Source organism: Podarcis bocagei (assembly GCF_964188305.1).
Source record: "Podarcis bocagei genome assembly, chromosome: 7".
Lineage (NCBI taxonomy): Eukaryota > Metazoa > Chordata > Lepidosauria > Squamata > Lacertidae > Podarcis > Podarcis bocagei.
In genome coordinates, this window is record NC_138132.1 from 35,792,970 (window position 1) to 35,937,148 (window position 144,179).

The 144,179-nt window shown below is 45.7% G+C and overlaps 2 long non-coding RNA genes across 3 annotated transcripts; one reads left to right on the plus strand and one right to left on the minus strand.

Moving 5' to 3' along the window:
- Positions 1 to 1,776: 1,776 nt before the first annotated feature.
- LOC308592356 lies at positions 1,777 to 65,468 on the minus strand. 2 transcript variants are annotated; one of them, XR_014010482.1, is made up of 3 exons: positions 65,265 to 65,468; positions 7,187 to 7,275; positions 1,777 to 2,041 (listed from the first exon to the last, which is right to left on the minus strand). It is a non-coding gene; the product is annotated as an uncharacterized lncRNA (long non-coding RNA). The 2 variants fall into 2 exon arrangements; XR_014010483.1 differs by lacking the exon at positions 7,187 to 7,275 and adding an exon at positions 45,378 to 45,460.
- Positions 65,469 to 66,674: 1,206 nt separating this feature from the next.
- On the plus strand, positions 66,675 to 73,663 carry LOC308592354. Its single transcript, XR_014010480.1, has 4 exons — positions 66,675 to 66,807; positions 66,927 to 67,066; positions 67,657 to 69,169; positions 73,583 to 73,663. It is a non-coding gene; the product is annotated as an uncharacterized lncRNA (long non-coding RNA).
- Positions 73,664 to 144,179: the final 70,516 nt, after the last annotated feature.

The window sequence follows — 144,179 nt, forward strand, 5'->3', positions numbered from 1 at the left end:
TCACTCTCCTTCTCTTGCCGTCTAGAAACTTTGCCATTGTTGCTCAAAAGGGTAAGTGTAATTCTCAGGTGGGTTTTTATTGTTTTTAGTCTTGACATTTTGATGTTGTTTTTCACTGCCTTGGGCATTATTGAGAGCAGAAAGGCAGGGTAAGCATGCCTTAATAAGCCAATGCATTAAAAATTACTACATCCATTATAATGATTTAATATTGATCTCAGGAAAAGCCTGGATTGGTTAGATGGACATATGTGGGGAGACTTGGCAATCTTGCCCATTCCCCCTCGTCAAGGGATGGGCTGGATGGCCTTCGTTTCCCTTTTGCCTGCTTTCTAACTTTTTGAGCCTCAGGAGGAAAATTGAAACTAACGCAGGCAATTCTGGAATGCTCTTTGCTCCCCTCCCAGTGCCATCGCAAAAGCAGCTTTACAGCAAAGTTAACAATGTGGAAAATATAGGACAGGCACATTCAACAATGAATGGCTTCCATTTGCTTAAAAGGGATTTAGCCCTTTATGGGCTCTAATGCTTCCTTACTGTCCTCTTTAAAAAGCTGCTGTAATCTGTTCCACACATTTCCCCAAAATCACAATTAGGTGCCATGGGTCAGTGGACGACATGGGCCACTTGGTGGTATCATGATTACCCTCTGGTTGGCCCAACCATGGCTTTTAGGGACATATCGCCTGGGGGTTATTTTCTTCTTTTTCAGAAAGATGGTGAAGAGGCAGCTCCAAGAGTCTTCTTTCTTTCCTTCCTTCCTTAATTAATATCCCACCTTTTTCTCCAAAGAGTTCAAGGTGGCATACATAGTTCTCCCCCATCTCATTTAATCCACACAGCAGCCCTGTGAGGAAGGTTAGGCTGAGAGGCAGCAACTGGACCAAGATTGCCCAGTAAACGTCCTGCCCGAGTGGTGAGGATTCGAACTCTGGTCACCTTGGTCCTAGTCTAACTGCTGCTCCATGCTGGCTCTATTCCCTGAGGGCAGCAGCAGCAGCAGCAGCACTTCAGCCATATATCACCCTTCACCCTCCAGATTTTTTGGATTACAACTCCCATGAGCCCCAAAGGCACCTTCCAACATTTAGCTGACTCAGCTCTTTTCTGGGAAGGAAGGAGTATTAAAGGCTTCTTGTGGCAGTTGAGTCTTGCTTGATGTTCCTCCATCCTTGGTTACTCTTTGGTTCTGACTCCTGGTTGGTCCCACCAGAGCTCTGGGTTGAACCCACACTGCTGTCCATGGTCCTGACTAAGCTTGGGCAGCCTGGACACCTCTTTGCTTAGCAGATGCATACTTCCTATGGAAGGCAGCATAGGGGGAAGAGGCAAGTCACCAAAAGCCTCACATGAACACAAAGATTTCATTCTGTTCATTCCCTCAAATGGGGTAGACCTAATGGAATTTATTGGCAAGTAAGGAGGAGACTGAGGCACACAGAGGGGAGGGACAAAAAGATAAAGGCACAATGTCGGGGACTCAAAGAAGCCAAGGGGAAGCCAATAATTTGCTTTCGGGGAAGGGATAGGAAGGGAAAGGGGGAACTTCCACTGCAATTTGCTCTTGAGATTGCAGGTAGGAACTGATCTAGGCACAAATGGCTGCAGGGCTTCTAGGACTGGACCCTCTTGATGCCTCCCTGCCCCCTTGGGACATGGTTGTGGACTTCATTGAAGAGAAGAAGATGGCCTCTCTCTAAAAAAAGAAAAGAAAAAAGGGGGCCGTAAAAATGTGTTTTAATTTGGTTTTTATCTTATCGTTTATTTTAATGATTTCTGAATGTTTTAAATAGTCTGTTTTACGTAACTTTTCCCCTCTTACAGTTTCATTGTTTTATGCGCTTTGTAAATTGCTTGTAAATATTGGCCCATCTCCAGATGTATCTCTCATAGGATTAACTGCTCCAAAGCTTTGCTCCTTAACATGAAACTGCTGATATTGATTCCTGATCTAGATGGTCATGATCTCCTGGGCCCACATCAAGGGGCTGGCGGGGAAGTGTGCTGTGGCCATCTATCTTCTGGTCATTGCCGAGCTCACCTGTAGGAGAATGGAGAACAAGCTCTCAATTGATATTAATGTGGCAATGCAGTGGTTCAGAACACTCTATGGGGAATTTGGAAATGTGAGTTGTAATCCTGTTTTAGGGGATTTTCCTCTTTCTAGTTCCAACCCCCTCACAAATTGAATTATATTCAATAAAATGCCATGCATACTACTTGTATGATTTTCGGTTTTGCATTTTGAGGAGGATGCTGGGGAGCAGTGATTCAGAGTCTCCCTGAATGTAAGAACCCCTAAGAAACATAGTTCTGTTCATTAATCCTTCCTCAAAGAGGTTCGCGCGGGGGGGGGGGGCACGTTCCTATGAAGGACTAGAAGTGGGGGCATTAAAGCCAATTTTTCACCTCAGCATAATCACCAGGGGTTGGGAGAAGGAGCTTTAAGGCTGTTGTTGCTGTTGTTATTTATTAAATTTGTATACTGGCCTTCATCCAAAGTTCCCTGGATGGTTCACAACAGAAAAATACAAAATGTCTGCTGGCCTCCTGCTTCCCTGTAATTTAAAATTGTACCTCTCACTGTAGGGAGGTTAAATATGTTTGCGTTTTGCTGGAACTCAGTGCTCTTTAAGTCATGCCACAGTCGGGGCTGACCTCCTTATTTTAAACTCCGCTGTCCTCCGAATCTTTCCAAAATGATTAAGTTAGGTTACAGACCTGTTCCAACTCAGATTCAGGTTATTTATTAAATTTGTATACTGCCTTTCATCCAAAGTTCCCCGGATGGTTCACAACAGAAAAATACAAAATGTCTGCTGGCCTCCTGCTTCCCTGCTCTGTCATGAAGTTCACTGGGTGACCTTGGGCCAGTTGCAGTCTCCCAGCCTAATCTATTTTGTTGTGAGGATAAAATGATTTAGAATATGTAGCTCTGCTGATCTTTCAAGCCACATAGGTATTTAAATTTACTAATCAATAGTAATGACAAAGCCCATGCAATGCAAGCTGAGGGGAATCTGCTCACCTCTCCAAGTAAGTGCTGAGGCAAGAGGGAATCCCCCAGCATCCCTTGCACACCCTTGCTCTTGCCAAGGCATCTGCATAGGCAGGAATGGCTGGCCTTAGGCACTTAGAGTTGGGCTGCTTCAGCAACTGATTGAGCCTAGGATCTGTGGCACCAGCCATTTGTGTTGGTGTTAGGTGTGGGAGGACAACATTTTGCAAATGAAAATGCAAGACATGAAGGGCAAGTTTGAAATGCAACTTTTCTTTCCCTGGTGGCAGGCAGAGTGAAGCAAAATAATTAGAAGGGAGGGGGCAGGAACGGAAGGGCGCCAAGGAAACTTTACAGCACTAAAACCACATGGCAATATATGGAAATGTTGTCAATTACTGTAAAGCAAAGAAATCCAGGATTGAATTTTCCATAAAGTGTTTAATACAGTCTTTCTAGTGATCCTCAGAAAGAAGTCTCCGAAATGTCAGTGAACCAGAATTGATTTTGGATGTACCATATCCATTAAAGCAGGAACATTTTCTTTAAACTGCTTATTAATCTAACCTTGCCTTATAGGTTTTCCATGTGAATCCTTCCCTTCAGCCTTTACAAATCAGGGAAGTGTCACCCCTTGATTTACTGACAAAGCCGATGAGTGACATAATTTACCTCGCTTGAGATCAGTTCATCAAACTGAGGAGTGCTTTAGTGGCCATAAAAACCCAGGCATTAGATACAATTGCGCCTGTTTAAAATGCAAAAGGGGTAACCTACATTTTGAAAATGCGGTAAAAGAGAACAAGAAGCGATGCCAGGATGAAAATTTATGAGGCACGGAAAGCCTGCATATGAATTCAGCAATTGCTGTGTGGGGTGGAATTGGCTTGAAAACTCAGCTCCCGCTATCTAGTTTCCACAGGCTCTTTGTTGAAGAGGAGCATTGTTAATGGATACTTCCAAGCAAGAGGGGCTGAGATGTTAGCATTCAGGCTGGCGGTATTATCTGGCCTCATGCTGCATGGGTCTTTTTAAAACACACACATTTTCCCCTTAGCATCACACTGGGGTGTTGCAACAGGGCTGTCTTGTTAGTGATACTGTGTAATAGCGAGGAACAAGCCTCCCGACGTATCAAGTGGCAAAGGTAGGCAGAACACAGAAAAATGTGGATCTCACTGAGAAGAGATACTGAAACTCCTGGCCAGTTGGCTTTGACAGAAAGGGAAAGACTTCCACCATTTCCCTAAGGGTACTGCAGTGCTTCTCAGATGCTCAGAACCTTCAATATCGTATAAAGGTTCAAATTAAAATGCAAAGCTGGCTTTTCTCTAGTTAGTCAGGATTCCTCCATTTAGTCATGGAATACTTTCTGTCTGCAGTTCCATCTTTATGACCAGGACAGCAAGATATGAATGGGAGATCTGGGTGTTGCTTCCATTTCATCTGCTTCCAGTGATGTTCTGCCTTCAGAGGCATATCTATGCCCCCTTACGCTGTTGGCAAGAGGATGTGTTGGTACCTCCAAAGCTGGGAAAGATCATGGACCAGAAACTCAAAATGTTTGCTTTTTGTCACCTTTTGTGCTCCATCAGTGACTTCCATCAGCCATCAGGGTTGGATTGGGCCTGTTCTTCTCCTTCTCCTTCTCCTTCTCCTTCTCCTTCTCCTTCTCCTTCTCCTTCTCCTTCTCCTTCTCCTCCATCTGTTGTCTGCCTGTCTGCCTTCCTCCTTCCCTCTGCTCACTGATTTCCACTTCCCCTCCCTCCCTCCCTCCCTCCCTCCCTCCCTCCCTCCCTCCCTCCTTCCTTTCCTTTTTCCTCCTCTTGCAACTCTCACCTGCTCTCTCCATCTTTCTTCCCTCCAAGCCCTACTGGGCACTCCCACTCCTCTAATAGCACTGCTGGCTGACTGGGCAGCCACCCCTCCAGGGCTGCTGCAATGGCTCAGTGACTGGCCCCCAGTGAGCTTCATGGCAGAGTGAGGATTTGGACACCTTGCAATGTAGCAATGTGTCAAAAGATGCATATACTAGGAAAAATTGCCTAAAGATGCATATATTATGGAAGATAACCTACAAAAAGAATAGGGGAAATTTGATTGCAAAAACATGTACATTGGGCAAAATCGCATACACTTAAATTGCCGGGGGCTGCAACATCTAGGCCAATCTTTATTTGAACTGTCCTCCTTGCTTGCCACAGAAAAAACTGCCTCAGATGAATCACGGAAGAAATCCTTCCTGTTTGGGTTCAGAAAGTGGTAGAAATGCCCAAGTTCAACCTCAATCAAGTTTCCAAATAATATTTATCAGATGTTCTATGGTGTGCTCAGGGCAGTTCAATTTCCTGTTATCTGTCAAAAGTGTTGCATCTTGGAAGGCAGTGCTTTGATACCCTCTGTTGGCTGGGATGGGAGGCAGAACTATTCCTAGTGGCTTAGCAGGAAGGACTCCTCTCTAAAAGGCTTCCTTAGAAACACAATGACACCACAGTGTGGCTCCTGTTTGACTACCCGCTTCCTTTTCAGTGGAAAAAGCCAATCTATTTATGTACATATAGAATGGAGAGTTTCTTCTTCCTCTAATCACAGAAGCTGAAGGCACTGGCATGTGTTTTTCTAAAAACATTTTCTCTCTCCCCCTGAGATGCCCAACCTTCAGACATAGTGGCAGGCTGAGCAGTCAGTGATATGTCACCCTTCACCTGAGTAGACAGGATACATTCTTCACAATTTGCTTCTTCCAGTTCTCAACAAACCTAATATATTGTTGCCAAGGTTCACTTTCATCACCTGTTTCAGCCTCCAGAAAGAACTCTGTTTGCAGTGTGAAGGCTTCCAGAGCGTGTAGGAACAAGAGTGCTTCTGAGTACACGCAGACTGCTTCCCCCTTTTCACTGGCAGCTTTCTCCTTGAGTAGTGAGTCTCACTTCCAAGCAGGTTTGAAGAAGAAGAAGTTTGGCTTTGATATCCCACTTTATCACTACCCTAAGGAGTCTCAAAGCGGCTAACATTCTCCTTTCCCTTCCTCCCCCACAACAAACACTCTGTGAGGTGAGTGGGGCTGAGAGACTTCAAAAAAGTGTGAGTAGCCCAAGGTCACCCAGCAGCTGCATGTGGAGGAGCGGAGACGCAAATCCAGTTCACCAGATTACGAGTCTACTGCTCTTAACCACTACACCACACTGGCTCTCAAGAGAGGCTGTGTCATCAGAGGTGTGCCATTGGTAAGGAGCTGTATTGGTGCCTCCCCTTGTCCCTTGTGCTCTTCTCGAGGAGAGGTGTCCACCATCCCATCTCCAGAAAAAAACGACATAATTGAGTCATCACAAACAACTCTTAAACAACACAACACAATAATAGAATAATAGAATTTTGGAGTTGGAAGAGACCCTGAGAGTCATCTAGTCCAACTCCCTGCAATGCAGGAATCCTTTTGCCCAACATAGGAGTTTGAACCCACAAGCCTGAGATTACTCCTAAGAAAGTGGGTACACAGCGCTGCAGCCTAAATCTGGCAAGCCAGAGGCAGGAACTTCTGGCAATACCATACTTGCCTTTTCGTTACTTCCAACAAGGCGCCAATAGAAAGGAACTAACCTGGAGGTTATGTCCCAGTGCACCCTTTACTTGGAAGTAAGCCTTGCTTAAGTCAATGGTAAACATTCTGTGGCACATAGACTGGAAATTGGTCCTGGCAGGAAAGAAAACAGGGAAAGCAACTTGGCTGCACATCCAGCAAAATTAAAATGGGTTGAGTAAGTATCTTCAAGGACTGTGATTGGATGAGCAATGGTGGGGCAAAGGAGGGGCAGAATGTGGTTGGGGAGATCAGTAGAAAGGTCTCTATGAACTGAAAGCAGAGACACTGTATGTACATTTGTTACCCAAGAAAATCTTCAATAAAAACATTTTTTATTTTTTTAAAAAACAGCCTATATTACATATAACATAATGGATATGCTCTCACAGAGTCTTTTGGACTCTGTCCAGTAATGCATTACTGAATAAAAGTCTGACCAGTTAGGGATCTGGTTTGTGCATCCAGACTGAACCCACAAAGGGAGTTTTCTCCCACCGCTGCAACTGACAGAGGGTTGCCAAGTGTGTCCTTTATGGGTGCTGTGCTCTTGCACACAACTAAGGTGCATTTACAGACCTGTGGGCTGCAACAGCACATCCACTTACCTAGGAGTAGGTCCCAATGAACTTACTGGAACTTACTCCTGAGTAGGCACGTGTACTGTTATATACACCAAACATGTCCAGATCTTGTGCTTTTGAAGAAAAAAACAAAGAAGCCTGTTATTTACTTAAGCCCAGAAACTGACCCATGATGTAATAAGAATTTTTTTAAAACATTTTTTTAAAAAATGCCTGAGGCAAACAAGAGGCACCTCTCAAAGCCATCTAATATTTTAATGCATCACTGCTAATAACTTCCGTTATGCATCATCAAGATATGGGATGCATTAAGAAGAAGATTAGAAAAAGGAGCTAGGAAGCAAGATTCCATTTTAGATGCATGCATGGCAGCAGTGGGAGGCTGGAGGCGGGAGGAGAATTCCAGGAACCAAATCACTGACACATGGCAGCTGTCACTCCAACTTATATGATTAAGGCACAAAAATTACATGTTCTTGCAGTGGAAAATAGGGAGGGTTGATAAGAGGAACAGCTGGAGTTCAGCTTTCTTATCTGTATTTTACACACATCCCCTTGCATTTCACCTTCCTCCTCAGAATCCCAAGGGTTTAGAAATTCTCAGCCTCCACCCCAAGAATGTTTCTGTTTCTTACATGCAGTTGTGTTATTGGTGTGTGTGTGTGTGTGTGTGTGTGTGTGTGTGTGTGTGTGTGTGTGGAGCACCCTTCACCAACTTTCTGCCCTCCAAATGCTTTTGGACTACAACTCCCATCAGCCCCAGTCCGTGTGGGTTTGCTAGGGCTGATTAATGGGATTCAGGTGAGGGTCAGATGCCTTGTCAATCCCAGCAGGTATATAAGAGGACGATGCGGCCTGCCCAGGCCGTAGGTTGCACTGACTGGATGTCCCCCGCCTGTGCTCACTCTAGGGAAATAAGGAATGTTGCATTTGACTGTACCCAGCGCCAGATTTAGATGAAGAGAGGCCCTAGGCTGCTCCACTTCTGAGGCCCCTCCTCATCCCTCACCCTCACAACTAGAAGAAAATGGAAGAGTGTTACAAACAAAATTGAGTGAAGCCAAGAATGATGAAGGGTATTTAAAACTCTCCAATCCACAATTTCTCCTCTAAAGGACATGAGGTATTATTGTTAAATACCATGGTGACAATACCATGGTGATAAGCCGGGTTGTCTTCTTATATACCTGCTGGAATTGACAAGGCATCTGACCCTCCCCTGAATCTCATCGCTCTCCTGTAGCTGCCTCTGATTTGTTGTTTAGTCGTTTAGTCATGTCCGACTCTTCGTGACCCCATGGACCAGAGCACGCCAGGCACTCCTGTCTTCCACTGCCTCCCGCAGTTTGGTCAAACTCATGTTAGTAGCTTCGAGAACACTGTCCAACCATCTCGTCCTCTGTCGTCCCCTTCTCCTTGTGCCCTCAATCTTTCCCAACATCAGGGTCTTTTCCAAGGAGTCTTCTCTTCTCATGAGGTGGCCAAAGTATTGGAGTCTCAGCTTCAGGATCTGTCCTTCCAGTGACCACTCAGGGCTGATTTCCTTAAGAATGGATGCATTTGATCTTCTTGCAGTCCATGGGACTCTCAAGAGTCTCCTTCAGCACCATAATTCAAAAGCATCAATTCTTCGGCGATCAGCCTTCTTTATGGTCCAGTTCTCACTTCCATACATCACTACTGGGAAAACCATGGCTTTAACTATACGGACCTTTGTTGGCAAGGTGATGTCTCTGCTTTTTAAGATGCTGTCTAGGTTTGCCATCGCCTTTCTCCCAAGGAGCAGGCGTCTTTTAATTTCGTGACTGCTGTCACCATCTGCAGTGATCATGGAGCCCAAGAAAGTAAAATCTCTCACTGCCTCCATTTCTTCCCCTTCTATTTGCCAGGAGGTGATGGGACCAGTGGCCATGATCTTCATTTTTTTGATGTTGAGCTTCAGACCATATTTTGCGCTCTCCTCTTTGCCTCTGATTAGTTATCATTTAACTCTGGGGGGAAAGAATTAGCATCATTAGTGCCACTTTGTTTTGTACGATTCCTTGCAAATGAAGGAAAACAACTTTTCTGCTTGACTATGTTGATAATATAATTTTGGTTACTGAGGACAAACAAGATTGTACAAAAACAAAATTGGGTGCAGGCCTGGCCAGGACATAGGCGTCCTGACTGTGACAAAGATGTCCTGTGTGTGTGTTTGCTTGATTAACAGCTTTTGGGAACTTCAAGGTCCCTGCTCTCCCTTCTTATGGTTTTTGTACTGGACCTGGAGACTCTAATAGAGAGCATTCCATTTCAAGAAGGAGGGCAAGTGGGCACTCTATCAAATGACAGGGCAGGAGTTACATGGAGCAGGGCCTTTTCACTGGTGGTGCCCATTGTATGTCTCACACTTCCCAGACCTGCTCTCTTTTGGCTTGTATTTTGGAGCTTTATAATTTAGGAAGACTTTGGAAGAACTGGTTGACAAGTCTTATTGGTTGCTGACGTATGAGAGGATTTTATTTGCTGCTATTCTGTGCTTCTGGTGTGCCAGGGTTTACACCAGCATAATAGAGTTGGCCAGGATGCCAGAAGGGATACAATTTACGAGCTTGCTCCATTATCTGCACAGCAGGGGGTGTTCAGTCAACAGTGCAAAGGCTGAGCTTAAGCATTCCCTGCTGGTTACCTGCTTTCAGCAATAGGGGTCGCTGTTTGGTAGTACCCAATTGGTTAGCTGCCAGATTCTAGAACTCCCTATGGTGGCTCTTAGGTAATTCACAAAATACAGAGTCCATTAATAAAACACAGTGTTCATTCATAAAGCAGTAACATAAATCTCCATTGCTACATATTGGGTGTATATTTCAGCGGTTGAAGTTTATGGCCATGCTGTAGACTTATGCGACTGAATAAAAGGTGGCTGGGCTTATTGTCTTGGGGTTTGGGGGGGGAAGAGGTGACAAAACTGATTTCCAATAAATGCCCCCTTTATTTCCTAAGGGGCCCCCTGCACCAGAGCAATCTAGATGGATTTTACTTATATCTATAAGATTTCGCAGACTTTGGCTGTGAACTGGGGCCCTACCAAAAAAATAATAATCAAGTTGCGCCCCACTGCTTCAAATTGGGCCCCACTGGCTAGCCCAGAGTCTAATAGTTGCTGGGCCTGAGTTGCCCTGCCCTTGCATGAATTCTTGGGTTTGCTGTTTTGGGAGAGGGGAGACTGCGGCACTGGGGAGAGGGCAGGCTGGTGAGGCCCCCTAGATTTAGAGGCCTGAGTTGCCCTGCCCTCACATGAAGTCTTGGGTTTGCAATTTTGGGAGAGGGGAGACTGCCCGCTGGGGAGCGGGAGGGCTGGCGAGGCCCCCAGATTTAGAGGCCTTAGGCTTCAGCCTACTTACCGTATTTTTTGCTCTATAACACGCACCTGACCATAACACGCACATCGTTTTTAGAGGAGGAAAACAAGGGAAAAAATATTCTGAATGAAACAGTGGACGTATCATTTTTGTGCTTCATGCTGTGGCCACAGACATGTGATCTGATGGTGAATTTGGGGTGACCCAATGCAAAAATCCTGAGAATCCCTGTGGATCCATGCTTTGTAACCACATTTTTGCACCATTGCAGCCCCAGGCAACAGTGGGTGCGTGATTTTGGGGGGGCAGGCTGTAGCCATGGACATGCTATGTGCTCTGATGGTGAATTTTGGCTGACCCAATGCAAAGATCCTGAGGATCCATGTGGATCCATGCTTTGTAACCACGTTTTTGCACCATTGCAGCCCCAGGCAACAGTGGGTGCGTGATTTTTTTTGGGGGGGGGACAGGCTGTAGCCATGGACATGCTATGTGCTCTGATGGTGAATTTTGGCTGACCCAATGCAAAGATCCTGAGGATCCATGTGGATCCATGCTTTGTAACCACGTTTTTGCACCATTGCAGCCCCAGGCAACAGTGGGTGTGTGATTGGGGGGGGCAGGCTGTAGCCATGGACATGCTGTGTGCTCTGATGGTGAATTTGGGGTGACCCAATGCAAAGATCCTGAGGATCCATGTGGATCCATGCTTTGTAACCACATTTTAAGTGGGGAGGGAAGGAAAAACACAGAAGGCTAAGAATGCAGGAGAGGGCTATAACGTGAGGAAAGGAAGGCAAAAGTTTCCCCCCACCCACCCACACAAGCCAGCCAGCGTGCTCTCTCTCTCTCTCTCTCTCTCTCTCTCTCTCTCTCCCTCTCCCTCTCCCTCCCAGGTGCATGTTTTCCGGCTGCCTGATATATACGTATTTTTTTTAACTGCCTTGACAGAAGAAAGCATTTTAAATGCATTAAGAACTATTTAGCAGCGAAACCTAAGCTTTGCCATCCCTTAAGAGGTACAGACACTGTAATCTTCCAGATCGCATGAATTTACAGGCAAAACACTGTTTAAGGATTTCATCCTTTTAAATGGAAGAAAGCATATTTGAATGCTGTGTGTCTCCAAAAACAAAAAGCAGGAAGTCAAATCAGAATTTTAAGCCGAACCTGTAATCTCTCTTCCCTTCACAAACATTGTTCCCTCCGGAGCAGGGAGAGGATAGAACGAAGGACGCTCTGCTTTCCTCTCTTCTTGCCTGGAGGGGAGGGGCTTTCCCTGCTCTTTGTTCCGTTTGAGCAAACACAGTAACGAAACAGAGAGGGTGGGCAGTAAGACCCTGAGGCAGAATGCAGGAAAGCCACCACTTCCTCTTTTCAGGTTTCCCTTCTCACTGAAGCGCGGTTTGAGTTTTGCCTGATTTTTCGGCTCCGGGGACCACACATTCGCTGCATAACACGCACAGACATTTCCCCTTCCTTTTTAGGAGAAAAAATCTGCGTGTTATAGAGCGAAAAATACGGTAGCCTATAAATAAATCCAGCACTGACTGTACCATTAGGTCCAGTTGCAGATGACTCTGGGGTTGCGGCGCTCATCTCGCTTTACTGGCCGAGGGAGCCGGCATACAGCTTCCGGGTCATGTGGCCAGCATGACTAAGCCACTTCTGGTGAACCAGAGCAGTACACGGAAGCGCCATTTACCTTCCCACCGGAGCAGTACCTATTTATCTACTTGCACTTTGACGTGCTTTTGAACTGCTAGATTGGCAGGAGACCAGTGGATTACATCCCACATATAGTTAGCAGAGTGGAGAAATACCAGGGAAATCTGCTGGTTGAAAACTTAAGGTATACTACTGCTGAGGAGCAAAGTCATTCTGAGTACAGGCTTTACTGTGGCCATTATGGAGGTATCAGGTTAACACTAACACAAGTTCACTGGAGAAAAAAAAGAGGAAGGAGGTAAAGCCTTAGAAACAACCCGTATGTCAACAGTTGCTTAAGAAGGAATAGGCAAGGGAGTATCGGTTGCCTTTCTGTCTATCGCCCCCACAGTTTAGGTAAGGTATTACAAGCATTGCTGCTTTACACCCAACACCAGTTTGAGAAAGGGTTAGGGATTTCTGCTTCTGCTTCCAGATAGCTCTATCTTGGCCTGTGCATTTTACTACTCTTCTCTCGCAAACCCTATTCTCCAATTGCAAAGCACAGCTGGTTTCTGGGACTGTTACTTTTCTGGAAAATTCAGATAGACTTTGCACCAAGTGAAGATATGGAAAACAATTTCCTCCAGAGAGATCCCTATTTGGGATTAGTGCATAATTTTAACTCAATATGTATTGCTTTCACAGACATCTCTAGAAACAAAGGGGGGGAAAATCAACTCTATAAACCCATTATTTTAAAAAAGCTGCATGACCTGTCATCTCTATAACGGAATCAACAATGGGCAGAACTGTGAGCTTAGTATCCAAGCTAGGAGGACACTGCAGTCCAGCATTATCCATCTCCCTTGGCTATATAACAGAACCTTATCTGGTGGAACTCACACAAGCCCAGCCTGGAGCATCCATCAGTTTATTTCAGCCCTTTGATAAATAGTTCTTTCAAAGTTTAGGCAGAACCCTTTGCTTCTGCTTTGCCAAGTCCTTTATTTTTAAAAATCAGTTGGCCAGGATGCATTGATTAGGCCCAGGCTCTGCCCTGGAGATAAAGAGCCAGGACACCCTTGTTTTCCCCCTTTATTCAGCCTTTGGGCTCATTCTGTTAGTCACATGCAGACAAAGATACAGATGGGAGAATTAATCCAAGCCAGTGCCCAAAGATTGAATGAACAGGGCATGGCATCCAGAAACAGGGCTCGGGAACTGTCCCTCGGGGCAAACGGCAAGCCTACTATCAAGACGGGGGGGGGGTATGGTAACTTGTAGATCAGGGATGGGGAGACTTGTGTTTTTGGACTACAGCTTTCATCATTCCTGACCGTTGGCCATGCTAGCTGCATGGGCTGATGGGAGCTGGAGTATTACTATGTCTGAAGAACTGCCACAGGTACCAATTCTCTGTTGGAAACCATGCTTGAGGCTGACTATGCAACATTATTTTCTGTGTCCATGGCCTGGTCTGCATGTCACACTAAGCCAAGCCATGGCTTAGCATGAACATAAGAACCTAAGGAGAGCTTGTTGGATCATGCACCAAGTTGGCTGAGCACATCATCTGAAACCTGGACTTGCGGTTTGGCTCTCTCCTGACTACCCATGAGCTTGAACCAAGGTTTTAGGCTCATGGTTCATTAAGGAGGGCTAAAGCATGAGCCAAGGTTTGGAAATGGCTTAACTCGGCATGGTAGCAGAATGGCTGAGAAGAGGCAGAGCAGACACCGTTTCTTTTCACAGAGCCTGTCCACTTCTGCATCTAGCATGATGTGCAAACCAGGTCACAGAAAGGAGATTTTCTGGAGCCAGTTAGAAGTAGCATTAGGCTGGAATGAGCAACATTTCAAATGGGATACTGCTGGCCCAGGCCACCTTCTAGAATAGAGAGAGTGGGAGAGAATAACTCCTTGGTACCTGCTGGCACTTCCTATGCACAGTCAGACAGGAAGAAGCAACATGGTTTGGCAATTGACTGGCAGCAGGCGGGATGGACAGGATGAGTCATAATCATCAGGCCCACTGAGAAGCCAAGCAGAGTGGAGCAACTGCTGCTTATAGCATTGATGGGTCCCAGAACATCTGGGAGGAAACGAGTCAGACCTCTGGTTCTCAGCATGCATAAGAGAACTGACATGATGAGATCCCAGGGACAAGGAACAGCACCAAAATGGGATTTGTGCCCTATCTGGTTATAATTCCAAATCAGACAGCTAGAAACACCAAAGGAGAAAGCAAAGGGGAATAAAACACCAATCCAGTCTTCACCTTTTCAAAACAGGCAAGGGATCATTGCGGGGGGGTGGCAGATTTACACACTGCCAAGGAAAAGCTGTTGATCCCATGAGCTTAGTTTAGATCCCAGATGTACATATGTGCAATCAAGGTTTGCTTTTGCCCTAACAAGCATCACTTTACAGTTCCTTACAATGAATTGCAATTGCTATTTTACAACCCATTCATTCAGTTTGGAGACGTCCTACTGGAGCTCATCACAATCTCTTTTTGTCTGACTTATGTCATAAAAAGAGTCACTAGGGCCACGCTGCATATACTCCAGGATTGTGGTGGGCTATTCTTAAAAGAAACTGTGCAAATATTCCCTTGGTTGATGTCATATTTCTGTCTGGCTTGTGCTCTTTTTGCCTTTTGGAAGTACTCCCATAACAGATCCTAGCCAATCAGGGATCAAAAAGCAAACAGGGTGATGCCACATTGCTACATAGATTTGGCTCTGCTATGTAAATGAATACATAATGTACATGAATGTCACTGAGGAAAACAAAATCAGTTGAGAATGAATTCCAGAAAGGCCAATATAAATGAACTGATGAGTATTTCGGCAAGTGGCGCTGCAAAAAATCACCAACAGTACTGAAAATGTTCATGAAGTCGATTTGGAGTCGATTTGGCTCAGCCCCAGTAAGCATTTATTTCTCCACCAGTTCTGCTTTGTTGCTAGGGAAAGTTTCTTTTTAGAGGACAGAGAGAAGCTGTTCTATCAGAGTGTCCCTGCGCACGCACGCACACACAACACACCCTTTCTCCTGGGGAACACTGTGATTGAAATGGGTCACAGTGCCTTCCCAGAGCAGGTAACCAGAACCCATTTCCTCTCCCCTCCCTCCCCTCCTGGGATCTGTCCCAGCTCCTCTTCACATGCTTGGCAAACCCGGCATTAAATGTCCTGAAGCTGTGAATTAAGTGGCAAGATGCTGGTGCTGATGCATCTAACGATGCTCTTATCTGGAGACATCAGCCGAGAGCCAGCTTTGCCGGAGAGTTTCAAGCCATTAAACTCAGGCTTCCTTCCATTATCGGGTTAGCATTGTTGATTAGAAACAGCCTCTTCTTTTCCTCCTGACTAGCTGAGCTGTTTAATGATAGGCCTGCTTTCTCTGCTTCATTTAGCCGTGGGGACAGGAGCAGGGGATGTGTTCCAGTAACCCTTGCCTGACTGGCTCTGTTTGCCAAAAGAACTCCAGGATGTTTTTCTCACAGCCTGGGGCTGAATGGGAATTTCTGGCTTTGATCATGGACCCTGCCTGGTGGTCCCACAGGAAGCAGTGAACACCTTTTCCAATGCCCAGGAACACCCTTCCCTCTGATGAAGCTAATATCTCTTGGCTGTGCTTTTGGTTTAAGTTTGTTGTGTGGATAAGTGACCACCCTGTAGATTTTGTAACACAGCGGGGGGGGGGGGAATGAAGGTAGAGAATTTGGGAAGATGAAGCTTTTCCATTGGAATTTTTGCTCTACACACACCTCAGGCTGGTTTCATTAATAAACCAACTGTAAGGCCCAGCATGGTGTGTATACCTGAGGAAACTTTGCAGAATTTTCTGGAAGGTTTGGCTAGAAAGTGTGAAAAACAAACACTGTTCAGACACTAACTGGAGCGGCCTGAGAAGTAGTCACCCGAACAGCAGCTGGGCACTCCTAAAATGCAAGCTACCTACAAATATCCTCAGCAATGGCCCAGTTCTCTCAAAGTGGACTGACATAGTTGTGCATCCTCCCTCCCTGCAAAACCACCCACGCTGTCTCTTTCCTCCTGCCCCTCTCCGAATGCTGGATTTAGCATCCAACTTCTTCAGGTCAAGTTCTGTCACTGGGAAAAAGCACCCAGCATTACTTACGGCTGTGAGCAAAGTGTAGAAGCCACACCCTGGACCCCCGCCTCCATCCCAGCTGCTGCCAGGAGGCTGCCCCTCCCTGAGGAATCAATTCCGCATTTGTGGACTAGAAGGGAAGCATCAATGCTGCTCAGGTATTTAATGCAAGTGGTCCCCCCCCTTCTTCTTCAGTGTAAGAGCCCTGGGAAGATTTTGTGTGCAGTGACCTGTAATCTTGTTACTTTCTGCCAACCTGCTAGGAGCAGGAGTTCTTGTTTTCACACACGGGAGCGTAATAGAAAAGCGGCACTGGTGGGGCCGAGATTTTGCTAAACTCTTTTTCATTTTTGTAACACTCGACTGAGTTCTTTTTATCTTGTTGAAGTGGGTGGATTGTTGAAATCCTGAGTGTCTCCCCCCCCTTCACCCACAATTTTGCCTGCTCACAAAGACATCTCAGCACAGAAAGTTCCACATCCGCTAACAAAAAACCCCCTGAGATATTGTTTTGAAGTTTGCTTTCCAGAGGAACTTGATTGAACATAAGAAAAGAATGCTGGATCAGGCCGGTGACCCATCTAGTACAGCATCCTCTTCTCCCAGTGGCCAATCAAACGCCTGGTATTACAAACCCACAAATAGGATTCGAGCACATGCAGAGAGCACAGCCATCACGGCTAGTAGTAATTAGTAGCCCTCTCCTCCATGAATTTGACCAATCCTCTTTTAAATCCATCTAAGCTGGTGACCATCACTGCCTTCTGTGGGAGCGACTTCCATAGTTTAGCTAGGAGTGTGTGAAGAAGTCTTTTCTTTTACCTCTGCTGAATCTTCCAAAATTCAGCCCACAAGTTCTACTGTTATGAAAGAGGGAGGAAAACTTTTCTCTAGCCACAGTTTTCTTCTATCCCCCCTTCCCTCTAACCTCTGCTGTTCCTTAAACCACCATTTCCCTCTGTGTCCCTCCTTTCCTAAATGGCCTTTGCCCCCCACCCTGACTTCAGGCAAGTCAAGGATTTTTATGTGGCACTACAAATGCTCCAGTTGGGCTGCGTGATGATAGCCTTACATTTTCATGTATATAGGAGGATATATTTTTACATGAATGTTATTTTGTATTTGTTTTTCACTATTTTATTATTGATTTTGCACTATGCTGTCATTTTCTTAACTTTATCATTGGTCCCTGCCTTGAATACTTCGTAGAATGGTGGGACATCCATAGCAGTCTCTGACTAGCCAGAAATAGCAAATAGGCTCTCTTTCTTTCTGCAGTTTCATTCCAGCTCATTCCCAGTTCTCCTGGTCAGATGAGTTCCTTTGCTTATTGCAGCAGCAATAGTGGACCACAGCCCTGACTCTGCTTGCGTCCAGCTCTGATTGGCTATCTTTTTGGGTGTTTGTTTTGCAAAGCTTGGTGATGGCAGTGGGGGGGGGAGGGTCCAGCCTGCCAGTCACTCTGCTAAATCACACGCTGTGAATTCTCGTCTTTCCAGTTGCCGTACCAGGCTAATTCAAAATCTTTTCATACAGACTACACATTTGGCATGGTAATTTCCAGTTGCTGTTGAGAGCCAAAATGTACACACAAAGGGAGAAAAGGTTTTTATTTATTTTAAAAAACAGCATTTTATACAGCCTGACTATGATTTTATGAGGCTTCATTGAAGCATATCAAAGGGCATCTTCTAGGAAAATATATCTACCTCTATTGATACATGTTTTTTAAAGTCTTGTGCAGCTTTATTTTTCTCTTCACAAAAGAGAGAGACAGGTTGCCGTTGGCATCATGCCAGCACTCAGCCAGCTGTAAAGTTGGCAAGTGAATTAATTTTTAGTGCTTCCATGTGTTTTCCACTGTGTCCACTCACTGCCCATGGCAACCTCCCAAGAATTGTGAAACATATTTACCTACCCTGCCACTGCAAAATACTTCTGACTGACCACCACAGAGTAGGATCATGCCAGGAAGGTCAAGTGGCTCTCTCCTGTCGTGAAATGTTGTTTGACCTACTAGCTATATGTGTGGGGTTAGAATGCATTGCATGAGAATAAGACAGAACCAGGTTCAAATCCCGATGGAGCCACGAAGCTCACTGGGTGACCTTGGGCCAGTCATTATCTGTCAGCTTACTTTGCAGGACTGTTGTGTAGAGAAAGCAGGTGGGGTGGTAAACTGCTGTGAGCCCCTTGGAGGTGTGGGGTGGGGCTCAAATTGAAATACATAAATAAAAGGTACATGCAGGCTTTTATTCAGCTGGAGCTCACTGGAGTTCAGCTCTGGCACCTCTTAGGTGGGTACCATTGCCATTCTAAGAGAAGAAGGGAGAAGTTCATGGTGAGCTCTGGCACCTCTTTTTCTAGAAAAATAACACTGGGCACATGTAAACGTTACATGTTATGTGTTGCCTGCATGTATTCTGATTCACATCTTCACTTCTTTAATTAGATTGGGAACTTGTCTGTTCTAGTTTTAATTTTGGAAAAGCACCTCATGGTTTGGAGTATTTTAAATAATTGCCCCCTTATTCATTTATTTTATTTAGTTCTCGCAGAGTGACCCAAAGCAATTTACATGAAAGCCAAATAGAACATCCAATTAAAAAAATCTAAAAGCACAGTTAAAAGAGCTAAAACAGACCAGGATTTACTGACCCTATCTCACCAAAAGAAGCCACATGCCACCCTTCAAATTAAAGGCCAAAAGTCTGGGTAAAGAGAAAAGTCTTTGCTTTATTGAAAAATGGATAAAGGCGTGCCTCCCTGGAGAGAGCATTCCACACATTGGGAGCCATCACTGAAAAGACCTGATCTCATGTTGCCACCCTCTGAACCTCACAGGGAGGGGACACATGAGGAAGGGTCTCAGGTGATGATTGCAGGATCTGGGTTGGTTCATGTGAGGAGAGGCGGTATTGGGGTCCTGAGCTGCATAAGGCTTTATAGGTCAAAACAAGCCCTCTGGATTGAGCCTAGAAGCAAATTGGTATGGAGTGCAGTCCTGCCAGAATTGGTATTATATGTTCAGACCCTCTTGCCATGATAAAAATCTGGCCACCAGATTCTGCACCAGCTGTAGTTTCTAAACCATCTTCAAAGGCAGCATGACATATAACTCATTGCAGTAGTCCAACCTAGAGGTTACCTAAGTTGTGGTTATTTCATTCACATAACATCTCCATGAGGTTGAGTGAGCATCCCTCACCCAGCAAGCTTCATAGCTCTGAGGACTTTTCATCTTGGGCCTCCCTGCTCCAAGATCTCAACTGCTATGCTGGATTTGTTTGCAAGGCACTTGGATGGAGGTCTAAGAGTCATTGTATTGATAGTACATGCATTATCTTAAAGCACCTGGGAGAGAATGAGAACATAATTAATTTATTAATTCATTGGTGCTGACCTTTAAAGCCCTAAACAGCCTGTATACCCTAAGGAGCATCTCCACCCCCATCGTTCAGCCCAGACACTGAGGTCCAGCACTGAGGGCCTTCTGGCAGTTCCCTTGCTGTGAGAAGTGAGGTTACAGGGAACCAGGCAGAGGGTCTTCTTGGTGGTGCCCTCACAGTGGAATGCCCTCCCATCAGATGTCAAGGAAATAAACAACTACAGTGGTACCTCAGGTTAAGAACTTCATTTGTTCTGGAGATCTGTTCTTAACCTGAAACTGTTCTTAATCTGAAGCACCACTTTAGCTAATGGGGCCTCCTGCTGCCGCTGCGCTGCCGCTGCACGATTTCTGTTCTCATCCTGAAGCAAAGTTCTTAACCCGAGGTAATATTTCTGGGTTAGCAGAGTCTGTAACCTGACGCGTATGTAACCCGAGGTACCACTGTATCTGACTTTTAGAAGATATCTGAAGGCAGCCCTGTTTAGGGAAGTTTTTAATGTTTGGTCTTTTATTGCATTTTTAATATTCTGTTGGAAGCCGCCCAGAGTGGCTGGGGAAACCCAACCAGATGGGTGGGGTATAAATAATAATAATAATAATAATAATAATAATAATAATAATAATAATAATAATTCTCCTGGAAGTATCAATAGGCTGGATAATGGTGCAATATAGAGAGATAGATATTATACCCATTATTGTCTTTATAGAGCTTCAAGCAAATAGAGGGTATGTTTTTGGGGGGTCTTTGAGCACCTTGTGGCTCAAAATGTATCAGGGTTTGTGAGAGGTGAATCAACTGCCTCCATGTTGTGGGTGGCCCGCTTTCAAACAACTATTGTGACTTCCTGCTTTTCTTCCAGCAATGGAAAAGTATCTTCACACAATCTGTTTCTGTGCGTATCTTGCAGGACTGTCGATTATTCTTAAGCAACGTACGGACTAGGAAACTTGGGAGAAGGCATGGGTTGCAAATGATAGCTTGTTTTGTTCCAAGCAATTTAGACAAATATGATAGATCACTTAACAGATGGATTACAAGCATCTCTCTCAGTGGAGATGACAAAACTTCAGTATGTTTGATGAATAAATAGAGCTGGGTTCTTCCTCTTCTTTTTTTGTCTTCTCTGTTGACTTGCGAAATGAGGTGTGCTTAAGTGGAATGTTCCATCAATACAAAGACATGATTTGTTTAATGGACGTCTCATCCAACATTCCTTCTGCAGGTCTTTGCTGTTCACCTACAACAGCCTTCCCCAACCTGGCGCTCTCCAGATGTTACAACTCCCTCCAGACTCAGTAGGCATCACTCCTCCTCCTGGCCCTCATGCATGATGCTACCAGTGTCCTAAAGAAACTGATTGGCCCAGCAAGGCAGGCAGTGGCTGTTCAGCCTGAATATGAGATTTCATGCTGTTTCCTGAGGCCTTGTGAATAAGCAAAGGTCTGCCTGCCTTCTGAGGAGGGGCTATGAAGTGGATAGAACAAAACTTCTAAATTTAGCAAATGAAACTATAAATGTCTCCAGGCCTTTATAATCTCCACATCAGCAGGACAAGATGCTTACTCAATAAAAGAGTTGAGCTAAGTGTTCGCAGCGTGTAATTCCATAAGGATTTTTTTTCCAGAGGAAAATGCTATCATTTTCCATCTCTGTTTAATGAATCATGTGAATTATAGGAACATTTACAAATGACTTTCTCTGCAGCCTATTAGTTTGTTTCTGTAGGGTTCTAATGGAAGACATGCCTCATTTAGAGCTCGCCTTGCCCCGAAGCCATAAAGAATAAATTGTATTATTATAAGCAGTTACCTTTGAAAATGATCTTGTAAAAAAAAAAAAAAGTACATTGCATTATTGGCAAAATGGGTCGGGTGGAGGGGGGTGGGTGAAGTACTGTCATTTTAGACCAAACGCTGCAGGCGGTGGCTTGAGTGAGGTTTTATTTTTGTGGCTGTTACCAGGCACTAAAGGAAGGCAGCTGGAAGAGGAATGGAAAATGCAATCTGAAGAAGGTCATTTGGCCCAATAATGACCCAGGGGCTGGCAGGGATAGGTGCCAACTCCTGCAGGCCCAGCTCTTTTGCCTGCCCCCAATATTTTTGAGGGGGCAGTCACCCAATGTTCAAAACAATCAGGGGGCAGAGAAGGCTGAGCATGGAGCTGAGAGAAGCACAACTTCAGCGGCTGGCTCCTCCTTCTCTTGCCATGGGGCAGGATGGGGGGGGGGAACAGTCTTTGGCTGAGAATCCTCCAGAAAAACAATCTCTCAAAGGACCTGTTGATGGCATTTTACCATTGTACTGTTGAGAGTGTATTAACTTATGGTTTGTGTGTGTGGTTTAGGAGCTGCATGGTCAGGGAAAAAACAATGCTGCCCAGGGTTGTAAAGACTGTGGAGAGAATAAATCTATGCTTCCAGGTGCAGAGATAGCGCAGGATAGTACGCAGGATAGAACTCTTTCAGCTTCTGCCTTCTGGAAGAAGGTACAGGGTTATAAAGACTAGGACTAGCCGCCTGAGAAACAGTTTCTATTCAAATGCAATTTTGGTTTTAAACGCAGTGTAAGGAGTCTCTTTGGCCACCTCATGAGAAGAGAAGACTCCCTGGAATGTGGTGGAGCTAACCACTTGTCACAGGTCAAAATTTCCTCCAAGCACATCTGCACCTTCATGGTAGATCTGATGCTGATGGCAGATGGAGAAATCTTTCTCCATTTGGAAGCCCTGTGCAGAAAGAAATTCTCTCTCCTACTCTAAGAGAATCACAGAATTTCAGAGTTGGAAGGTACCCAAGGGTCATCTAGTCCAAGCCACTGCAATGCGAGAACCACAGCTAAGGAATCCCTGACAGATGGCCATCCAAGTTCTGTTTAAAAACCTCCAATGAATCACAGAATTGTAGAGCTGGGAGGGATCCCAAAAGGGGCATCTAATCCAACCCTTCACAATGCAGCAATCCCAATGAAAGAATCCCTGACAGATGGTCATCTGACCTCTGTTGAAAAATCTCCAATGAAGGAGAGTCCACCACCTTCTGAAGCAGTCTGCTCCACTGTTGAACAGCTCTTACAATCATGAAGTTCTTCCTATTCTTTAGTCAGAGTCTCCTTCCTTGTAATTTGAATCCATTGGTTTAGGTCCTACCATTTGGAGCATCAGAAAACAAGCTAGCTCCACCTTCCATGTGACAGCCCTTTAGAGTCCTTGTAACCCACACTGGCAGCTTGTTCCATGAGCTGCTCTTCACAGGGCTTCTCAGGATACAAGACAGATCTACCTTAGACACTGAAAGGCTGCAGGAATTCAGAAAGCTATTGATTATAATAATTAGGTAGTGGAGGGACATTGGCCTGTGTGCCTGAGCTGCTGGAAGTGAGAAAGGAGGCAAAATTTCATGGTGGATTATGCTATTTGACTATTTCTCCCCCATTATGCCACACAATGAGCAATTTCCCAGCTTTTGAGTGGCTGTATGTCAGGATAATTTGCACTTAATAGCTCTTCTCCCCCTCCCCCATTGAGGAGATGAAGGGGAGCAGTGTTACCTTTTCAGTGCAATTGCTTGGAATGGCCGGCCTCATTCAACACCGGGAATGAGAACGATGAACAGGCTCTCATTGACAGAGGCAGTGAGATGTAATTTGAAAGAAGGTGGAATGGTCACATTGGATGTAAGATGGGTGACGAATGTGTGCAGGTGGGATGTACCAATTGCTCTGCAATCCTCTGGAATGGCCCAATCTGTCAGAGGATCCCAGATCTGGTAGCAAGACTCATTAATCCAACTAAATCCAGTTTAAATGCAGAGTGCAAGCATCACACATTAAGCCAATTTAGTCACGGGGGTTGATGCCACTGCTGTTATCTAATCATCTTCTTAAAATGTTAAGATGCAAATGTGGTCAGTGGCTCCCAAACCTGCCCTGCCCCCAAATACCACAGACTGCTTGAAAATTGAAAAATTAGCCTGATATGATAGCTACCTTGCAATATCTGAAGTGCTGTCTCATGAAGGATGGAGCAAGCATGTTTTCTGCTGCTCCAGAGGACAGGATCCAAACCAATGGATTCAAATAATAAGGAAGGAGATTCCAACTAAACATCAGGAAGAACTTCCTGTTTCTAAGAGCTGTTTGAAAGCGGAATGGACTCCCTTGGAAGGTGGTAGACTCTCCTTCACTGTTGTTTTTTTAGCAGAAGTTGGATGGCCATTTGCCAGGGATTCTTTAGCTATGAGTCCTACAATGAAGGGGATTGGACCAGATGGCTTCCCGGATCCCTTCTAATAAATTACAATTCTATGATCCTATGCTGATGGTCTTGGCAGACCATTTAATGATTTTTCAGCCTATTGTAACAACTGTAAGTACTAGATGCTATACAATTTTCAATGTTATTTTTATTGCTTACTTTCATTTCTTATATTGTATTTTATTTCAATGTGTAATCCATAAAATTCAAATTTCAATACAATAAAAGATGACATAAGAAACAGAATAAGCAATAAGAAGCAATTAAAAATCAATAGGAATATTTCATGCAGAAATGGATGACATTCGCAAACCGCTGGTGGTCCATGGACCACAGCTTGGGAGTGAGCTCAGCATTACAGGATGAGGCCTATTTTAGAAAATGTCCAAAAGGATCAGCATAAAAGAAGGCAGCAACAACCTTGTGCAGGCACAATGGCACTCCACTTTTCTATGCAAACTCCTAAGTGTAAAGGACAGTGATACACTCAGCAACATCTCCCCTTCTGAATAACAAAAGCCTCAATGAATGCAAGCCTGAAGTAGCCTTTTAACTGAAGTGTGTGGGGATAATTGCTTGCTGGGGAGAAAGGATTTTTCAACATGTTGTTGAAACCATTTCTTCATTGTTGCTATCAAGCAACTTCTTGAACATCTGGTGTGGGCCTTGCTTTTCTTCTGCAGTCCCCTCCCCGTGCCTGTCACTCATTTTCCAAGAATTGTTTGTAAGGCAGGATGTAGGAATATACCAAGTCAGAACACTGAGTGCTGTGGGTGGTGGTGGCTCTTCGGGTTCTGGAGCTCTTTTCCATCACTTGATGCCTGATCCTTTACTTGCAGAGCAATAGTTCCCAAAGTAGGTGGTTCAACACCTCCCCCGGGGGGGCAGTGGAATTATGGGGGGTGTGTGTTAAGAGGCAACGGGGCAGCAGGAGGGCAATGGAGGTGTAAATGACTACCAGACTTTGAAAAGCTAATATCCCTGGATCAAGTTCATCAATTTATTCATTCATTGCATTTATACCCCACTCTTTCCTCTCCATGGAGCTTGAGGTGGTTCTCCCACTCGTGATTCAATTGCCACAAAAATCCTGTGAGGTTGGTTAGGCTGCAAGGCAGTGATTGGCCCGCAAGGTCAGCCAGTGAGATTTGTGGCCAAGTGGGGAATTGAACCCTAACCTCCCAGGTCCTAGTCCAGTACTCTATCCACTATACGACATTGGGAGGGAACATGGGTCCTGGGGCAAACCCTAATCTTCACAGCCTCCAAAGGCTCTTGGCAGGTCACATAGCTGAGAATACAGAATACAGAGACAGCAAATGCATTTAGTATGTAGTATTTAATGACGACAAGCTGTGTTAGGGGCTATGAATAATGGTTCACTAAACAGGCAAAAGAAAAAATGCCTGCCTGCCTAGAGTATCAGTGTTCATAGTTACTAATAAATGCGTCTGCTTTACTGGAACGCAAAAGCAACATCTTACAATTTCAGGAAATTAGAAACCATCATATCTATGAACATTATTTACCGTTACTAAAAGCAGAAATGATCAAACAGAAATGTGCCAAGAGTACAGTTATGTCCTGTGGTAAATTTTACATCTTTCCCATCATTTGTGTGTGTGGTGTGGGTGTGTGTGCCTGGCCTACAGGTAGGACACAGCCCATAATGGTATAAGAGGCTGCTAGGGGGCCACCAACCTAAATGGCTTTTAAAGTGGATTAGACAAATTCAGGGAGGAAAGGGCTATTGATGGCTACTAGCCAAGGTTGGAGGCAGCCATGCTTCTGAATACCAGTTGCTGGAAACCACAGGAGAAGCAGGAGCCCTGTATCTTGGAATGCCATGAAAATTGCACCCATTTACTGCTGTGCTACAAATTCCAGTAGTATGTTATGCATAAAGAAATTGGTCCAGTTGTGGTGGAAAAATTCTGAGATATATAATGCACACGGTCTCCAGCACTGCCTTTTGTCTTCTAGTGCAGGGCTGGGGCAACACTGGTCCTGCTGTGGGATCCAGTCTCTCCTATTTTGGGGCCATCAATTATTGCAAAGAATTCAACAAAGGGAATAAATACGGCACAATCTCTTTTGCATGAGCCTGCTATAAGCCTTTATAGGGCCTTTATCTACCCAATATAACAAGGTGCTGATAACACGGCTGCTTTTAAACTTATCTTGTAGGTTTAACTGTTCGGCTATTCAGCGCTTGTAACTTGTTGCTAAGTAACTATCTGTTAAAAGCGAAACAAAGCCTTCTGAAAGTGGGAGAGGAATGATAATGCTGGTGTGCTTGTTGGCGCAATTCTGTCCGATGGAAGAGGTAAATGTGGGCAGCTCAGCCCAGCCGCCTCTGATGGAAAATGGCTGACAGGTCTCCTTGGCCCCCAAGACAAGCAATTCATGCTGTTATAATGATTTTAAGCTCCACTTCATCTTGCCCATAGTATTGGGAGTCTGCTCATGCCACCCTAGTTATGTTGCTTGCAGGCAGGTATGCATGTGTTCCTTCTTGTTATTAGATATCAAAAGCATCATTGCGAGAGGGGGGGGGGAATCAATATTGTGATATCCACAATCTGGATCAGCAGAACATAGATGGCTTCCAGGAGTAAGCCTGAGGTTGTTGAGTGTGTGCTTGTGGGCTGTGAGACTCAGAATTTAACAGACATACATATAATCTGGACACATAGAAAGAAAGAATGGGGTAAGGGAGTTATATGTTAATCCAATCTGGTTCTGTACTTAATTTGTTTTCTTTGCTGCAACATAGAAATTTCTAATCTCAGGTGAAGGGGTAAAATATATTATGATGGTTAACTTTTGAAGTGTGCATTATCTGTTCACCTCTATGGGATTCAAGTTCTACATCTGATAGTGCAATTATATATGCACATCTATTCAGAAGTAAGGTCCAATGAGTTTCTCCCAGATAAGTGTATAGATGTTACCTTTACAGATGACCGAAAATAAAAGGGCAACTAGTGAAATAGTAAAGTTTGTGTTTTTCTTTGACAATAAGGAATTACCATATAGATCAAAATGTATTTTAATTGGTGGGTTTAAGAGGAAGGGGATGGCTTGAAGAAGAAAAGCAGAACCCATGGGCTCACTGATACATGCAGCCACAAGCAGCCCACGGGGGTCGTTTAACTGGCCCACGAGCTGCCCCTGAACCAAGCCACCAGCTCAGTGAGTCCCCATGCACTGTGCTAAACTGGCACAGCGCGGGGCAGGGACTTGCTTCTGTGGCACTGGAAATCTCATCTGTGCATGCACAGATGCTGGAAATCACGTCTGTGCAGACGCAGATGCTGGAAATCATGTCTGTGTGCAAGATCCGGCCCACGGAGGGATCTCCGCTGGAGTGAACCAGCCCAGACGAGATAAACCTTGCCAACCCCTGCCTTAAGTGAAGAAGACCCTACCACCTTCCAAGGGAGTCCATTCCACTCTTACTGCCAGAAAGTTCTTCCTATTGTTTAGATGAATCTCCTTTCTTGCTATTTGGATCCATTGGTTCAGGTCCCACCCTCTGAAGCAGCAAAAAACATAGAGAGGAACAGGACGGAAAAGACTGAAAGAAGCTCACCCAAAATGAATTAGAAGCTCCTCTTCGTCATGATCAAAGACAATGCATGGAGGTTCTAGTCTCACTTCACTAGAGGCTAAATTCAAAATGCAGACACTTGATTATCTGAAGTTCTCCCTCCACATCCTGCTGTCCCTTCCCCAAAACTCCCCCTTCTCTTCCTAAACTGAAGACCATCCTTTCCAGGCCCTCAAATCTCTTTAAAAGATCACTTAACTAGATTCAGCAATAGAGGGGCTGTGAAAAATATGCATTGGGGTGACCCCTCCCAAGAGATTCTGTGGTAAACAAAAGTTCAGTTCAGCCTGAAGAGCACTCAGGGCCCCTGAGCACTCATGTGTTCTTGAGATGTCTTTAGAAGGAAACTTTGGTGGCCTTTGACAGCCATCAAACCAACCACTGTCTGTTTGGAGAAACATAATAATTATCTAGGAATGAATAGACCCCCTCCCGCTACTTTCACACATGCTCTATTTACAGGTGGCAATTTTGGGGTGGTGGTGGTGGTGGTGGTGGTGAGTGGGTGTTTTAAAGAGCGTGGAACAGAAAGGTGTGTGTGTGTGTGACTCATTGGCATTCCTCCTAACAGAGGCTGACTGGCAGTCATCATGTTTACATCTTGGAACCCCCTTGGTGCACCTTGTGGCAGCCTTTGGAGGAGCACAGGAAAATGGCAGCCCTCACAAATTTTGCAATGGTGGCAAACAATGATGTGGGGGGAAGGTGCAGTCATTTTGCCTACCCCTTTGCCTCTGAAACTACCCCATATTTTTAAAGGCCCCCACAACTCCAGACTCCCCCTGGCGCAAAACCAGATCCCAGCCCTGTATAGGGGGATCTATCCAATTTCCCATCTCCAATCCTAACGAGACTTCATCTCTCCAAATCTGACTTTCTCCAGGTTCGGTCATCAAAAACAACAGCTTATGTTCCTGCAAAGCCTCGGCTCTCTCCACATGTATTTCTTGAGGTTCAACAGCAACCTCCTCCTTTGTCTTCTGCACAACTTGCCCTGTCAAAGCAGATTCCTGGGTCAGTTCCTGAGTGGTTTCTATATAGATATTCACTGTTTGTCCAAAATTATTAACTGCAACAGTCATCAAATCCATCTTCTCATGTAGCTGTTCCAATAAAGCGCTTGTCTTGCAAAAAGCAATCACTAAGGCTTCTTCTGGGCACATTCTTGTTCAAGGTCAATGTCTGGTTCTCACGATCTTTAATCTCTACAGCTGGAGAATTCCCCAGATCGACTCCAACAACAGTTTTCAAAGCTCCCTCTAGGGGAAACAATTTCTGTTTGTATCCGTCCTTTTAAAAGCAGATCCAGCAACAAAATTACTTTCGTTTTTCAAATATTTTGTTCCTTTTAAATGCAAAAGGAAACATTGGAATCAATATGTTTCTCTTTTTTAACTATCTATCAGCAAACGTTTTATTCACAGTCAATGGACTTTCCCAAAACGTCTGTCTTCCTAGCAACCCGTTCCCAGGTTCAAGGCGGTGGAAATTTATCTTTCTTTACTCTCTCTCCTGCAGACTTGAACAATCTAAGATTTCCCCCCTCTTCTCCTGCTTCCAAGGGGGGTTTAGTAGTTTCAGCCGATGGAAATTTAGTTCTTTACAAAAGTCTTTCCATACTTTAGCTTGCAATGTCTTTGCTTCAATCTATTTACAAAAGCGGAAGGCGGACTTCCTGTTTAGAGCCTTCCCGCTTCGGTGCCAAATTAAGATATTTCATAGTCCAATTTTCCGTTCTACTCATGGGTAGTTGTTTAAAGTCCAATTGTCCACAGGAAAAAGTCAGCGCTCTCCGGCAACAGCAATGCGGCTTCACTCCGTGAAAAGAGCAGTCGATTCGAAGCACCGCGCCGCTCACCCCACGTCGCACCGGATCCCTGAAACCGGGTTTCCCCGCGAGTAGGGGAGGCACAAAAGGTGCCTGCCGAATCCCATGTTCACAGGCTTCTCCCACCTGTGGTTTTTGATGGGTCTCCGCCTCGCCGTGGCGGTCCAGACCCTAATTTCCACGAAGCGGATTCCTCCCGATCAGAGGAAATCTGCCATTGCCGGAGGCGCTAACCCGGAAGTCTCAGAATAATCTGGGTTCAGCACCTGGAGGCACATGACCAATGTCATGGATAACTCTTCCCCTTCCCCCTAATAATAAATCTGTCCTTTTCAGAAATCTAGGAATCTCAGACATGTCAGAGCTTGTCTTTTTTTTTTTTATAAAATTTTTATTGGTTTTACAAAATTTTTTAAAGACAAACAAACACCTAAAAAGACATACAAACACATATAATTTCATAACATTTTTTCATAAACCTCTTTTCCGGGACTCCCCCATACCCCCCCTTTCTGCATTCCAATGTCCATAATTTTTTAGCAACTTCTAAATATTCCTTTCCAACCTCTGTCATCTTAATCTTTTCTATAGTCTGTTCTTATGTCACTGTATCCCTTTTTTTCCTGCAAACCTCAACATTCTAACATTCATCAAGTTTATAATAGTCCTTCAGGTATCTCTTAAATTTTCTCCATTCTTCTTCCGCCGTCTCTTTTCCTTGATCACGGATTCTGCCTGTCATCTCGGCCAATGTCATATAGTCCATCACTTTCATCTGCCATTCTTCCAGAGTAGGTAGATCTTGTGTCTTCCAATACTTTGCGATAAGTATTCTTGCTGCTGTTGTAGCATACATAAAGAAAGTTCTATCCCTCTTTGACACCAATTGGCCGACAATGCCCAAGAGAAAGGCCTCTGGTTTTTTAGGGAAAGTACATTTAAGTACCTTTTTCATTTCATTATAAATCATTTCCCAGAAAGCCTTAATCTTCGGGCATGTCCACCAAAGGTGATAGAAGGTACCTTCAGTCTCTTTACATTTCCAGCACTTGTTATCGGGCAAGTGATAAATTTTTGCCAGCTTGACTGGGGTCATGTACCACCTATAAACCATTTTCATAATGTTTTCCTTTAAAGCATTACATGCCGTAAATTTAATACCGGTGTTCCATAACCATTCCCAGTCAGCAGACATAATGTTATGACCAATATCCTGTGCCCACTTAATCATAGCCGATTTAACTGTTTCATCCTGTGTATTCCATTTCAGCAGCAAGTTATACATTCTTGATAAATTCTTAGTATTGGGTTCTAACAGTTCAGTCTCTAGTTTTGATTTTTCCACCTGGAAGCCAATTTTCCTATCCTGTTTGAAAAACTCCATTATTTGATGGTATTGAAACCAATTTTGTACTTTATGTTTCATTTTCTCATAACTTTGTAATTTCAATTTATCTCCCTCCTGTTCCAAAATTTCCCAATACTTCGGCCATCCGACCTCCATATTGAGTTTCTTCACTGCCTTAGCCTCCACTGGTGACACCCATCTGGGGGTTTTGTTTTCCAACAGATCTTTGTATCTTATCCAAACATTAAACAATGCTTTTCTGACAATATGATTTTTAAAGGCACTATGCAGCTTAATTTTATCATACCATAGATATGCGTGCCAACCAAATGCGTTATTGAAACCTTCCAGATCCAAAATGTCTGTGTTCTCGAGGAGCATCCACTCTTTCAGCCAGCAAAACGCTGCTGCCTCATAGTACAGTTTTAAGTCCGGCAGGGCAAAACCCCCTCTTTCTTTAGCATCTGTCAGTATTTTAAATTTAATTCTGGGCTTTTTGCCCTGCCAGACAAATTTCGAGATGTCTTTCTGCCACCTCTTGAAACATTCCATCTTGTCAAGAATCTGCAAGGTCTGAAACAAGAACAACATTCTAGGCAATACATTCATTTTAATCACTGCAATTCGGCCTAACATTGACAGTTTCAAATTTGACCATATTTCTAGATCTTTTTTGATTTCTGACCAACATTTTTCATAATTATCCTTATACAAATTCACATTTTTAGATGTCAAATAAACCCCTAGATATTTCACCTTTTTGACCACCGTCAACCCTGTCTCCTCTTGGAATTTCTCCTTTTCCATATCTGTTAATTTTTTTCCTAAAACTTTAGTTTTTTGTTTATTCAGCTTAAATCCAGCTACCTGGCCAAACTGTTGGATTATTTCTAACACCTTTTTCGTACTAGTGTTTGGCTCTTGCAAAGTCAATACTAGGTCATCTGCAAATGCTCTTAGCTTGTAATGTTTAGCTCCGACCTGCACTCCTTTAACCTGCTGGTCATTCCTAATCATATTCAGCAACACCTCCAGAACTGAAATAAAAAGCAATGGGGAAATTGGGCACCCCTGTCGTGTTCCTTTTTCTATCTTAAGTTCCTCAGTTATTACATTATTTACAATCAATTTAGCTTTTTGTTCAGAATATATTGCAGCCATACCATTCTCAAAACCTTGGCCTACCCCCATCCCATGAAGATTCTTTATCATAAAGCTCCAAGAAATATTGTCAAAGGCTTTCTCCGCGTCCACAAAAATCAGTACTGCTTTAGTATTTATATTCACCTCTAGCTTTTCCAAAATGTCTATTATATTCCTTACATTGTCTGCTAGGTGTCTTTTTGGGAGAAATCCTGCTTGGTTCTTATGAATCTTTTCCATCAACACTTTTTTAAATCTTTTTGCCAGAATGTCTGCAAAAATTTTGTAATCCACATTAAGTAGTGATATTGGGCGGTAGTTCTTCAGTTGAGTCCTTTCAGTCTCTGTCTTTGGTATGAGTGAAATATATGCTTCTTTCCACGATTCAGGTGCCTTTTTTCCCTCTAGAATCTCATTACAGACTTCTTTTAATGGTTGAATCAACCATTCCTTCAACGATTTGTAATATCTAGAAGTCAGTCCATCTGGTCCTGGAGATTTGCCCAATTGCATATTCTGAATGGCAGCCTCTATCTCTTGTTCTGTTATTCTATGATTCAGATCCAACTTACTTTGATGAGAGATTTTTTGTAGTCCATATTTATCAAGGAATTTGTCTATATCTTCTTCATTTTGCGGTCCTTGAGTATAAAGTTTTTTAAAATAACTCAGAAAGCAATTTCTAATTTCATTAGGTTTAGATATATTCTTTCCATCCACTTCTAGGCTTGTAACTGTATTTAATTTCTGCCTTTTCTTCAATTGCCATGCCAGAAGTTTGCCACATTTATTTGCCGATTCAAATGTCTTTTGTTTCATTTGCTTTATCTTCCATTCAATCTCTTGATTCATCAATTCCATATATTGTGTTTGATATAACTTAATCTCTCTTAAAATCTCCTTGTACTTGTATCTCCACTGCCAAATATCTCCCTTGTTCATCTTTAAACATCATTTTTGGAGCCCATTTCTCTTTTACATATATCACAACTCCTCTTTTTTTAACTTTGTCTGATGAGATAAATTCTTGTCCTAGTCTTTTGTTTATAAGTAATCTCCTGTGAGCTCTGGTTATATGGGTTTCTTGTAGGCATATCAAATCCAGTTGTTCTCTGTTCAGAATGTGAAAAACTTGTCGTCTCCTCAAAGGCACATTGAGCCCATTACAATTCCAACTAAGGAATTGCAGAGCCATCTTGTTATTTTTCTGACACTCCTCCAACAGCTCCAAGTTGTTGTTCTTCTTCTGATGGTGGTGGAATATGTCCAAATGAAAGATTCAAGATGTCTATTGCTCTCCTCTGTTCTGCAATTGGGTCCACAGTTCCCTTCTGTAGGTCCTCTTGATTTCTTTCCAAAAATTTCTCTTTGTCTTGAATAGTCTTTATTTTCACCTTCTTTCCCTTGTAATCAAAGGACAGTCCCTGTGGAAATTCCCACCTGAAGCGGATGGAGTTTTTCTTTAACAAAAGAGCCAAATCCTTATAGAAGTTTCTCAAATCCAAGATATATTTTGGGATGTCTTTAAAAATCTGTACAGCTGAATTTCCAATTTGCAAGGCCTTTTCAAAATGTAGTCTTAATATTTTGTCTCTTTCTTCCTTGGATCTGAGGGTAATCAGACAATCCCTCGGGGTCTTTCTGTCCTGTTTTTTGCCCAGTCTGAACGCTGTTGTGATTTTAAATTCGTCTTCCTCCAAATCCTCCCAGCAGTCAGCAAACTCTTGTGTTAAGAACTCCACGAGATTATCACCTTCATTCTCTGGAATTAATCTCAATTTCAGATTTCTCTCTTTTCTCTGTAGTTCCCAGAGAGCCAGAGTTGCATCATGCTCATAAACCTTTTTGGCAATTGGTTCTAGGTTCTCTTGAGTCTCTCCAGCAATAGCTCTCGCTTCTTCCGCAATTTTACATGTTGCAGAATTTTCCTGAACCAAATGAGCTTGTCAGCCAAATGAAATGATGCAGATCAGACCATCATTTCCACAACCCTGCAAAATAATTCCCTGGGATTACAGTCCCTGGCGTGTCATCAGCATGGAGCTTGAGGGAAAGGCCAGAAACATGGTCAAGGTTTGTAGGTCAAGGGGAAAGCCACTGTTTTGTCTCTCCTAAGGGAAGAAAAAACATTTTTAAAAGCAGTGCTGGAGAAAAAGAGGATAGATTCACAATGACACTAAGATATAGGAGGAAGTTTAACAATAATGTCTCCTGCCTGAAGCATTTGGTGGGAAACTTCTGCAGGAGCACTGAAAGGATAACATGTTTTCTTTCTTTCTGTTATTATTTATGTTACATCCCAGAATAACAGAGAAAACATGGGTATTAACACAACATAAGCAACCATCAACAGAGGCCCAGAACAATTGCTAGATTCTGGCAGCATTTTACAAATTCCCTTGGAATTGCTGATCCATTTCCTTTATGTTCTTACATCTTAACATTTGAAAACAATTTGCCAGAAGTAACAGAATATGTTCAACTGAGAGAGAATAAGGAGCACACAGGCTCATTTAGAACAAAAACAGGTTGTTGTTTTTTCATCAAATGCACGAAAGATATAATTTGGATACTGATAGATTTAGGAGTTTTGCAGTGACTTAAAGCTATATGAATAGGTTGCAATAGACAACAAGAAGTTGAGTTACTTAAGAGAATAAGCTACAGTGATTTTGTGCTGTTTGTTATATTGTTGTGGGGTTGGGGGGGTGTCAGTCTGCATGAAGTCCTGAGTCCCTTCCAGTTTCTGGGAAGATATGAATTCCTGTAGAAAGTATGAAAACAAACTTGCCAAACCAGCTCCATTGTCCAGGCAATGGTTGTGACTAACTAGCTAAGCACCCTGATGAGATGTCAGGGTACTGATGAGTGTGTGACGGATACAGGGGGGCTGGAGGCTCACCCAGGAGAGGGGACCAGTGATTTTTGGAGTTTGGTGCCATCCATGAGGCAGGAGCCAGGGTGGGAGGAAAGGGAATGGTTTGAGAAGTCAAAGATGGAAGAGGGACAGCATGACATATCAGAAGCAGAGGAAGAGGTTGTTCAGGTGAAGGGCAGGCCAGTTGGATCCCCATCATTCCCTGCCCCACCACCTCCTAGAATGAGGAGGGGCTTGAAGAGGGAAGCACAGTGACATCTTCAGAGCAGGAGAAGTCTCAGGTTGCATGTGCACACTCCATCAAATGAAGGTGCATAGTCCTAGGGGGTAGGTGTGACCCCACTGTTGGTTCAACTGCTCCGCTGGGCACAAATGTGGAAAAGTTAATGCCAGGTAAGCAGATGCCAGAAGCATGTGTGCATGTGTATCTGGTGCTCCTTCGGAGCTGCTGTAAGCGTGTGCTTTGGGCAAGAAAGAATTAATTATCTGCTGTTTGTCTTCTTTGGCTGGGTGTGAGCAGGACAGATCAAGGCAACCTCAACCTCTTCCAGCCATCAATCATATAACATGAGGAGCCAACTCCTCGTGGCTCATCTAGTCCAGGATCCTCTTCTCGCATTGGCCAAACAGATGTCTCTGGGAAGCCTGCAAGCAGGACCTGAGCATAAGAGCACTGTGCCCCTCCTGCATTTTCTAACAACCGGTATGAAGAAGCACTGCTGTCTCCAGAAGCAGCAGCCGAGCATAGTCTCCATCATGGCTGATAGTCACTGATAGACTTCTCCTCCTTGAATTTGTCTAATCCTCTTTTTTAAGCCATCTAGGTTGGTGGCCATCAATACCTCTTGTGGGACTGACTTCCATAATATGCGCTGTCTGAAGAAGCACTTCCTTTTATCTGCCCTGAATCTATCAACACTTGGCTTCACTGGATGTCAATGAGTTCTAGTATTATGAGAGGAGAATAAACTTTTCTCTATCCACTTCCTACCACGTGAAGTTCACATCTAAGGAAATAGCCTCAGACCCAACACCAGTTCCTTGGACTGTAGTATTCCCACAGGATCAGCCCAACTGATGGCTGCAGACTTGGATCCTCACATGTCAGCGAGTTTGAGTCCACTAACAGCTGGGCAGGTTTAATGAGGGCTGGGTGAGAGGAGTGTGATCAGTGTAATGCAGGAGAGAAAGTGTTAATTTCACTTGCCACAGGCCAGGATGCTATACTGGCTGGTAATCCTTCTTCACCACCTTCATTTCTTTTAAGTCTATAGCTCGCTTTCTAGCCCTCTTGGGAATTTCATGTTTTGAAATGTAAAATGATTTAGCATCACAATGGATATGGTTGCATTAGTAACAGAAGAACTGCTACTCAGACACATTCTGCAAACTTCATTTCTTGAAGAGGGAGTGGTTAGAGGGGGTGAGGTGGAGGGGATCCTAGGACCCTTTAGAAGCATGCACACACAGAAAAAGCAAAACTGGGGCCAGCTTTTATCAGGACCAGAAAGAAGGGACAATTGACATGTCTGGCTTAGAGGGAGGAATGGAGCCAAAAGTCCAGCCATATGTAGGATGACAGGAATTGGAAAAAACTGCCACAGAGTCAACCCTCTGAAGAGCAGCTGATGAATGTTGCAAGCCCCACCATTAGAGGCGAGATTTGTGAGGGTTGCCTTGGTCCAGGGCAGAGCGCAGTAAGTGACTTGAAACAAATTATTTAAAGCTTGAGAGAGACAGAGCAAAGCCTTTCTGGGGTTTCTGACGGCATGTCAAAGTTCTGAGGCTTGCATTTAGAATCCCCTCCTGAGTGCCCGCATGTGTGAAAGAGAGGGGGGCAGTCACTCTTCCCTGCAATTTGTTCGTCAGCTGATGCTTCTAAGTATTCTGGCCCATCTCCTCTGGTCCCAGCACGTTCTTCTCTCCCCAAAGTTTTTCCGACACTCCTTGTCATGTCAAATCCCATCTTAAAACCACTCTATTTCCATAATCCTCCTTCCAGGGCCTTCAAAGGCCCTCTTAGCCTCCCTCCTTCTCTCTGTTCCACCTCCCCCATGTGTCCTCCGTGTAGGTGAAACCAACATTAAATGCAGGAATTACGTTGTCACTCTGTGATAACTTTTCTACCATTCTGTAGCATCTTGAAGATGAAAGGCTTTATGTTGGCAAGAGTGAGTCAGAACCCTGAGACTCACACCAGTGAATCAGAACCCTGATTCAAATCTGCCATCTTGCTCATTTTTCCACTGAGACACCTGCTTCACCCTGGTTCACTTTAGAGCTGGCCCTGGTGCAGTGTCCCTATCTTCCCAACCTTGCAGAAGTAAAAAACTACATTGCAGGGGTTGGACTAGGTGACTCTGTGGGTCCCTTCCAACTCTACAGTTCTATGAAATAAGGCAAAGGCCCTTTATCTAGTTAGCCATATCTTCCAGAAAAGTGGATCTCACCCTACTCAATGACTGGCCCGCCTACTACATAAGACTTTAGTTGGCTATACAGTAGCTACCTCCAGAGACTACCGCTTCTATGGCTAGCTTAGATGGGCTTGTTGGAGCTGTCTAAGGTGCTGAATGCTCTTGCTCTCATGAGCCTCAAGCACCAACTGAACTGTTATGTTCTTGGGCAAATCTTGGGCAAGATACAGTCCCCTGGTGAGTCCATCACTTCTTCGTCATTATCACCAGCTGCTCTTGCTCCTCCTCCTCCTCCTCCTCCTCCTCCTCCTCCTCCTCCTCCTCCACCACCACCACCACCACCATTTGCTTGTTTGCTAAGCAGAGAACCGGTGAGCAAGCATGTCTACGGTTCCTCCTTTGCCTCCTGTTCCACTATTGTCTGGGCTAGAGTGAGAGATGGGAGAAGACTTTTGGAGAGCCACCTCTAATCAGAGTAGGCCAGACTTCCCCAGCCTACTGCTCTCCAAACTTTGGTGGATGACATCTCTCACCCTCCTCGATGGCCATGCTGGCTGGGGCTGATGGGGGTTGGAATCCAACAAGCAACAAAAGCTCTAAGCCGTAGGAAAGGAAAAAAGAGTTGAGCCACAAATTTGGCTCTTCATTTCCTGGCAGCCAAATACAGAAACAAGCAAGGAAATGTACTTCTCCCCACATAAAGCAACACACAGACCCATTTGATGTAACGCCCCCCCCCCCCCGGAAGCTTAACTCAGACAGAATCCTATGTAAGAAAATAAGAAAAGCCTGCTGGTTCAGAACAATGGTCCATCTAGTTCAGCATCCTGTTCTCACACTGGCCAGCCAGATGCCCCAGTGGGAAACCCACAAGCAGGACCTGAGCACAAGAGTACCACCCCCTCTTGTGGTTTCATTGGGAGGGCACCAGATTAGGAAGGGCTGATCATATGCAATTTTGGGATGGATGGGCAAGTGCTCTGGTTCATTTTTGTTGTACATTTCCACTGCAACCTATACTGCCCCTGAGCAGCTCTGGGATTTGCATGCTTTTGAGACCACTCCTTTGTTCCGGACAGATCCCTACAATAACCTATAAGTAGCCTCTAGGCAGCAAAGGCATTTTAAAACCCAACCTCGACACCACCGAGGTTATTTTGCTCGTTGAAATCACCCCATGCTCGATTATGCTTGCAACTGCTGACTCTAAGGCATCTTTGCGGTTCAGAACATCTGTCTGCAAAGCCACGCAATAAGAAGCGACGTCGCTAAGCCGTTTGATGGAAAACGGCCATTTTTCATCCTTGGCATTAGCGTTCTTAATGTGACACCTCTTCTGTCGAGAAGCCCCCCTTGAGCTCCCACAAACAGCTCCCTGGCTGAGCAATCTTGCTCTCTAATTTAGAGTTTAAGTGTATTTACTAGGAGATCACCCCTAAAGAATACCATTTACCAAGCTGACAACCCCCAAATTGAATTTCAGCTTCTGCTACTGTACGTCAGTGACAGAAGTAGCAATCAGAATAAAGACTGCTGAGGCTGCATTTAACACACACACACACACTCGTCAGCCATGGCTGGGTTAAAATTTCTTTTCTCTTTAGTTCAAAAAGTTTAAATTTGCAACTGGTTTTGCCCTACCCTCCGGCCCTGGGACTCCTCATAAGGAAGCTGTGCCTCGAGGGAGAACTGTGAGGGGAGAGACTCCATCAGGCAAGGCCTCCTTCCACCTGCCTTCTCCCACCCTCTTGTCTCTGCTTCTCAATTTGTCTTGTATTATTTTATGTACTTTGGCTTGCCATTGTTTTATTGATTATAGTTTAGAAATTATTTATTGTAACTGTTGAGTGGATTTCTGCTTAACTTTTATATGTTATTATTATTATTTAATACTATTCTAATGATTGTTGAATGTTACTTTTTGATGTAGGTTGCCTATTTTAAAGTTATGTTTTATTATCACATTTTTGTATTGCATTAGATTGTTATAAGATGTACATTTTTTGTTTCTTCAGCTTGTAAACTGCCTTGAGTATTGTAAGATAGAAAGACGGTATACAAATTAAAAATGATGATGATGAAAAAATTGTTTTTCAATTTGTTGCTGCTAACATGGCATATTTTTAGGACATATGACATACATGTTGTGATTGTCATTTGTTTTAAACTGCTTTTAATATTGTGTTTTAATGTTGTAGCGTGCCCTGGGACCTTAGGGTAAAGGGCTGGCTATTGATTGATTGATTGATTGATTGATTGATTGCATTTATAACCCACCTTTTTCTCCAAGAAGCTCAAGCTGGCTGTCAGGAGTCCAGGTTCCCAGCTTGATAACACAGTAAAGGTAAAGGGAACCCTGACCATTAGGTCCAGTCGTGGCCGACTCTGGGGTTGCGGTGCTCATCTCGCTTTATTGGCCAAGGGATCCAGCATACAGCTTCCGGGTCATGTGGCCAGCATGACTAAGCTGCTTCTGGTGAACCAGAGCAGTGCACGGAAACGCCGTTTATCTTCCCGCCGGAGCAGTACCTATTTATCTACTTGCCCTTTGACGTGCTTTCGAACTGCTAGGTTGGCAGGAGCTGGGACCGAGCAACGGGAGCTCACCCCGTCGCGGGGATTTGAACAGCCGACCTTCTGATTGGCAAGCCCTAGGCTCTGTGGTTTAACCCACAGCGCCACCCGCATCCCTTGATGACACAGTAAGCGTAGCTAATTAAAAGAGGAGATTTTATTGCAAAAACAAACAGATAGCTCTGGACGGCTCTGACAAAGCCACCATCATCATTACTCAAGATGACCCTTCTGAAGATCCCTTCCAGGTTTTGTGGAATATATTGAACTTGCGTAGCTTACATGTCTTGTTTTGCTTCCTGTCTAACAGCCGTCCCCTTAGCTGACTCTTAGGAGGGATTGGATTAGCTCCAATCTCTTCCCGTTTGGACAGACTACTTCCTTCTCTGTCCCCGCCTGTTGGAACTTCCTGAGAGCTTTGACTGGGTTCCCACCCGCTCTCAGTCATTCCCTTATCAATCAGCATTCCAATGGGCAGGGGAGTTGGCAATAGCCAATGTTCATCCTGCATGACAGTTAACTCTCTCTGTTTCTGGCTGCTTTCTTCAGTTGGCTGCAAACCTTCACTGGGAGCTGTCTCATTCATGACACTGGCTCACATGGTTCTTCTCTGCCTCCTCATTTACAATCCCCACAACAATCCTGCGAGGCAGGTTAGACTGAGAGGCAGTGACTGGCCCAAAGTCACGCCCAGTAAGCTTCATATGGTGGAGTGGAGATTTCAACCCTGGTCTCCCGGGTCCTAGTCTGACACCCTCACCACTGTGCCACACTGGCTCTCTCTCTAGAATATAAATGAATAATTCAATTTAGGTACATAATGATGCAAATATTCTTCCTCGGTGTTTCAAGCGACCTTCTCCTCTTGAGCTTTTGGTTTAGTTTGGCTCTTAATGGGCAGCAATAAATGGTTCTCATTTATGGCCATGGATTGATCTTGCCACAATGCTTCATTAAAACTAAAAATGTAAAAATTATCTACCTGCCCCTCAGCCACCTCATCTAATCCTGTCCTCAGACACTTAGATAGACCACCACCAGGAAAAAAAACCTTCAGAAAAATGTCACCACCTCCCTCCATTTGTCTGCCTTTCCCTCCACTATTGTCCCAAGACAAGGTCCTCTAGACCTAATGTGCCCTTGCAGGTGTGTCAGGGCAGGTGTGTGGGTTTGTTGTTGTTGTTGTTATTTTGCAATCTTGAATTTGGCTAGAGAAGGGGAAATCATTTGAGTAGCTCTGGTTGGAGAAGGTGCTTTAACTGGTTTCTGGCTAACTGACTAAACTTGCTGGACTCTTCAGGCACTGAAAGGCAAATGAGGAAGAGAAATCAATCATATCAAAGGTAGAAGATGGATTGAAAAGAAGAAGAATGGGCAAGAGGCTGTATGTGATTTAGCCAGGAGATCATTAGTGGGGACAGGCACAGACAGGAGAATGGAAAGAACAGAAGCCAGGATGAAAAGGAGCAAGACAAGAAAATTAATAGACTGGAATAAGCAATATGCAATCAAGGAGCTTCGAAAAGGAAAGTGATGGGGTGGTAATTACTCAGAGCCTTGCATCTGGGGAAGTTGCATTTTACATAAAGGGGAGAGAATTGCCTGCTTTGAAATGAGAAGGAACAAGAGGAGAGAAAAGGGAGGCGGGCAGAGGAATCCTATTGCCGTGTATACAGAAGCAAGACCCATTGGGGTCAATAGGACTTACAAGCATAACATTGCAGCTGGAGAATACAAACTAAAAGGAACAACAGAAAGGAGGGTGGAATAAAGGGATAAACTAGGAGGGCGAATGGGTGGTTAGATTTTGAATTCATATTATTACACACCACCCAATCTCCAACCTGTGAGAGATTCTAGCGGTTCCAGAATCAGTTTCTTTGGAATGAAGGTCAGCAGAGACTGTGGTGACTTTAGGATATGTGGTTTATTTACACATATATAAAGCCTGAACCTAAGATGGAGGGGGTCTCAGCATTAGCACCACAGCAGAATTTGCTTCTCCCTTCATCACAGCCTTAGATTCAAGCACAAATCAAGCCTGCATCTGTACCCAGTTTCTCAGTTTACTTTCTTGCTGCTTAGCTCACGCACAACAACCCTGGCTATCACTGTTCTAACTACCAGCCAGGTGAGGGTACCCACCCACCCACTTCCCCTTTGGCATAGGGCAACTTCTCTGGTGATGTTAATCCTGGTGCCGAAGTGGCCAGCTAATCTTGCAATTGCCTAGATGAAGAGACTGTTTTTGGCAAGCTTGCTATCCTACTTTTTACCCCTGAAGTCTGTGGGCACTGGTAACTTCCCATTTATGATAGTTTTTTTACAGCAGATCTTGCAAACAAAGCATTTTAGAGCTAGTTATCTGACCAAACTCTCACCAGCTTCCTTAAGAAATGCATTTATTAAGCCACATTTCCAAGTGAAGCCTACAGCAGTCTTAGATGGACACTACAATAAGGTCCTGTATGCAGACAGACTCTGTATTTGTGGTCAGCCTCAGGTGGAAGACGTTGCTCATTTTCTGTTAGCCTGCCCCTTATATAGAGATCCAAGAGATCGCTTTCTGAAACCCATGTTCACACAAGCAAACAGGTCCCCCTGGCAGACATGGTCCAGTTTCTTTTGAGTGACAGTTAATAGCTTTGTAACACACAGAGTGGCCCACTATGCACTGATTGCAAATAAATAAACAAATAAAAAAATCAAGAAAAAACAAGTTAGAGTAAATTGCTAATCAATTGTTGTGGTGATTCAGATGTTTAATTTGAAATCAAGATGGATTTGAGTTTGTTGGTGTCTCTGGTAGCCTCTCTCCAACATCATGGAATTTGGTTTATATTCTAGATGCATGATCTGTATTATTTTATTGGTACAGTGGTACCTTGGTTCTCAAACTTCATCCATTTCAGAAGTCCATTCCAAAACCAAAGCATTCCAAAACCAAGGCACACTTTCCCACAGAAGGTAATGCAAAATGGATTAATCCGTTCCAGACTTTTAAAAACACCCCCTAAAAAGGCAATTTAACATGAATTTTACTCTCTAACGAGACCATTGATCCATAAGATGAAAGCAATAATCATTGTACTGTACTATAAAATAAATAAGACAGTATTGTAGATGATGAAAATTAAAAAATAAATAAATTCTTACTTGCTCTGATGATAGTCATTTTTGAAGGGGGGACTTTTATCCATTTCTGCAGTCACACAATCAATCAGTCAGCTGAACTGGGTTCCACACAGTCATAAAAACAAATTAACCGAAAAAGCCTCAAAAACAAAAACGTAAAATAAATAGCAAAACCAAAAGCGCCAAATACAGTGGTACCTTGGTTCTTAAACTTAATCTGTTCCGGAAGTCCATTTGACTTCCGAAATGCTTGAAAACGAAGGAGCAGCTTCTGATTGGTGCAGGCACCCCGGAAGCAATAGCCAACAGCTGCATCAGACGTTTGGCTTCTGAAAATGTTTGAAAACTGGAACACTTACTTCCGGGTTTTCACTGTTTGGGAACCAAGGCGTTTGAGAACCAAGGTACCACTGTACTGTAGTTGTGGGTTTGTCATGGCTTTGGCTAGAACAATAAATATATATTGAAACTTAGTTTTTGGTGAGGCTGTGGGAGTCAGAACTAATTTCCCCATTAACTGCCCTTTATTTAGTCAGCCTTTGTCTTCCCCAGGGCCAAAAATATTGCTAGAATGGGTAGGAAGGAGGAAAAAAAACAAAATAAGTGAGTAATTTTGTACCTCTTCCCTGCAGGGGACAAAAACAGACTAAGTGAGGGGCAATTCTGCACTAATCCCACAGCCCAAATTACCAAGAGTGAAAGTGCCTGAAGCTTTATGCAGTAAGCTTTCTGCTTAAAAGGAAGCATTTCCTCTTGAAAGCCCTAATGGTACACCGTGAACAAGCTGTTGCTACAACTGAGTTTCATTGCAGGTATGGTAATCATGATAACACCAGAAAATTGTGGAAGGATGGCATTGAAAACACTGGAGTGCAGCACCTTAATAATGCTGCCATGTGGGCTGACTTCCTGTTAAAAGGTGCAAGGACAAAGGAAGTTGTCTTCTGCCGAGTCAGTCTTAAATAATGTCTACACACTGACTGGCAACAGCCCTCCAGGAGATGAACTTGGGAGCTTTGACATGCAAAGCAAGTGCTCTGTACCTTGAGAAGAGGGGCTGTACGGAAGCAACCCCAGTTTAAGCCAACAGTTGTGGCTCATGTCTTTATTCTGGGTGAAGGCAACCAAAATGTCAGAAGCAAAAAGAAAGAGAGAGACGAGAAGCCAGGTGTACCACCTTGCCCTCATGACAGTAGGTGCCCAGGGCATGCAGACGTCACAGCAGCGTGTGCGTGTGCTTGTCATGTTGGTACACCCCGCGGCATGCTGACATCACTCGCACATGCCACGGGGACCTATGCCAATGGATTCAAAAGACAAGAAAGGGATTCTGACTATACATTAGGAAGAATTTTCTGGTGATGAGCGTTGTTCGACAGTGGAATGGATTGCATCAGAAGGTGGTGGGCTTTCCTTCATTGGAGGTTTTTAAACAGAGGTTAAAAACACCTGTCAGGAGTGGAATCCACACACATATAAAAAAACGCTGTGAAAATGCTTTTTTAAAAAAGTTATGAAAAATTGAATTTGGCATAGCTCACTCTCGCCATCTAGTGTCACATTTGTATATTGCACTTAACAACATATTTAAAACGTTTTATTTGCAGCTGTGTAGCTGAGTTCGGGGTTTCCTTAGCTGTGATTCCCTGGTTTGGACTAGATTACCCTTGGTTGTCCCTTCCAACTCTACCATTCTATGAATTATACACCCACACTCCTAACTGTTCATTTCCCCCCAGAGGTGTATTTCCTTTGACCAGAGGGGAAGGAATGCAGCCCAGTGGTGGAGCATCTGCCTTGGATGCAGAAGGTCCCACATTAAATCCTTGGCATCTCCAGAGAGGACTAGAAGACACTCTTGCCTGAAATGCTGGAGAGCTGCTTTCAGTGTATACAATACTGAGCTAGATGGACCAAAGTATAAAGCATCTTCCTATGCCCTGAACACTGCCCCCTCACCAGTCTCCAATGCATCATGTGCTGCCTTGCATGGACCAGCTTCTCATCTCCTCCCCACCAGACAGTTCACCCTTCTGGAGAGCTGCCTGTCCTTGCCATGTTCTTCCTTGTGGCTTCTGCTGTCTCTGGCTGCCCTTTACCTGCTCCAACCTAACTGTGATGAATTTCAAGCCCAGCCGTTCAGACTGTTTCTTAAACAGCACCAGATGGTTTCGCAGCCACCTAGGCGTACTCCAGAAGGCAGCCAGATCAGTTTGGAAGCCTGACATAAGAAGCATGACCGACTAGGTGAGGGAAAGGAGCAGAATCAGGACCTCGGAGAAGCAGGAGGCATTTGACACAGATCAAGAGGTCTGGTGGGGCTGATCTCCCTGGTGGGGATTTACTGGAGTCTGGGGCAAAGATGCCTGCCTGAAACACACAGCTACCCCATGTTCTGTTTCTTGCAAACCAACCCTTCAGGGTTAAATATGTGCATGCAAAACAGTGTTCCAATAGCTAAGAAATTGCAGCATTGGATTTTATGTCTGTTTATTCATTAGGTGCATCTCTTTCTTACCTGTTCTGCACGTGTGGGTCTCAGAGCAGGGTATAATAGTTCTATTATCATTTCAGGATGTTCTTAGAGGAAGCAATTAATAACTGAAATTAATAAATAAATCAGTAAAATAACAATTATAATTTCAATTAGACAATAAACGAGATAGATGACGATGGGTTGTAGTCAGTGCTAGTCTTATTTGAGAGTAGACTCGCTGAAATTAACGAACCTAAGTTAGCCATGTTTGTTAGCCTTAATGGGTCTACTCTGAGTAAGACCAGTGTTGGATGCCAGCAAATGACATCATAAATTGAAATAACTATACCATCATACATTAAGTGAAGATGTCTGTAAAAGTTCACCTCCTTCTTGGCTCCATACTTATTGGGCCATCTGTAATTCACCTAAATAAATACTATCCTTGAACCTGGTCTGAATAGAGACATTGGGTTCTTATCTCATTATACGTGATAAAGCTATTTTTAGCCATCTCACCCCTTGCTTTTTCCTGTAAGACCAATTGCAGTCATTAACAGTTGTCAACGGGTTTACCACACCTATCAGCCAATCACCCATTCCCACCACCCTTCTGAGTAATACCCCTCCCCACCCTCTCACTATATATTTTTTTTTAATAGAAATTTTTATTGGTTTTTCACCTTTTATAGAGACAAATACACACAAAAAAGACAAAAGACAAAAACATGTATAATTTCAGAAAATCCTACTTTCCTAACCTTGTTCCCTGACTTCCCCCCCCACCCCCTTCATGCATCCCCATTCCCAGAATTGTGTCAGCAAATTGGTATTTCTCTTCTTAATCATCTTAAAATTACCTCTTTTATAAAGAAAAGTAAATTTTTTCTAAGTTGGACTCAAGTTCTCTTCCATTGATTTCCCAATTTGTCTTAAATAAAAGTCATATTAACTAAACCCGAAGGTCTTGAGTGTTTTTACAATTCTATTCTTCCCTCCCTCCCATCCCCGGTTTTCGTCCCTTCCCAATACATATCCGAAATATCAGTTCTTAGCCTGGGTTCCTCACGTCTGAGGCTTTCAAGTCTCTTTCAGTCCCTCTCCGCCGGTCTTGTTGGTAATCCTTTATGTCGGTTGTTGAATCTCGAAAAAGTTCTGTCACCATCCAACCATATTCTCTTCCCACAAGAACATTTGGAAACAGCTGCTGGAAAATTTCCACAAAGTCTGCATCTTCAGAGTCAAAGTCAAAGTGGAGGCCCCCATCATATTTCTTTATTTTAAATTCCTGTGTTGCATAAACTCCCGGGGCCTCCTCCTTCATCTTTTGCATCTTTCGCAGATTTGTGTTAGATGTAATCCAAAAGTCTCCTTGTTTATATTCCACAGATGTCAGCTCCTGGTTGGTACTTTCCAACTTTACTTTCTCTTTTTCTTGTTTAGTCTCTTCCACTTCTTTAGATATCATTTCCAATTCAGCTGTGGAATCTTTCTCATCCAGGTCCTCAATACATTCAGCAGAGCTGCTTGTTCCAGAAGTCAAGGTCATAAGTTGTTTATTCATAGCCAGACTCTGCTCTTGTAAGACTCCCACCAGATGAAACATTCTTTCGATTTCCACTAGTAACTTTCCGTCCACAGCCATTGTAATTTCACAGAATTCCCCCTAGAGGGAATCTGGTTACTTAGTAATCTTTCTCCAACAATCCTCCAACTTATTGTTATTACTTTGTTTCCAACAATTTTAACTCAATTGCAACTCATTTTAATCCAGAGGGAACTTTAATAATGATTTTTCCACTTAAACTGTCCGTTTGACAGCTTTGACAGCTGTCAAACTCCGCACCTCTTCCACAAGCTCAAAAGCAGGACGCTCCCGGGCCCGGGGGGGGGGGTTGTTTACAACTGAAAGAAAGCTTCCAACACTCCACTCTCCAGCTCAAAATTTCTTTTTGCCAAATCTTGGAAGTTAATGTCTTTTACTCACCCCACAAAGGGTAGGCACTCCAGCTTAGTTCTTATATCGTTGCTTTAGATCGTCTGCAAGAAGGGGGGGTGCGGACTTCCTTTTAGCACACCCCCCGGTCGTCTCAAATTCACGGGATAATATTCATAAAGTCCAATTCCGTTTTACTCACGGGTTATTCTTTTCACTCCGAATTTCAAGGAAGGGAATCAGCGCTCTCCAGTCATGGCTCGCGGCTTCGCTCAACCGAGGTAGCGATCGACTCTCAGCACCACGCCACCCTCCGTATCCTCTCCGCAGCCTTTAAAAAGGCTCTTCGTGAATCGGGGGGGGCGCTTAAGGTGCCCACCGAGTCTTCAGTCCGCAGGCTTCAGCGCCTGCAGTTTTTGAGGGTCCCCGCGTCGCCGGCGCGGCAAGACCCGTCCTCAGTTGAGCCGATTCCCTCCGCAGCTCGGAGGGAATCCGCCATTTCCAGAGCGCGCCAACCCGGAAGTCTCCCACCCTCTCACTATATATAAGGGTCTGGTGACTTCTGCTTCAGTATATCTGAAGAAGTGTGCATACACACAAAAGCTCATACCAATAACAAACTTAGTTGGTCTCTAAGGTGCTACTGGAAGGATTTTTTTTTTCCCCCGACTATGGCAGACCAACACGGCTACCTATCTGTAACTATCCTTGAACTATTAGGGCTATAAGTTGTCTCCCCCCGCCCCCTTTTTTTTACATTGTGTTTTTTTTTTCTTCACCATTCCCATGTTTTTTAAAAAGTGTAATTTTTAAATATCAGATTACGTTTACTGTCTTTAAGCCACTTTGTTGGAAGGTAAAGTTTATATTGGCATCAATCTGATATACATCCTGTGGTCTTACTGATGAGTGCATTTATAATACTGTTAATTGCCTTTTGGCAAATTCTGCTAAGCTTCATGAATGGAAATTAATAACAATCTATTCTCCTCTTTGCAGCTCAGCACTTTGCAACAACCAACACTACAACATGGCTTAATTATATATTTTTTAATGTAATCTTTGCCATAAATTGATTTCTTGTTTTCTCGTGTAGGACCAAAGGCTTTAAAGAACTCCTCCCCTGCATGAGATTCTGGGTCACATTTGAGATTCAAAGAGGTCTTGAGATTCAAAGAGGTCCTTAAAGAAATCAATGGCTGCTAGTTCCATGCCAAAAATATCTCCTTCACATTATTATTTTTGTTTATTTTACCATCCTCTATCCATTAGTGAGAAAAGAAAAGTCACTGAAAAAATTCAGTCAAATTAATGGAGTCTCTCTGTGGTGCAGCTGTTGTTGCTGGGCTCACTTTACTTTTGAAGTGGCCGAGGGGTGTTCCTGAAATTCTGCAAATCATCTCTTAAGCAGTCTATGCTCTGCAGCTTTCCATTGTGCCCCAATGTTTCCTAAAAAACACACAATATTCATGGGAAACTGGAGAGGCAACCTACCATACACATGACAACTGTCTATTGTTAGTGGTTTTTAAAGTTATGATGGTGGTGGTGGTGGTGATTGTTTTACATAGGGGTAAAAGGAAAAAAATCAGCAAACAGGCTGCTTTTGGGTGCTCACTATTAAGCCTTCCTAACTTTTTATTTTTAAAAATTTTTTATACCACCCTTCATCCATAGACTTCTGGGCAGTTCAGAGCATAAAAAGCATCAATCAGGGGCAGATGTAATGAGATTTATTTATTTGGTTAATAAAAGTAATATACTGCTTGTTTGCAGGTAAAAAAAGCAAACACCTCGGAGCAGTTTACAAGATAAAACAATAACATTATCGCAAAAATAATAATATTACAGCTGTAATTTAAACATGCAGGAGATTTAAACTGCAATAAAACAGACTAAAACAAATGAAAACTCCTACAAACTTTCTAAACATTGGAGTAGGCTTATCTAAACGAGAATTGTGGTATGTAATCCACTGGGAGCAGTCAAATACAACATTCCTTGCTTTGCTAGAGTGGACATGCAAGGGAATGTTTGGTCCAGCCAGTCGAAACTTCCTGTTCCTCCTGGCCTGGATCATCCTTCCTTGAATGTGACTAGTGGGTGGGCGTGATCTTTCCAGACCTGGTAAAAGGCCAAGGTATGCTGCCATGCTCTCTTTTCCATCTTCCTTTCATCCTGCGAACTTCCTGGAATGAACTGCTGGTTGCCAGCCAAGCAGTCCCCCAGGTCATCTCTCTTATGGGGTAAACCTGTCTGTACATGTTTGTAACTTTAAGCCTAAAGCCTGCTTTCAGGGATCACACTGTGCTCTACATTGGTCATGAGTAAACTTTCTTTTTATTGCTTATGAATAAGACTCTGGTGTCTTTATTCTTTTAGGAGGGATTCAAGGGGTCTTACCAGGAAAATGTTAGAACACATTTCCATCTGGACAAGCCAGATTGACTTGTGTATTGTCTTAAGAAACTCACAAGAGTTTGCAACTAGTTTTCTGCTGTGTAAAGGGGAATGCACTCTGCTAAGTAAAGGAACTTCCTAGCGCAGGTTAGGAAAGATATTAATAAACAATATATCCTCTTCTGCCACCCTGAACATCCCCACAAGAATGTCTTCAGGAGGCACAAAAACAACAACTACAAAAAACAACCAGTGGAGGTGCCTGCCTCGTATCATTATGCAGGGAGTTCCAAATTGTTTGTGCTGACACATTAAATGATTGAGTCCTCTGCTAGGGCTTGTTCAGCTCAGGAAGCCCAGGCAGCTGGGGAGAGTGCAGGAGACTGAATAAAAGTTTAATAGGAAGAAAGCAGCACACTTTAAAGGCCTCCAGCCCCCTTACAAGATAAGCTCAACCCCCACAGCTACTGAAATTATGAAGTGCCCTATGGATTTCAACAAAGCAATCATTTCTACTAATCGTGAACAAATTCCTTTATTTTGTCTTTTTATATATAATTTTTATTAAATTTTCTGTTTTACAATTCAGAATACTCATTTAAACACCCTTAAAATATCAATGACTTCCTTTCTTCACTTTCCATGGTTCATTTTCCATATCATAAATCCTTGCATATTTTACATAAGCTAAACCATTCAATGTTCCATTATTACAGCCATCAAAACTTATTTACACTGTTGAATTTATCTTAATGCTGACAACATTTTCAAGTGTACACAATTCTCCCTATGTATTCAGTAAACATTTCCCAATCTTCTCTAAACGTATGTTCTTCTTGTTCCTTTAAAATGGCACTCCAAAACAATCCACCAGCTATTATTTCATTGATAATACCAGTTTTTCAAAGCTCTTGTGCTCAAATCCCGCTTGCAGGTTTCCCACAGGAACCTGGTTGGGCACTGAGAGAACAGGATGCTGAACTCGTTGGCCCACTGGCTTGACCCACCAGCAGGTTCTTCTGATGTTCTTATGGCTGTCACATGATGAAAGGCATCTTAGTCACTCACATCAGTTTTAGTGCATCAATCAATTAATCAAGCAATGAAACCTCTAGGATCATTTTTCATTTCTGGATGAGACATAAATGTTGCGTATCCTGCACTTGAACTTGCAATTGGGTGTATTACAACTAAATACAATATTCACCGTGTGCAATCTGATTTAGTTAATCCGAATGTTTTTAAAAGTAATACTGTGATTGATGAAGGAAACGCTGCAGATCTACTGGGGTGGCTTAGGCACACAAGTGGCTCTGGGTATTGGGCATTTGTCACCAAGAAGGTGCCAAGGAGAACATCATTGGCATTAGTGTCCCTGCTCATCACAAAGGCATCCTGGTGGTGGGCTACCTGGGCAGCTGGATTGAGCACAATTGATACCTCTCCATGGCTAAACTGTGCTGAAATAGAAGCTGAAATGGGTTTTCTGCTTCAGGTAGCTTCCTTGGTTGTGTGTATCCTCTCTGGGTTCCATTCATGGAGGATAAAGCCCAGGACTGCCCAAAATCAGGGAAAGTATTCATCTTATACCCAAATCACTACTTTTCTCAATGAAGTTCCAACAAAAGATGATGATGTTGGGAATTACGAAGGGTTGCAGAACAAATCCAGATCCTTAGTTATATGGGTATGCAAACAAATCTCCACTGAACTATAGAGATAGGCTGTCAAAAGTGGTACTGGTTTTTTGTTTTAAATTCAACCTGGGACTTTCTTGATGGTTTGTGTCTTTATTAGCATTTAAAGGAAAAGAAAATTAAAGGGTTGTAGAGGTTTGAAAGCATCTCTTTATTTGAAAATGGCAGAGGAGTTGGGTTTAGGCCAAGTAATTAGGCACCAAACTTGAAATGAAATGTCTCTCTTGAAATGAGAATTTAAATGAATTAGCTGTATCTATCGCTGGGCTTTGAAAGAGCTGCTTAATTTGAGGGAGGGGGAGAGGAGCTAGGTATAATCCCAGTTTGGCATTGTACAACTTAATTATAGGCAGGCTTGACAACAAACAAAAACGCCGAGCCATGCATGTGGGTTCTGGCCTGCTCGACTTGGGGGCTCCGTTAATTATTTTACAAGTATTGGAATTGCTTCCTAATTAATTTTCTGTGTTCGACCCGATTGTAGGTCTGAGGAAATGAGGTTAGTTGGCTTGATCCTTTTCATCGAATTATGCAATTTCAAGTTTAAACTGCTTAGCCATTAAGGTTACGTTAGGATTTATCGCTGTTGACAAGTTCCTGCCACCTCGGCTGGATATGAACAAGCTCTGAGCCAGATGGAAAACTTTTGGCCTTCTCAGCCATAAGGGGGAGCAAAAGCATTTGCACAGAAGAAATGGTGCCAATGACTTTAGAAAGGAGAGTAAACTTTTTTTTTTTTTTGAATATTTAGCCCTTTTCTTCAAAGGCAATAAATACATTTAGAAACAGAAGCACGGCATCATTTTTTTAAAAAAAACATTTAACATTTTTTTAAAGCTCTCTTTGGCCAAGTTTGAACACCATACCACACCATAGCTAAAAACAAGACTATGGTTTCATTTGAACAAGCAGCATGCTTAAAAGTTTCTTTAATGCTACTCACTGGCACCAGCTGCCCTGCTCAGAATCAAGCCTACCTTGATTTCAGCAAGGCATTTGACAAGGTGCCCCATGATATTCTTGTAAAGAAGCTGGTAAAATGCGGTCTTGACTATGCTACCACTCAGTGGATTTGTAACTGGCTGACTGACCGAACCCAAAGGGTGCTCATCAATGGTTCCTCTTCATCCTGGAGAAGAGTGACTAGTGGGGTGCCACAGGCTTCTGTCTTGGGCCCGGTCTTATTCAACATCTTTATCAACGACTTGGATGATGGACTCAAGGGCATCCTGATCAAATTTGCAGATGACACCAAACTGGGAGGGGTGGCTAACACCCCAGAGGACAGGATCACACTTCAAAACGACCTTGACAGATTAGAGAACTGGGCAAAAACAAACAAGATGAATTTTAACAGGGAGAAATGTAAAGTATTGCACTTGGGCAAAAAAAATGAGAGGCACAAATACAAGATGGGTGACACCTGGCTTGAGAGCAGTACATGTGAAAAGGATCTAGGAGTCTTGGTTGACCACAAACTTGACATGAGCCAACAGTGTGACGCGGCAGCTAAAAAAGCCAATGCAATTCTGGGCTGCATCAATAGGAGTATAGCATCTAGATCAAGGGAAGTAATAGTGCCACTGTATTCTTCTCTGGTCAGACCTCACCTGGAGTACTGTGTCCAGTTCTGGGCACCACAGTTCAAGAAGGACACTGACAAACTGGAACGTGTCCAGAGGAGGGCAACCAAAATGGTCAAAGGTCTGGAAACGATGCCTTATGAGGAACGGCTAAGGGAGCTGGGCATGTTTAGCCTGGAGAAGAGGAGGTTAAGGGGTGATATGATAGCCATGTTCAAATATATAAAAGGATGTCACATAGAGGAAGGAGAAAGGTTGTTTTCTGCTGCTCCAGAGAAGCGGACACGGAACAATGGATCCAAACTACAAGAAAGAAGATTCCACCTAAACATTAGGAAGAACTTCCTGACAGTAAGAGCTGTTCGACAGTGGAATTTGCTGCCAAGGAGTGTGGTGGAGTCTCCTACTTTGGAGGTCTTTAAGCAGAGGCTTGACAACCATATGTCAGGAGTGCTCTGATGGTGTTTCCTGCTTGGCAGGGGGTTGGACTCGATGGCCCTTGTGGTCTCTTCCAACTCTATGATTCTATGATTCTATGATTCTATGCAATGTAGTTGCAAATAAAGCTAATGCAATTCTATGCTGCATTAATGGAAGTATAGTGTTCAGAAAGGGAAGTAAAAGTACACTCTATTCTGCCTTGAGCAGACCTCAACTGCAGTCCAGTATCCAGTTCTGGGCACCACCGTTTAAGAAGGATATAGACCAGCGAGAAGGTGTGCAGAGTAGGGTGACCAAGATGATCAAGGGCCTGGAAACCAAGCCATATGAGGAATGGTTGAGGGAGATGGGTATGTTTAGCATAGAGAAGAGAAGCTGTGATGTGATAACTAAGGTTACCAGACGTCCCCATTTCCTGGGGTCAGTCCCCGGATTTACAAATCAGTCCCCTGGCAAAATCCATCTATTTAGTAGGAAGTTGAAAAGTGTCCCTGGATTCATTGAAAAAAATCTGGTAACCTTAGTGATAACCGTCTTCAGTATCTAAAGGGCTGTCACGTGGAAAATGGAGTAAGCTTGTTTTCTGCTGCTCCAGAGGGGAGGACCTGATCTAATGGATTCAATGACAGGAAATGAGATTCCAGCTAAACACTGGGAAGAACTTCCTGATGGTAAGAGCTGTTCAACTGTAGAACAAACTGCCTCAGAAGATGGCGGACTCTCCTCCAGTGGAGGTCTTTAAACAGGGCTTCTGTCAGGGTTTCTTTAGCTGTGATTTCTGCATTGCAGGAAGGTGCACTAAATGACCTTTGGGGATCTCTTCCAGCTCTGCAGTTCTGTGCTTCTATGAAAGCAGGGTATAACAACAACAGCAGCAGCAGCAGCAGCAGCAACAACAATGGCACCTGGTGTGTCCTGACATCCAAATTTGGGGTCCTGGATGTTTTTCTTCCAAACAAGCCATGAATGTAAAAGGAGAGAGCAAGGAGTGTGAATATCAGCTGATGGGAAAGGGCTGCCCAAATCTCTAATCAAATGGCTCCTTTGAACAAAGGATATGCGACATGCATAATTATGATATTTATCAGGATTGGCCATGGGCTCAACTGGATGTCCTTGACAAGCCTTTCTCTTGGTCTCATTTTGCCACTTGTAAAATAGGAGGACAACAATTCATTTGCTGCAAGTTTAGTATTTCCCAAACTTAAAATGACTATGCACACCATGGTTCCCTCATCTCAACATCAAGTTATCTGAAGAAGCAGAAATGAACAAGATACATTCTGGCCTAGCAAAACAAAGCTCCCATAAAAACGCCCTGGCAAAAGTGTTCAAATGTGTAAAATATTATTAGAAAGGGTATGCAGATTGGCTTTTCCGCATGAGGAAAAGGACAAGAGGGAACTGGCCTGTACTTCAAAAAGGTAAATTTAAATGTCAGTAGGAAGCCATATGCTTAATTGGGTTGGAGAACTGATTCCCACAAGGGATGTGCAGGCGTCCCCAGCCTGGATGTAAATCTATTTTTTAGTATAATTAATCCTGGCTTCTGTGTCAGGAGATGTAAATGGCATTTAAGATCTCTTTTAGAACTTTTCATCTATGTTACTAAATTGATGCCAAGGTTGGGGTGTGTGTGTGTGGGGGGGGAGCATGTATGCCTCCAGTTTTAATGTGTGCATTATCCCAACTGGTTTTTTCCCAAAATTATTTTTATTAAATATTTTCTTGGTTTACAAAAGTACATGTGTTGTCTCTTATTTTCAGGTTGTACAGGCTTTCTTACAAATCAGTTACATTTGTTGTGAGACATTAGTGTTGAGTACAGTATAAGGTTGGGGAAGAAGAGGGGTGGGGTAGTGAGGTTTATATTCTCTTGTATAGTGTACGTGTGGGGTTTTATGTACCTGTCAGCTGGGTAGGTTCTCTTTCTATTCATTTATTATATTGTCTTAGTAGTGAGAGGTATTGGGGGGCAGGGTGTTGGTTGTCTGTGGTTGGCTTCATTGGGGTTTGTTTGCATTTGTGAGGGAGGGACGGCTTGTTGGGTTAGGTAAGCCAGGTTGATTTGTATGCTGTTGGTAGATTCTTATTGTCTTATTGGGCTGTGTATGTGATAAAGGGGAGCCATACTGGGGTGAAGGCGTTCTCTTCTATTTGTCCCTGGGTAAGTTCCAGTTTATTGGTTAGCTTTTCTAGTAAGGCCGTTTCCCATACAATTTGATACCATTAGTCCATGTTTACTCCTGACAGGTCTCTCCAGTGTCTGGCCATGAGGCTTCTGGCTGCTGAGAGTAGGTGGGTTATAAGCTCTGTTTAATGTGAATGGTCATTATGATCTTGAAAGATGTTCAGTAGGGCCAGTTTGGGGGTGAGTGCTAATATCTGATTAGTTATTTTGCATATCTCTGGTAGGACTGCTGTCCAGAAGGGTTGGATTTTAGGACATTCCCACCACATGTGGAGATATGTGCCTGTGGAGGTGAAGAATCTCCAACATCTTGGTGAGGTTCTTGGGTGTATCAGTGCCAATTTCTGTGCTGTTAAGTACCACCTGTAGGTGAGTTTCAGAGTGAGTTCCCTTCTTTGGGCTGATATGGACTTAATGTGAGGTTTAGACCACCTTCTAGTCCATTGGGTGGGGTTAATTTCATAGTCTACATCATGCTCCCATTGTTCTTTGATTGTGTCAAGGGGGTTTGTGGGATTTTGGAGCACTATTTTGTATATTGTGGATACCATCTGTTTGCCATGTCCCTCTGCTGTCAGGAGAAGGTTTTTGAAATTGTTCAAGGGCCTAGCGGCTGCTGATTTTACTGCTAGATTGTTTAAGAAGGCATGTAGTTGATGGTGTGTTAGCGAAGGTATTTGGGTGTCCCTTAGTTTGCCATGTATTTCTTGTGTTGGTATGGGTTTGTTGTTGTTGTTGTAGAAGTCTTTTAGAGAGTGTAGGCCTTTGGCTTGCAAGGTTTTTATCTGGAGGTTTCGTTCTGCGTGTTGGAATAGCGGGTGATAGGCCAGGGGCTTAGTGGGGATGGGGCTAGTTTGCCTACTTTCTCCTTTCATGCTTTAAGCATGGACTGTGTGAACCTGTTCAGTGTTGTGGGAATTTTCTTTTGCAAAATAATGAATAGTAGGCTTTGTATCTGTATCTGAGATGCCATTCAGCCTCTATGAAAGCAGCAGCAAAGGTTAGTGTAAAATCCAATACCTTTCCCAACTGCTGAGGTGTTCAGAAGGAGAATTTTTGTGATGCGATGCTAAGCCAGAAAGCAAAAGTCGCATCTTGTTAGCCTTGTAATTTTGCATGCAATATTTACTTAACAATCAAAAGTGTTATTGTCACATTTTGAAAAACACATCATTAACTCCCTTATTTGTGCCATTACTACAGCCCTTCATGCATACAAGCCCACCAGAACTCAGCTTGCAGACCAAACTGGTTTCCCGGAGTAAGACTCAATGCTCTCAGCCCTGATTATAAACCAGAGCTGGCAAAACAGAGAGTGATTTAATGAAGTTTTGATACAGCTCATCAAATACTGAAATGGGAAGTTGCAATATTAATTTAGAAACTCATTATCATTTCAATTCCACTCATTCTAAACTGCATTAATAACGGGGCAGATCGTGGCATTTCTGAAGGATGATGTATCATTCAAAGGGCAAAAATATCATTCAAAATTACATTCATTTGACACCCAAACATCAAGCATATTCTTCTTATAACCATGTAATCATTATTTTTCTTTTGCCATGTGCTTCTTCCCACCTAAGAGTGGGGGAGAGCATGGAGATGTCTTTCAGGAGGCTGTGACGATCTTTCGGATGAAGCCACACAGAAAGCTTCTGTGGTTGGAGAGAAAGAAGTGGAGAGGAAGTGACCAGCTGTGGCTTGTCATGGTTCTCCAGCCTTTCAGGAAGCAGGAAGAGCTTTTTTTAATAGAATAATAGAATTGTAGAGCTGAAAGGGATCCCAAAAGTGACCTAGTTCAAGCTCTCTGTTCTTGTTCTGCTTCCTGGAGATACACTGGACTAGACCCAGAAACTTCCCTGTGCAAAGCATTTGCTCTGCCACTTGGTGGGAGACTTAGAGCTCTTATGAAACAATTTCTAAACTAGAATCATGGCTAGCTTGGTAGGCAGGTTCAGAATTATTGGAGCAGGAGGTGTTGTACAAAAGAGGCCAGAGAAACCAACCAACTGATGAAAATGAACAAGAAACAAATTGTTATTACAGAGACCACAATGGTTAAAAACAGCAATGGAATGAACGCTGCTACTTTGATCAGTAATGAGGCACAGGAATTAAAATTATGAATTGCAATCTGGATGTAATGGGCACCCTCTCCAGTGTCGAACAACTGTAATACTTGCTGCCATCATTAGATAAGTTATGAAGTCCTTCAAAGAATCATAGAATTGTAGCATTGGGTAGGATCCCCAAAAGGTAACTGAGTTTAACCCCCTGAAATGCAGGAATCACAGCTAAAGAATCCCTGACAGGTGGCTATCCAACCTCTGCTTAAAATTCTCCAGTGAAGAGATCTCCTGGTCCATCACCTTCTGAGGTAGTCAGTTCTATAGCTGAGCAGCTCTTACCACCAGTAAGTTTTTCCAAATGTTTAGTCAGAATTTCTTTTCTTGTCAGTTGAATCCATTGGTTCAGGCCATATCTTCTGGAGCAGCAGAGAAATATGCTTGCTCCTTCTTTCATGTGACAGTCCTTTAGATATTAGTGAGGTCCTGGCACGGCCGGCCCACCCATGAGGCAAGGTTAGGTGACTGCCTCAGGTGGCAGAATCCACAGGGGCAGCATATCCCAATGTAGATCTTTATCCTGCCCCCTTGTTTCTGATGTAGATCTTCACTTACCCCTTCTTCCATGGTGAGGAGGGAGACACCATTCTGTGGTTTGCCTCAGGAGCCAAAATATCTTGGACATTTATAGAGTAGATGGAAAAAGGCCAATCTCATGGTTTATATCAATTGTCTGAGCCATGGTCAGTTCAAACATTAACCCTAAAGGGGTGTACTCATGGGCAGGACCACCACATATGAACAAAAGACCCCAAGTTGCCACAATTTGTCCAGCATTGTGACAAGACACTTTTAATAACTTTACTAAGCAAAGAGGGCTATAAATACAATCTATGTCTTATTTTGAGTGCATTTCATCTTTCACCAAGGATGATCAGAAAGGATGCTTATCCCAAATCTGACTCCAACAGATATAACCAATGAGCTCACCCAGGTCTCTCTCCTAAAGGTGCTTTAATGTTATCAAGGTCTCTGAGGATTTGCTCACCTATGTATTCTGCTGGATGTAACTATTCATCCAGGGAGACCCTTCTAATGTTGCTTGAAGGCAACACCCAGGAAGCAGAAAGGCTTCAAAGTACAGTCACAAGCAGCAGGATTAAACCCTGGGCTGATGTTGTGCATCCCAACATTTCTTCCAAGTCTTACACTTTGTCTTTTTATTCAGATGCATTTCACAGTCAACATTCTGACCATGTTTTAAGTGTATTTGTCAATCAAGTAATTCCCAGGCAAGTCTACTCAGAGTCCAAAGCAGGTGGTGTTTGCTTCTAGCATCATCAAGAACACACACACACAAAAACAGTTAACACCCTGGGAAGCTTTTGCACATGCTCCATTCGTCATCTTTGACTTGTTGCATTTTAATCTAATTATTCTCTCATGGCTTTTTAATAAACCTACCGCTGGCACCTGGCTTGATGCTGACAGGTTCCCTGGGACTGCAGCTGTTTGGCTCTGAAGCCATTTCTGTCAAGCAATGGGGCAGGCAGCAGAGCATCCACCCAAAGGCTCTGCCTCGCTCTGTCTTTCTGTCACTCCTCAAGAAGGTTCCCAGAACCCATTTCCTTCTCCTTCAGAAAGGGGGACCGAGTGATTGATGGCCATTCACAGCCTCCAAGGAAAGGGAATTGGTTCCAGCAATGCGTTGATGTGGACTTTGTAATGCCAGATTCAACTTTCTCTCTCTTTAGAGAGACTCCACTTACTTTACACCATGGAAATAAAAAAAACACAGCCACACAATCTATGTGTTTATGTGAGTTTTGTTTTTTTCAGGGTATGAAGGAGCGTCTCTACCCCCATTGTTCTGCCTGGACACTGAGGTCCAGTTCTGAGGGCCTTCTGGCAGTTCCCTCACTGCGAGAAGCCAAGTTACAGGGAACCAGGCAGAGGGCCTTCTCGGTAGTGGCACCCGCCCTGTGGAACGCCCTCCCACCAGATCTCAAAGAGAAAAACAACTACCAGACTTTTAGAAGACATCTGAAGGCAGCCCTGTTTAGGGAAGCTTTTAATGTTTAACAGACTATTGTATTTAAATATTTTGTTGGAAGCCACCCAGAGTGGCTAGGGAAACCCAGCCAGATGGGCGGGGTATAAATAATAAATGATGATGATGATGATGATGATGATGGCTGCTAGGGCTGTGTCCCAGATTTGGCCCATTCCCAGACCAAATTGGGCCAATTCAGGACCTGGGCTGAATTAGATTAGCCCTGGAGTAGCCCTGGATTGCCCTGGGTCAGTTCAGCCCACCTGGAGCAACCCAGAGCTGTCAAAAGGTGTGACTGTGACTGTTAGGTGGAAGTGCTAGGATAGAAGGAGAGAAGGTAGACATTCTTACTAGAAAGTAAGCCCCCTTTATCTCGCTGGGACTTCCTTTCAAGTAAGTGGCTGGTGGGGTGGCATGGGAATGGTGTTGTTGCTTAGCTGGCTTCCCAATACCATGAATTTCTGCCCATTACTGAGAGGGGGAGGCAGTAGGCAGTGGAAATCTCTGATGCTCCTGTCACTGTGCCCATGCCATATGGATCCCCCCACCGCTTCACTGATGTGCAGTGCTGGAAGGCCAGGTGAGCAACACCACACTCCCTGCACTGCCCTACCAGCCACTACTGCTCCCTACACCCCAACCACATGAGCTAATGCAATTCTAGGTTACATCCTCAGAAGTATTGTGTCCAGATCAAGGGAAGTAATAGTGCCACTCTATTCTGCCTTGGTCAGACTCCACCTGGAATCCCATGTCCAGTTCTGGGCACCACAGTTTAATAAGAATATTGACAGGCTGGAATGTGTGCAGTAAAGATTGACTAAGATGATCAAGCGTCTGGAAACCAAGCCTTATGAGGAGCAGTTGAGGGAGTTGGGTATGGTTAGTCATCTTCAATTATCTGAAGTGCTGTCCCATCGAAGGTGAAGCTTGTTCTCTGCTGCATTACAGGGAATTGGAATAAATGACCCTTTGGGTCCCTTCCAACTCTACAATCCTATGATTCTGTAATGAAGAGGGAAATGGAATTGAAAGGTAAAGTTACAGCGGGAGATGGATGAATGTGCCAGTCTGAGTTTCTCTGAGTTTCACATTTTTACCATCTTAAATCCAGTTCTTCACATTTCCACATCAATTATCTATTTTTTTTAAAAACCTTACGAAAATTCATCAGCATTTTGATGCAAATTTCCCCTGATATACATGTTGTTGTATGCAGTTTTGACTAATATACACATTTTTGCATGCACTTTCCCCAAACAGAATGCATTTTTGTATGTTCTTTAAACCAATGGATACATTCCAATGCACTTTCCCCAAATATATGCAATTTTAAAAACATGTTGGTTGGCTGAAGAACTGAACTGCAAAATTCAGAGAATTGCACATTTCTTAGAAGAATCATATTTTGGTTTCTGTATTGGGTGGAAAAGTATGACTTGGGTCATTTCTCATTAAAAAGCAAACAAAACTGAATTTCTCCTCCACCCCTCACTGCAGCACTAAGACCTGTCAAAGATACCAGGTTTGTGTCTTGTGGTGGAGGGAACAGGGTCTTTAGGTATTTTTTGAGATGCCGAGGGGGAAACAAGGATGCAAAACCAGCAGGACCGAGTTCCTGCCAAAGCAAAGCAAAGGCAGGGTGACAGCTGCCTTCTTGGACAGAAAGATCCCAACGGCAGTCCTCCAATCCAAGCGGGTCTAATTATGGGCCACCACCTCATGCATTCCTCTTTGAAGGAGATCTGCCTAGAAATCCTCTCCTGTTTGCAAGGTGAGCACAGCAATTTGCAGGCTGAGCAGTGCCAGCAGGTTTGAGAAAAGGTCGAGGGCCTGGGAATCCACACCCCTTGCCTTCTGGGATTCATGACATGAAACAGTGGAAGACGCTGCTGACGCAGGAACTGCCCTTTCGCAAAGGTCATGCCTCCTCCTCCTGATTTTACTACAGAGCCCCCAGAGAAAATGGAGAGGAGGCAGGCTAGTGTGGAAGTCAGAGAGCTCATGCTCTGCTCTTACCCAAATAGCATCAGAGAAAGACATAGGCAAGAGAGGAATCTGCATGCTTCAGGAGGTGATTTCTTCCCCTTTCCCCCCTCTCCCCTTCTGAGAAAGGTCTGTGAACAGCTTTGCTTAGAAACATGTGTGGAATAGTGGTAAGCAGTGCTTTCCCCCCAGAGAAATAGGTGCCGGTACTCACCATGAAGTTGTTACAATAATTGCCACGCTTTTTAACCACAAAAAATGCCTGTACTGCATACCCCTGAGTACCCCCTGGGGGAAAAAGCACTGGTGTTAAGAGTGTCACACTGGGATCTGAGAGACCAGGGTTTAAATCCCCATGAAACTCACTCAGGGGAGCCTGCACCAGTCACAGTCTCTACTACTAACTTACCTCACAGTGCCGGATTTACGTATAAGCTAAACAAGCTATAGCTTAGGGCCCCACTCTCTTGGAGGCCCCCAAAAAATTTAATGGAAAAACCCCTGGATGTACATTTAAAAAATATAAGATAAAAAACAAATAAATACATGCAGCAACTGTGTTTTGTGTTGTGTAGGCTCCTATGATGTAAATAATGGGCCCTGTCTGCTAGGCTTTTGTTATGTACAGATGGCTTTAGATACCTATTAGGTCCATAAATTACCATATAGCATACATTCAACACAAAAAACAGTAGCAATTTATTGTTGACAAAGGACAGCTGGACATATAAAGGGCCCCATTACCTTCAGTAGCTTAGGGCCTCATCAGACCTAAATCTGGCCCCGCTCACAGGTTTTTGTGAGGATAAAATGCATACTACCCTGAGCTCCTTGGAGGTAGAGGGTGGGGTATAAATACAATTTTTAAAATTTGGCTTTCCCTGAGCTCATTCTTATCAATTTGATTTGCACAGGACACTTAGGAAACTATTTGCATCTAGCAAGGAAACAGAAGAGGTGTGAGAGCTGTCACTGCTCAGTGGCAGAGCCTAAGCTCAGCCTGCAGAAGGAGTCCAGGTTCGTTGCTTGACTTCTCCAGTTCAAAGCTCTCAAATGGCAAGTGCTCCACCTTAGAGAGCCAACACCTATCCAAGCTGATAATGCAAGCCTAGATCTACCACTTCATGTGTTTCAATCGGCTAGAGATGGAGAAACTCACACCACTAGAGGGTAGCAGAGCACATGTGTGGGATTGCTAACTTCAGAAGACACGGCCTCAGGGTCCACCATGTTTTTCTACAGCAATGGACATGTACCAGTCTCTGCTAGGGGGACAATATACTGTGCCAAAACTGTTTGCATGCAGATCTCATTTCATTATATTTCATTTCCAGTTCCATTAATCTCATTTTATTGTATTTTATTTTTACACCCAACTCCATTAAACAGCACAGCTGCTCAAGCAGCTAAGTGAATATAGCTAATGAACAGGCATGGCAAAAGCTAGATGGTTCAAGAACTAAATTGCTTTTGGAGTGAGCAAAGCAGAATGAGGAAAGGAACTTGTTTTGAAAATGATTTAAAATCTTGCATAAATCGTGGGAGTCTCTTTTTTAAAGTGTACAATACGTAGTGTTAAGTGGGTACACTTGTTGCAATTAAGTTAGCAAGTGAGGGTGGAAGTCCATGGTCAATAAAGTACTTTAAGCACATTTTCTATATGGATATTGATACAGACCACTTGTGACAAGAAACTGATATACTATAGCACAAACAGGAACAGAGCAGAGGAGCTTAACTAAGGGGACTAGCAAGGAGGGGGCCAAGTAAGCAATGGATTCTGGCTATGCTCATGAAGTGATTGGGAAATATAAGTATGAATGTATGAAAGAGCCATCAATAGCCCTCTCCTCTATGAATTTGTCGAATCCTCGTTCAAAGTCATCTAGGTTGGTGGCCAACCTGGAGAGATCGGCTAGAGAGAAGATCCTTGGTGTGGCCCAGTATGGCAGGTCTGAGGTCACTCTGTGCTGTCAGCCTTAAGCTGACAGGATGGATCCACCAAAAAGAACCAGCTCTCTTGAGTGGAAATGTGCATGACTTGACTCCCTGACCCCATTTTCTTCCATATGGTGCCCTACAAGAGAGAAATGTCCCGTCCAGATCTTTTGGATCTTTTTTTTTTTGCTGTCAATTTAATCCGACTGCCTTGCCTGGGACTGTCTATTTCAGCTCTGTGCAGCTCTGAAGGAACAGCAAATTCATGAAGGAAAAAATAAACCCACACAAGTTACAATAATTTAAATAATTGGGTGTTTTTGTGTGTGTATGTGACAGCATCAGGAATACACAATGCTCATCCACTGTAAAATCCTGAGGGACTGCAGAAAACAGGAGCAGATGAATCCTTGTGAAAGAAAAATGCTATTTTCATGCAAATATCCCTCCGTAATAAAATACCCAGGGAATATAAAATGGCAAGGAAATGCATGAGATACATACTGCCTGGTTTTCAAAACACAAGTGTGCCTCTCCTTAAAAAAATAGCACTGATTGTATTAACAGTAATGAATGAAGGAGCATTTTAACAACAGAGCAACAAGGAGGGCAAAGAAGGCAGGGGTGTGTGGAGGACAATGATGACACACTGTCTGGTTTTTATTGTGAAAGTCAAAGAGAGGCCAGGTCTTTGGGAATAAGAGAAGCCAGGGAGATTTGTAGAACCAGAGGAAGCATTCTTTAAGAACATGCCACACCAGGCAGTCTCCTGCCCCCATTATATACTACACAGTTCCACAAAAGCATTGGGGAAGGGGGCAGCCAGAATTCAGCTGCAGAGGAGACTAGTTCATCTGTCTGTGCTTCTCATGAGTCCCTCCAATTCCCAAACATCTGGGCCCACCACAGTCTTCCCGTCAGATATTCTGCAGCAGACTTCCCAGCGCAATATCTTGCAAGCTATTAACAAGCTCTTAACCTGTTTGGGGGGGCGGCGGAATCCAGTGCACTGCTTTTTGGAGCTTTCCAAATTAGGTTTATTAATGTCAGATTATAGGAACGGTTTGAAAACAAACGATGGGCTGGGAGATTTCTCAGCACTAAAACCAAGCAAAACAAAAGCACCCCAGGCCCTATTAATCTTGCCGCTAATAAAAATGAAATAGACCCATGGCCCTTTTCTGGAGATGAAGTTCACTGTGATTATTTCTCTGCACCAGCCGTGAAGTGCTCGACTCCAACCCTCCAGAATACATCGGCTGTTTGGAGAGAGATCATTAGCTCGGACAGCGGGGGAGGTGTCACAGTACGGTAATTTATCAGTTGCCTATGGAGAAGTGAACAGCTTTCTCTGGATCATCTGAAAACGCCAAGAACATTTTCTCTCTCGAGACCAGCAGCGAGGGGAGATCTTAAAGCTGGGATTTTTATCTGCTAAAATAGAGTTTCGTCTTCTACAACTGGGCGTATTATGCAGTGCATTTAAAACAGCAACAGCAACCATTTTTTAAAAACCTCCACGCTCTGAAACAGCGGTTGAAGCCGTGCATTTTAGAAACACCATTAGTCTGTTTTATAACTGATGCTGGAGAAGGGGAGGCACTTCAAACCTGGATAAGAAAAGGTCAAATTTACCTGTTGCTTTTCAGAGATGCAAATATATTGGTGCATCATCCTTAAGCTGGATCGTGCAACCATTATAGTAACCACAGAATCCTTTTAAGCCCCAGCACTCAGCTGAGCGGAAGCAGGTGATGAAATCCATGCTGCCGTGCTGGCACTCTTCCCGGGTGGTGGTGCAGCCCACCCACTTGAATACTTTCCACCTATCCCATAACCCCCTTCTTATAAGCTAGTGCCCCTTCTGCCCTCAGATCCCTGAGTGCTTTTGAAGCGTTGTTTTCCTCAGTCATCAGGGAGAAGAATAAAAATAGCATTTCCTATAGAGTTATGTTTAATGGCAATTCCCTTCTCCATGGATAAGATTCTTCTATAAAGCTTAAAGGTAAAGGTAAAGGGACTCCTGACCGTTAGGTCCAGTCATGGGTGACTCTGGGGTTGCGGCGCTCATCTCACTTTATTGGCCGAGGGAGCCGGCGTACAGCTTCCGGGTCATGTGGCCAGCATGACTAAGCCGCTTCTGGCGAACCAGAGCAGCGCCCGGAAACGCCGTTTACCTTCCCGCCGGAGTGGTACCTATTTATCTACTTGCACTTTGACGTGCTTTCGAACTGCTAGGTCTATAAAGCTTACTTGGAGGCAAGTCTTTGTCAGCAGAGGTGTCCTGAAGCTTTAATTAGATGCTTCCTTCTTGCAGTTTTTGCCCCTGCCATTGCTTCCTGTTCAGCACAGCCTTTATGGATGCATAGACTCTTAATTGGCCCTTAATTAAACCATTCTTGTTCCTGGGGCACTGAGGCAGGGGACTACTGCTTTCCTCTCTTTGTTGTAATTATGAAATAGCATTATTTAATTACAAAGGGGGACATGCTATTTGTCTATGCAGTGCTTCTCCTGATTGGCTCAGGTGTGTTTGGCAGGGACTCCTTCCTATCACAGTGTGGCGTTTTGCCCCCCTTTCATACCATGGACCCTCAGCTGGTAAAAACATGAGCTGTTGCACCACACCAGAGCTCCTGTAATCCTGAGATGGGATGTCCCATGGCGTCTATGACTGATGCATGCAGTTCTCACTGAGAGTTCAGGGGCTATTCTGAAATATTTGCAGTGTGGATTTACATCTCAGAAGCTCCTCCTCTTCCCCCCATGACATTCCTTTTCTGGTCTGGGCATGCAAAAGGGGACTGGAGTTTCCCCCTCCTGCAGGGGTGGCTCCAACTGCTGTCTTCAGCTTCCTAGCACCATGCCCTGTGGAGGGCATCACTGTGACTGTTGGAGTGAGGAGGTTGTGGTGGTGCGATGTCCTGGCAAAGGCAAATGTAGAGGACCACAACCATTTCAGTTGCACCAGATGCAAAGCTTCTGGGGGGCCACAGTAGGCACCTCAAATGACATCTGACAGAAGGTGAGAGGCTGCGTAGATTTTGGTGTTGCATGGGGTGCCACTGAAATTTGAGGCTGGTCCTGGATCATCACAACAGAGGGGAGGACCTGAACCAAAGGATTCAAATGACAATAAAGGAGAATGCAACCAAACAGCAGGAAGAACTTTCAGGAGGTAAGAGTCGTGGAGTGGACTACTTCAGAACGTGGTGGACTCTTCTTCCTTGAAGGTTTCTCAGCTGAGGTTGGAGGTCCACCTGTAAGGAGTCTTTAGCTGTGATTCCTGTGTTGCAGGGGGCCATACTTGATGACCTTTGGATTCCCTTCCATCTCTGCAGTTCTATGAGTCTAACATCACTGGCTGCCTCCATTTCCAGGTGACATGTCGGTATCATTGCCAGCTCTGTTCCTGACTGCTTGCTCTGGTGCACCAGGTAAGGGGAGGTCAGTTGCATCTAGTCAGTTGCACCAGGTAGGTGGGTGTCTGTCAATTACCCCCTCTCTCTGTGTGTATGTATATATCTCCTTTTCTGGGCTGAGCAGGCATAGCATACAACATACCTTCTGGTGATGTGGTGGCAGCATAACTTTAATGTAGTGTAAATTTGAACCTAGGATCTCTCTATCCTGCTCCATACTATTGCATTTTATTGTGAAGTGTTGCTCAGTGGTAGAGCATTAACTTTGAAAGCAGAAGGTCCCAGGTTAAATTTCCAGCATTTCCTGGTAGGGTTGGGAAGGATTTATGCTTAAAACCCTGGAGAGCTGCTGCCAGTCAGTGCCAGCAATACTAGACTCGATGGAATCAATGACGGGTTCCTGAGTTGTTGATGATGATTCCATTGTTATTTTATTCTTAACCTTTGTAAGCCTTTTAGGACATTCTGTAAATATCCAGAACTTTTATATTGATTCTATGCCTGCTTAACTATGATGGCTCCTAGGAGTTGTAATTTTGAGGAGGCTGCCAAATATTCTTCACTAAAGATCCCAACGCCTGCCTTCTTCCTTCACATAACTGCAGTTCTCAAAGTGAGAAGAATAAGATGGATTTTATTGAGCCTGTTTAAGAGGAGTCCAGTTCATCACCACCCCTGAATTCTACGAGACTTCTTCTTGCAACTAAAATTTGACAAATGTCATGTCCCCTTCCTTAGGAAATTTGAAGCTGGCAGCTTTCTCCCTTTTCAGAATGTTCCAAAACAGTTGCAAAACTGTCAGGTGGAAATTGCCACAACAGAAATCATATCAAGCAACATTTTGACAAAACCTCTTTTTTATTTTGCTCTAAATTTTCTCTGCTGATAGGATTTCAACTCAGCTCACGTGAATCAAGGTTTACTTGGAGCATCGTCCGGGAGCCTCAACACTCACTCTTGTTTTGTGTGTCGGCATAAAGATAGATATAATTTTGAAAATTGCAGCGGAAAAAGAAAGACACAGAAAATTACCTCTTTCAACAACGTTAAGCCATTCTGTTCCATTAATATATTTCTGAACCTGAATATTGCAAAGGGAAAAGTACATTATCTCAGAGGACGAAGCAACCTGGTAATGTATTCTGGCCATAATGCGGTCTCATTCAGGATGCAAAATGCAGGGTGTTGGAAAATGTAAAAAAACCACAGAGACTTGCTTAATGTGGGGTTTGAAAAACAACTAAATCAGATGGATGCATTATCCGTAAACTTCCCAACCTGCCACTGGCTTATGTTAATTTCTTTTTTCTTTCTTTTATTTTGAGGAAGGGTTTGCAATGTTTATTCTTCCTGTAATTGAAAGCCCTTTCGGTCACAAGTCATATCACAGCCATTAGTCAGTGCATTTCCTCATTGGAGGAATATGTAAGCAATGAGAATGGCGGGTGGAGGGACCCCAGTGAGCAAGATCCTGCACCACATTGTCTTGCCCAATATATGCCCACTCAAATGTTCCGATCTGCAGAACACGCACTGCTACAGATGCCACATAATACCCTTTTTGCATTTGTAAGGACTAGATATTTTAGTGTGCCAGCCTACACTTTGGAACTTCCTGCCTATCGATACCAGGCAAAGCACCCTCAGTGTACTCTTGTTCAGTGCCTGCTAAAAACATTTTTGTTTAGAGAAGCCTCCTCAAATGTTTAGAAAGCCGATGATGTGAGTTTTAATCTGTTTTTAAGTCTATTGCTATTTTAGCTTTTTGAAAGTATTGATAATTTTTCTTATTGATAATAGTATTATTTAACCTTTTTGGTAAACTGCATCGAGTGTTGGCTTGTCTTTCATTTCATTTTTACGATCAAGTAGTGTATAAATTTTAAGGGGTAAACAAACAAACACCCTGCCCTCTGCCCTGAACCATCTCTGAGGAAGGGAAGAAAGCAAATGGCATTGGAGGGAGAGGCTGGGATCAATTCACTTTGTCATTCTTCTGAGTCACAGCAGAATGGGGGGAGGGAGCAACAGTATCTAGAGTTCCCTCCCCCAAAAGGAGAGTTGCTTCCTTCTCCTTAACAAGCCCCTTCCTCCAATTTATTCCAAACATGGGAGAGGGTTGAAGGGAAGCCAAAAGGACTTCCGGTCGGCGCCAGCGCTAATGGCGGTCCTTTTTCCGAGCTCCGGAGAAGGACTGCCCTGCGAGTTCGGGTCTGCCCTGCTACGGCAAGCGGGGGACCCCTAAAATCACAGGCGCGGAAGCCTGTGAACGAGGAGATTCGGTGGGCACCAAAAGCGCCCCCCTTTACCGCAGAAAGAGCCTTTTTAAAGGCTCTGGAACGACATCGGGGGAGCGCGGTGCTGAGAATCGCTACCCAGCCCGCAGGGTGAAGCCGCGTCGCTATTAGTGGAGAGCGCCGATTCCTTCCTGTAAATTACGGACAGAAAAAACCCGTGAGTAAAACGGAACTTTTATTTGGATCTAAAATTCGGAGATTTGGCTGAAAGCGGGGAGGTTAAAATCAAGGAAGTTTGCCTCCCCCCGACTGCATGAAAGTGAAAGCAACGGAACTTTAAAGCTGCATCCGTCAAAACTTTGTTTTTATTTAATTAAACCTGACACTTGGACCTTGGATCTCCCCTCTAGCTAGCAGGGCAGAGGGGAGGTGAAAGAGACTTTGGTAACTGCATGATTTATTTAAAAGAAAAATCCTCTGCTGTCTCAGCTACTTAAGAGCACGAAACGGTCTGCCTTTTAGGACAATAGGACACTGAACTGACTTTTTCCTGTAAAAGTTACACTGTGATACAAAGTTTCTGTATTGTTTGGCTACAGTACATCTGAGTAAGACGAAACAGTATCTACTGGAAAACTGTGGCAATTTGCAGCTACAAGCCTCCAGCTATATTTGCTTTAATTGCTTTAATTTCTCTACGTCTTTGGATATTCTCTTTGTCTCTGCATTTGGACATTTCATATTTGGCCATTTTGATTTGCTCCCCCTAGAGGGTAAAGTAAAAGTTGGCACGGCTTAAGACAGTGGAATTTTCCAGTGGGGAACAGCTCCCGTGGGAAACGACCTTGACATGAGTGGCCCACAAGAGGAGATAGTCACAAGAGCCAAGACCAAGCAACAACAACAACAACAGCTGCAGCAACAACAGACAAAGAAAAGAGGCTCAATTTCAGGCGTAACTGCCGGACTTGCAGGAACAACAGGACAAGAAAAAGGGACAGCTGTTTCTATGGAAGCCGTGACTGAAGCCCTGCTCAAGGTAAATCAATCTCTGGAGTCTCTGACAAAACAGACTTCAGAAAATACACAAAAATTAACAGAAATATCAGTAAGACTCAACCAGAATACAGAATCTATAAATAAATTGGTGGAGGAAAATTCTACTACATGTAAAATTGCCGAAGAAGCGAAAGCTATTGCTGGAGAGACACAAGAGAATTTAGAGCCGATTGCCAAGAAGGTCCATGAACATGACGCAACTTTGGCTCTGTGGGAATTACAGAGAAAAGAGAGAAATTTGAAATTGAGATTGATTCCAGAGAATGAAAGAGACAATCTTGCGGAGTACTTGACACGGGAGTTTGTTGACTGCTGGGATCTGGAGGAAGACGAATTCAAAATTACAACAGCTTTTAGATTGGGCAAAAAGCAGGACAGAAAGACTCCGAGAGACTGCCTGATTACATTTAGATCTAAGGAGGAAAGAGACAAAATATTAGGACTACACTTCGAAAAGGCCTTGCAAATTGGAAACTCAGCTGTACAGATCTTTAAAGACATCCCAAAATATATTTTGGATTTAAGAAACTTCTACAAGGATTTAGCTCTTCTGTTAAAGAAAAACTCCATCCGCTTCAGGTGGGAATTCCCACAAGGACTATCTTTTGACTACAACGGAAAGAAGGTGAAAATAAAGACAATTCACCCACTCTGGAAGAATGGCAGATGAAAGTGATGGACTACATGACATTGGCCGAGATGACAGGCAGAATCCGTGATCAACGAACAGAGACGGTGGAAGAAGAGTGGAGAAAATTTAAAAGCTATCTTAAGGACCATTACAAACTTAATGAATGTTAAAGTGTTTTGGTTTCCAGAAACAAAGGGATACAGTGACACAAGGTCAGAATATAGAGAGGACTAAGATGACAGAGGTGGAGAGTAACAGTTGGGAGTTGCTATAAAAACATGGACATTGGGATGCAGAAAGGGGGGGTATGGGGAAGTCTGAAAAAAGAGGTTTATGAAAATGGGTGATGAAACTATACATGTATGTTTGTTTTTTTTAAGTGTTTGTTTGTTGTTTAAAACTTTCTAAAACCAATAAAAAAATTTTATAAAAAAAGAAAAAAGAAAATAAAGACAATTCAAGACAAAGACAAATTTTTGGGAAGAAATCAGGAGGACCTGCAGAAGGGGACTGTGGACCCAATTGCAGAACAGAGGAGAGCATTAGACATTCTGAATTTCTCGCTTGGACAAAAACCACCACCATCAGAAGAAGAGCAACAACTTGGAGCTGTTGGAGGAGTGTCAGAAAAATAACAAGATGGCTCTGCAATTCCTTAGCTGGAATTGTAATGGGCTCAATGGGCCTTTGAGGAGAAGACAAGTATTTCACATTTTGAGCAGAGAACAACTGGACTTGATATGTTTACAAGAAACCCACATAACCAGAGCTCACAGGAGATTACTTATAAACAAAAGACTAGGACAAGAATTTATTTCATCAGACAAAGTTAAAAAAAGAGGAGTTGTGATATATGTGAAAGAGAAATGGGCCCCAAAAATGATGTTCAAAGACGAGCAAGGGAGATATCTGGCAGTGGAGATACAAGTACAAGGAGAAAAACTTTTAGTTGTTGGAATCTATGCACCAAATGAAGGTAAATCTGACTTCTTCAAGAGACTTCATGAAACTCTGACGGACTATTTGGATTACAACATGATAATCATGGGAGACATGAATGGTGTGGTCTCCACCAACATGGACAAGGCACAAAGACTAACAGTTACCAAGGAAGGGAGACTTCCTAGGACCTTTTTTGAAATGACCGAAAACATGGACTTGATAGATATATGGAGAACAAGGAACCCTCTGGAGAGAGAGGGAACCTTTTTCTCCCAAGCAATGATGACCTGGACCAGAATTGATCAAATCTGGATCACTAGTGGCATGGCTCCAAAGATTAAGAAGGTAGAAATCTGCCCAAAAACTTGCTCCGACCATAACGCCGTGAAGATGGAAATGAAACTTACAACAACTGGTCAATTTAGATGGAGAATGAATGACACCCTCTTTCGAGACAAGGAGATCCTTATGAAGGCCCAAAAAACTTTAAAAGACTATTTTGAAATAAATTTGAGGGCTGACGTGGAGAAAAGAGTGATCTGGGACGCAAGCAAAGCGGTGATGCAAGGCTTCTTGATTCAACAAAACTCAATAAAGAGGAAAAAACAAAATGAGAAAAAAGAAAAGATTTTGGAAAAGATAAAGGAAGGAGAGAAAAAATTAAGAGCAAAACCAAAGTCCCAGGAGATTTTAAGAGAGATTAAGTTATATCAAACACAATATATGGAATTGATGAACCTAGAGATTGAATGGAAGATAAAGCAGATGAAGCAAAAGACATTTGAATCAGCAAATAAATGTGGCAAACTTCTGGCATGGCAACTGAAGAAAAGGCAGAAACTAAATACAGTTACAAGCCTAGAAGTGGATGGAAAGAATATATCTAAACCTAATGAAATTAGAAATTGCTTCTTGAGTTATTTCAAAAAACTTTATACTCAAGGCCCGCAAAATGAAGAAGATATAGACAAATTCCTTGATAAATATGGATTACAAAAAATCTCTCATCAAAGTAAGATGGATCTGAACCAGAGAACATGCCCGAAGATTAAGGCTTTCTGGGAAATGATCTATAATGAAATGAAAAAGGTACTTAAATGTACTTTTCCTAAAAAACCAGAGGCCTTTCTCTTGGGCATTGTCGGCCAATTGGTGTCAAAGAGGGATAGAACTTTTTTCATGTACGCTACAACAGCAGCAAGAATACTCATCGCAAAGTATTGGAAGACACAAGATCTACCCACTCTGGAAGAATGGCAGATGAAAGTGATGGACTATATGACATTGGCCGAGATGACAGGCAGAATCCGCGACCAAGGAAAAGAGACGGCGGAAGAAGAATGGAGAAAATTTAAAAGTTATCTTAAGGACTATTATAAACTTGATGAATGTTAGAGTGTTGTGGTTTTCAGGAACAAAGGGATACAGTGATATAAGGTCAGAATATAGAGATAACTAAGATGACAGAGGTTGGAAAGTAACAAATGGGAGTTGCTATAAAATTATGGACATTGGGATGCAGAAAGGGGGGGTATGGGGAAGTCCCAGAAAAGAGGTTTATGAAAATATGATATGAAATTATACGTGTATGTTTGTCTTTTTAAGTGTTTGTTTGTTCTATAAAATTTTGTAAAACCAATAAAAATTTTATAAAAAAAAAAGAAAGAAGGGAAGCCAAAAGAGTTTCCCCAAGGTTGGGTATATTTCTCAAGGGGCTACACACCCCTGGGCAGCTCCAAATCATGTCAGTAGGGCTTTCAGTGGGGATGGATAAGAACCTAAGAAGAGCTTGCTGGGTCAGGCCAATGGGGCATCAAGTTCTCACAGTGGCTCTGGGAAACCAGCAAGCAGGATCTGAGGGCAAAAGCCCTCTCCTCTCCCATGCTTTCCAACAACTGGTATTCAGAAGCATTGCATTCTCCAACTGTGGATGCACAGCGTAGCCATCGTGGCTACTAGCCACCGACTGCCCTTTCCTTCATGAATGTGTCTAATCTTATTTTAAAGCCATCTAGGTTGGTAGGATTGTGCCCCATGGCTATCCCTCTCTCTGCTGCAGCAGTCAACACCTGCCACCTCTCAGGGGCCACCTAATGGTCAGTTTGCCTGTACCTGAAAGGGTGTGGTATTTAATGAGAGAGGGCATGGGGGCAACGCAAAGCATCTCAACCTGTTGAGGGTCACAGGATCTGTGTGGCCATGAGTCCTGGTTGCATTTCTGCATAGATATAATTCTCGCCGCCTAGGAGAGGTTTGTTGCAGTGGCTGGAGGCAGCAACTGCAAGCTGCCTCGCTGTTAATCAATGCTTTCTCTGCTGTTATCTTGAGCATTGCGAGCCCAGATCTTAAGTTTCGATGAAATTAAATTAAATTAATGTATACATTAATTACCCTCAAACATCCTCCTCCCTGTCTTACACTTTGCCTCAGAGGCCACATTGGCAAGGGAGAAATGAGCGGCGCCCCCCGCCCCAAATGAAAAACCTCAATTATATTTTGCAAATAATAGGATGATTACAGTTTTTATGTTTGCATTAAATTGAGGGGAATTATGAGATATTTAACTGACATTTTATCCCGATAGCCCACAGCAAGCTAGGTAGCAGTTACATGCTGTAATAAATGTCACCATTTAAAAATTAATTGCTACACTATCTAACTTGCTGTGGGCTGTCTTGTTAAATATTAATGGGATGTCTTGGGAAAAAAAGTGTTGTGACTTGAAAGAATTATTTAGATGCAGACGGAGTGGCTGAGGAAAAGCCACCAGCTTGTTGAGTTTAAAGCGTGGCGCTAATGACATGGGGACTTTCCTTTCTTAATGCTGCCTCATCCCCACACCTATCAGCCAGGATTATCTTTGGCAAGGCCTTGCAGGTAGCGTAAGGCACCTCCTGAACTCCTGAGGAAAGGGGTTTCTGGCTCATTGCCACAGAAATCCCTCATGCCCAAAATGAACATTTCAAGTCAAAACAGAAGCTGGCCAGCGAGTGCGAGTCTACACCTTTTTTTTTAGATCTATGACTCCACCTATCTCCTAGCTGCTCCTAGCCGCATTTGGTCAAGCTACGGGGTGGGAACAATCCATATTTCCTTTTCTTCAATCTGTCCCGTGTAGCAGCGGTGGGCTTTAAGCTTTCCAGCCAGGCCTCTACTGTTGTGCGCACACACACGTATGTGCAAGGGCCCTTCTGAGCAGCCCTAGCCATCCGCCTCAATCTATGAGAATGAGGGAGTTGGGTCACATTCACTTGACCTGCTCCAGAACCAGGGTTGACCCCCAAACCAGGTAGGGAGACAGCTTGCCATAATTTTTAACATCTCCGCGGGGATGAACATTTGTTATTGTTATTTAGTCGTTTAGTCGTATCCAACTCTTTGTGACCCCATGGACCAGAGCACACCAGGCACTCCTGTCTTCTACTGCCTCCCGCAGTTTGGTCAGACTCATGCTGGTAGCTTCGAGAACACTGTCCAACCATCTTGTCCTCTGTCCCCTTCTCCTTGTGGCCTCCATCTTTCCCAACATCCAGCGGCGTAGCGTGAGTTGTCAGCACCCGGGGCAACGCAAGTAATCTGCGCCCCCTAACCCGGGGCAAGGCACGTAATTTGCGCCCCCCTAACCCCTAACCTGCAAGTTGCCGCTGGCGCTGCTGCCCAAATGACGCCGCTTGCCCGGAGGAGGAGGGGGGCAGAGAGGCGAGGAAAATGCAACAGCCCAGCAGCTGCAGCAGCAGCGGCGGAGGCGGGGCTGTGAGGAGGGGCTGCCTGGCGCGTCCTCCGCGGCGAGCGCTGAGAGCCGCTGCCTGCCGGGCGCCTTCAGCCGGGCGCCGCGAGACATGCGGCTCTGCTACAGCCTGCGCCCGAGGCTCTTCGGCGACTCCGGAGGCAGCGAGCGCGCCCCCCCAGATGTTGCGCCCGGTGCGGCCTGCCCCCCTTGCACCCCCCACGCTACGCCACTGCCAACATCAGGGTCTTTTCCAGGGAGTCTTCTCTTCTCATGAAGTGGCCAAAGTATTGGAGTCTCAGCTTCAGGATCTGTCCTTCCAGTGAGCACTCAGGGCTGTCAAACCAGCATCTGTTCAGGGCTGTCCCGAGTCGACCAACAACTTACTGTTAACAACTTCATGGTGAGTTCCTGCACCTATTTTTCTTGGGAAAAGGCATTGCAGATGCTGCTTATGGGAAACCCACAAACAGGATTCTAGCCCAAGAGTCCTCTTCCCTCCTGTGGTTTCCAGTAACTGGTATTCAAGAGCATTGCTGCCTCCAACTATGGGGGCAGAGTATAGCCATCATGGCTAGTAGCCATTGCTAGCCCTCTCCTCCATGAATATCTTCATTTAAAGTCTTTGCTGCCTCCTGTGGGAGCGAGTTTCCTAGTTTAGCGATGTGCTGCATTCAGGAGGGCTTTATTTTCTCTGTCCTGTGTCTTCCCACATTGGATGTTCACAAGTCCTAGTGTTTTGGGAGAAGGAGAAAAAAAATTTCTCTGTCCACTTTCTCCATGCCTCACATAATTTCATAAACTTCTTTCTACATCATCATTGTGCAAGACAGATGTGCCAGGAACCTGTGGCCAATTGTGGATGCCCAGGGTGGGTCCTTCTCCTCCTTGTCCCTGAACCGTTCAAACACCAGAGGCCTCTGTGTGTCTGGATGTCATTACCACAGCAAATACCAATGTTTCTGCAGCAAGTACAGTTGTTACGTAACGTGTAAGGCTCAGGTGTGATTTCTTCAAAAGCTTTTCACAAGTTGCAAAAAAGCATCTGCTTTGGGGCAATTTGTCTTTTTGTGGGAGCACAGTGAAGAAGGGTAAAAACATTCAGAGTGAGGACAATAAGTTTTTACCTCATAGAATCCTAGAATTGTAGGGTTTGAAGAGACTCTCCCCTCCATCACAAGGCTCACCGAGTCCAGGCAGGAATCATAGCTAAAGGATCCCTGACAGATGGTCATTAGACCTCTGTGAAGGAGAGTCAACCACCTTCTAAGGTAGTCTGTTATGCTGTCAAGCAGCTCTTATAATTCTTTCTAATGCAGCTGTTTTAACAGTGGTCTCCAGTGGCATAGCGACAGTTGCCAGCACCCGGGGAAGGAAAGTATTGTGCCTCCTAATTGGCACTATGTGCTGCTGCTAGGTGGAGCTTGGGAGCAGCGACAGGACATGCATGTGCGCCTCCTTGGACTGGGGTGCTGCCACCACTGAAATCTCGCTTTCCGCCCGCCTCCCTCACTGGCAGGGGACACCACAAGGGCTGCAAGGACCTATCCTCTCCCAGGTCCTGCTTGATGTGCTGTTAAGGTGAGGCCGGTGGGTGGAATGGGGTGCAGCTCCAATCAGGGCAGCAGCTGCAGAGATGCGCCCCTAAAAATATTTGTGCCTGGAGCAATCGCCCTGGTAGCTCCCCCTCCCACTATGCCTCTGATGGTGTCCTATGTTATTGACCAGATACCCTCACCAGCAATCTGGCTGCCCTATTCTGCACCAGCTGGAGCTTCTAAACCAGACCCAAGGTCAGCCCCAAATAGAGCGCATTGCAGTAATCCAGACTCAAGGATACCAACCCATAAGAGGTGAGTAGCTAGCTCTGCCTTCAGTGACAGGAGGACCCTCCTTGCTTCAGGAAACAGCCTACTTTAAACGTCAATCACCTCCAACTGAATAGGGGAGGCTCTACTCCCTTGGGGGCTTCTGAGCTGGGGTCCTTGGGGGAGGGAAGTGCAAGGTCCAATGCAACTGGAGAGGTGCTGGACAAACAGGGTTCGCTCACGGTAGTGTACCTGGGTTGTTAGAAACCTCTGGGGCTGGCTCTAAGGTTAACTCCTGTTCTCAGTTCCCGGCCTCATATCTTGAAGATGGGGAATCCAACCCCAGGGTCATGATAAGATGATTCCGTTGTGGCATTGTGGAAACATAATGTTATCCATATTACATTATCTATAACTGTTATGGATTAAGAGACCCTGATTCCCCCCCTCAAATAATGTAGTGAAAGTACTACCAAGTAGGAAAAGAACAGCTTTCAAGCAGGGTGAAATAAGTAAATGGGGGTTTGTGAGAGTAAAGGTCTCCAAAAGCACATTTTTTTTTTGTCAGAAATGTTTCCCTGTGTGAAGCATTGCTGCTGCCAATGTGCAAAATTACTTGGTTCATAAATTGAATCGAGTAGGTTTGCAATTCCCGAATGTATTAGCAAACTCCAGCTTTGTTGCAATGAAATTTAATATTTTTGTAATTCAAACTGAAATTGATGTGCATTAATTCATGTTTTCTCTACTTGTGCGGTCTGTATACCTGATTGTCGAACCCCACATCATGTTTGTCTATGCTCATATCCTGGTTGTTGTAATATTTTCACAGAGCCAGTGTTGTGTAGTGGTTAGAGTTCCAGACTAAGGACTTGGGAGGCCTGGGTTCAAATCTCCACCAAGGCATGAAGCTCACTGGATGTGACCCTGGGCCAGTCACTACCTCTCAGCCTAAACAGGCGGGGGGGGGGGATTATGAACACCACCTAGGGCTCCTTGAAGGAAAGGTGGGATATAAATATAAAACATGTAATACAGGTAACACATACATACCTAATTCTGAAAGGAATGGAAACTTTCTCACCTCATATTTGAGAGGAACAGCAATCATTCTTCTTGCATCATTGACTCTGCCTCCAAGCTGCTCAACTAAACGAAGCATCCTGAAAGCAGTCAGTCAGAGAAGCCTGTCATTCTGAGGCATTATTATTATTATTTATTGAATTTATATACCGCCCTATACCCAGGGGTCTCAGGGTGGTTCATAGAATAAAATCAAGATATAAAACCACAAAACACCTAATAAAAATAAAAACAGCAACCCAATACCCCCTCCCCCACAAAAAACACATTTTAAATGAGCATAGAACGTCAATCAGTTCAACCAAAGGCCTGGTTAAAAAGGAACGTTTTTGCCTGGTGCCTAAAGGTGTATAATAAAGGTGCCAGGCGAATTTCCTTGGGGAGAGCATTCCACAGATGGGAGCCACTGCAGAGAAGGCCCGTTCTTGTGTTTCCACCCTCCGAACCTCTCAAGGAGGAGGCACACAAAGAAGGGCCTCAGAAGATGATCTCAGGGTCCGGGGAGGTTCATATGGAAAGAGGAGGTCCTTGAGGTATTGCGGTCTTGAGCCACTTAAGGCTTTATAAGTCAAAACCAGCACTTTGAAGTGGGCCTGGAAACTAATTGGTAGCCAGTGCAGTTGGACGAATATCAGTGTAATATGCTCAAACCGTCTTGCTCCAGGGAGCATCCTGGTCGCTGAATTCTGCACCAGCTAAAGTTTCCGAACCATCTTCAGAGGCAGCCTTACCTATAACACATTGCAGTAATCTAAACTTGAGGCATAGCTAACTACATTGGCAACAGTAGTTAGGCTATCCCTGTCCAGATAGGTGTGTAGCTGGGCCACCAGCCAAAGCTGGCATGGCTCTTAGGGAAAGCTAGATGTGATGGTGGAAGCACTTTGTGGGCTTCGAGCATGGCATTGTTCCATGGAATTTGGAGCAAGCTTGCTTTCTGCTGCTCCAAAGGTTAAAGACTGAACTGATGGATTCAAACTACCAGAAAGGAGGTTCCTACTAAACATGAGGAAGAACCTTCTGATGGTAAGAGCTGTTCGACAGTGGAACAGACTCCCTCGGCGGATTCTCGTTTGTTGGTGATTTTTTTAAAAAGAGGTCAGATGGCCATCTGATTTAGCTGCTATTTCTGCATCGCAGCGGCTTGGACTAGATGACCCTTGGAGTTCCCTTTGAACTATTCAGTTCTATGATTCTATGAAATTGTGTTGAGAGCTTGGGCACCCTGCCAAGAGATGGAATTGTGTTCCTCACAAAATATGCTGCACTTAATTTTCTACTCCACCACCAATGTGTGTATGTGTGTGTGTGTTGGGGGGTGAAAAGGCTTGTGGTACAGGAAGCCCCAGATGGTCTTGGAAGGGGGAGCAAACCAGACTTATTTCAAGCCAGCTAAAGAATTGCCCAGTAAAAGAAAGAGGCATTGAACCCCTGCCTTCGAGCTCCCAAGCCGGTAATTGACGACAGGATCATCTTTCCTCTTTCTCCAACAAAGAGCCTCCAGAGGCCTCTAAAACACAGCAAAAACTCAAGTTGTTGGCTCTGAGCCGCCCCACAGCCCTATGGCACTTGCTCCTTCCTGCATGCAAATTACTTCATTCATCTCTCTCCTCCCCCCCTCCGCCTAAAAGCTTTATTAGCGTTAGGGGAATAGCAAGCCTCATGTGTAAAGTATTGAGCCGGCTGAGAAAACGCATAGCTCTAAATAGCGGCAACAGCGGCAGCAACATCATCAGTGTGCAAGGTCTTTAGCCTCCATTATGGGCAGTGTAACACATTTTCTGCTCTGTCTCGGAGGCAGAGAATTTCTGCTTACCCCGTGCACTCCCAGAGGAAGCTGGTGCATTATTCATGCCAGTTTATTGAATCACACGTGTGCCAACAGAAAGCCTTAACCCCATTATTTCCCCTTGCTCCTTCTCCACCCACTTCTTAGTGGCACCCTGGAGAGAATCACGTAAGAACATGACATAAGAAAGCTGGAAGAGCCTGCTGGATCTCGTCCAGCAACTGTTTTCACACCGACCAACCAGATGCACTTGTGGGTGCTTGTGCACGAGTAGTTTTGCACTGGCAGCCTTGTACCTGGTGTTCTTAGAAACCCCCACCAAAAAACCCCCACCCAAATCAGTGCAGTTTTGAAAGGTTCAGTCCACCCATCCTGGTTCAAAATGGCATACATGGGTGCAGAAAAGTCTATTTATGTATGCGACCACAGCTGTGCGATTGCTACTAGCCCAGAGATGGAAAGAAGAAAAAGTCCCTACCAGAGAAGAATGGCAGATCAAGTTGATGGACTATGCCAAAATGGCAAAAATTGACCGGAAGTCTCGGAAATCAGGAAGACCAAAATTTAAATAAGGAATGGTGAAAATTTATAATCTGCCTTATAAACCATTGTAAACAGCTAAAATCCTTAGTGGGATTGGAATAGCACGTGTAGTTTAATAGTGAATTTTGGACATAATGGAGATGCAAAAGATTTGGATTATTATCAAAGATGCTGGAGGAAAAGACTAACGATTGGACCCACAAAGGGGAGGAGGGAAGTCCAAGAGATTATGTGGAATCTTGTTTCTATATTGTATGTTGATATGTTATTGTGAAATTTTAATTTGAAAAACCCAAATAAATAAATTTACCAACTCCCCCCCCCAAAAAAAAAATGGCATGCAGACATAGATGAAAACCTGCTCCTTGATATCAGGAACCATCATGCAAAAGTTAGTTGTGACGTTATATTAAGAAGTGTCTAGATGCTCAGAGAGCAAACAAACAACTTTCCAAAACATTTAATCAATTAGTTGGTATGTTTTGCTTTATATTAAAAATAGAATCATAGAGTTGGAAGGGACTCAAAAGATAATTTGGTCTAAACCTCTGAAATGCAGATGTGGAATACAAATTATGTCTATATGTAAGGAACAGTATGGTACAAGAGGTTGATCCATGTGGCATCCCTGGAGGTGAGAACTCTGTCCAGGGTGGAAGGAAGGACTTCTGGCACAGCCTAACGCTTCCACCTCTGACATCTCCATCAGGGCATACCCAACATGACTCTTGAAGGTGAACACGCACCATTTGCCTAGCTGCAAACCTCCTGCCACAGACCCTTTCTGGAGAAAGAGAAAGTATAATCCTGGCTGAAATTTGCCCCATCCAAATATATGCTTCCCCAAGGTGGGGGGGAGAAAGATTGCTCAGTTGTTCAGAGCCGGATATCAAAATTGGTCTATTAGAGCTGATTCTTTCAAGTCAAATATATGCTTACCTGCTCCTTGCCGAGAGATTCAGATCTTCGCCATGGGAAGGGAAGAGGGAGGCTTTTAGCAATTACACCTGACTGAGCCTGTCTTGTTCCAAAGCCTCAATATTGGAACGCTGGCTTCTTAAGGGATGTGGTTTTAAAAGAGCAAAGTCTTAAGGCAAATTAACTCCCGTTAGGAACTAATGAAAACTACAGCCGGTGAAGTATCAATTGGCTCTCCACAGTGTGCACAAAACCATTCAGTGGTGCCAAAAGTCCTCTTGAGAATTGCCTTAGACTCATCACAATGGGAGTTGTAGATTGATGTACTGACTGAGCCAGTTGCATCTTCTAAAACTTATTTGGGACAGAGGGGATGGTTGGCGACAGTGCTGCAAATTTAATTTTATGTATAAATCTGAATTCTGGCTGGGGCAATTTGAGCACCTCTCTTGCACTCTAGCAGTGAGAGGGGCGGAGAGAGAAATGTGTTATGCTGACATTTTAATCCTTCAATATTTGCACATCCTCAAATGTTGTGATGTATTCCTCCAAGCAAAAGATACATGCAAAAAAATGGCATTTTGGGGGAAAGTGTGCATTAACAGTCATATATTTGTGAAAATAACACACACAATGTATTAAATTAGGAGAAAGGTCTTGTAAAATAGGTATATTGGGCAGAATTACATGCCAGCTGCTGACGTAATTTTCACAATGACTAATTTAAAGAATTGCAAACTGGTGTAGAAAGATGTATAAGAATGGGAAAATGTGCAACAGAAATTGACAGCTCTGTCCATCCCTATCTGCTCTGATCAAAAAGAAAGGTACCCTTGGTTACAACCCTTTGTCAACTGCTGTGAGAATCACAGAACTGTAACACTGGAAGTGAACCCAAGGTTCATCTAGTCCACCCCCCTGCAATGTAATTCACAAGTAAAGAATCCCTGACAGATGGCCATCCAATCTCTGCTTAAAAACATCCAAGGAAGAAGTCATTGTTGCTGTTGTTTCTTGCTGTTGTGAGTGGAAAATAATCATTTTTTAAAAACCAGTAGCCTCTTTTCACTGCCTGTTTGTGCAGGGATGAGTGAGGGGGCACAGGAAGGCGTCTCTACCAAGCAACAAAAAGAGAGTGGGGAGCTGTACAGCTGTGGCAGATTCAGCTGGGGAGAAAGGTGGCAAGCAGGTTGTTGATCACCTGCCAATTACTGCAGCTCCCAAAGCACTTCCACTTTGTCGTAACACAATGCTAACACATTAACTACTGGGAGAAAATGGGTCTCTTCCGATTTAGGACTCCAGTGTTTCTTTTGAGGAGTATTCCAGTGTGCATTTGTTCACCTGGTGGCTTGGCAGAGGTGAGACTGCCACCTGCTCCTTTTGGAGCAGCAATGACTGGCATGGTGACATGCAGTCGGTGGGCTTGCTTGCTAATTCCTCTTGCTGAGGGGAGCAGTAGGAGACTGATTTGTAGGCAGAAGTTCCTGGGTTCAATTTACCTATTTATTTATTTATTTGTTAAATTCCTGTGCTGCTCTTCATCTGAGGATCCCAGGGTGGTTTACAATATAAAAACACAAAAATATGTAACATAATAATAAGCAAAATGGAAACCCCACCCCCAGTTTAAAGGGCCAAAGGTCTGAGAGAAGAGAAATGTTTTTGCCTGGTGCCTAAATATATTAACAAAGGCACCAGGCAAGCCTCTCTGGGGAGAGAGCATTCCACAAATGGGGAGCCACCACAGGAAAGGCCCGTTCTTGTGTTGCCATCATATCTTATTATATCCCAGTAAAGCTGGGACTGATTCTAGTCTGAAACCTGAGAGCACTGGTACCAGTCATTTTAGGTGATACCACGCTAGATAGCATCAGGATCTGGAGTTCTGGATATGGTATTAAAACAGACTGCATTCCTGGAGCCATTGCTGTTTGGCTTGTCTCTGAGGAGACACACAGAACAGGCCACTGTCTCCATTGGCAGTTTGTTGAGTGAAGCATCCCCACCACTGCATGGTTGAGACAGATGACGAAGCATTCAGAACTACAAAGCCTTCAGCAAATGCATTAAAAAAGAGACCATTTGGTTTGACTCATTGCTCTGTGACCATTAATGGAAATGCTTTGCAGCCATTGTTAACATAGAACTTCAAATTTCCGAAGGATTGTCACATGGAAGACGGAGCAAGCCTGTTTCCTGCTGCCCCAGAGAGAAGGACCCAAACCAATGGATTCAAACTGCAAGAATGGAGATTCCGACTAACGTTTAGGAAGAACTTTACAGTGGTAAGAACTGCTTGACAGTGGAATGGATGACCTCAGAAGGTTGGAGGTATTTAAACGGAGGTTGGATGGCCATGTGTCAGGGATTATTTAGTTGTGATTTCTACACTGCAAGGGGTTGGACTAAAGGATTCTTTGTGTCCCATCCTGCTCTACAATTCTATGATGAAGGTGGAAATAGAACTGAAAGGCACAGTTACATCTGGAGACGGATGAATGTGCCAGTTTGGATTTATTTCTCATTTTTGCAATCTTAAATCCAATTCTCCACATTTTGACACAGTTCAACATTGGAACAGATTGGTGGACTCTTCTTCATTGGAGCTTTTTAAACAGATGCTGGTCTGCCAGTGATTTTTTTGGCTGTTGTCAGAGCTGCTTCCAGATCCTAGCTCACAGAGGATCACGCTAGCCAGCGGTCACTTGTAAAAGTCTTTATTGAGTAACAGTTTCCATTCTCAAGCTGCTGCGCGCAGCTCTACGTCTTAAGGGTCAGACCAGCGAAGCTCCGTCTGAGTCTCCGCCCCCTGTGCACCAGCTTACTAACCTAGCCTTACTCCACCTTTTCCGCCTGACCGTTCTTCTCTGGGTCCCTCTGCCCCCCGTGGTCTCTTCCTTCCGGGATTCTTCTGACGCTGACCCCCCGGACCCTCCTGTCTCCTTGCGCCGGGCTTTAGGACCTGGCTCCCTTTCCGGGCTGCTTACTGCGCCACCTTCCTGTGCATTTGAACTTGGCGCGCGCGCCCAACCTTCCACTTTCCGCCTGACCGTTTCTTCGCTCCCCGATGGAGGTGTGGCCACTCCTGACTCGTGCCCTCCCTCCTGTTGCGAGCTGCCAGCGCTTGATACCTGGCACCCTTCCTCTCCCCTGCTCTCTGTTGGTGACACTGGTCCCGATTTCCAACTGCTCCCCTCTGAGCCCCCTCTGGACCCTTCTTCCTGGGCTGTCCCCCTAGGCTCCCCCCTTGCCCTGGCCACTGGTGCTCCTTTCTGTGAATCTTCTGATTCACTGGAAAGACTCGGAGATCTCGGGTCGTCGTCATCACTCATCTTTTCTTCTGCCTCCTCCCCCTCGCTCTCTGTTTCCTCCCTTGCCCTTGCCTCTGCTCCTGAACCCCTGACATCCATCCCCCCTCGAAGCCCCCCCTTCCCCACTCCCCTCCTTCCGGTGCGGGAGCTGGGTGCTGCCGTGTCAGAGGGACGAATGTCGGATACAGTTCGCTTCCCGTGGCAGGCCTCCACCTGAAGGCTTCCGGTTCTTCCTCCCTGCTCTCGTCGACAACGGTCACCTCCGCTTCCATCTCTGTGCCGCCGTGCTCGAAACCCGGGTCGTCCCCGAATACGTCCATGTCCGTCTCTCCCTCGTTTCCTTCTGGGGACGTTGCTCGTCCTGGACCCTCCAGCCACTTCCTGCGCCACTGCTCCTCTGGTCTATCGTCCCACCAATACGAGGGTTCTGAGGCAGATCCCGAGGGTGACCCCTCCGGGGAACGGGCGTCTCGTGTCGGTTCCTCGTCCGAGTCGAACCCCTGGAACGTGCTGGTTGAAAGCGTGGGCGTGAAAAGCCAGTCGTCGAAAAAGTCTGCTGGCATGGGTCTATGTGGGAAGAGGGCATGAAACTCGTCTTTGAGCAGAGGTTCCTCTAAAGCGTAGCCCGGCACCCAGCTGTTGGCACTGGCCGGGGTGCCCTCCTTGGCGAGAAGGTATTCTACTCCCTCTTCCCCCCATCTGGAGTCCAAAATCTCTGTGACTTCGTTGATGGGCTCCTCCTGTGCCACTCCATCTTGCTCGGTTCCCTCTCGGAGCGGACTCGGTGCCGTTCCTGGTTCCTGAAATCTGTGAGGTGCCTTGTAGGGAGTGAGCACCGATCTGTGGAACACCGGATGCATCCTGGAGCCCTCCGGAAGCGCCAGCCTGAAAGCCACCGGGTTGACCTGCTCTTCGACTTGGTAGGGCCCCAGTTGTTTATGTCCTAGTTTCTTCTTTGCTAACGACCTGGCCGGCACTGCGTGGGCTGCTAACCAGACCCAGTCTCCCACATGGATCTCTTCGCCAACCCTCCTGTGTCTGTCCGCTTGTACCTTGTATGCGTGTTTAGCCAGCTCCAGGTGCCGTCGAAGCTGATCGTGGACCTCCTGCAACTCCGACGCGAACGCATCCGCTGTCTGCGGCTCCCTCTCCCCCATTCTTTCCAGTCCCGGGAAAGTTCTGGGGTGCCGTCCGTTGTTGGCAAAGAACGGCGTCACCCCCGTGGACACGTGCTTCGTGTTGTTGTAGGCGAACTCGGCGAGAGGCAGGTAATCCACCCACGTCGCAGGCTGTTGATTAGCATAACATCTCAGGTACTGCTGCATGATGGCATTGACCCGCTCCGCTTGCCCGTTGGTCTGCGGGTGTCTAGCCAAAGCCAGGTTGATCTTGACGTTCAGGAAGCCCATCAGCTTCTGCCAGAAGTTCGAGACGAACTGCCGCCCCCGGTCGGACAGTATAGACCGCGGCAGACCGTGAACCTTGAACACGTGATCTATGAACAGTTTGGCGGTTTGTTCCGCCGTGGCCACCTTCGCACACGGGATGAAATGTGCCATCTTGGAGAACAAGTCCACCACCACCAGCACTGCCGTCTTGCCCCTCGAGCTGGGCAGATCCGTGACAAAGTCCAGGGCCACTCTCTCCCACGGTTCGAACGGGGTTTGCAGCGGTTCCAGCAGTCCCGCCGGCGGTCTGTGTACTGGTTTGGCCCTCTGGCAGGTGTCACACCTCGCCACGTAGTCCGCGACCTCCCCTCTCATTCTGGGCCACCAGAAGTCCCTGGCGACTAATTCCATCGTCTTCTCCGTGCCAAAGTGCCCGGCAGTGGGTGCGTCGTGCAGCTGCTGCAGTACCTTGGCGCGAAGATCGTCCCCCGGCACGTAGATGGCCCCTTTACGGAGGAGTAATCCATCGCGAACTTGGAACTCGCAGGTCGCCGCCGTGCCCCTTTGCGCCTCTGCCATCTTGGCTCGCGCGAAGGTGTCGTCCTGCAACGCTCTCCTCACCGCATCCAGGTCAACTGTAGCCGAAGCGCACGCCCACACCGTCGGTGCGAAGATGTGCATGGCAGCCGCTGGCGTCGCCTCCTCCAGATACTGTGGTTTACGGGATAGGGCATCCGCCATGACGTTGGTGTCCCCCGGGACATACTCTATTCGGAAGTCGAAGTTTGCAAAGAATTCGGCCCAACGTATCTGCCTCTGGTTCAGGAACTGCGCCGTGCACCAGTGCTCCAGATTCTTGTGGTCCGTGCAGACCTGCACCGTGTGCTTGGCGCCGATCAGGAAGTGCCTCCACGCCTTGAATGCTGCATGAATGGCAAGCAACTCCCTGTCCCAGATGGTGTAGTTCTGTTCAGACTTGCTGAGCTTCCTGGAGTAAAACGCTCCCGGCCTCCAAGCCCCCTGCGGGTCTTGCTGCAACAGGACTGCTCCCACGGCTCTGTCTGATGCGTCCGTCTCCACCCTCATTGGCCTGCTGGGGTTGACATGCAACAGCTGCTCTTCCGACGCGAAGAGACGCTTGAGTGCCTGAAAGGACTGCTCCGCCTGTTCCGTCCAGATGAACTTCTTTTTCTTGGAACTGAGCGTGTCCGTGATGGCCGCTGTCTGCATAGCGAACCCCTTGATAAACTTGCGATAGAAGTTCGCAAAGCCAACAAACCGCTGGACCTCCTTCCGGTTGCGCGGACTCTTCCAGTCCAACACTGCATGAACCTTGGCGCTGTCCATGGCGAGCCCCTTGTCTGACAACCTGTAGCCCAGGAAATCTACCTCCGTCACGTCGAACTGGCACTTTTCCAGCTTGGCGTAAAGCCTATGCTGCTGTAGTCTGCTCAGCACTTCCTTGACGTGTCTGTCGTGATCCTACTGCGATTCAGAAAATATCAGGATGTCATCCAAGAAGCAGACACACGTCTTGTAGAGGAGCCCCGCCAGCACGTGATGCATGAAAGCTTGAAAGCAGTGGGAGCCATTTTGCAATCCAAAAGGCATAACTCTGTATTCGTAGGTGCCCAGGGGCGTGAACATGGCTGTCTTCCACTCATCACCCTCCCTCATGCGAATGAGGTTGTACGCCCCACGCAGGTCCAACTTGGTGAACACGCGGCCCTTGCGTACCGTCGCGAGGAGGTCGTCGATCCTGGGCATGGGGAAGTCCGATGGCTTGGTCACACTGTTCAAGATCCGGTAGTCCACTACAAGTCTTTTTTGGGGCGTGTCCTTCTTCTTAACAAAGAATACAGGACTGCCTCCCACTGCCTTGGACTCTCGGATGAAACCGCGCTCCAAATTATGATCTATGAACTCCTTGAGTTCCTGTAGTTCGTCCTCAGACATGGAATACAGCTTCCCTTTGGGCAGCGCCGCCCCTGGCAGTAGGTCAATCTTGCAGTCATATGATCTGTGGGGGGGTAGCTTGTCCGCCTCCTTCTTGCAGAAGACCTCTAAAAATCCCGCGTATTTGTGGGGGATTGCTTGCAGCATCCCCAGCTGCAGCTGCGCTTCCTCCTCCTCCCCCTCCTGCCGGGGCAGAATGCAGTGTTCAGCGCAGTATGATGAGCCAAAGACTAGCTGCCGCTGGTACCAAGCCAACGTCGGACTGTGTCTGTCCAGCCAACTCATGCCCAAGACAATAGGCGTGTCCGACAGTCTGGTGACATTAAAACTAATGATTTCCCTGTGATTTCCAAGTCGCATCACCATTGGTGGCGTTTGCTTCACCACCTGCCCCCCTAGCAGCTCCCTGCCATCCACCGTGATGACCTGCAGGGGCAGCGTGGCAGGCAGCAGCTGTATAGCGTGTTTATCGACAAAGTCCTGCCCTATAAAGTCCGCATTGCTTCCTGAGTCAACGGTGACTGGCACGTCTAGAGTGAGGCCATTGGGTAGCTGAAGCGATGCAGTGAGCTGCACTACTGGTTTGGGCGGGAGGGGGTCTGTGGGTTGCAAAATCTCTGGGGACTGCTTCACTGACTCGTCTGGCTGGGCCCCAGTGCCTCTGTCTCCAGCCAGACGCCGTCGTTTCCCTGCTGTGCGTCTCCGTGCTGAGTAGCTGCAGTCACCGTCGCAGAGGCTGCATTGAGCTTGTGGATCCTCTGGGGACACTCTTTCGCCATGTGCTGCGGACTTTCGCAAATGTAACACTTCCTGTTCCCTCTAGGAGGCTTCGCTTTGACTGCTCCCGGTGCTGTGGCTCTGGTTGCTGACTGAGCCCTGGCACCGCCAACCTCCATCGGTTCCGCTCCCCCTCCTGGCGGAGGCGTGGATTGCGCACGCGCAGCTTCCCTGGGAACGAAGGAGAACCCTCTCGCTGGTTCGCGCCCTCCACGTCCTTCGTCCCTGCTCCATGGACGTTCCTCCAGCCGCGCTCCCACCGCCAGCGCCCTCTGAACGACCTCCTGCGTGGTCCGGGGTCTCTCCCCCCTTGCAATTTCGTCTTTAACCGCACTGTTCAATCCTTCCCAAAATAGGTCTCTGACTGGAGCTGAATCTCTGTCCCATTCCAAGGCACTGACCAATGCAAAAAAGTGGGCATGGTACTGTCTTACGCTGGCCCTCCCTTGCTTCAGCCGATGTACCTCCTTCCGGGCAAGATCCACGTCTATGCTAGATAAAAAGCAGCCATCCATCGCTTTAATAAAGGCATCCGCGGTTTGGAGCGCCGGATCCTTATCTCTCCACAAATTGCGCAGCCATGCTTTAGCCTCTCCATGCAAATGGGACATGATAAATCCCACCTTCTCTTGCTCATCTCTAAAGTCTTTGTCCAGCAGTTGCAGTGCACACTGTACATCTGCTCTAAAGTTGGGGTACTGTTGTAAATTCCCATCGAAGTGAGAGACTAGACCGCCTGTTCTTCTCCCCAACCCAATCCCCTCCGGTTTGGGTGTCAGTTGCCCTTGCTTCGTAAGCACTTCCAACCTGACCTGGAGATCCCTGTAGGCGGCAGCTGCGTCCTCCTCTCTCTTCCTGGATGCAAGTATCTCGGCATTCAGTCGTGTCACTGCTTCTCTGAGTTCTCCTATCTGCTGTTCGGCCGTCATATTGTCTGCCGTTCGTGAGCTGAGTCGTAGGCACCCGCCTTCTCTCCTGTCCGTGAGGCTGTAGATGCCCACAAGGGGAGACGGAGCTTACTGTCAGAGCTGCTTCCAGATCCTAGCTCACAGAGGATCACGCTAGCCAGCGGTCACTTGTAAAAGTCTTTATTGAGTAACAGTTTCCATTCTCAAGCTGCTGCGCGCAGCTCTACGTCTTAAGGGTCAGACCGGCGAAGCTCCGTCTGAGTCTCCGCCCCCTGTGCACCAGCTTACTAACCTAGCCTTACTCCACCTTTTCCGCCTGACCGTTCTTCTCTGGGTCCCTCTGCCCCTCGTGGTCTCTTCCTTCCGGGATTCTTCTGACGCTGACCCCCCGGACCCTCCTGTCTCCTTGCGCCGGGCTTTAGGACCTGGCTCCCTTTCCGGGCTGCTTACTGCGCCACCTTCCTGTGCATTTGAACTTGGCGCGCGCGCCCAACCTTCCACTTTCTGCCTGACCGTTTCTTCGCTCCCCGATGGAGGTGTGGCCACTCCTGACTCGTGCCCTCCCTCCTGTTGCGAGCTGCCAGCGCTTGATACCTGGCGCCCTTCCTCTCCCCTGCTCTCTGTTGGTGACGCTGGTCCCGATTTCCAACTGCTCCCCTCTGAGCCCCCTCTGGACCCTTCTTCCTGGGGTGTCCCCCTAGGCTCCCCCCTTGCCCTGGCCACTGGTGCTCCTTTCTGTGAATCTTCTGATTCACTGGAAAGACTCGGAGATCTCGGGTCGTCGTCATCACTCATCTTTTCTTCTGCCTCCTCCCCCTCGCTCTCTGTTTCCTCCCTTGCCCTTGCCTCTGCTCCTGAACCCCTGACAGCTGTGATTGTTGCATTGCAGGGAGTTGGACTAGATTTACCCTTGGGGTCCCTTGCAGATGTATAATTTTTTGTTTCTATGATACCTTGTATGTTCTTGCAGTATGACTTCTACAGCCCCTGAAGCCAAGCCATGTTTTGCAATGGCAAGATGTGACCCCTGTGAGATGGATGGGGCTTCAGAACCATCTCTTCCTCAGAGCCGCAGTTTCTGGAGGACTCTGTCTCCCAGATCCAGGCCCATTACAGTCTTCACATATGCTGGACCTGCTTTTTCCCGCATTACAGTGGTACCTCAGGTTACATATGCTTCAGGTTACTGTTAGGGATTGATTAGCTGCTTGTGCGTAAAATCGTGCTCCCTCAGAGTTTGTGCGACCCCACAAACCTCAGTGTGTGACGGAGCTCCTCAGACATGTCTGCTCTAGTCACTAGTAGAGTCCGACAGTGGCTGTCTGCGGAAGCGTTTCCAGCAAAGGAGCTCCTTAACGGAAACGCGTCTCCTGGACTCACGGCGTGACAGTTTCCGGCGAGGTGTAGGTCTCCCTATGTGAGACTCAGATACCTCCCCACTGTTTTCGCTGGAAGCGTCCCTGAGCCCTCCCTCCTGCTCACATTCCCTCAGAGAATCACTCCTCCCCCTGCTGGTGCCTGCTTCAGCTGTTGAGTCTCTTTCTTCCTCCCTGAGCCCCTCCACCACCTGATGCTCCGATGGCAGTTCCCTGACATCCACCTCCCCTCCAGGGCCCCCCTCACCCCCTCCCATTACCTCCCCTCTGGGAGGTGAAGGGCTAAAACCCCGAAAAGAATCTTCCTCATCTTCAGACGTCTCGAACAACTCCCTCCATCGATCGTCGTCCTGGCTCGCTGAATCCTCTTCCTCTTCAGAATCTGGGAACCCCTCCAACTCCTCTTCCTCATCGGTGGTGGCAAAGTATTCCCTTCGGAACCTCGCTACAGGCTGAGGTTTACGTGGGAACCTCTGATGAAAAGTCTCTATTAAAACTTCGTCATTGACATCCTCTGCCCTAACCCAGGTGTTTTCCGACTCCGGTTCCCCTTCCCACATTACCAAATACTCTACTTGATCTCCCTTCCACCTGGAATCAAGGATCTCCGCTACATGGTAGCTGTGTTCCTTCTCCTCCATTGCTGGTCCCCTAGTGACCCTCCCTTCACTGTCTCCTCTATACGGTGACAGCAACGACCTGTGAAAAACTGGGTGCAGCTTCATGTGGTTCGGTAACCGGAGTCTGAAAGCCACTGGGTTGACCTGCTGCATGACTTCAAACGGACCCAGCCTTTTGGGTCTTAACTTCTTACAACCTCCTTTGAATGGCAACCCTTGGGTTGACAGCCACACCTGGTCCCCCACCCTAATGCTTTCACCTTCTCTTCTGTTTTTGTCTGCCTGCCTCTTATATTCCTCCTTAGCCCTGTTTAAGTTGAGTTGGAGCTGGCGATGAATCGCTTCCATTTCTTCAACGAACTGTTCTGCAGCTGGAACGCTCCAGTTCTCCCCTTCCCCCCCTGGGAAGGCTCTGGGATGGCACCCGTGATTAGCCAAAAAGGGGCTCATCCCCGTGGACACGTTCTCTGCATTGTTGTAGGCAAATTCTGCCAACGCCAGCTTCTCCACCCAATCATTCTCTCTGTCATTAACGTAACACCTCAAATATTGCTGGAGAACCCCATTTGCTCTTTCCGCCTGCCCGTTGGTTTCTGGATGACGGGCCGTTGAGAAATTAACCTCTACATGCAGTAAGCTCATGAGCTTCCTCCAGAACCTGGAAGTAAATTGTTTTCCCCGGTCTGAAACCACCCTCAAGGGGGCGCCATGCAGCCGAAACACATTCTCTACAAACAATTTGGCTGTTTCTTCTGCTGTGACCGCATGTGAGCAGGCTATAAAGTGGGCCATTTTAGTTAACAGGTCTACCACCACCATGATGGCTGTTTTCCCTCTAGACCTTGGCAGATCAGTCATGAAATCTATTGCCACTGCTTCCCACGGTCTTTCAGGTGTGGGCAGTGGTTCTAATAAACCAGCCGGCGCCCGCCTCTCCCCCTTGGCTCTTTGGCATTGTTCACACCCTCTCACATACTCCCGCACATCTTCCCTGACCTTGGGCCACCAAAATTCCCTAGTAACCAGCCACATGGTCTTGTGTTGCCCGAAATGCCCTGCTGTGGGACTATCGTGCAACTGCTTGAGTACCTTCTCCCTCAATTCCCCTTCGGGTATATATAACGCTCCCTTGTAATACAATGCCCCATTTCTCTCCTCAAAACCACCGGGTTTGTCTTCCTCCCTCCTGAGACCCCTGAGTTTGTCCTGGGCGTATGCATCAAGCACCGTACCCTCTACCAATTCCCTTTGTCCCACCAAAGTCGCCCCACACACCCAGCGATCCTCTGGGATGATATGGGTTTCTTCAGGTGCTCCCTCCCCCTCCAAATATTCAGGTTTGCGTGAGAGAGCGTCCGCCCTAACATTCTCTGGGCCTGGCACGTAACAAATCTCAAAGTTAAATTTGGAGAACTCCTGGGCCCATCTCAACTGCCTTTGGTTGAGCACTCGCGCAGTTCTCCAATACTCTAGATTTTTATGGTCCGTGCACACTTGCACCTTATGTTGTGCACCAATTAGCAGATGCCTCCATCTCCGGAACGCCTCATGAATCGCAAGAAGTTCTCGGTCGTACACCGTGTAGTTCCTCTCGGATTTGTTCAGCTTTCGCGAAAAGAAGGCACACGGTCGCCACTCTGACTCCTCCTTTCCCGGCTGCAGAAGAAGCACCGCCCCTATGGCTCTGTCAGATGCGTCTGTTTCGACCCTTAGCTTCCTTTGTAAATCCACATGCAGAAGTTGTTCTTCAGAGGCGAAGGCCCTTTTCAGCTCCTCAAACGCTCGCTCCGCCTCCGCCGTCCATACAAACTTCTTTTTACTGCTGAGACAGTCAGTAATGGGCGCCGTCAGATGGGCGAAGTTGCGGATGAACTTACGATAAAAGTTTCCAAACCCTAGGAACCTCTGCACATCCTTCTTGGTTTTTGGTGTTTTCCAGTCCAGCACCGCCTGCACCTTGCCGGGATCCATGGCCAATCCCTTGTCTGACAGGCGGTACCCCAGGAATTCCACCTCCTTGGTATGAAACTGACACTTCTCCAGTTTCACCCACAGCCTGTTGGCTTGCAGTCTCCTCTACACTTCTCTGACGTCTCTCACATGTTGCTCCTCATTCTCCGAATACACCAACACATCATCTAGGAAAGCAACGCAATTCTTGTAGAGCAAAGGGCCCAGTACATGGTTCATAAAAGATTGAAAGCACGCGGAGCCTGCTTGTAATCCAAATGGCATAACGAGATATTCAAATGCCCCCAAAGGGGTAAACATGGTGGTTTTCCATTCATCTCCTTTCCTTATGCGTATCAGGTTGTACGCCCCCCTTAGATCCAGCTTTGTAAAAATCTTTCCCTTCCGCACCCTGGTCAAAATATCATCAATCCTGGGCATAGGGAACACCACTGGTTCAGTCACTGCGTTCAACCTCCTAAAGTCACATACAAGTCTCGGCTTGTCCGCGTTTTTTTTGTCCACAAAAAACACTGGGCTACCCCCCGCTGCTTTGGACTCTCTGATGAAACCTCTCTTCAGGTTCTTGTCAATAAACTCTCGCAACTCCTGCATTTCCCTGTCTGACATGGCATACAACTTGCCCACAGGAAGCTGTGCTCCAGGGAGTAAATTGATCTGGCAATCAAAGGGCCTATGCGGGGGTAGTTGGTCAGCTTCCTTCTCGCTGAACACGTCGCTGAGATCTGCATACTGTGGTGGTACCTTCACCTTCTCCATTACTTCAGTCCCTGCTAGGGTGGCTTGGGCCCCTGCTGAACCCTTTTCCCCTTTGCAGTGTTCTAAGCAATGTGCTGAACCAAAGGACACCACTCTTTGATGCCAGCCAACCAGCGGATCATGTAGAGCTAGCCAGCTCATTCCCAAAATAATGGGAGCGCCTCCCAAGGTGGCCACATTAAACGCTATCAGTTCTGTGTGCCTTGCCACCCTCATGATCATTGGGACCGTCTGCAAGCTGACTCCTCCTCCCAACAACTCCCTGCCATCGATCGTGGTCACCTGCAGGGGGTTGCTTAAAGGGATAGTCTGTATCTGGTGTTCAGCAGCAAACTCCTTGCTCATAAAATTGCAGGAGCTGCCTGAGTCCAATAGCGCCTTTATTTTTAGGGGGTGTCCATTTTGCAGCTCTAGCAACACTTCAATCACTAGAGCAGGTCGAGGAGCTTCTGGCACGGGCACTTTCACTGCTCTTTGGCCTGGCTGCAGTGCCCCGATTGTGGCAACCAGGCGTTGGCTTTTACCTGCTCCGTCTCCCCCTGCTCTTCCCCCTCAACAGCTCCCACCATCCCTTGCCATTCCTTCCTCTGGGGGCAGACTCTGGCAAAGTGGCCTAGCTGTTGGCAGAGATAGCATTTCCGGGCGCCCTTTCCCTCCTTCTTAGCCCCCTCGCTGGGTTTTGAAAATGCGCGCGCGCGCGCTGTCCCGATTTCCATCGGCTCTGCCGGCGGGAAAGCTGGCTCAGGAATGTCTGGAATGCGGAACTCCTTCCAACGTTCCCCTCTCCCTTCCCGCCTCTCCAAGGCTCTTGCCTCCTGACGCGCTCCTATGGTCAGCGCAGATTTGGTCAGCTGATCCATAGACCCCGCCCTGGGGCTCCGTGCCAGCTCGTCTTTCACAGCCGACGAAAGACCTTCTTCAAATAGCATCTGAATGGGTGCCGCCGATAAATCCCAACCCAGTCTGTGAACCAGCATGGTAAACTCAGTCCAGTACTCACGGACAGATCGGCTTCCCTGCTTGCAAGCCATTAGCTGTCTGCGCACCACCCCTTCCTCAATATCGCTGGAAAACATGATATCCATTGCACGAAAGAACTTCATCGTGTCCTTTAGTACGTCATTGTGCGTTGCCATCAGGGGTCGAACCCAGTCTCTCGCCCCCCTCTCAAGATGCCCAATCACGAAAGCAACTCGTGATTCCTCATCAGGGAATTCATCAAACTGCACATTAAGTGCATATTGCATCTCTGTCCTAAAGGCATGGTAATCCTTGGGGTCCCCCCCAAACTTCTGCACCAATCCTGGTACCTTTCTGGGGAACTGAGTGGCTCTCCCCTTCTTGTCTGCATCCTGAGCCCTTCTCTCCTCCAGCCTCGCCGTCTGCAGCGCCAGTTGGACCTCCAACGCTCGGTATCTATCTTCCAAGCTTGGACCAGCCCCAACCCCAGCTCCTCCGGTTCCGGTTGGTTCGCTCATGATGCTTTCTCTTGCACAGGCAGCGTACAAAGACTGTCGGACTGCTGTTAGGGATTGATTAGCTGCTTGTGCGTAAAATCGTGCTCCCTCAGAGTTTGTGCGACCCCACAAACCTCAGTGTGTGACGGAGCTCCTCAGACATGTCTGCTCTAGTCACTAGTAGAGTCCGACAGTGGCTGTCTGCGGAAGCGTTTCCAGCAAAGGAGCTCCTTAACGGAAACGCGTCTCCTGGACTCACGGCGTGACAGTTTCCGGCGAGGTGTAGGTCTCCCTATGTGAGACTCAGATACCTCCCCACTGTTTTCGCTGGAAGCGTCCCTGAGCCCTCCCTCCTGCTCACATTCCCTCAGAGAATCACTCCTCCCCCTGCTGGTGCCTGCTTCAGCTGTTGAGTCTCTTTCTTCCTCCCTGAGCCCCTCCACCACCTGATGCTCCGATGGCAGTTCCCTGACAGTTACATACACTTCAGGTTACAGACTTCGCTAACCCAGAAATATTACCTCGGGTTAAGAACTTTGCTTCAGGATGAGAACAGAAATCGTGTGGTGGCAGTGCGGCAGCAGCGGGAGGCCCCATTAGCTACAGTGGTGCTTCAGGTTAAGAACAGTTTCAGGTCAAGAACAGACCTCCGGAACGAATTAAGTACTTAACCTGAGGTACCACTGTATTGTTATCAATATACTAAGGGAAAAAGAGAGCAGCAGAACAGTGAAAGTTAAAATGATGTTCTAGAGAAATCTATTAAATAGGACATTGCCATATATTTCTTATGTAGAATAAACCTATTAATATGTAATTATTCAATAAATATTAATAAGAGCTCATTTCTGGTGAAATAGTTTACATGTCCTTAGAGTTTAATTAACACAAAGACTATATTAGTTCTGCGTTTGCTCTTAGCCTAAAACAACACCTCAGTAAATGCTGATGAATTTTGGTGAATTTTGTAAATATATTCTCTCTTTCCTCTTGAACCCCTCAAGCCTCCCTCATACCAGAACAGTTTTCTGTTTTTGTTTTTTTAAAAAAGATATTCCACCGCAACCCTCCTCCCCAGAAAATATAAATTCCTTTTATCTGGATTTTGTTTTTCTAATTTCCTGGCATTTTTTATTTCTAAAGAGAGAACTTCAAACCTTATCTCAACAATCTTGACAAAACTTTGAAATGTTGTGATATTTCCAGGATTTTTGACAAGCTGGAATGTCAGTGAAATGTCATGATCAATTTGTGTTCTTTCTACGGCAGAATTCAAAGCTTCGGCTTTCCCTGCTTTTATTCATTTAATTTTTAAACGACTGGATGTTATTCTCCCACTCTGAAGGAGAAAACACATCTACTCCTCTGAGCGTACAAATATTATTTTCTTTAATATGCCACCTGACTACTCTGTGTTGTTTTGGTTGTACCTCTGAGGTCTAAGAATAATGGCTTTTCACATCTGCACAGTTCCTACAGATGGAGACTGTTTTGCAAGGGAGGGGGCTCTTGCAAGGGGGCGATGTCAGATGTTGGGGTTTGATAAGAATCTGGAACATTCTGTGCCTTCTAAGAGCTGTGTGTAAGACGTCGGAAGGCAGTTGGTTTAAGATTGCCAGGCTTGTTTTGGTGGAAAAGTCTCCCCAGGAAGACCTGAAAGAACAAACTAGCAAATTCAAATAACACTTAAAAGAATAGGGATGGGAGTGAAATTTCCTCAGTTCACCTACTTCATTTCCCCTTTCCCAAAAGTAATGCACTGACACCTCAGAATTTGCAGTTTTCCAAAATATTTGTGTTGCACTTCTGTGATGTCATGCAATAATTGTGCACAAAACAATGAATCTGTTATTAAAAACAAATGCAATATATTCTGGGAAATAGCTTGTAGAATAAAGCAGAATTATGTGCAAAAATATAAATCAGGAGAAATGTGCATAACAGTGCATTCAATTTTTGTAAGAAATGTCGTGGAAAAGGTGAGGGGAACTGAACTTAAGACTGAGAAAAGTGAGGGACTGAATGAAACCAAAATCAGAAAATTCATCAAACCCTAGGTATTATTATTATTATTATTATTATTATTATTATTATTATTATTGATTAATTAATTAATTAAATTTGTATACTATCAACAACTGATTGAGGTGACGATTCATGCCTTATCTGAGGCAAATGCACATGCCTTATAGCTAAACCTTAGCTTTTAGGCTGTGCTTCTCATGTTCTCAAATATTCTCCAATAATGGTACTTTCAGATGGGTGTTTATTGTGGGGTTGGCATTCTCCATGCATGCTTTAAGAAAACCACAACGCCTTCCATATGATGTCATCAGCTCAAAATGCTAGGCTGTATCTTCACCATCCTATTTAATTCAGATTTACCCTTTCTGGGGGAAGCCCACCAAGTAAGAAACCTGTTGCCAATTACCTCCTTTGTGCTATCTCAGTGAGTTCTCTGCAATATTAAACTCCTCTCTGGAGGCACCGTGAGCAGTCCTTCCCTTTCCACAGCCCTCTAAAGCAGGTCAGTTGTGTTATGGGGTAGGAGTGGAGCTGGAGGGCTATGGCTTGGCTGCAATAGATCCCACTGTGGAGACAAGAATTGAACTGTCGCCATCCTGCCTCAAAGACTTCATTGGTCCAATCACTGCAGCAACATCCTGAAAAAAACTGATGTTGGGATCCCCCTCCAGGACCCAGGAGTCATCACTTGTGCAAAATATTAAAAACAGTGCTTCCCAAAAGTTCATATCCCATGCTCAAAATTGAATATGGAACATTCTCCCTAAATTGGAAAAAAAAAGTTTGAGAAACTTTGGTATTGCTCTTTTAAAATTAAACTTTCACCTTGTTTCCATGGACAACTTTACCTTGTTAGCTACCAGTGACCTACTTTAACTATTCCTTCTCTCTTGGGGAGCCATTGATCAGAATCTCAGAGGCCTTCCGCCTGGGTTCACATTTTCAAACCCTTCAGATTTCCAGCAGGTTATTCTAAGAAGCACTATTCTCTGCCAGCGCAGGAACTTTTAGAGACCAATTGCAAGAGCATTGATGGATTCTCACTTCCCTTAGACTTTCTGCCTATTATCCCTAATAGACGTCCAAGCCTTTTAAAGAGCACTTCCCATTGCAAGCTTATTATTTTGTTAACTTTTTTAAAAAAACAAAACCTCTGCCATGCATTGCTGGCGCACAAATTACCTTCTGCTTTCTTTACTCATTTCTAGGAAAAGGTGGAAAATAATGTTACATGCTCTGAGCAGTGAGAGATTTCAGGGATTCCAGGCACTTAGCCAGGGTTCGGTTTCCTTGGAATGAAGGTCAGCAGAGACTGTGGTGTCTATAGGCTATATAGAATCATAGAAGTATAGAATTGGATGGGACCCCAAGAGTCATCTAGTCCAACCCCCTCAATGCAGGAATCCCAGTGAAAGCATCCCTGACAGATGGTCCTACTTTCTAATGTATATGAGCATTAAGGTGGAGGTGCTCACAGCACTCACACCCCAACAGATCTCGCTTCTCCTTTAGTCACAGCATTGGACTCCAGCACAGATCAAGCATGTATTTCTGTCTCCAGCTTCTAGCCTGCTTTCTGCCCAGCTCACCCACAGCTACATTCCTAGCATTCTCTCCACCTAGTAGCTAGGTGAGGGATGGGGATACCCACCAATTTGCCCAGAGGACACCATCACTTGGTTGTAGCTCTTATAGCCTAGCCCATTCTTTTGGGATGCTGACGGAGATACCTAAGTGGCCAGCTAAGGCCATTTCCTTACGTTTGCCTCATTATTATTTGTTTATTTAATAAAACTTGTACACAGCCTGATTGCAAAACAACAACAACCTCAAAGTGGTTTATGAAGATAATTAAACAATGAAATTACCAGTGAAAAACAACATTCAAAAGATAAAATCAGTAATCAACTAAAAACAATAATCAACTAAAAACAACAACAACGGACGCAGGTGGCACTGTGGGTTAAACCACAGAGCCTAGGGCTTGCAGATCAGAAGGTCGGCGGTTCAAATACCCATGACGGGGTGAGCACCTGTTGCTCGGTCCCTGCTCCTGCCAACCTAGCAGTTCGAAAGTATGTCAAAGTGCAAGTAGATAAATAGGTACCACTCCTGCGGGAAGGTAAACGGCGTTTCCGTGCACTGCTCTGGTTTGCCAGAAGTGGCTTAGTCATGCTGGCCACATGACCCAGAAGCTGTATGCCGGCTCCCTTGGCCAATAAAGCGAGATGAGCACCGCAACCCCAGAGTCGGCCACGAATGGACCTAATGGTCAGGGGTCTCTTTACCTTTACAACTAAAAACAGATTAAAACATACATCAACATTCTACATGTCGGGACAGGCTTGTCTAAACTAGAATGTTTTTTGCAGGTTCCAAAAAGAGTACAGTGAAGGCACCTGCCTGGTGTCAATAGGCAGGGTGTTCCAGCGTGTAGGTGCTGCAACACTGAATTATCAGTTCCTTGCAAATGTGGAATGGGCTTTTTTTGGCACTCGTAACAGTGCCAGTTCCACAGATCAAAGTGGTTGAGTGGGCATCCATGGGGCAAAGCAGGTAAACTGGTTCCAATTTGTTAAGGGCTTTATATACTAAGAGTATATGCAAGAACCTGATTCAATCGCACGAGGATCACAGTCACAGCTTGTGCTCCTGAGCTTTGAAACGCCTTCAAATCTAAAAACAAAATCAGAGCCTGTGATGAAAAACTATTGTACTAGCTCCTCTATAGCTACCACAGAATTCAGCAGAGATTGTTTTGGTTTTGGCTGATAAAAGGCCTCCTGAGGAATGAGGCAAAACATACTCTGTCACTAAGGAGCAGCATGGGCTTGCTTACAGAGGTCTATGCCCACGTAGTTGGCACATGTACAGAGCCCTTTCTCACATGCATTGATGTGTGGACAGCAGGTAGGGGCAGATTCCGAGCAGAATAGCAGATCTGCTTCCAAAAGAAGTAGCAGGAGTTAAGGTTTCCTCTCAGTTTCTCAGTTGCCAATCTTCAGCTCAGTTCTCCAAATTTCCATATCAGTTTGGAATACATTTCCTTTCTTTTCTTTTCTCGTCTTTTCTTAAGTCCTCATGGAAATTCACAAGCATTTCAGCACAATTTTCTCCATATGCACACTTTTGCATGCATGTAAACATATTTCATATGCAATTTTGCCTAACAGACACATTTTTACCCAGCAATTTTCTCTCTAATATTTTTGTTTGATATTTTCACCAACATAATCATTTTCATGTGCACTTTCCCCTGGTATATGGGTTGTTTTTCTTTTTTTTACATGGTGCTTTGCTGGAGAACTGCATTGCAAAATTCAAAGACGTACACATTTTGAAGGACGGGTGTTTTTTGGTCCATGTATTATTTCAGGAAGTGCAAATTAGGTAGTTTTGCTTTTAAGTGCAAACTCAATCAAATACGCCCCCACTCCCAAAACCCCTATTAGGACCTTCTGCATCTGTAATGTAAGTTGGGAGAGAGGAAGGATGTGGTGCTCTCTTCATCTCTTTAGACGGGACAGATTGATGCATTGCTGCTAGTCCATCTTAATTTGTAGCACCACAAGGCAGAAAGTGTAAGCAACAGTTCCCAGGAGTGATCCATGAGGTGACTCTGTTGTTTTACACCCTTGCTTTCAGGAGAGCCACACTGAAATGTCCTAAACAGCCATAATTTGTGCCGCTAGGAATCTACAGCCAGTGGCTGCCATTTTTGTCTGAGGTTATAAACACATTATGTAGGCAGTTTTGCATCGGACAGATCTAAGTTGATGACTTGCTATTATCTCGGATCAGTCTAGAAATGCACACTCTTTCCCCAGACTTCAGCTGAATTGCTGTGATGTCATAGAACATTCATGAACATTATTTCTGGGGGCAGAGAGCAGAATGTCAGCTTAGCTGAAGCCAAGAAATAAACAAAACAAATCTTCTCATGGAGACTAGGGAAGAAAGAGGCTGAGGAAAAGGGGTGGGAAGACGCAGGGGTGGAGCAAGAAGTCAGGAGAAGGACTGGGCAGTGGGGGGGGGGGTGGAGAGTTGGCATAGGCCATACACATAGGTCATAAAGTGTGCAGAAGAAGGCAACCAAGATGAACAAGGCTCTGGAAACCAAGCCTTATGATGTGATGGTCTTAGTAAGAGGATATGTTAATAATATTTAATCCTCTACAGACCCACATGTGTGGGTTAATGGAGAAAGGAGAAAACAGCTGCTGCCTGTTTTTAAAACTGTGGGGTGAGCACATAAGGAGCCCCAGTAGCAAAGTATTAAATCCCATTATTAGGCAGATGAATGAAGCATAGGAATAGGTTACTAAACATTCTTTTATTCTGCTCAACTGACTCCCATTTTGCCTCCTTTTCAATGAAACATACCACAGACTGCAAAGTAAGTTTAAAACACTTTACTTACAGTTTCTACTTCTCAGACATGCATCTTTCCTTTCACAAGAGCAATAAAATAATGCAGATAAAAATATTCTTAGAAATACAGCAAAGCAGCCTTGAACATGTGTCTGAGGCTGGGAACTAAGTTGAGGCATGCCTGCCTTTGTTGTTCGCAGCATGAAGAGAGGGGGAGACAGGAAACAGGCATTGCTTCCTCTCAGGAGAAGAGGATGTATCACCTCATTGAGTCTAGTCATTAGAACTCTGTGGTCTTTAACCCCTTGTTTTCTGATGCTCTAGAGGGGAGGACTCAAGCCAATGGATTCAAACGACAAGAAAGGAGATTGGAAGTCACTTTGGAATGCCCTGGGCAAGATAAAGCGACTAACAAGTTCAATAAATAATCAGAACAGACTAAACATTAGGAAGAACTTTCTGACAGAGCTCTTCAACAGTGGAAAGAACTCCTTCAGAAGGTGGTGCTCTCTCTTTCTTTGAAGCACAGCTTGTATGGCCACCTGTCAGGGATTCTTTAGCTGTGATTCTTGCATTCCTGCAATTCCATGATTTTACATCCTGAAATTAGTCCCACCAAGCACTTTCGTTGTAAGCCTGTGGACACCAGAAGTCCAGTCTGCTCTCTGTGCCTGCACCAGGTACCTTAAATAAGCCAAATGGAGATACAGAGGGATACTTGCAAGTTGTCTTCCTTAAAAAAAAATGTTCTCCAAATTTGCTGCCATAGGAAATGCAATCTGTCTTGCTTTTCCTCTTCTGCTGACACAGTGTTGGACTAAGGCTCCTTCAAAATTAGGCCAGCAGATGCCACTTTCCTTGGTTTTTATGGAACATTTTTTTAAGGCAGTCTGTAAATGCTTTGCCATCTTGGTAAAAAGCTCAATATGAGGGCCTGAGATCCACAATGGCTTGCCTTGCTTTCCATTTGTTAAAAGCCACTTTGACTGACCTTTTCCTTCTTCTTCCCCTCCCCCCTCCCTGATAATTTGAGAGGAGCCCCAGAGTCCCCTGGGAGAAGAACAAATTGAATACTTCCACTGTGGCACTTGAGAAACGTGGATTCAGAAAGCCAAACCCTTTCCACCTTCAGAGATATAACTAAATGTCGCCGAGGAATTTCTCATCTCTTGAGGCAAATTAAAGAGATATTGGTCTCCTTTGCACGTCTGACAGCTGCAATTCAAGCTCCCGAGGTACCCTCTCCACACCACCGCCACTCCAGTTTCCTTCTAGAAATTCATGTCAAACTGTCTGCACATTGGAGCCACTTTTTAATAGCTGTGCTGAACTTAAAATGAGATATGCTTGCCCACAATTAAATTTTCATGCCAATCATATTCAGAAAAAGAGGGCGCTGGTATGAACTCCGGAGGACCTTAGCCCCATTACGACTGACGTTTGAATGTACCCTTTGCACACAGACTGTGGTATTTTAAAGGTTAACCTCATTCACACTTGAAAGTAAGATGGAGAATTCTTTCATTATTGCTGCTGCAGAGGTTTGCATGGCAGCAAAACACCGCAGGATTAGGAGACTAGCACAGATCCCCCAGAAAGATTCTAGGGCAGCAGGTATGCCCTCTGCCCCAATGTTCTTGGTTATCTGCAGTATCTTTAGAGGCAACTCAGGAAGCAACTGGGCAGGGTGGCTTCCAATGGCCTGGTGTCAATTTTATTTATTAAGAACATAACAAGAGCTTGCATGATTTGGCCAATGGCCCATCTAGTTTAGTATAGACATTAGGATAAATACCTGCCTGCACTTTACAGATTGAGCAGGCCTTCCTTTAACTGGGTTGTATTTACCGTATTTTTCACTCTATAAGACGCACCAGACCACAAGATGCACCAAGTTTTTGGAGGAGGAAAACAAGAAAAAATATATTCTGCGCAGTGAAAGCAGCAACCCCTCTTGCTGTTCTGGCTTCTGTGATAGCTGCGCAGCCTGCATTCGCTCCATAAGACGCACACACATTTCCCCTTACTTTTTAGGAGGGAAAAAGTGAGTCTTATAGAGCAAAAAATATGGTAATTCACAAAGGAATTCACAACATGAAGGGAGTTCCAAAGTCTGGGAGCAGCCACCCAGGCTAAACCTAGACGTATATAAAAAACCCCTGTGAAAATGTTTTTTAAAAAACAAAAACAAACACATTTTAAAATATATTGAATTTGCCATTAGTTCACCGTCACCATCTAGTGTCACATTTGTATAATACATTTAAAACATACTTAAAACATTATATTTGCAACTGTATAGCTGAATCTCAGTAATGCCTATGACGGTGGCAGGACTGCTAAAAGATGGAACAGAATGTCTCAGAGGAAAAACCAGACTGCATACTTTGATGTAATGTGTGCCTTGCTGGGTATCAACAAAGAAGTAAGGGAAACATAAGGGATAGGGTAAACAAAGAGTTACCAAATGTTATTTTGTCAGGATAGAGAAAACACTTGCTGTGAAATGTATTGCCCTCTGACATTAACTGCAGCTGTGGTTACAAATGCAAACTGAGATGCTATCAGGGCAGGTGTCAGAAGCAGGGCAGCAATAACTGTCAGGGTGTCAGTGAAGTTAACTCTTTATTCAAAGAATCAAAACAGCTCAGGAAGCCAGGCCTAGTTAGTACAGCAACTTTCCCCCGTAGAGCTTGCCCCAATGAGGCAGTTGTGAGGACTTCCCACAGCTCCCTGTCTCCTCCTCCGCTAGGTCCTTCACAAGCAATCTGAGACACCAATGCCTTGTCATTCTTTGCTCCACCCTCTTCATACCTCTTTGGGTCTGGAGAGACCAGGGGGAGGGGAGCTGGGCATCACAGGAGGGGGAGACAGCCTGACTTCCTCACCAGCTTGACTCATTGCTGCCTTTTGCCCTCCTCTTCTCCAGCCTCCTCTTCTGCCTCTGGTTCTGGACTACTTTCTGCCACAGACTCTTCCAGATCACTAATCCTTGTCAGCCCTTCAGCTTCTGGCACCTCCTCCCTGTCTGCTTCCTCTTCTCCCTATGACCACTCATCATCATTCCACCACCAGGCCCTGGCTCTGAGCCTTCATCCCTTGGGGATTCCTCAGCTGGTGCCTTCCATCACTCCTCTGCATCCAGTCAGTGCATGACAGATGCTATCACCGGAAAAATTAAATTTTGCTGAGATTTCTGCATGCTGCTGATTCGGCTATTTGTTTTTCCTGCTATGCAGTGAACCTGGAGTTTCCGGAAACAAAATATCAGCTAAGAAATATAGCCAACTTTTATGCAACAGAACAGAGAACTAATTACAGTGGTACCTCGGGTTACATAGAATCATAGAATCATAGAGTTGGAAGAGACCACAAGGGCCATCGAGTCCAACCCCCTGCCAAGCAGGAAACACCATCAGCGCACTCCTGACATATGGTTGTCAAGCCTCTGCCTAAAGACCTCCAAAGAAGGAGACTCCACCACACTCCTTGGCAGCAAATTCCACTGTCGAACAGCTCTTACTGTCAGGAAGTTCTTCCTAATGTTTAGGTGGAATCTTCTTTCTTGTAGTTTGGATCCATTGCTCCGTGTCTGCTTCTCTGGAGCAGCAGAAAACAACCTTTCTCCCTCCTCTATGTGACAGGCTATCATATCACCCCTTAACCTCCTCTTCTCCAGGCTAAACATGCCCAGCTCCCTTAGCCGTTCCTCATAAGGCATCGTTTCCAGGCCTTTGACCATTTTGGTTGCCCTCCTCTGGACACGTTCCAGTTTGTCAGTGTCCTTCTTGAACTGTGGTGCCCAGAACTGGACACAGTACTCCAGGTGAGGTCTGACCAGAGCAGAATACAGTGGCACTATTACTTCCCTTATGCTTCAGGTTACAGACGCTTCAGGTTACAGACTCCGCTAACAAAGAAATAGTACCTCGGGTTAAGAACTTTGCTTCAGGATGAGAACAGAAATCGTGCTCCGGTGGCGCGGCAGCAGCGGGAGGCCACATTACCTAATGTGGTGCTTCAGGTTAAGAACAATTTCAGGTTAAGAACGGACCTCCGGAAAGAATTAAGTACTTAACCCGAGGTACTACTGTATATCGTAAACCACCCCATGATCGTTGGATGAAGGGCAGTATAAAAAATTAATACTGAATAAAAAAAATAAGAAGACCAGGTTCACATAAGAGAATATGGTCTTTCAGATAACCTAGGCCTAAGCTCTATAGGGCTTTATAGGTCAAGACCAGCACTACTAGTACCACTCACAAACTTTACTTCATCTCCCAGACAAGTTGAGAGTGTATGATGCCTATGGACAGACTCACAGAAATGGACCAGGGGCAACCAAGACAAAACTGCTGTGGTGCCACATGAAAGGTGACCCAGGAATAGGAAAATTAAAATGCAGTCTTAGAAACAGTCTCGTGTTTTCCAGATGGCTGCATATTTGAAACTGCTTTGCCAGGGCCAGGAAAAGGTTCTCTCCATCATTTTTCTTTTTATGGTGAGAATCAAATCTCTCCCCTCTCCCCTACCCCCTCAAAAACAGTTTCTGGGCATGTTTGAAAATAGCCTCTGCTGGGCTCTGAAAGAGAGCCTGGGTTCCGCACAAAAGGGCTTGCCTCCGAGCCTCCATTTGAAATGCAGGCTGTTCCTCTGCCTTTAAACGGCGGGCAGGCTTTTCAATAAAATATATAACCCACAGACTGCAAAATGATTAATGCGATAGCATTTCAGAATTTTCCAACCTGCAGGGTATCCCCAGCGCTCGCTCCACATCTCGGAGCAAAGCTGATTAGAAATTCTAATGGGCCATCTCATCTCACCTGGTAATGAGATGCCTGCCTACCTCGCTGCCTCTTTGCACAAGGCTGGCGTGCCAGTGATGGAGCCGCACGTTTGCCTGGTCACGGGTTACTCTGCAAGGTTGATGGGGAGGGAGACTTCCATTAACCTGAGGAAGGGAGGGGAGAATTAACTCCATGGGTGTGGTGTGGCCGTCCATCTTTCCCTGAAGGCTAATGGCACAAGGAGGGGATGGGTTGAGGCCTCAATCACAATTTAGACGTCACGTCTCTCGGAGAGACTTTGACACATACAAGGTCTCCTACTTCCTTTGTGAAGGGCACAAGGCGGTGGGTGGGATGGCAATAATTGACTTGGTGCCCTAATACAGAGGTCGGTCTAGTTGGCGCCAGTAACTGGCAATACCACCAGCAGCAAAATGAATCTTGTCTTCCGCTTCCCTTCTCTCACAGAATTGACTGATGAATCACAGAATTGTAGATTTGAACGGGATCCCCAAGGATCATATAGTCTGACCCCTTTCCATGCAGGAAGCACTGCTAAAGAACCCCTGGCAGATGGCCATCCAACCTCTGTTGTTTATTTTTTTTAATACATACAATTTTTATAGTTCTTAACAACAAATATAACAAGGAAAGAGAAATAAAGACCAGAAGAGCCCACCACCTTCTTTTTTTTTTTAAAAAAAATTTAAATTAAATTTTCAAACACAAAGTAGAGAGTAAACACATAAGATCCCTTCACCAAAAAGATAACAAATAGAAAAACAAATACAAATACACCAACAAACAATATAGAAAAGAAGAAAAAACCCAACTGTCCAAAACATTTATTATATAACTAACTGGACTTCCTCACATCTCCCTTACCCTGCGTTCTTTGTAATAAATAATACCAGCAAATTATTACCTTGTTTCATACCTTATTTTGTACTTTTCAAATGTTATATTTCTAAGTTTAAAGTAGTTTTTGTCAATTATTTGTACCTTAAATTAAACATAATATTACTTTAAATTTCGACCTTTTCTTACTTATAACTTAATTTTCTGTATCTCAAAATCAAATTACTGGAGCCGTATTTTTCTGAATCGTGCAACTTCTTAACATTCATACAACTTATATTGTTTTTGTAAGTAGTCCTTGAATTTTTTCCAGTCCTCTTCCATTGTTTCTTCTCCCAAATCTCGGATTCTGCCAGTCATTTCAGCCAGTTCCATATAGTCCATCAATTGCGTCTGCCACTCTTCCAGTGTGGGCAAATCTTGTGTCTTCCAATATTTTGTGATAAGTATTCTTGCTGCTGTAGTCTCGTACATAAAAAAAGTTCTGTCTTTTTTTAACACTTTCTGGCCGACAATGCCCAAGAGGAAGGCCTCTGGTTTCTTAACAAAGGTATATTTAAATACCTTTTTTAACTCATTATAGATCATTTCCCAGAAGGCCTTCACTCTTGGACAGGTCCACCAGAGGTGAAAAAATGTCTGTCAGAGCTGCTTCAAGATCCTAGCTCACAGAGGATCACGCTAGCCAGCGGTCATTAAGTAAAAGTCTTTATTGAATTACAGTTTCCATTCTCACGCTGCTGTCTGCAACTCTACGTCTACTAGCTAGATCGGCGAGGCTCCGTCTGAGTCTCCGCCCCGTGCGCACCAACTTAATATCCTAGCCTTGCTCCACCTTTTCCTCCTGACTGTCCTCCTCTGGGTCCCTCTACCCCCCGGGGCTTCTTCCTTCCGGGATTCTTCTGACGCTGACCCAGACCCTTCTGCCTCCTTGCGCCGGGCTTTAGGACCCGGTTCCCTTTCGGGGCTGCTCACTGCGCCGCCTTCCTCTGCATTTGAACTTGGCGCGCGCGCCCAACCTTCCACTTTCCTCTTAACCGTTTCTTCGCTCCCCGATGGAGGTGTGGCCACTCCTGACTCCTGCCCTCCCTCCTGTGGTGAGCTGCCAGCGCTTCCCTCCTGGCTCCTTTCCTCTTCCCTGCTTCCTGGCGGTGACGCTGGTCCCGATTTCCAGCTGCTCCCCCCTGAGTCTCCTCTGGCTCTATCTTCCTGGGGTGCCTCCCTAGACGCCCCCCTTGCCCTGGCCACTGGTGCTCCTTTCTGTGAATCCTCTGATTCACTGGAAAGACTGGGAGATCTCGGGTCGTCGTCATCACTCATCCTTTCCTCTGTCTCCTCCCCTTCGCTCTCTGTTTCCTCCCTTGCCCGTGCCTCTGCACCTAAACCCCTGACATCCATCCCCCCCTCGAAGCCCCCCAGTCCCCCCTCCCCTCCTTCCGGTGCTGGAGCTGGGGGCTGCTGTTGCAAAGGGACGAACGTCGGATATCGGTCGCTTCCCGTGGCAGGCCTCCAGCGGAACTCTTCCAGGTCTTCCTCTCTGCTCTCGTTGACGACAGTCACCTCCTCTTCCATCTCTGTGCCGCCGTGCTCGAAACCAGGGTCGTCCCCGAAAATGTCCATGTCCGTCTCTCCCGCACTTCCTCCAGGCGGCGTTGCTCGGCCGGAACAGTCCAGCCACTTCCTGCGGAACTGCTCCTCCGGCCTATCGTCCCACCAATACGAGGGTTCTGAGACAGATCCCGAGGGTGACCCCTCCGGGGAACGGACGTCTCGTGTTGGTTCCTCGTCCGAGTCGAACCCCCTGAACGTGCTGTCCGAAAGCGTGGGCGTGAAAAGCCAGTCGTCGAAAAAGTCTGCTGGCATAGGTCTATGTGGGAAGAGGGCATGAAACTCGTCTTTGAGCAGAGGTTCGTCTAAAGCGTAGCCCGGCACCCAGCTGTTCGCACTGGCCGGGGTGCCCTCCCTGGCGAGAAAGTATTCTACTCCCTCTTCCCCCCATCTGGAGTCCAAAATCTCCGTGACTTCGTTGATGCGCTCCTCCTGTGCCACTCCCGCGTGCCCCGTTCCTTCTCTGAGCGGACTCGGCGCCGTTCCGGGTTCCTGGAACCTGTGCGGTGCCTTGTAGGGAGTGAGCACCGATCTGTGGAACACCGGATGCATTCTGGAACCCTCCGGAAGCGCCAGCCTGAAAGCCACCGGGTTGACCTGCTCTTCGACTTGGTAGGGCCCCAGTTGTTTATGCCCTAGTTTCTTCTTGGCCAACGACCTGGCCGGCACTGCGTGGGCTGCTAACCAGACCCAGTCTCCCACGTGGAGCTCTTCGCCAACCCTTCTGTGTTTGTCCGCTTGTACCTTGTATGCGTGTTTAGCCAGCTCCAGGTGGCGCCGCAGCTGATCGTGGACTTCCTGCAGCTCCGACGCGAACGCATCTGCTGACTGCGGCTCCCCTTCTCCCCTGCATTCCAGTCCCGGAAAGGTTCTAGGGTGCCGCCCGTTGTTGGCGAAGAACGGCGTGACGCCCGTGGATACGTGCTTCGTGTTGTTGTAGGCAAACTCTGCAAGCGGCAGGTAATCCACCCACGTCGCAGGCTGTTGGTTTGCATAACATCTCAGGTACTGCTGCATGATGGCATTGGCTCGCTCCGCTTGCCCGTTGGTCTGCGGGTGTCTCGCCGACGCCAGATTGATCTTGACGTTTAGGAAGCCCATCAGTTTCTGCCAGAAGTTCGAGATGAACTGCCGCCCGCGGTCGGACAGAATAGACCGTGGCAGACCGTGAACCTTGAACACGTGGTCTATGAACAGTTTGGCGGTTTGCTCCGCCGTGGCCACCTTAGCACACGGAATGAAATGCGCCATCTTGGAGAACAGGTCCACCACCACCAACACTGCCGTCTTGCCCCTTGAGCTGGGCAGATCCGTGACAAAGTCCAGAGCCACCCTTTCCCAAGGTTCAACCGGAGTTTGCAGCGGCTCCAACAGTCCAGCCGGCGGTTTGTGCACCGGCTTTGCCCTCTGGCAGGTGTCACACCTCGCTACGTAGTCTGCGACCTCCCCTCTCATTCCAGGCCACCAGAAATCCCTGGCTACTAATTCCACCGTCTTCTCCTTGCCAAAGTGCCCGGCCGTGGGTGCGTCGTGCAGCTGCTGTAGCACCTTGGCTCGAAGTTCGTCACCCGGCACGTAGATGGCCCCTTTACGGATGAGCAAGCCATCTCGTAGCTGGAAACCGTCGGCCGCTGCCTTGCCCCCTCGCACCTCTGCCATCTTCGTTTGTGCGAAGGAGTCCCCCTGCAACGCTCGCCGCACCGCCTCTAGGTCCACGGTCGCCGCGGCGCACGCCCACACTGTCGGTGCAAAGATGTGCATGGCGGCCGCTGGTGTTGCGTCCTCCAGATACTGTGGCTTGCGGGAGAGAGCGTCTGCCATGATGTTGGTGTCCCCCGGGACATACTCTATTCGGAAGTCGAAGTCCGCAAAGAACTCAGCCCAACGTATCTGCCTCTGGTTCAGGAACTGTGCCGTGCGCCAGTGTTCCAGATTCTTGTGGTCCGTGCAAACTTGCACCGTGTGCTTGGCGCCGATCAGAAAGTGCCTCCACGCCTTGAACGCTGCATGAATGGCCAGCAACTCCCTGTCCCATATGGTGTAGTTCTGCTCGGACTTGCTGAGCTTCCTGGAGTAAAACGCTCCCGGCCGCCACACGCCCTGCGGGTCCTTCTGCAGCAGGACCGCCCCCACTGCTCTGTCCGAAGCGTCTGTCTCCACCCTCATCGGCATGCTGGGGTTGACATGAAGCAGCTGCTCTTCCGACGCGAAGAGACGCTTGAGGGCCTGAAAGGACTGCTCCGCCTGCTCTGTCCAGATGAACTTCTTCTTCTTGGAGCTAAGGGTGTCAGTGATGGCCGCTGTCTGCATCGCGAAGCCCTTGATAAACTTGCGATAGAAGTTCGCAAAGCCGACAAACCGTTGGACCTCCTTCCGGTTGCGTGGGCTCTTCCAATCCAACACCGCTCGAACCTTGGCGCTGTCCATGGCGAGCCCTTTGGCAGACAGCTTGTAGCCCAGAAAATCCACCTCCGGCACGTCAAATTGGCACTTCTCCAGCTTGGCGTAGAGCCTGTGTTGCTGTAGCCTGCCCAGCACTTCCTTGACGTGCTTGTCATGTTCTTGCTGCGACTCCGAAAAGATCAGGATGTCATCCAAGAAACAGACGCACGTCTTGTAGAGAAGTCCTGCCAACACGTGATGCATAAATGCTTGAAAAACGTGAGCGCCATTTTGTAGTCCAAAAGGCATAACTCTGTATTCGTAGGTACCCAGTGGCGTGAACATGGCTGTCTTCCACTCATCACCTTCCCGCATGCGAATGAGGTTGTACGCCCCCCGCAGGTCCAACTTGGTGAACACCTTTCCTTTCCGTACCTTCGCCAGGAGGTCGTCGATGCGGGGCATGGGGAAGTCCGACGGCTTGGTCACACTGTTCAAAATCCTGTAATCCACTACGAGTCTTTTTTGGGGCGTGTCTCGCTTCTTAACAAAGAATACAGGACTGCCCCCCACTGCCTTAGACTCCCGGATGAAACCGCGCTCCAAATTATGATCGATGAAGTCTTTGAGTTCCTGCAGTTCGTCCTCAGACATGGAATACAGCTTCCCTTTAGGCAGCGCCGCCCCCGGCAGCAGGTCAATTTTGCAGTCATATGGTCTGTGAGGGGGTAGCCTGTCCGCCTCCTTCTCGCAGAAAACTTCCAGAAATTCTGCGTACTTGTGGGGAATCGCTTGCAGCGTGCCTAGCAGCAGCTGTGACTCCTCGTCCTCTCCTTCCTGCCTGGGTACGATGCAGTGTTCAGCACAAAAGGAAGAGCCGAAGACCAGCTGCCTCTGGAACCAAGCCATCGTTGGGCTGTGCTTGTCCAGCCAACTCATACCCAATACAATGGGCGTGTCAGACAGTTGAGTGACGTTGAAGCTGATGACTTCCCTGTGATTCCCAAGTCGCATCACCATTGGTGGCGTCTGCTTCACCACTTGCCCCCCTAGCAGCTCCCTGCCATCCACCGTGACAACCTGCAGGGGCAGTGTGGCCGGCAGCAACTGCACAGCGTGCCTGTCGACAAATTCCTGCCCTATAAAGTCCGCGTTGCTGCCGGAGTCGATGGTGATTGGCACGTCCATGGTGATTCCATTGGGCAGCTGGAGAGATGCTGTGAGCCTCACTACTGGTTTGGGCGGGAGGGGGTTCACTGGCTGTAAAATTTCTGGGGACTGCGTCACTAACACGTCTGGCTGGGCCCCAGTGCCTCTTCCTCCAGCCAGACATTGTCGTTTCCCTGCTGTGGTCCTCCCTGCTGCGTTGCTGCAGTCACCATTGCTGAGGCTGCAGTAAGCTTGTGGGGCCTCTGGGGACACTCTTTCGCCATATGCCCTGGCTGCTCACAGACGTAACACTTCCTGGTCCCTCTAGGAGGCTTCGCCTTCACTGCTGCCGGTGCTAGGGCTCTGGTTGCTGACTGAGCCCTTGCACCTCCAACCTCCATAGGTTCGGCTCCTCCTCCTGGCGGAGGCGTGGATTGCGTTCGCGCTGCTTCTCTGGGAAAGAAGGAGGGGCCCCCGGCTGGTTCGCGCCCTCCACGTCCTTCGTCCTTGCTCCACGGACGTCCTTCCAGCCTCACCCCCACGGCCAGCGCCCTCTGAACGACCTCCTGGGTGGTTCGGGGTCTCTCCCCCCTCGCTATCTCATCTTTAATCGAGTTGTGCAGTCCCTCCCAAAAGAGGTCTCTTACAGGAGCCGAATCTCTGTCCCATTTCAGGGCGCTGACCAAGGCGAAAAAGCGTGCATGATACTGTCTGACGCTGGCCCTCCCTTGTCTCAGCCCATGCACCTCCTTCCGTGCAAGATCAATGTCAATACTTGATAAGAAACACCCATCCATCGCTTTAATAAAGGCATCCGCATTCTGGAGCGCCGGATCGTTATCTCTCCATAAATTGCGCAACCATGCTTTCGCCTCCCCATGCAGATGGGACATGATGAACCCCACTCTCTCCTGTTCATCTCTAAAGTCTTTATGCAACAGTTGCAGTGCGCACAGTACGTCGGCTCTAAAGTTGGGATACTGTTGCAGGTTCCCATCGAAGTGAGAGAGCAGCCCGCCTGTCCGTCTCGCCAACCCAATTCCCTCCTGCCGGGGTGGTTGCTTTGCCAGTACGTCTAACCTGACCTGGAGATCCCTGCAGGCGGCAGCTGCCTCGTCCTCTCTCTTCCTGGATGCGAGAACCTCGGCGTTCAGTTGTGCCACTGCTTTTCTGAGGTCCTCTATCTGCTGCTCAGCCGTCATGTCTCCTGCCGTTCGTGAGCTCGCTAGTGGGCGCCTGTTTCTCTCCTCTCCTCGAGGCTGCAGATGCCCACAATGTAGAGACGGAGCCTACTGTCAGAGCTGCTTCAAGATCCTAGCTCACAGAGGATCACGCTAGCCAGCGGTCATTAAGTAAAAGTCTTTATTGAATTACAGTTTCCATTCTCACGCTGCTGTCTGCAACTCTACGTCTACTAGCTAGATCGGCGAGGCTCCGTCTGAGTCTCCGCCCCGTGCGCACCAACTTAATATCCTAGCCTTGCTCCACCTTTTCCTCCTGACTGTCCTCCTCTGGGTCCCTCTACCCCCCGGGGCTTCTTCCTTCCGGGATTCTTCTGACGCTGACCCAGACCCTTCTGCCTCCTTGCGCCGGGCTTTAGGACCCGGTTCCCTTTCGGGGCTGCTCACTGCGCCGCCTTCCTCTGCATTTGAACTTGGCGCGCGCGCCCAACCTTCCACTTTCCTCTTAACCGTTTCTTCGCTCCCCGATGGAGGTGTGGCCACTCCTGACTCCTGCCCTCCCTCCTGTGGTGAGCTGCCAGCGCTTCCCTCCTGGCTCCTTTCCTCTTCCCTGCTTCCTGGCGGTGACGCTGGTCCCGATTTCCAGCTGCTCCCCCCTGAGTCTCCTCTGGCTCTATCTTCCTGGGGTGCCTCCCTAGACGCCCCCCTTGCCCTGGCCACTGGTGCTCCTTTCTGTGAATCCTCTGATTCACTGGAAAGACTGGGAGATCTCGGGTCGTCGTCATCACTCATCCTTTCCTCTGTCTCCTCCCCTTCGCTCTCTGTTTCCTCCCTTGCCCGTGCCTCTGCACCTAAACCCCTGACAATGTCCCTTTAGCCTCCTTGCATTTCCAGCATTTATTATCAGACAGAAGAGCCCACCACCTTCTGAGGGGGTCCATTCCACTGTCAAACAGCTCTTACTGTCAGAAAGTTCTTCCTAAGTTTTAGCTGGAATCTCTGTTCTTGCCATTTGAATCTACCTGTTCTGGTCCTCCCCTCTGGAGCAGCAGAAAAGAAGCTTGTTCCACCTTCCATGTGACAGCTCTTCAACCATTGGAAGATGGATATAATATCATATCTACCTCAGTCTGCTCTTCTCCAGACTAAACTTACCCAGTTCTCTCAACATTGGGCATAGCCGGGGGAGGGGCAGCTGCCCCCCATCAAATAGATAAATAAATAAAAATACTCAGTGCTTTTTTTCTATAAAAAATGTTTAGGGTATTCCTGTGTCCCCCCCCCCCCGAAAAAATCAATGGAAATACTTAACTAACTGACCAATTGTGTCACAGATAACTCAGTTCTGCCCCCCACCAACATAAAACCTTCCTCCCCTAAAATAAATGCTGGCTACACCCATGTTCTCAACCATTCCTAATGAGGATTGGTTTCCAGGCCCTTTATCATCTTGGTCACCCTCTTCTGCACATGTTCCAGCTTGTCAATATTCTTCTAATGTACCTCACAGGGTTGTTGTGAGGATAAAATGGAAAGAGGAAGACCTCCAGCTTTTTAATACTAATACTAATACGAACACTAATACTAAAACTAATACTATTGCCAGCAGCATCCCCCACACCCGAGATCTGCATGGGACAATATTAGAATATTATAGAATATTATACAACCGATACAAATAAAATAGCATTTTATACAGCTGATACAAATTTGAAACACCACATCTCAGCAGATGCATTTAAAAGGCAAAGGTTTACTAAAAATCAGACCTCTTGGTTCCCTCCTGACCTGACCTTGGCATGCCACGTTTCAGAAACTCTGAATATGCTGTGGGCTTCAAGCTGAGGGCGCTAAATTGTTTACCTGTTGAAGGATGAATGAACAAGAGAAGGTGGAAACAGCGCAATTCAATGAATAGGAAAAAAATCTGGCATTGTTTACATGGCCCAATATCCAGCTCAACAAGAATTGTCTGCATCCCTTCAATAAGAGGATTGAGCTGGCTCTGTCCATTAAAAGTGAATGAAATAGATTCATACACCAAAGAGGTTTAAAATTTAGGCTGCATGTTATGAGCGTTCACGTTTACTATGCTCTTCCAGTTTGATATCTCTGTTTTCATCATCTGTAGTGGAAATATAATAATCCTGTCAATATTACCCTTGCATTCTTGAAAAGTATTTCTGTGGGAGTCAACCTGTCATGTTATCTTAAATTACAAAATTGTGTATCCAGCTGATTAGATAACCATAAAATTGTAGAATTGGAATGGAATCCAAGGGTCATATAGACTAACTCCCTGCAATGTGGGAATCACAGCCCCATAATCCCAGACAGATGACCATCCAGCCTCTGCTTAAAAGCCTCCAAGGAAGGAGAGTCCACCACCACTTTCTGTGGGCGTCTGCTCCACTGTCAAACAGCTCTTACCACCAGAAAGTTCTTCCTAACTTTTAGTTGGAACCTCCTTTCTTGTCATTTGAATCCGTTGGTGTGGGTCCAACCCTCTGGAGCTGTAGACAAGCTTGCTCCATCTTCCATGTGACAGCTCTTTAGATATTTGAAGATGGATCTAATATCACCTGTTCGTCTTCTCTTCTCCAGGCTAAATATACCCCCAAACCCCATAGTCTTTAAAGGCTGCACCTCAGAATAGCACTTCTGAGAAGAATTCTAAAGCAATTATAAAGAGGGGTGGGATTTCTGGTGAAAAGCAGATGGTTACTTTGAGTTTGACAAATAGGTCCTCCATTCCCACAATGTTTTGATTTTTCCATAACTTTGGGGTAAGTACTGGCATACTAAACTCTTCTGCTTTTCCTTATTTATAAAAAGCAGAGACTGGTTAAAATGCCATAGAAGTTTCATTCCTGAAAAAATTGAGTTTAGTGTCTGCATTTGCCATCTTGTGTTTTGTAATGTAATCCTACTGTGACTCCCTTTTTCACTGTCCTTGTGGTCATAACCTCCTGGGATAAGAGTGTTCTCTAGCATTTGGAACTTCTTTGCATTCTCATGGCACAGTGTTGGTATAATCCGCCCATGTAAGGTAATTATAGAGGCTGCAAATCTTATTTAAGAATCCAGCAGGGCACATTTGCGGCTTTTAAGGCTACTGTTTTCCCTATGCCACTCAGCGAATGACAGCGTTGTCTACTTCCCCCACCCTCCTGCAAATTTGTATGAAAGTGTTTGCTCTTTCCATTATGTGTTTCTTCTTATAATTGTAACGGATGCGCACAAGGTGCTCCAGGGATACAGCAAGTCATAATGTGGCGTTGAAATGGGGTTCCGTGCCACCAGCTGGGTTTGAAATTAAGGAGAATAATACACAAACAATATACCTTGATGGGTAATTTTAGAAAACTACTGGACCAAATAAAATTAGATTTTTAAAACCTGAAACATACAGCAGGAAGTTGGCTTTCTAGCAGGATGTTTGGTTAGTTCACAGCTTTAATCAGCCATCAGTGCTCACATCAGCCTCTCAGAGTTGCTGTTAAGCATCGATTTCCACACCCCTGCAGCACCCAAGGATGTGTTTTAAACTAGGACCAAATTGAATTCTAACCAACTTGAGCTTTCCACAGCCTGATCTGTCCAAAATGCTCTCTTTCATGTTGGGAGGTTAGATGCCACAGTTAAATTGTGTGATGTACTTTCATTTTGGTCCATGCTCACAACAACCTCATCACTTGTTCCATGGAAGTCAGTCTTCAATCAGATCGCATGATGACCTCTTGCCACTCATGTGTCGATGCTCCCTTTTCTTCCTTTCCCTGCACTTCTTCCCGCCCCTTTGCCAAACGTAATAGAATCATAGATTTGTAGAGTTGGAAGGGACACCAAAGGTCATCTAGTCCAACCCTCTGCAATGAAGCAAAAAAATTCCTGACAGATGACCATCCAGCCTCTGTTTAAAAAGCTCCAGGGAAGGAGAGGCCACCACCTTCCAAGGCAGGCTGTTCCAACATCAAACAGCTCAAATGCCAATGGAAGAGCTGGTCATTTGCTTCCTTATTAACATTAATTTCATGTCTCAGTTTATTATTAGGTGTTCATTTTGATTAAAAAAATGTATATTGAAAAAAGAAAAGAGTCCATAAAAATTAAAACATACAGCCATTTTTTTTAAACCCCCCCCCCCTATAATAGCGAATGTGGAGGCACGGATCTGGATCCAAACTGAATCAGGCAATCTCAAGATTGGTTTGGGCAATTTTCCAAAGTTCCAAACTGGGGTCTGAACTGAATCTTGTGGTTGATGCACACTGCTAATTAAGACTGCTGTAACATCAGCCTATGAAGAGGAATCGCAACAGATTAAAGTTGAGAGGTTCATGCTGTTAAGAATATAAAAATCTGTTGGATGTTAACAGGCTTCCCAGCGCTCTGTTCACACTATATGCTGTCTGGCACCTGGTGAAGGCCTGGATCTTTAAGGGGGCCTTTGAGGGAAGCCGAACTGACAAGCCCCTCTGTGTGCTGATTCTATAACGGCAATAATATTGATATTGGTTATTGTTTACTTATTTGTGTAGCCAAAGCCATTAGAAAGCCAGATACATAAAAATAACACACATTCTGACAAATAAAAATTTGCTCCACTGATAAATTTAATGGATCACCCCCACAAACTTTCTGTCCTGAAAAATTGTCACTCTAAAGGCAAAACATGCTGCCTTTTCAGAAATGTAAAGGAACCTGTCCCCTAATAAAAGGCTATTCAAGTACAGTCATACCTTGGTTTTCGAACACCTTAGTTCTTGAATGTTTTGACTCCTGAACGCCACAAACCCGGAAGTGACTGATCCAGTTTGCGAACTATTTTTGGAAGCCGAACATCCGACGGGGCTTCCATTGCTTCCAATTGACTGCAGGAGCTTCCTGCAGCCAATCAGAAGCCGTGCTTTGGTTTCTGAATGTTTTGGAAGTCAAACGGACTTCTGGAACGTATTCCGTTCGACTTCCAAGGTACAACTGTACTCAATCGATCTGTTAGCTGAGAGATTTAAATCTTTGCACAAGGCCTCTTAAATTGGGCAAACAAGTAGGTAGCGGGGATATTGATATTTATGCTTGATTGGCTATTTATCAGGTTGTAGAGAATTACGGTTCACTTATCCCTCCCTGTTTGTTCTGTGGTCAGTTTGTATGAAAATATAATGAAAATCTATCTCTATCACAGAGCTGCCTGAAAGATATGAAACCTGCCCAGTGCCAGAAGGGTTAGAGAGGAATGCTGAGTGTTTGGGTGCCTATTCAGTGCAGAGAGAATTTGACCAGAGTGGCTGGTCCAGGGAAGAAGGGGTGAATTAAGATCTACATCAGGAAAAGGGGGAATAAGAATCTACAAGGGGATCTGCTGTCTCAGTGGAACATGGCACCTGAGGTTGTCACCTCACCTTGCCTCATGGGAGGGCAGAAGAACCCAATGGAATGGCCCAGCATTTTCCAAGCAAGCACGGCTAGCAACAGGCAAGCGCAAGATGATGAATGACTCCCATGTCTCTTTGCTAAAGCACTCTGATAAAATCACAGCTAAAAATAATTCCCTCTGATTAGGAGCTAGGCCTGCTTATCACAAAAGAGCTCTCCCGTGTCCCTCTCCCCAGCCTAGTTTTTAAACTTCTTTGATAGTCTTGGAGAGAAATGTTTTCACTTTTGCGGACAAACTGTCCGTTTGCAGTTGTCTTTTTTTTAAGAGCGCCTAGTCAAATGATGGAACTTGCTTCCACGGGAGGCAGTGGCCACCAGCATAAATGGCTTTAAAAGAAGATTGGACAGATTTGTGAAGGAGAAGGCTGTCAATGGCTGCTGAACACAATAGCGGTGCTTTGCCTCCACTGTCATCAGTGCTTCTGAATGCCAATTGCTAGAAACCACAGGAGGGGAGAGGGCTCTTTTGCTTGGGTCCTGCTTGTGGGATCTGGTTGGCTACAGTGAATACACTGGACTTGATGGGCCATTGCATACCCTCCAATATTTGTCCGATGAAAATAGGGACATTTCTCACTCCCTTACAACTGTCCCTCCTCGAAGCCCCCCCCCCCCATTTTTTGGTCATGCCCTCCCTGCAGAGCATTTCCTATCAGAAGAAGAGTGAGTATGGTGTAGTGGTTAAGAGAGGTGGACTCGTAATCTGGTGAACTGAGTTCGATTCCCTGCTCCTCCACATGCAGCTGCTGGGTGACCTTGGGCCAGTCACACTTCTCTGAAGTCTCTCAGCCTCACTCACCCCACAGAGTGTTTGTTGTGGGGGAGGAAGGGAAAGGAGATTGTTAGCCACTTTGAGACTCTTTAGGGTAGTGATAAAGCGGGATATCAAGTCCAAACCTCTTCTGAGTGCCACCCCCACTACACCAACACGACACAGCACACACACCCTCCACAGCCCTGAGGAAGCCCTTTAACCCCAATATTTTATTTTATTTTATTTTTTTCTTTGGCAGATTTACAAAAAGAAAAATGCACTGCAACAAATAAATTTTAGAAAGGAACAAAATTAGACTTGGGCACAGAAAACTCTGCTCGCTCCCCCTTTCTTCTCACCCAGGGTGGCCCAGAGGCGAAGCAAGGGGGTGCGGTGGGGGCGATTCTCCCCTGGTGCCATCCTGTGGGGGGTGTTGACATTGCCACGCTGCCCCCTGGGCCAGTCGCCATGTGCGGTACCCCCTGAGTCTGTTGCCACATGTGGCACCCCCCTGGGACGCTTGCCCTGCTTACAGGGCCACTCCGGGTGCTGGAGCACCTAGCTCTGCTTCTAGGGTGGCCCTGCCCTCTGCCTACCCCTCAGAGCCAGAGGGCTGGGCCTCGGCACCCTCTCCTCCTCTGCACCCGCTCTCCAGCATCTGCCACAAGCTGCCCAAGAGGAGGCCAGCAGTGGTGGCCATGGAGAGGCAACAACATGTTGCCTCACAGCCATCACTGAGGCCATCCATCAAGACAAGCGCCAGCTCATCCTCCACCCTGAGCTCATGGCAGGCAGCACTGGCAGGGAAAATAGGGACATTCCAGGATCAAATAAGAAACCAGGATGGTTTTTGTGATTCCAGGACTGTTCCTGGAAAATCAGGATGCTTGGAGGGTGTGTCATTGGTCTGATCCAGCAGACCCTTCTTTTGCTGTTATGCTCATCTGGTTGATCCTGTGAAAACAGGATGCTGTAGACTTGTCATTGGTCTGACCCAGCAGGCTCTGCCCTAAAATCTCTAAGCAGTGTGGAACATGCAACAATAAACCAATAAATATTAAACTGTAAATATAAACAACAATTTCTGGATCTAGAACACTGTATGTGGATTGGTTCCTCAGCATCCTTCCCCACTTCAATCTATTGACAATAACTGCCGCTTATGTACATATATTAACTTAACCTATCCTACCTCACAGGGCTGTTGTGAAGATCAAATGGGAAGGGGAAGACAAAGTACACAGCCTTGAGCTTCTGGGAGAAAAATCAAGATACAAAAATACAAGTAACTCTCAGCAACACGCATACACACGCACACAAGATTTTGTCAACCTTGACACACAAACAAATATATGTTGTGTTAAACAACAGTCTATAGGAATTTAAACTTACTGTAGCTGTAAAGTGTTCCATTATTTTGTGGTTGTACTTGCTTATTCATTTTCTATTTTTGGTTTAAGGATAGTTTATATTGATATACTTTATGTTAAGAAATAACAGTCCAGTGATGATGAGCAGACCAATAGCAGCTGTGTGGGGAACTGAAATATCATTTTGTTTCTCAGTAGGAAGAGAACCTCATTTATTTCAAGAGAGTTACTACTGTTTTATTTTCCAAAGGCAGCACACTTGTGTTTTATTTTCTAAAAGCAGCACACTTGGGGAGTGAATGAAATAATGTGGACCCAAGGAAAATGCTTTAACATACCTACTGCAGCATACTCCTCCATCCATCTTTTCCTGCTTTTCCTGCTGCTCTGGGAGGACCCCGTCCTGAGTACCAGGTGGGGGTGGTCAACATGCCTTCCTCTGATGGCTTCACACCAGTGATTAAATGTAAAAAGGTAAAGGACCACTCAAATTTCAGTCAAAGGCGACTATGGAGTTGCGGCGCTCATCTCGCTTTCAGGCTGAGGGAGCCGGCGTTTGTCCACAGACAGCTTTCCAGATCATGTGTCCAGCATGACTAAACCACTTCTGGTGCAACAGAACACCGTGACGGAAACATGAGCACATGGAAATGCCATTTACCTTCTTGCTGGAGCGATACCTATTTATCTACTTGCATTGGTGTGCTTTCAAACTGCTAGGTTGACAGGAGCTGGGACAGAGCAATGGGAGCTCATCCCGTCGCTGGGATTCGAACCACCAACCTTCTGATCGGCAAGCCCAAGAGGCTCAGTGGTTTAGACCACAGTGCCACCAGCATCCAACACCAGTGATTAAGCGTTCTTAGCAATGGTGCTGCCTGCTGATCACCAAAGCTTTCAAATTGTCTCCACATTTTCTTTTATAATTTTCTGTAGAAATGTCATGGATTTAATTTTATTAAAGTAAAGCCTAAGATTCTTAAAAAATAATAATTCCTGAGTCTTTTTTTTAAAAAAAATGAAAGCAAAGAGCCTGGGATCCCTGTACACCCCTGTTGGTGGCCCTGCTGCCATCTTTCATTTCATTTCCCTGTTTTCTATGTTCTATCCTAGCTGCATGAGGAAAAAACTATGATTGTGAGAGAAAATGCAACAGACAGGAGAAATTCTGATAACGTGCTTTGGCTAATGGCAAATAATGGGGTGTGGAATAACAACCAAGAGCAACTGACGTATGACACAGTGACAATGGCTTGTCTGCATGGACACACGCCAACTCCCGTTCTCTGCTTCCACCAGCCAGCTAAGCAAACAGAATTCTCCATGGCTTTAAGAAATATATGATAGGTGATAACTGTGAGGGCATCAATCTTCATGAATTGGTGGGTGGGGAGAGAAAGGAGCAATCAAATGAGAGTTGCTTTGTCTCTTCTGACAAATGAAGATAAATGCAGGGTAATGCTGTTGACAGGCTATTTAGTTAGTTAGATCTGCAGAACATACATTTGGGGACTGGAGACACAGGTGTCAGGCACAGCTATAACGTGATTGCCTTCACATATGGAATGCATAGTGGTGTGTCAAAGAGATCCATATAGATATGTTCTCCATCAGATAATTTAAATGTGCTGATCAAAAGCTCAAGCCCGTATGAAATGCCACCTTTAGTTGTGAAGAATGATTGCCAGCCAGGAGAAAGTGCCTTAAATAAAAATGATGTGGTGAATATTGATACCTTGAAGCCTTGCATCCAATTGTGATTCAGCCCAACAGCCCAAGTGCATCACCCCAATTTCTCTAAAATTAGGGATGGGTGAACTTGTCTCAGTAGAAATAATTTTTCTCACTGTTGACTGAATCCTGTGGTATAATCTCCGACAAAACTTTGCCATTGTTACATGCCACCCCCAAACTTCACAGCAGTGCGAGATTCCAGTGGTTCCAGTTGCACTTACCCAGGGTCTGGGCTTCCTTTTGGAGATGAGGCACGACACAGACCGTGGTGTCTTATGGGAGTTCAAAGCATTCACATTCCAAGAGGGTCTCTTGCTTCTCCCAAGGAGCCTGGATAGCCCAGTTGGTAAGAGCATGGTGATGATAATGCCAAAGTTGCAGGTTCGATCCCCATAGGGACAGCTGCTTGGGGGTTGGAATAGATGATCCTCAGGGTCCCTTCCAACTTTATGATTCTATGATTCTGTGATAGACACAGCAGGCTTGGGTCTCAGAACAGAGAAATCAGCCATGCTCTCTATCTCTTTGTTACAGCCTGTCACAGCCAGTCCACATGGTGCCCCTGGCCCCACTTCTTCCTTGTTGCTGCTAACAGATGGACAAGGATTTTCCTCCAGCCTACATCATCCAAACTGAAATGCTAAACCCTTCTTGCCTCTGTCCAACTAACACACACTAGGAGGAACTCCATCCTCTTGCTTTCTGGCACAGAATGTCCTGACGGCTCATCTTTTGATGGCTCATCACCAGGCTTTGTCTCCCTAACGACCACATTGGCTTGGCTTATTAACATAAATTTAATCCAAGGGTTCAGTGTTTGACACCGTTTAACTCCCCAAACCTTGATTAATTCTAACTTTTATTGGGCCCAGGAATTTAGGGTGTATTGCACCCTACAAACTCATAACACTATTTCCCAAGATCCTGGAAGCATATTCAGTGTTTGAACATGCTCATTATAAAGTGTGCCTTCCGAATGTGTTATGTGTGGTTTGACGTCATGGCACATGGCTTAATGTCCTATGTCAATACACTCCGTTCTCAGATTTAGCAAGGTTTTTTCTGCCCCTGTGACGAAACTGAAAGGAGGAGGTGCAGCTGGAGCTGCTGCTGGTGGCAATGATGGATGGGCAGAAATGTGGTGGATACAGCAGCAAAGAGCAGCTATTGGTTACAGCAATCAGCATCTGAGCATGTGCAAATATTGTGACAGTTTATGCACTGTCATGCTGATTGTGCACTCACAGAAACTAGCTTCTAATCAATCTCGGCTTGAGTTGTGTAAATATTTCAGTTTGCATGACAGAGGACCAGGTATTTCCAAATCTATCAGATTTGACCTTGAAGCTGAGCAAATTCAACTTTCAGTAGCATCGCTACCCATAATCAGTTCCCGAGGCACTTCTAATCCCAGAGTCAGGTATTTCTGCCTATAACATGCCATTCTACAGTCCTAACTTTAAGCATTTTGCTCCATCAGAACGGAATAAGGCATCAGTTTCTCAGAGCGAGATGACCCTTCTCCATGCAGCAGAGGCTGGTAATGTTGGTGCATCAATCACATTTTTAGGGTTTGAGGGGGAAAATGTTATGGATGTTGGATGTAGTCCTGCTTTTCATATATAGCTCACTGGCTACTACCATCTCGCTGAAAGGAAGGCAGTATTTTCCCCATGATGAATACAGAATGTTTATTCCCCAGCATTTGATATGAGGAGATTCTTCCTGCAGAGAAAAATCCCTGTGCCAAGCTGACCAGAGACAGGGGAGAACTAGAGGGCTGAGGGTGAGACGGGTCATCCTCCTCCTTATTTGTACACCACAAAACCAGGCCCTCACCCCCCACAGACCTCTCTCCACAAAAGGGTGGCCAGTGGAGCGTGGCTGGAGACAGAGCCACGAGACAGAGACAGATGCAGGCAGAATAAAAAGGCTGGAATAGATATGCAGCTTCTGTCTGGAGAAGCAAGCCTTTCCTTCTCCCTTACATGCCACCCTTACTGTTGTTGCTGGAGCCAATCATCCCATTGCTGTCCATGAAGGCGCAGGTCAATTCTGTGTCCAGGGCAGCTGTCTACCAGCTCCATCTGGTACGCAGGCTGAGACCCCACCTGCCTGTGGACTGTCTTGCCAGAGTGGTGCATGCTCTGATTATCTCCTGCTTGGACTACTGCAGTGTGCTCTATGTGAGGCTACCTTTGAAGGTGACCTGGAAACTGCAACTAATTCAGAATGCGGCAGCTAGTCTGCTGATTGGTTGTGGCCACTGAGACCATATAACACTGGTCCTCTAAGATCTACATTGGCTCCCAGTACATTTCTGAGCACAATTCAAAGTGTTGGTACTGACATTTAAAGTCCTAAATGGCCTTGGTCCAGCATACCTGAAGGAGTGTCTCCACCCCCATCGTTCTGCCCAGACACTGAGGTCCAGCTCCGAGGGCCTGCTGGCAGTTCCCTCACTGCGAGAAGTGAAGTTACAGGGAACCAGGCAGAGGGCCTTCTCAGTAGTGGCACCCACCCTGTGGAACACCCTCCCATCAGATGTCAAAGAAATAAATAACTATCTGACTTTTAGAAGACATCTGAAGGCTGCCTTGTTTAGGTAAGCTTTTAATATTTGATGAATTATTGTATTTTAATATTTTGTTGGAAGCCGCCCAGCATGGCTGGGGAAACCCATCCAGTTGGGTGGGGTATGAATGAATGAATGAATGAATGAATGAATGAATGAATGAATGAATACTGCTTCTAGAGACAGGCAGAAGCTGTGGGTCAATTCCAGCCTTTTTATTCTGCCTGCGTCTCTTTCTGTTTGCTTCCCTTGAGTCACATTTTTCTGAAGCATTAGGGGGTCCCTGGACACACTCCCTGCACATGCCTATGTTCTTGATGCTCCAACTCTGGAATTTTTTCGTGACACGTCAGCTGCCTTGATAATTAACTAGCCAAGCACATTTGAAATCCTTACCTAATTGATCCAGGATCTCAAGTGGTGGCAGAGTATTAAGACTGCCTTTCCATCACTCGAGATAAAATAACATTTTGGAATATCTGGGAACCATACTTGACTTGAAGATATTTTTCTGTGTTAGGACCCTCCAATCTGACCCAGCACGATCCAGTGTATGAGGCATGTAGCCATACTTAGTGCTGTGTTCTCTCTGCTGCATAGTGGTCTCAGTCTCTCAAAGAAACCAGATACCACTCTCTGGGAAAGAGCAGGTTCAGCTGTTGTAAAGATGATACACAATCCTTTTGTGGTAGTCATTTGGAGTCCTGGGAAGATAGATAAAAATGTATATATGTCAAAGCAAGCAGAAATATCTCACCCTTAACATCTATTCAGAAAACTCCGACTCAGAACTATTCAGGAACTTGGAATTGTGAGACCAACACTCCTGTTTAAGAATGAGAATCTGCTTTCTTTTCAGAAATTGTCTGGAAATAAACATTTCTTGAAAATGTCTGGTAAGAGACATGCTTTTTCAATATTTACAATGTTCACAAATGTGACATTTGTTATATATTATAACTAGACATTAGAGAGTGATAAGGAAAGATCATAATATGAAAATCTGTTAGTCCAGGAAATGGAAATGGGGAAGAGATCTGAACATCACTTATGTGGGAATGCATTTAGTTCAATGCATGTTCAGAGTTAATTTGGGTAAATCTGAAACATTTGACATAAAGCATATACCCCACCTCTGCACTGTAAAACTGTCTTGGCTAACATGATGGTCCACCATGTGATTTGCTTCCTAATTAGTGGTAATGTCAAGACATAAAAAATGTTTGTGCAAACTGCATTTCAGATTACTGAAGACCATTGCAGACTATCAGTGAATCTGTTAACTATTCTCCTTGTAAAAGTTCGAGTCTTTTTTGTCTTCTCCTCTTCCTCCTCCTCCTTCAGTGTATTTAAATCCTGCTTTTCTTTCAAGTTGGGATTCAAGGCGGCTGACAATATTTAAAATTAGTTAAAAACAATAGTTAAAGTACACCAGAACATATTTAGAACCAGTAATTAAATTACAAGTTTGCTCTTACAGCAGCCCAGTAATCAGAATCATCTGCATAAGTTTATTAATAACCTGTTATGTGCTTCTAAAATTGTTAGCAATAAAAGAATTACCCAAAGCTTAAAGGCTGTCTGGAAAGGATGTAGCAGAAAGCTGACATGGGGGTAGGAGGAGTCATGCACAAAATGGCAAAATTATATTAGAATGCAATTAAATTAGGGTTGCCATATTTCAAAAAGTGAAAATCCAGACAGAAAAGTTTAAGTTGATGAGCCTTTTTTTGTTTTGGCTGTTTTTAGAAATTGGACGTTTCCGAGCTATTTCTGAGGCAAATCAGCAAAAATGACACTGCCAACATGGACTGCCATAAGTCCAGATTTTCCTGGACATCTAACTGATTTCCGCCCAGACACTTCTTGCGGCTGCAGTATTACGTATATGTCTAGGGAATTCCGGATGTATGGCAACCCTAAAATAGGCTGGGTCCTGCTCAGCCATTATGGACGACAATAAACAATGACAGGTTTCAATTGCTGCATTTAAAAAAGACTTCTTTTTGTTCATCATTGCTATCACTACATATAATTCATATTGTGTGTGTTTATGTATGGGTGTATATAGATATACATAATGTCCAATTGTGGATATAATATCCAATTTCTATAGTACCATATGCATTTTTTAAAATACTAAAAATAGCAATTTTTTAAAATGACCATCTTTGATTATTTAAGAAAGCAGCTGAACTTATTTCTAGCCAACCTCATTGTCTTGGGGTCGATGCAATCACTTTATTTGGTAGGCAACTGTCACCAATTTATTTACCATCTAAGCATTATGAAATGGAGACGTCATGTTATTTACGCTAATAAAAAGTAATAGGTAATGAATTTCCAATTAGCAAAACAGATGGCAGCCAGTGGTATTTTAATGACACTTGTCAGGGGGGTGGGGTACTCTGCCTTCTGCTCCAGCTCTTGGAGAAGAAATGCTTTGATTATATGGAACGTTTTAGAAATAGTTTTTGGCAATGTGAGGTCTACTCCCCGTTGTACAGATCGGGTCATGCATCATTTCTAAGGGAAATTGGGACTGTTAATTTATTTCTCAGGCTGCTGTGCGGCCAGGGGGTTTAGATATCTCAAAGCTTGGTAGTGCCTGCATCCTGTGTAGCCATCTTCTAAAGGAAGCAGAAGTTTTTTGGATTCACGGGAAAGGGGAGGCAGCAGAGACAGTTGCTTTGCTGCAACACTTTTGCAAGAATTCCAGCTGAACACTTGCAAAAGCCTCAAGCTTTTGCAAGTACAGTGGTACATCTGGTTACGAACTTAATTCATTCCGGAGGTCCGTTCTTAACCTGAAACCGTTCTTAATCTGAGGTACCACTTTGGCTAATGGGGCTGCCCACGGCCGCTGGGCCACTGCAACGTGATTTCTGTTCTCATCCTCAGGTAAAGTTCTTAACCCAAGGTACTACTTCCGAGTTAGCGGAGTCTGTAACCGGAAGTGTTTGTAACCCAAGGTGTTTGTAACCCGAGGTGTTTGGAACCCGAGGTACCACTGTATTCAGACTGCAATCTTGTACTTGCAGTCCTCATGGAATTCAGTGGGGCCTAATTCAGAGTAAAGTACAGTTTCTTTGGCATGACCCTACACCAGAAATTGGGACAGCAGGGATCATTTCTGATGGTAAGGTAACTGCTGAGTATTAACAAAACTGCAGTGTCTTAAAGGTCCACTATTTCTGTGCAAAGGAGGAGGATGGGGAGAGAACCAGAACAGGTGGAGACCACACAACCTTTTTCCCAGCAGAAAGGTAACTGTGACTGCAGAGAGCCCTTCTGAACCAAGGTAAGAAACTTTAGGTTCTAAGCATTTGCACAACTGGCGCTGTGGTCTAAACCACAGAGCACAGGGCTTGCCAATCAGAAGGTCGGCGGTTCGAATCCCTGCGATGGGATGAGCTCCCGTTGCTCGGTCCCTGCTCCTGCCAACCTAGCAGTTCGAAAGCACGTCAAAGTGCAAGTAGATAAATAGGTTCTACTCCGGCAGGAAGGTAAACGGTGTTTCCGTGCGCTGCTCTGGTTTGCCAGAAGCAGCTTAGTCATGCTGGCCACATGACCTGGAAGCTGTACGCCGGCTCCCTCGGCCAATAAAGCGAGATGAGCGCCACAACCCCAGAGTTGTCTGTGACTGGACCTAATGGTCAGGGGTCCCTTTACCTTTACTGCTTAAATGTTTACTGTTTCATTTTCAAGGGAGGAAGACAAGGACCTCTTTGATTGGGTCAAATCAGCATATTATCTTACTTTTGTCCTGGGAAGGAGGGCTGGATGGCCTTGCTAGTCCCTTCTGCCCCATGTTCCCTGATTTCTAGGGTGGTGAGTGTGCTTCCAGCTCCTCTGTGATTGAGAAAGTTAGGCGAAGTGATCTGGATTCAAAGGCACCATCCTGGAGTGACCCCATCAGACCCACACAGCATTTCTAGGCACACGTAGATAATTGACTCCACCAAGAGGTTGGCAGGACTAGCAGACCATGGGGAATATCAGACACACTAAAACATATTCTGCATCTCCAAATTAAAATTAAGCCCTAGCTCAGTCAGATCCCCTTCTGCTAATCCTTTCACAAAGGCCCAGCTTTCCAATCACATCCCAGACATGAACTAACTGCTGTTAGAATAGCTACCTAGATTAGTTCCATATTTACAAATAAAATCCCTTCTCCAAAGGCAATTTGACTTCTGGCCATCCTTGAGAGGCAGCCACTTCAACCAGGATTGTGCTGAAGAAGGAAATCTGTTTGCCAGGCAGAAGGGGATACCCATGTCCAAAAGGGGAATAGAACACCAGGGGATTTTGAAAATTTAATCCCAGGGGTATCCTCACTCCCAGTGGTGGCTGGTGCCCCTTAGGAATGGTGGGGCAGAAGTCAGTGAGCCCAGCAGTAGGTGGAGCCAAAGCCGGTGTCAGGCAGGGCCAGAAAAATCCAATTCTGCCCCCATCATTCTTCTCCTTGCTGAGTTCTATGGAGGCAACCCTGAGCCTGGAGAAGAGAAGAAAGTGGCTTGTCTTTTAGTCTTGTTGTAAGGAAGGAGATAGGAACATGGAGGCTAGCTGAGGGCAGATTGCATTGGTATGGCAGGGAGTTCTTTGCCCTAATGGAGCAGTCTCCTGGTCCTTACTCCAGTCCCTGACTTTGATCAGGGCTGCACAATGTTTGGTGAAGAAGTTCAACTTTGTCCCAGCCTTGATTCTGATGAAAATGGCCCCTCCCCTGTAATGCACTTAGTGGTTATTTGTGCCATTAGCGTCCCCCTGCCAACAAGGCTAATTGCAGCACAGCAGGCCATTTTTCCACCTCTATGTGCTGCATAGGGTGGAACAGAGTGCAGGACTTCTCCCACCTGCACCTTTGATAGTTGCACAGAGCACGAATGGAGAGACCAGTTCATTTCTTTGGTCCCTTTCAGTTTTTGCATGCCATTGTAACTTTTTGCTCATTCATAAGTCAGCTCTGTCCTGCTTATGCCTCAGTTGCTAATAAAGATAATAATCAGGGCTTTTCCCCCCATCCTGAATTCAGTTCTGGCACTTCTCAGGTGGGCGCCATTGCCATTATAAGGGCAACAAGGGTGAGTTCTGACACCTCTTTCTTTAGAAAAAAAAGCACTAATCATCATCATCATCTACAGAAGATCATGAAATATACATTTAAATATAATTTTTATCTCAACATATGCATTTCTAAATATATTTTGGTATGATATATTTTTTTTTAGCTGAGAGCTGTATTGTAAACTTTGGTGAAATCCAAAGACTAGTTCCCTTCCATTCCCTGTATTTCTAGCCTGGGAAGTGCCAGTTAGGCAGGATGCAGGATGCATTTTAAAGGAAACAATCTTCTCTCCCAACCCCAAATTTCATATTGGGAAGAGCACCTGCTTTGCATGCAGAAGGCTCCAGGTTCAATCCCTGGCAATTCCAGGTAGGGCTGGGAGAGATGGTCTGATTTGGTATAAGGCATCTTCCTACTAGTGTTTTCTTAATTGTATGCTCCCCAGGTAGTTTTGCTGACCCACTGAATAAGTGTTTTAAGAAACAAAATTGTGACTATCGAGCATACACATGTAAGTGGGCACACATGGAGATGAATGGACCGGGGCACAGATCCCCTTCCTTTCCTCTCCAGAATGCTAAATGGGTTTGAGCTACCATTGTTCTCTACCAAGTAGAATGTGATCCATTGTGAGATTAGATGCTCCTGTGCTTTTTGAACATAGGGAGCTGCCTTACACAGTCAGATCTTTGGTCCACCTGGCTCAGTACTGTCAGCACAGACCAGTAGTGAGCCTCCAGGGATTTAGAGAGGGGGCATTCCCAGGCCTTCCTGGAGATGCCATGGGGATTGAACCTAGAACCTTCTGCTTGCAGGGCAGATGCTGTACTACTGAGCTACAGCCTTGGGAAGTCAAGCAGAGTGGACAGTTCAATGTATGGCAAGTAAGCTAGGAAAGCCTTCAGCAGCATGTTGGGGTCTGTGTCGGACAGCGCTCCTTGACACGCTCACGGCTGTTTGGAGGGATTTTCAGCTTTGCTTCCAATTTTGTTGAGCTGCTTTCATATACCTGTGATATTTGCAAGGCAAACAAGGACGTAGTTCTACACCTCTGCCAGGCTTCATTTCCAATGCTAATTGGCTGAACTAAGCCAAGCTTTCAGTTTCACAGAGCACACTATAATTTGTGATTTGAATATATATAAAGCAATAAAAAATGGTGTGCACATTCAGAACATATTTCTCTACTTCACGTTGAGGAGTCACCAGTTTTTGAGCAGCGGTGGCTCATGCCTACTGTGACTGGCAGGGCAGAAGGCATGGAGCTCAAACAAGAAATTGTGCTACTTCACGCAAAGGTGAAGAGGGCATCCCCACCCCCCACCCCAATTCCATCTACTGAAACGAATTGGACTGGTAGTTGAGTCTTGCTTCACTTGTGGCCACTCTGCATCTTCCATTACACTGAGGGTAGTATAGGAGGTGCAGAATATATTCTGTTTTTCCCCTGCTCTGTTCTCCACCCCCTTGCCACTGCTGCTTGCCTCCCTAGAATCTGCCTGATGGTAAGACTGGGTCTTCCTCAAGCTCATTCCCTGGCATCTACAGGTAGGGCTGGGGAAATCCCTTTTCTGAAACCCTGGAGAGTAGCTAGATGAACTACTGTTCTATCTCAGTATAAGGCAACTTCTGATATTCGAACAATGCTCTGCTTCAGGAGTGCTGAAACATCAGGAGATCCTGTTTTAGCATGTTAGACTAGAGCATTCATTGCATTTAGTTAACAAATGGCACTTGGGGGAATGCAGTATCACATGTGGCGGTGATTACCTGCTATCTTGCATCAACAGGCTGATAAACTGTTATCATTAAATTATGCTCTCTTGGATTCAAGGCCATACATCAAGCTGGTATAAAATCCATTGCAAGCCTATCAGAGTGCTCGGCTAATGGGGGGGGGAGCCTTGTTATCTTTTGCTAGAACTTGGCTAGGGCATCTATCTGTCAATTATCTCCAACTCCCTTGTAATGGAATTGGCCTAATATGAAATGGCAAAGATTCACAGAAGGTAATGGCAAAGTTCCTGATCCTCTTTTATACCCCATGTGTTCCGGGGGTGGGAGTAGAATTTAAGAAATGGGTACATGACACTGTTATGTGTGAGGGTAAACAAAAGTTTAGATATGTTTGTGCTTCTAAAAATCTGTTTCAACAAGTTCAGCTGAAATAATAAAATCATAGAATTGTAGAGTTGAAAGAAATCTCCAAGGCAAGGGTCATCTACCATAATCCAACCCCCTGCAACGCAGGAATCTCAGCTAAAGAGACCCTGATGGATGGCCATATAGCCTTTGTGGAAAAACCTCTAGTGAGTCCACTAGTTTCTGAGGTAGTCTGTTAGACTGTTGAACAACTCTTACCATCAGAAAGTTTTTCCTACTGTTAGATCAGAATTTCCCTTCTTGTCATTTGAGCCCCTTGCTTTAGGTCCTACCCTCTGGAGCAGCAGAAAAGAAGCCTGCTCCATCTTCCATGTGACGGTCTTCCAGATATTTGATAATGGCTCTCATATCACCTCTCCATCTTCTCTTCTCCAGTCTAAGATTCACCAAGATTCAGTAGCTAAACGCTGCTCACTCTGCATACTAGAGGGTTTTAATAGTTAATTGGACTCTGCTATCCCAACATGCCAACTAGAAGGATGTTTCTTCCATAGCAGAGGAAAGTGGACCCCAGGTAAGGAGAGGACCATCATACTCTCTCTGTCCTTTGTGTTCCCCCAATTCCCCTAACTGCCATTGATAATCCTCCTTTCTCAAAGGTAAGGAGGGGTGTGTGTGTGTGTGTGTGTGTGTGTAACACCCTCTTTTTATAGCTCCAAAAGACTCCAGGTTTTCTCTGAGCATTAGGATAAAACGTTTGCTGGAATCAAGTGAAGGCAAGTCAAGGAGAGTTTGCACATCACTAACCAAATCATTTGCTGGAATTTTGGAGGCAAAATTAGAGGTGTGAGTGGGTACCTAGCTAAACACCAGTGCTGCTGCCCCTTTGAGCCATTCCAAGTTTGACAGGATGGGGACGGGAGCGACTGCTCATCTGCCCATGATCTAGGCTCTTTGTTAAATCTTGAGACAAACTTTGCATCTTGGATTATGCTTAAAAGACAGAACAGAAAGCCCCTTGATGTTTTTTTATCTTATCATGCTATTCAGTAAGAAGCATTTACACTGGTTTCATCACACCCGCCCTGTCCTCCTGCAAACTATCATCTATAGCAAATCTTTAACTCTGACAATGCTACTTAGCAGATAACCTTTCTTTTCCTGCATTTTGTTTCAAAAAAAATCAATGAACAAAAATATCAAATGTTGTGCCGTTTCCATCCTCTTAAACGCCTTATTTTCAGACGCCTTGTTTGTGCTATGATAGACCCCTAATGTGCAAGTGTTGTTTTTTGAAAATCCATCTTATGCAGGTCCTACAATATTGTCGCGTCTGTAACTAGTTCTCTGCTCACCTCTCCTTTTGCAGATATTAATTTTTTGTTTATAGGAAAATCTATAGAGTTTGAATTATCAAAAGCCCGCTTCCCTGGTGGGGAAAGGCACAAAATCAATACTGAGATATTGCCTTATTTAATGGTTGTTGTGAATAGCTCTGTTGTGATGCTTTCGGAGAAGTGAATTAGGAAAGCTTTACGGAGTTTAGTTAACAGCGCCGGTCAGTACCTGCCTTGTGTTCTAGCTGCAGACATCTCTGGCCTGTCTTGTCGGAGATTAGATGAGAACATGTTACAGGTGTCCCAATTTACCAATATGTCAGGTAGCTCTCCTGGATTTTGGAGGTGGCAGGGTGAGCAGATCATGTTTGCACACAAGTTTTGAGCGATGTGCAAAACTATAGTTCTGATGAGGAAATAAACGATTTCCCCTGCAGCCTTGTGGCCAAGATTGACTGACGTGCAAGACCTGAGCTGAATGTAGACCTCACTTTTCACTGACAAAGAAGATATGCATCCAGAAGAATCATGTGGTGGCTAATTTTTTCCTGACTGGCTTCACTTCAGGCTTTAGTTTGGGCCGAGGAGCTTGAATGCTCCCCACCACCAACCCTCCACTTCCCTGCACAGAGAAAATGAATATGACAGAAGATGGGTTCAGTGTCTTGGCCCTTTTCATGAGAGGCTACACCTCTATGTTCAGGAAATAGTAGTGGTGGTAGTAGGTCCCAGAGTGGGTTACAACAATTTAAAATTCAGTATTAAAAGCAATTAAGACAAGCTAAAGGGCTGTCACACGGAAGAGGGGGCAAGCTCGTTTTCAGCTGCTCCCAAGGGGAGGTCTCAAATCAATGGGTTCAAATTGCAAGAAAAGAGAGCCTGATTAACATTAGGAATAACTTTCTGGTGGTAAGAGCTGTTTGACAGTGGAATGGACTACCTGGGAAGATGGTGGGCTGCCCTTCGTAGGAGGGTTGGAGGGAAGGAGGCGGTCTCTTAAATATTTGAACAAGCCATAGGTGGAAATAGACACTCCTAGTTACAGGAGCCACTTAGGCCTCAACTGACAATGTTGGATCCAGGTGTAATCCTGGGGCCTTAGCTATGATCCTGCTCCTGGCAGGGGAGGCAATCTTCCCACCATCTGGACTTCTCATGATTGTGATGGCCTGGGATTCAGACTCAGAGGCTGAACCTGAGGAATCCCAGCCTGCACAGGATTCCCCGCCTCCAGAACCAGCTGAGCCGGGGCTGGGGCTTGAGCCTGAAGGGTCCTAACCTGTGCTGGATCCTCAGGTACAGGCACCAGCTGAGTCTGCTCTGGCCCCTGAAGCGATGGAGGACCCATTGCCTGCAGGTGCTGCACTCTCAGCCCCGTCAGGGGAAGCTGAGGTTGCCTCTGGGTCCAGTAACCCTCCAGCCTCTCCCAAGCTGCAGAGGCTCAGTGCAGAGAGGCAGAGGGAACTAAGTTCACGCAGGAGGAGTGCTCACCTCCAAGCCAGGAGAGGCGAGTCACCTGTGGACCGGGGCCGCCCTATGCCTTGGGGCAGATAAAAGCCAGCCAGCCCCAGTCCCAAGTTGCGGGAGCAACGTTGTTGGTAGCATGTTCCTACCTACATCCTGTCTTGCCTCTCTGCCGGAGCTCATAACCTCACCCGACTCCCTGCCTTGGACCCAGCTACAGCTTTGATGGACTGCCTCCCTACAGCACCCTCGACCTCGGACTTGACTGGGACCTCACCTCACCGTTTACCTTCGGGACCAGCACAATGATTCTGTTTGCATTTGTTTAGACCAGGCTTCCTCAACCTCGGCCCTCCAGATGTTTTGAGACTACAATTCCCAGCATCCCTGACCACTGGTCCTGCTAGCTAGGGATCATGGGAGTTGTAGGCCAAAAACATCTGGAGGGCCAAGGTTGAGGAAGCCTGGTTTAGACATCTGTATTCAGGGATATTGTAGTGAGTGACACACACATATATATAATGAGAGAGGACCATGCAATATAAAAGCAAGAGAAGAAAGAAAACACTTGCTGAGCACTAGTCCACACTACTCCATAGTCCACATGGAGAGTCAGTTTCGTGTAGTGGTTGGAGTGTTGGACTAGGACCTGAAAGACCAGGGTTTAAATCCTCACTTGGCCATGAAGTTCACTGGGTGACCTTGGGTCAGTTACTGCCACTTAGTCTAGCTTACCTCACAGGATAAAATTAAGAGGAAGAAGGATCAAATACACAGCCTTGAATTTTTCAAAGGCAGTGTTGTATAGTGATTAGAGTGGCAGACTAGAACCTGGATGCCCAGGGTTAAAATCCCTACTTGGCCATGAAAGTCACCAAATGATCGTGGCCAGTTCTCAGCCTAACCTATAGGGGTGTTGTGGGGATGAGATGAGCAGTGGGAGAAACTTGCATGCTGCCTTGAGCTCCATGGAGAAAAATGTGGGCTATAAATGCAAAAAATAGTAGTAGTAATAATGATGACTACATCAATAACCAGTTAGAGTTACTGGTTTAGTGAAGATGACATTCTGACTCCCCACTCCCATCATCAGAATTTGAGTATCCTTTCTAATTCCTATCCTAGCACATATGATTGATATACGGAGGAGTACCGTCCAAGGCATTTGTTGTTGTTTAGTCATGTCCGACTCTTCGTGACCCCATGGACCAGAGCACGCCAGGCACTCCTGTCTTCCACTGCCTCTCGCAGTTTGGTCAAACTCATGTTGGTAGCTTCGAGAACACTGTCCAACCATCTCATCCTCTGTCGTCCCCTTCTCCTTGTGCCCTCAATCTTTCCCAACATCAGGGTCTTTTCCAGGGAGTCTTCTCTTCTTATGAGGTGGCCAAAGTATTGGAGCCTCAGCTTCACGATCTGTCCTTCCAGTGAGCACTCAGGGCTGATTTCCTTCAAAATGGATAGATTTGATCTTCTTGCAGTCCATGGGACTCTCAAGAGTCTCCTCCAGTGTGGTGTAGTGGTTAAGAGCGGTAGTCACGTAATCTGGGTAACCGGGTTCGCGTCTCCGCTCCTCCACATGCAGCTGCTGGGTGACCTTGGGCCAGTCACACTTCTCTGAAGTCTCTCAGCCCCACTCACCTCACAGAGTGTTTGTTGTGGGGGAGGAAGGGAAAGGAGATTGTTAGCCGCTTTGAGACTCCTGAAGGGGAGTGAAAGGCGGGATATCAAATCCAAACTCTTCTTCTTCTTCTTCCTCCAGTACCATAATTCAAAAGCATCAATTCTTCGGCGATCAGCCTTCTTTATGGTCCAGCTCTCACTTCCGTACATCACTACTGGGAAAACCATAGCTTTAATTACCGGTATATGGACCTTTGTTGGCAAGATGAGGTCTCTGCTTTTTAAGATGCTGTCCAAGGCATAAAAATCCCCAAACAATGAAATGTTCCATTTGTTGTCATGGCAGGTGTTTAGATGGGAGTCACCCAGGGAACAAAAGCCTCCAACTCCCAGCCAATTAGGCACCAATTGTTTGGGAAAGTTTTGAAACGCTGCTCCCTGCCAATTTGTCAGGTGGGCAAAACATCTTTGCCAACCAAGAGCTGCCTAGCTGCCGGGGCACAGCAAGGGCTGCTTGATTGCTGCAGCCCATTGTGGTGCTTGCTAGAGATGGCTTCAGTCCTGGCTGGGAAAGAGCCGTCCTCCACAACAGCTGCTCTCTTCACCAAAATGGCCCTTTTCAGGAGCCAAGATCATCAAGTTAGTTGCCCTGACAAAAATCCTTGCCTCTCTCACACCACACACCGCGTCCCAAATGACATCCAGAACAGGGACGCGGACTTATAAAAAATATTGGGGGGGCCCGGGAAAGCTCATGAATAATAAATAAGCTCATGAATATGCAAATAAAGTGGCGCCGCCTCCTCGTGAGCAAATAGGGGAGAGCGTGCTGCGCCTATTAATCAGCTCCGGAGCGGAAATTGGGTGGAGCTTTTGCTCGGGAGGGAGGGCAGGAGGCATGCAGCCTGACCCTGTGCATTTTGGGCTGGGGGAGGGGCGGCGATGGCGCTCTGCTGGAGGGGCGCCAGAGATTATTGGGGGGGGCGGAGCCCCCCCAAACGAATTTTTGAGGGGGCTCGGGCCCCCTCAAGCCCCATGGAGTCGGCGCCTATGATCCAGAATAACGCAGACACACCAAGAAGTATTGTACTGCATCATGCCATTATCATATTGTTGTTTTATTTCTGTGCTTTGAAAATAAATAAGAAGAGAGAGGCAAAAGAGAAACCCAACTACAACCTGCCCAACGTGGAGGCTACATTGACATTGGGTGGCTAACTTTTGTGGGTCTGAGGGTTAGGGTATCATAGAGCTCAGGACAAGGATGATCGCTTTCTTCTCACTCATCAAATGATGGGTTAGATGTCCAGGGATGGGGCAATTCGCATTTTCTCATGGCCAGGGTTAGCCAGCCAAGCCCGTTCTGAGATCGGTTGTGATTCCTGCATTACAAGGGATTGTACACTTTGGTTTCTGGTTCTGCAACCCAGTATTCAAATTAGAAGAAAAGAGATTCTGACTAAACAATGACCGCTCCCCGCTTAAAACGGGGGGCGCCCTTTGCGTGGGCGCGTGCAGCCCCTAGACCTGGAGCGGCCCCAACAGCATAGGCTTGGCTTTGCCTTCCCTCAGGTGTGATACCTGGAGGTCTCCGCCTACCTCAGTCAGTTGTCCAATCCCACCTGGGGGAAGCGTTGCCAAGGAGACCAGGCCAGGTAGGGGAGGGATTACCTGCCCACACAATAGAGGGAGGATCTTACCTAGGAATCCTCACTTGGCTCCAGAGCTTCTCCCACCCTACCCACCCTCAGTTAATGTCTTATTTTGCAGGTTAACTTTTCTTCACAGGTTTTTGCAGGTTAACTTTTCTTCACAGGTATGCGGGCGCTGCTACGTTAAGGTCGCTGTTAAAGGGCCGGAAAGGAATTTCCCTGCATTGGCAGGTTTCGCCTTTCCCGTAGCAAAACGTCACAACTTTGGCGGTATCAGGCCTTGGGCGGAATCCTTTTGTCCATCTTCCTCTTGCGGCGGCGATACCAGGGTTCCCCGTTAAAGGGGTTTTCTGAAGGGAGGCTTTGGCCGTACACCGAAAGGTTGTCATTGCTCTCCCCTGCGGCGGCGGCGTTACGGGGGCGGCCATCTCTGCTTGAACATATGTTCTCCAGAGCTGGCCCATCCCCCACACACACACTGGATAACCCTGATGCTCCCTAGGTCCCCGGCTGGGGACCAGGGAGGGAGAACGCCCAATGCCTGAGCCAAGGTCTACCCACATTTGAAATTTAATAAAGTTGTGGCCAATTTAATCCCATAGCACGTTGTCTTGAGTCGTTATTCCACATGACGGGGGGACCGTGCAGGATCTGGGGACTCCGCCTGCCCACGCAATAGGAAAAACTTTCTGACAGTAAGAGCTGTTTGACAATGGAATTGACTACATTGGAAGGTAGTGGACTCTCCTTCCTTAGTGGTTTTTAAACAGAATTTGGAAGGCCATCTGTCAGGGATTCTTGAGCTGTGATTTCTGCATTGCAGGAAGTTGGATGAGATGACCCTTTGAATCCCTTTCAATGCTACAGTTCCATGATTCTCCATTTTCAGTTCTTGAATTTTTTTGGGGGGAAACCCTATCATGATCGTTCAAATATTCATCATTTTCCAAAGCACTGGATTAGGTCAAGGGTGATGAGCACAATTCAGCAGCCTGCCACAGACCCATCTCAGCCCTTCCACCACAAAGCCCATGCTTTGCTCTCTTGCCTTGTTCCCTTATCACATGATGAATTTTCCAACCCAAGTACTAGCAATTAGGAATTCCACTCTCGTCAAGGAAAGTGATTAGCAAGAATGTACGTCGCTAACAAAAGCCAGCTCAATTAAAGAGAATAACAAGCTTTTTACAGCAACAAAGGACGTTCTAAGTAGGCCTGGGTGAGTAAATAAAGCAGTAATCAGGGTGATTAATTTAAAAATTCTCAGAAAGGTCTGCAATGGATTGATATTCTAAAAGTCTAATGGATCCCCCGAGAAAAGCGAAGGAATCATTTGGCTAAAGAGTGAAGGAAGCCTCATTAATTGCCAGCAACAAGGGGGAAGCAGCCACATGCTGTCAAACATCCTTTCCTCAAGCAGAGGAGAGCAGCTTGCTTAGGGAGACTCCATGCTGTGGTGTTGGGAGACAGGCACCTTGAGTGTTCCTAAGAACCTGGAGTCTTCCTCTTTGACCCCAGTTGACTTCCTGATTCTGGGCTAGCAGGAAGCATACCTGCCAACTCCGTTAAACCGGGGCACGTGTCTCCCCAGCCATGCTCCTGTGGGATTCACGTGACCCACATGAGATCATGGAGCCCAAAAGACACACTTGAGGCGGGCATGTTCTCACACAAGAGGTGGGCATGTTATCACGCAAGAGCACAGTGCCTTTAAAATGTACATTTTGGGGCACTGCGATAGATCGTGACCCCCAAGAAAACACTTTATTGGGGGGAAATCTCAGTGGGATATTATGTGAGATTACAGTGCCCAAAATGGCCGCCGTGCTCTAACGAGAGAGAGAGAGAGAGAGAGAGAGAGAGAGAGAGAGAGAGGGAGAGAGAGAGAGATCCCTTTCCCTCCCGACCCTTGTGGAGTATGCAGGCAGACCTCTAGTTGACTTCCCACCTCCTGGTTAATAGGCAGACCCCCAATTTATGTCCCACCTCTGAGCTAACAAGCAAAGCCCTGGTCAACTTCCTGCCTGTATCCTTCCTGCCTGTATTCCCCTAGTATCTAGGGGGTCCCCAAAGAGCTGCTTGTCTTGAAAAAGGACACCCTTCAAATTGGCCTTGAATGTCACATAACCACTACCCCAGATTACATAGCCAAATGTTGCTTCTGGTGGCTACACACTAATGTAGATCCCATGGCTCTGGCTTCCAGCGAGGCATCTGCACCCTTCCACTCATCCCCTGGCATGTGGCTGCTGGTTGTGGCTCATGCTCAAAAAAATCATTCTGTCTTCAAGTGAGGAGGGAGGATGCCAGCTGTATCTCTTACCACCATGAAGTGGCACCATGCCACACATGAAGGCTTTCATTGGTGCCCCTGGGCAGGCGCCTTAGATTCTGAGCTGCTTTTTAAAAATGTAAGTCTCAGTGGAGGAGAGGGCTATTGATGGCTACTAGCCATGATCGCTGTGCTCTGCCTCCACAGCTGGAGCCAGCAGTGCTTCTGAATACCAGGAGGAGAAAGGACTCTTGTGCTCAAGTCCCGATTGCATGTTTACCACAGGCATCCAGTTGGCCCCTGTGAGAAGAGGATGCTGGACTAGATGGGCCATTGGCCTGATGCAGCTGGCTCTACTGATATTTGTATTTTCTTTCAAAATGTGCTGCTACTTTCTAAGTCATTTCTGTGGAATGAGAGTGAGAGTGGTGTAGACCCCATGCACATTTTTCCTGCACTGAGGAATTTCCCCTATTTTTATTAGACAGCAATAGCATCGATGTGTGTCTCTGTGTGCACCCACATGATCAATACTGTGTGATCTCAATAACCAGAACCAGCAGGACATCGCTGGCTTCCCATGGTAAGCATAAAGCTCTCGCGAGCGACTGACCCTCGAATTTTGTGTTATTCCACACTCGCCATGGCAGTCCTTTCTGAGTGGTGGCAAGAGCACACATCAAAATTTGTAATGTGCCAACTGGTCTGAAAAGCTTGGCAACCCCTGCCATAAATGAAGTCCTAAATCTCAGCAGGAGTTTTGAATGGAAGATGCTGGAGGGAGCATGTGAGTAGCAGGGAGAAAACCAGACCTTGGATATAATGCTGCCAGTGGCTTCACAGCTGGAGAGTTTTGTCCTGGGCCCCCACAAATCTCCGCCCCCCGAGTGTGAGAACTATCCTCTGGTAAGGGTGGTGGCAGGGAATATTGAAAGACAGGGATTTCAATTGCAGCTCCAGTTTGGAAGAACATGCACCCGACCCTACACACTTCCTCTGTATCAGCAGGAAATTCAAAATAAAAGGTATTTTTGTTGTAAGGAGGAAGGCAAAATAAAGGCCCCTCTTTGCTGAACACTAAATGCAGGGGATAATTTTAGATGCCTTCTGGTGTTGCGTGGGAGATATCTCATCCCCTGGCAGTAAACAAAGGGGGAGGCAGCCACTGAAGTGAAAAGGAATTCGGAGTGAAGTGAATGCCACCCAAACAGCAGGGAGCTGCAGCTCTGAATGGACGGACCGCCTTGCTACTTAGCTTTCATCACAACAGCATCTTAGTGTGCAGAGTATGTCTTTTGCACCTGGTACTTGGAATTCAATTGCCTGATGTTTGGAATAACAACAGAAGACCAAATGGAGAAGAAAAAGAAAGGATGCTGAGTTCAGAAAAGAACCAATTCTTGGTCCCCATAGAGACAGGGAGGGGGAGGAAACAAGTCTCAGATTCTCATTTAGATTCTTCATCATGGCTACCTCAGCTGCCATAGAAGCCAGGTGGATGAGGTCCTCAGTGCCCTCCCCAGAGCAAAAAGCTTCCTCTCTTTATGGGCGCAACATACTCCATCTATGTGCCAATTAAGGAATGCCAGGGAGTGCAAAGAGGCACCCTTGGTGCCCAGCTCCCCACAAGACTCACCCAGACCTGAGCCTGAGCATTTTTCAGAAATGGCATAAGATTTTCTTCTGCTTCCGGGGTGGTGGTGGGGTGGTGGCGGCTGGTATTTAGTGACTTGGATAGGACAGAGTAATGGCATATTGTTATCTTGCTGTCAGTGCTTGGGATGGGCTTCAATTAAACAAACAAGGGTTTGCATACCACAGATTAGGAAAGGTACCAACAAGTGCAAGAAAATATCAGTGTGGCTAATGAGCAGAGTCCCCTAAAAGGGACACAAAGCTGGGGAGCCTTTCCCAAAGGAGAAAAAACCAAAAGGGAGCACAATTTCTAGTAAAACAAATGTCCATTGATGACAAGTCCAGTGAACAGGAAGTCATAGGAGGCTTCCATCTTCTGCAAAAGCAAACAGGACAAAGCAATGCAAACACCCACACCCCACTCCCCCATTTTTAGGGAGATCATTTGAAGGAGTAGGTATCCCATGTCATT